Genomic DNA, 109184 nt, shown 5'->3' with positions numbered 1-109184 from the left:
TTAGATTTAATAAAATATAAATAATTGAGAGGACACGATCAATCAGAATAGTACAAGATATTATCGAACAAATAATATGATCTCGAACGATAGAAATCCTCATTTTGGGAAAGTATTGTTAAAAAAACAAGAGCAAAACATGATATGTATGAAGAAAATAATAAGTACGTGCATGTAATTCAAAAAATTTATACTTCTACCAAATAATAAATACGTGCATGATTGTGGTTTTTTATATATTATTTATAAGAATAAAGTGCATTTTGTGTATCTAGAAATTTAAGCGAGACACCACTTGTAATACTGCGCTTTTAAAACCACCACATGCAATATCATAGTTCATAACCCGATATAATTTATGCGGTCCCGTCTATAATTTTTAACGTCGTCAACAAATAAAAGAATATTTGTATAATTTCACCTCTGTATTGACTCTTTTGTACTTCCTTTTGCTATTTAACAAAATTGCAAACCCCCAGATCATTCTATAGCCTCACACAACCTTAATTTTCCAACTAGCATATGAGACAAAGGCGGGAAAATTAGAGTTGTGTGAGACTGTAGAATGATTTGGGGAGTTACAGCTTCGTTAAATAGCAAAAAAAGCACAAAAAAGCTGTTACAGAGCTGAAATTACACATATATCCCTTTACTTGTTACGGCGTTAAGAATTATAGACGAGACTGCATAAATTGTATCGGGTTATAAACCACGATATTGCATGTGGTGGTTTTAGAAGTGCAGTATTGCAAGTGGTGTCTCACTTAAAGTGTAGGTACACAAAAGGCACTTTACTCTATTTATAATTATTATTTATAACTTCTTTTTTATCTACTTTCACTATACTTAAAAAAATTTATAATTGGAATTGTCGAGCCTAATGTATAAATGCTCTCTATGTCTGAATATAATCTTGATTTTTTCTACAGAGTATTTTTATATATTTTGATCAAACAATTAAAATATATTTTTGACTATTTTTTATGATTTTTTTTTAAATTCATATTTTTGCTCTAGAAAATAGGAAATGTTAAGGGTGAAGGGATCTGGGCTTTTTCTTCGCCGAATGGTTTGGGCCTTTTCTGTTTGAAGGCAGCCGCAGGCCGGTCCATATAATATAGGGTTTACACGATCAATAATAAATATATTGAGAACATAAAAAGGTGGTTTCTAGGGTTTGAGTGCATTTTGAAGTTGCTCACAGTTGAGACGGCAGCGCCGATACAGTAGCCATGGTTCACGTAAACTTTTACCGCAACTGTAAGCACACAATATCTGTTTTAAGAATTTAATTAAACTGAAATTGATCTGTGAATTTAGCTTTTGTTTATAAATGAATCTGATCGATCAATTGGTGATTAAAATTCGTGTTATTTTGGATTGAGTTATATTTATTGTTATTATTGGTTTTATGTGAAATCTGAAATCGTTTACTAATGTTACTGGCTTTGATTTGCTTTTTATGGCCAAATTGTTGTGTTGGCTGGTTGAGCTTGAATTTAGAAATTGGGATTCGGTGTAAATCTGTAGAATGATTTTGTTTAATGCGGTGAAAATGCTAGTTTCGTGGAGGAGTATCGGTCTATGCGAAGAATTTTACTTGGGTTTGAGTAAGCTGCAAATTGATTAGGTGTGAAGTGAATTGCGGTGCTTTTTTCGATGAATGGAGGTGTGAGAGAGATTGATCGACCACCTATGGTTAACATGACTGGTTGATAAATATAATTTGATCATTATGGGGTAATTGCTTTATTCCCGTAAAATCTTGGAATAAGGTCGGAAATATGCATACAAAACTCTGTTAGCAAGTAGGATATAATTCTGGACAGGCGCTATGGTAGATGTATAATTAGTAATTAAATTGTCACCTTCCCGCCACTTGTTTTTAGATTGCTGTCTTACTTTGTGGGAACCAATTATAGCTTTCAATCATATTGTTATACCAATTGTTAAATTTGCTGATTATATGTCTTTTGTAATGTGCTAATGGTTCTTTGTCTCTTAGATGGTAAGACGTTCAAGAAGCCTCGCCGTCCATATGAGAAGGAACGTTTGGATGCCGAACTCAAGCTTGTTGGAGAGTATGGGCTACGATGTAAGAGGGAACTCTGGAGGGTTCAATATGCTTTGAGCCGTATTCGTAATGCTGCAAGGAATCTGCTAACCCTTGAGGAGAAGGATCCTCGCCGAATCTTTGAGGGAGAGGCTCTCCTCCGCAGGATGAATAGATATGGATTATTGGATGAGAGCCAGAACAAACTCGATTATGTCTTGGCTTTGACTGTGGAGAACTTCCTTGAGCGTCGTCTTCAGACCCTTGTCTTTAAGACTGGCATGGCGAAGTCCATTCACCATGCTCGTGTTCTTATTAGGCAAAGGCATATCAGGTATATACAACTTTTTTTTACCTTTACATTTGTAAATCTCATGGAGGAATCATTAAACTTCACAGGATTTTGATACCATTTTATCTTGTATATTACTTCTGATCATTTAGGTGACTTAGTGATGAAGTAGACATTTAGGTGACTTACAGATGAAGTAGCCGGTTTTTTTAGTTCATCTTATTCATATTTTGTTTTATGCAAGTTCTGGGTTCTGGCTAATGGCTATGGCCTATGGGCGATGGGAAGGTTCTTTTACTATGCATTTTGGAAAGTAGTCCTCCTGCATGCTTGTGTATCTTTTTCAGTTTATATTATGTTTTGGTGCTTAAAATTTACGATTTTATTATATACTCGTACAATTCAATAGGCAGTTTTTATTGTAGTTAAACTTGCCTTTGGGTAATATTTGAGTAAGATTATTTCAAGGATGGCTTTTGAAAGTCCGCTAAGTGACTGAGTAGTTTGTATATTTTAGCAGTTACAGCCCATTCGTTTGTTTAGATACTGTATTACAATTTCTCTCTGTGGAAATTATCTCCAGTAGTGTGACACAGATCTATGTTACTATTGCTTATTTGTGCTTTGTTTTTTCTGAAGTATCTAATGGGCTTTGGGTCTGGATTTAATCACGAGTCTTTTTGTGAAGTTATCTAATAGGCTATGGGTTTGACTTAATTGTACTTTTTCAGGGTTGGAAGACAGGTGGTTAACGTACCTTCATTCATGGTGAGGGTAGATTCACAGAAGCACATTGATTTCTCTCTTACTAGCCCATTTGGAGGTGGCCGTCCTGGAAGAGTGAAGAGAAGGAACATGAAGGCAGCTTCAAAGAAGCAATCTGGTGGAGATGGAGATGAGGAGGATGACGAATAAGTAGTTAAGTTTGGCATCAATTAGGACCCTCTGAGACCGAGTAGTAACTCTTTTGCATTGCCTAGTGTCGGATTATATTAAAGGTTTTGGATTTTGTCTACTCAGGTTCTCTCTTATGAATGGTGGCTAGAAAAGCTTTTGTCATTTGATATTCGTTAAAGTACTAGTCAGACAGATAATTTTAAAATGGTGAACTAGTTTTTCTTTTTCATATTCCCCAAACCTAGCAAGGCCAGTTCACTGTCCTAGTTGGCCTTTACTTATAAGCCGTAATTTGCCTCCCAATACCTGTGTTGTCCACAAATTCTTAATATTCAAAATATGCGTGTAATGCAAGTTCGAACGAACTTGAATATTTGAATCAGAAATATAATCCACGTATTCGAGAAGGAATGATCATTTTATTTAAATATCATATTTGCCGGCAACTTTTGTTATAAAAATCTATAATTTTTATGATAGGAAATTTTGACTCACTCATATTTAGTCATCATCTTCTTTTACATTCTTTTTTTTCTCACAAAACTTATTCTTAAATTTCCATTTCAATTCTCTACGCATTCTATTCAAATAAACATAACACACATATAAATGTTATGGTTAGGATCCTAGTACCATATATTTAATAAATTACATAATGATTTCTGCATATGTCTCTTTATAAGTGAACATCAAGTTATTTTACGATCCCAAATAGTTTCTCAACAGCCAAGACATATTACAGCATGTCTCTTTCCTCAGACATGAAGGGAAAAAGTACGAGTTGCTTCGTGTCTGTACATAATAGATGTAAGATGATTGCGGTCAACATCTGCTGTGTGCAGTGATCATAAGTGCATTTTTAGTGAGATCCTCGAAGAGGTGTCAATTTTGCCACATAACCAGATCACAACAATATTTGCGGTGTGAAATGACCGGATAAATGTATCTCTGATGAGATTGTTGAAGAGGTGTGACTTTGCCACATAATCAAATATAATATTTTTATGTCATATCCTTGCACATGACATTTAGTATTTTTTTTTCCAGAAGAATTCATGAATGATCGGCATTCTTGGATGTCAACTTCACCTAATATATTGAGTCCAGAAAATAAAATTGGATTCTATTTTATGTAATGTAAATTTTTGACATCTCAAGTGGAGAATCATGTCATTTCAACAAGAGTGTTAACAAAAGTGTTTTGTCACGTTATGACATAACGTTGACACCTCTTGTCACCCCTCAATAGAGATGTAACAGAAATGTGAATTTGTAAGAAACGGAGTGATGTAGATGTTTTGCTAGCAGGGTACAAATTACATTGTTTGAACATGATCAATGTTCCTATAGCAATATAAGTCATATTTGCAGCTGTCTTACAAAAATTATATGTTCAACACCTAATAGTAGGGATTATAAGATAAAATATTCCTATAGCAATATAAGTCATATTTGCAGCTGTCCTACAAAAATTATATGTTCAACACCTAATAGTAGGGATTATAAGATAAAATGTTCGATATTCTAAACCAAAATTTAAGGTATGCGGAAGAAATGAGTGTTTCGATAATATCTTTATTATTAAGATATTATTGTATCCAAGATATGCCTTATTTTTAAGACACCATTATATTTGTGCTAAACTATTTTATCAACAAAAAATCAATTTCCATCTATTTCACCAACTCTCTCATATTGTGCGTTCTCTCTTGTCAATATTCATATACAAATATAGTGTTAAATCACCTATTAGGACATTCTTGAACTTACTTTTAACCAGTGTTGTAAAAAGCAGGAATCGGACTTAGTCGGTGAAGGCACCGTCCAGCGATTAATCGGATAATCGGAGATTAATCGGAGTGATTAATCGGATCATTAATCGTAATCAATTTAATATTATTTTTTAAATCATATATATATATATATATATTAATATAATTATATATAGTATAAATTTATAGCCATATAAGATCAAAAGATTAATGATTTTTTGTAACACAAAACATGTCTTTATATACATACACAAGTCCAGTCATCTCATATATAAACTTGAATTTGATTGAATCTGTGAAGGAAGATATTATAAATTTATGTAATTAGAGATTATGAGCTAATCTTGAAAGAGAGAATGGTAATAAAAACAACTTTAATTTCTGTGTTTTGTCATTTTCGTGCCTTTTTGTTTTATTTAAAATTAAATTTCAAATTTCAAATTTTTTTTACTTTCGATTTTTAATTTTTTTAAATTCACCGATTTTGACCGATTAATCCCGATTTTCAGAAAAAAACGCTTTTTTCACCGATTAATGCTTAATCGAGACGGTGGCCGACCGAACAGCGATTAATCGGCGATTAATCCCGATTAATCGCCGACTTTTAGAACACTGCTTTTAACATGTATATGATGATCATTGTTAAACATTGTTAGGGATACAATCATACAAATATACTATACAATGATCATGGTCCATTGTTAGTTGGGTAGAACTTTTACAATAGCTTCGGTTGATCATCTGTTTTAAGTTGTGTTTTCCAATTTGAAAGAAGAATTCAAAGTTAATGCAAGACCAACCAATTTGAAATTTCACATAATATACTAAAAATTTGCAGATAATTAAAGAAGTTTTCAACTTCAACACAAATTAGAAACAGCAAAAGACTGACACCACCAATGAGGCCATTGGCAATACTACTATGGTCTCAAAAGCATAATAAACCTACAAACACTTGGAGCTTAGTAATCTTCACCTTCATCACCGTCCTCTCCGTCTTCAGCAGATTCAAGCCCCACCTCTTCGTAATCTTTCTCCAGAGCAGCCAAGTCTTCTCTAGCCTCTGAGAATTCACCCTCTTCCATACCTTCACCAACATACCAGTGAACAAATGCCCTCTTCGCATACATCAGATCAAACTTGGTATCAATCCTCGAAAACACCTCAGCCACACTAGTTGAATTGGAGATCATACACACAGCCCTTTGCACCTTAGCCAAATCGCCTCCAGGGACAACTGTGGGAGCTTGATAGTTAATTCCGCACTTGAACCCTGTTGGGCACCAATCCACAAACTGAATGGTCCTCTTGGTCTTGATGGTGCCCACTGCTGCATTCACATCCTTTGGCACCACATCTCCCCTGTACATCAAACAACAAGCCATGTATTTTCCGTGTCTGGGATCACACTTAGCCATCATAGAGGATGGCTCAAAGGCAGTGTTGGTGATCTCCGCAACTGAAAGCTGCTCATGGTAAGCCCTCTCAGCAGAGATGACTGGTGCATATGAAGAAAGCATGAAGTGGATTCTGGGGTAAGGGACCAGATTCGTTTGGAACTCAGTAATATCCACATTCAATGCACCATCAAAACGAAGCGAAGTTGTCAATGAAGAAATAACCTGAAACAGTCACACATTCCTCAACACCAAACAAAACAAAAGGCACAACATAATCTATAACAGTTTAATACACGAACTTATAATTCACCAGTAATTGATACCTGAGAGACAAGCCTGTTGAGATTGGTGTAAGAAGGCCTTTCGATGTCAAGTGATCTACGACAAATATCATAGATAGCCTCATTATCAAGAAGAACCGAAACATCAGTGTGCTCAAGAAGCGAGTGAGTGGAAAGCACAGAATTGTAAGGCTCAACAACAGATGTAGAGATCTGAGGTGAAGGGTAAACAGTGAAACCAAGTTTCGATTTCTTTCCATAATCAACAGAAAGCCTCTCAAGAAGCAAAGAACCAAGTCCAGAGCCAGTCCCCCCTCCCACAGCATGAAAAACCAAGAACCCTTGTAGCCCAGTACAATTATCCGCCAATTTTCTAATTCTATCCAAACACAAATCCACAATCTCTTTCCCAACTGCCCCAAACAATTAAATACACAACATAAGCATTTGATTTCCACAACAAAAAATTAAAAAAAAAAAAAAAAACTTAAAAGGGGTTTAGAAAAGTACTTGTGTAGTGGCCTCTAGCAAAGTTATTAGCAGCATCTTCTTTACCACTAATGAGCTGTTCAGGGTGAAACAACTGGCGATAAGTCCCGGTTCGAACCTCATCAATGACAGTGGGTTCCAGATCTACAAAGATGGCTCGTGGAACATGCTTCCCAGCCCCTGTTTCACTGAAAAAAGTGTTGAAAGCATCATCTCCGCCTCCCACAGTTTTGTCACTAGGCATTTGCCCATCAGGCTGCAAATCAAGAAACACAAATCAGCTAAAAAGATCACATTTTTATTACAAAACAGCTAAAAAGATCGCATTTTTATAACAAATCTTGAGTGAAATCGATGAATAGACACGAGTTAATTGTACCTGAATGCCATGTTCAAGGCAGTAGAGTTCCCAGCAGGAGTTACCCACTTGGATACCAGCTTGACCAATGTGGATTGAAATGCACTCCCTCATTTTCTTGATTAGTAGTGTTTGAAAGTTAGGGTTTTGTCTGTAGAGAGAGAGAGACTGTGAGAGAGACAAGATGTAGATCTGGGGGTTTATAAAAAGATACAAGTAGACAGAGAGAGAAAACAGGGGATGGATTTATACAGGCTGTATTAATGTTTTTAGGGTTTTTTAACGTTTGAATGTTGTATGGGTATTAGCTGTCAAATTTGAATTTTTCATCCGTTAGAGCATCTCCAAGGGTTAAGAACTGTTAGCTAAAAATCTTATGTGTCATCCTATGTGTCATCTAGTTGGCCCTTTTAGATAATATGTAAAAAAAGTTGTACTCCAACCATCATCCTTTAGCAAAAAAATTATAGATAACAAAGTATCATTCAATAAATTTGTTGATCCAAAAAAGCAATTAGGTATAATTTTAGCTTATAATAATTATAGATAACACCATTGGAGTGAAAACCTTTACTGTTAGCAAAAATTTTGTATAATCCATTTAGATAAGCATTATAGCTAATGAGTTTAGATATTAGCCTTGGAGATGCTCTTAGGAGTTTCTTCATCTGTGTGTGACATTTCAAATTTTGAATTTGGTGGGTGTAATTTTTTTGCTCCTCAGTTCAAGTAAATCATAGTAGTAAAAGAAAACTGTGGGCTTGTTGGGCCGATTTTTTGAAGTTTTGTCCTCGTCACTTGGGCTTATTCGTGCAGTCTGTATATGGTTTGAATAAAAAATCTGTTTGTGAATTTATGATTTACAAGTTTGAAGTCAGAATTTCTAACATTTTTTAATGATTTACTTCTAGTTTTAAGATTTATAAATATGTATAAGATCGTTATAAAGTTTTGCGGGATTTTTAGACGAAAACGCAACACGATCTAATATTATCTTCTAAAAATCAAAAGTCTAGATTATCCAACACAAATAATAAATGATTTGGATCATCGCTTCCATTATTTTGGGCATTACTTGGAGATTTTGTGACATCCGAACCTGTTCTCGTAATATAAACAAGTCTGGTTGGTGGTCCATGCATAGTTTAGTTGAACTTCACCTCGCCCCAAAAGGCTACTCAAGGTACATGAATGAATGGTGCAGTCCTTGAATAAGCTTGTATCGTTGAGCATTTGGTACGAGCTCAATAGTGCATCAGCGAGCAGGCAAACTCTGTTCAGTGGCTGGCTGGCATAATTACGGCTGCATGTCTCTCAAAGGAGAAATTATTCTTCCTCTTATCCTTGCCATAATGCAGCAACCCTGTGCTAATGGTTGTTGGAGTGATAACCAACGCATTGACACCAGGAGTAAAGAATTTCAGTAATGAGTGTTTATTTCTCTGTTCATATATACTCATTGATCAATGTATCATGATGATCTATTTTGCCTCTCAAAATTTTCCATCAGTTTAGGAAATTTTGGTCCATTTGTAATCTGCTAAACAGGAACAATGTTGTATTGTTGGAACCATCCAATCCTAAGCACTTTTTTTCTGGAGGGCAGTTGATGCCGAGAGTACTACCTTGAACAAGGACTTGTTCTAGCAGAACTACGAGCCTCAGAGGAAGCGGATTCCCAGAGTACGTTTTTTGGGCAGGTGGACTTGGTGCTTACTCTCAAGAGCGGAATACGAGAAAGAAGAACAACCAAAGAGCAAGTCCTTGTTCAATTTCACATTTGATTAATATAAAGGCGCAGTAGAGAGACTTTTCTTTGATGAAATTAACATGATCTTAAGAACAGATATGCATGCTGTACACAGCTCCGCAAGAATTGCCTGCCTATTTAATGATGCTTACAGGACATTATGAACATGAAGGTGGTTGACATCTGAATGAGGAATGCAATTTGCAGGGTCAATTTTTTCTGACTCCACAACAGGTTTAAGGAATTGAAGTGGAAAGCCTCAATCAAAGATGAGCCGAGTGTTTCATAATTTCGTCATAAAAGCCAGTACGTGTTTTGGTAGTTAAGTGTTCTTTCTTCAGGTCTCACTTATTTTTGACAAAAACCAGGTATATGGACCACAATACTATCTGAATGGTGCATAAATTTGCAGATCAAATTCAGATGTAGGAAACAAGGGCATATGGAACTTTTTTGCTAACAAACAGAAAGGGAATTCTATTTTTCAAGGTGATTGAAGAACTACTCATTTACTGTAAACTTGGCTGTAACTGCTACAACACACTTGCAATTACCCTCCTCAATATTATATGACTTGCACAACTCCCAGGATTCTGTATACACTTCGCTTAACTCGTGTAATTGGCAATACTGATGTCTTACATGTTCTTCCACTAAGATACGAGGTAAAACAGTTGCATGTGTTCTTTCTCCCCGAATGAGGCAGTCAGCTCTGTGCCTGGGTTAACCTGCAGCCTCTCTGCACAAAACGTTTTCGAGATGATAACAACAACTTAAAGGAAATATAAGTAGTGAGTCATTAGCATTCTAAACTGTACATTGCAGCATTTGATATAAATTGGTTGGAGTATTCATTGCACATTCTTTGATCAAGAATGATACATTTAGTAGAACTATGTCCTACCTATGCATAATCCACCTCTTCCATAATAATATCTAGAATATGTGTGTAATATACAAGTATGGTTCGTCTGTCGTCCCTACCAATCTACCATCATCTGTGCAATTGATATTTTCCAGGGATTTTTATACAGACATGGATTCAGTTAATCCATCTAGGCTTCGGCTCAAATTGATTTGTTTGCTACTGACTCAAACATCCCAGTAATGAAAATCAGGCCGTAAAATTCTTAGATAACATAGTGTAGCATTAACCTCCAGAGTCTGCAGTCCAGACCAGCATAATGTCTGGAGCTCATTAGATCATATACTCTTGTTAAGTCAATTCAGCTGCATACTGGCATACTTCTGTTGCTCTCTATCCCGGTCCTACTGCAACTTTTTTGATACCATAGTTTCTTTCTCTCTTGTTTCTATTTATTCCTCAATTTTTCTGTTTTTTAGCTAATGAATTTAACACCATCTTTTAAAAATTAAGTGCTAACCAAATACACGGAAACAGGATTGACCCTGCCTCTTTGAATATTTCTGGTCACAGAAACTGGGCGTGCTTCACACTTACTTTCTTCAGGTCTTTCTTTCTAGTCTGCCGACTAATGAATAATCTCTGCTGGGTGGCTTCTAGTTATGAATTAGTGGTTAGACGTTCTAGAGGTCATAGATATTTGTATAATTAGTTTTAGCTTTTGACCATGATTGAAGCTGAAATCTGCTGAATATACTAATTGTCTGCCTTATTTTCTTTCCTCCAAAATAAACACTTTTTTGGTTGGTCTCTCCCAACAACAAACTTTAGACTTTGAAAATTATTACAAATTTGTATACTTGTATCATAATGAAAATGGATCTCAAAAAATTGTTCTTTTGTTTTTTTTCCTTTCTGTCTTAAACACCCAAAAGTTGAGTTAGCAATGAATAGCCTAGTGGAGTAGTGGGCACAAAATATAAATGATGGTCCATAACAATGTGTGATGGGGGTCAGTGATAAAATCTAGCACTATGGTTGTTTCATTAAAAGATCAACCCCATAGGACTTGAAATCTGAACTAGTGCATGCACATACAGAGATTCTTGTAATCAGGGCAATAAGCAAACTTAAATCAAGAAACAGACTAAAGACATTCTTATAAACAAACCTCAGCATGGGAGATATTGAAGAACATAACAGTTCATCTTGATACAATGATAAGTGTCAAAAGACTGTACACAAAACAAAACTCCTGAAGTGAACTGAGAATATGTAACTATGATCAATGCTAATTACAACAAAGTGGACACCTGATGAGTCCATTCTCATTGCAATCAGGACATCTTTGAAACCCGAATTGAGCTTCATCGTTTTCTTCTTCGTCGTCTTCATAGTACTCAGCTTCATAATATATCTTACAACTCCCTGAACATGTCTCACAAGGCACAAACCTTACATCCCCACACCCCTCACACAATGCACCACCATTTATACGACCATCACCGCCATCATCCACCTTTTCACAACCAGCTAGAACCTTCTCAAGCTGCCCGTCTTCATTCAATCGACGTACTTCCTCAGCACCACCAATGTACTTCTTTCCCACAAACACCTTTGGCAAACCACCACCTACATTAGTCCCTAATAGCTCTTTCAACTCCTCCTTGAATCCTGAATGCATCGAAACATCCCTTTCATCAACTTTCACATTTAACCCTTTTAGAATCACTCTAACATGACAACAATCCTCATAAGTCTTCCTCACACCCCTCAAACTTGTGAAATACAAAACCACCTTTTCTTTACCAAAAACCTCATCTTTATAACCACCACTCAAATTCTTCGAATCCGCGACAAGCCCCACTACAGGCCTTAAGTGAAATGCATTATCTGGTGGCAAATCTTCAAGTGACTTCCTAAATTGAGTAATTATATCCGCATCAAAATCCGATACAAACGAATCCGAATTCAGATCATTCTTCCCAACATCCATCCACAATGGCCTACAAGAATCCTTACAATTTTCTTGAATCAAATCCGATTTCACACTAAACGAAAAACTCCTATAGTTTCGATGCACAGGGCTCAACTCTTCAATCCCCTGCATCAATTCCATTGCATCAATCGTCTCAGGCTCACCAGGCGGGGTTCTAACCGGTGTCCTTGGAACAACTTTGGGTATCTTCTCATCAATCATCTTAGACCAAGATTTGGCCTCAAGCATACCAATAGAAAATTCTTCATTTCTTATTTTCTTGTCATCAAATTCATCAAAAGTTTCCATCTTTTCATCATTCTGGTGCGTTTGAAGAAAAGGGGTGTCAATTTTTAAAGAACCAAGAGTAGAGGAAGTGAGGGCTACAACATGGTAGGTGTCACCGGCCCGTTGTGGTGGGTGGTGGACGTGCATTGAGTAGCTCCGCGTAACGGGTGCCAATGACTTGTGACAGTTGTGGCAGACCTGGTCTTTTTTTGATGCACCGCAGCCCATTTCAACCAAATCAACTAGCTGGCTTACAACATTCCTAAGAAGTTGAGCTGATTTGATCAAGAAGGTGCAGGGGGGAGAGCGAGAGAGAGAGAGAGAGAGAGGAGGGAGGGAGGGAGGGGGAGAGAGAGAGAGAGAGATGTTTTTGATCAAGTTTGAGCAAAGAAAGATTGTTTCAAGTATAGCTCAGGTGGCCCTTTTGTAAAACGAGTGAAAAGATTGAAAAACTTGACTTATTCACGATGATAAAAACTCAAAAGGTGACCTCTACAGAAACAAATCAAACTTAATTAATGCAGGGAAAGAAAGAAAGGAAAAAATTGATTGCAAAATGAAAGATGAGGAGAAATGAATGAACGAAGATACGCTCAAGTTTACGTGTAGCTGGTTGTTGACTAGTGACTTCCTATTAAACATGCAAGGTAAAGAAAAATGATAAGAACTTATTTTTTAAAAGCTAGCCTTCACAGGGAAGATAAGGCCTTTTTGTTGGGGGTTGGTTGTATGGGTTAGCAGGGAGGATTTTATAAAAATTTTATGTTCGATATAGAGTAGAGATAATGCGTGGCCAATGAGAAATGGAAGATTAGATATGGATTCGGAAAAGAGGTTCGTAGATTTCGGCGGGTGGATTGTGAAGTTCGTTGGGTAATTTATACATGTATCATTACGATAAAAATTTTGAAAAATTTGTTTGCAGCTCCAAGACGCTCCTCTACCTTTGTCCTACTTTGACATTATCCTGACGGGCTCTCAAATCATTTTTCAAAGCTAATAAATATGAACACTTGCTTGTTAGAGCCTATATATATAGGCCAACATTCAAGAGAGGGACTCCTTATATGGAGTTACATACGTCACTATAAATCATCAATTTTATTATAAATTCTGTTATAAAATACATATAAAACGTGATTCTAATATAGAATATTATAAAATATATTTATTTTAAGTAATTTAAAACTTAAAATTTGATGAAAAAAAATATATTTTCGAAATTGATTCTACAACAGAATAATTCTGGATGATTATTATTCTGTTATAGAATCATGTTGAGATATTGCATAATTTTAGATGATCTTTGGAATAAAAAAATTGTATATCTTCGTTTTCGGTTTAATAATCAAAATTTGCAATTATATTTCATTAAAAATATAATAGAATATATATTATGTGTATATTTATAATGGTGTGCTGCGTAACTCCATATAAGAGGGTATGCTATGGAGTGCTATCATATATATATATATATATATATATATATATATTAAGAAATTAATATATTAAATCTCATGATAATTATAACACTATTATTTAGATTTATATTTTTATAATTATTTAAGAGAATAGTTAGAGATAAAATTTAAGTGAAGCGAATAGAATAGAAGATAAATGAATATTATATGCGATAATAATAAGTTAGCAGTATCATGATACTTCTTAAAAAAAAGTAGTGAAAAATTAGAAAAAAAAGTAGTGAAAAGCGAAGCGAATAGAAGATAAGTGAATATTACGTACCCATATCATTACTAAAAAAACTGGTGATTAATCACAATTAATCACTGATTAATTTTTGTTTCATTATTTGTTGAACTGATTAAACCTTTAAATATCTAATTAATAATTTGAATAATCTCTAATAAATCTAATTAAATCTGTATTTTTACTAATTAACTCTGATTCTCATTTTTTAGAATACTCATTGCATGAGTAATAATTATGAAGATTCGGTGCGTACGTCATGAAAAACAAGCAGAATGGAATTTACACATAAATTTGATCTATTTAATCTAGATGCACACTCTTCCGCTCTCTAGTGAATCAGCAAGAAGAAAAAGCTAGAGGTACAATCTCTGTTAAATAAAATAAAAATGGATAAGTTGCGATATCCGTGGGTTCCGTTTTCCCCAGTTTCCACTATCTTGTTTATATTGCCACAAACATGTTTTCTTCCGTGCGTGTCTTGTAGCTCTTGTATGCTACTCTAAGAAGAAGCGAAGAACACCTCCTTGTTCGATTGTTATAATGATAATAATAATAATATTCTTTTTATTAGGTGAAATATTTTTATGTGATCTAATTTCATAAATAATGGATAATTTTTTATATACACAAAAAATTTCATAAATAAAAATATATTATTAATGTAAAAAATAGTTGTTAACATGTGTTCATGAACATACTCATTACGTTTAATCATAAATTAAGTTTTTATTTCTTTTTTCAATCAGAACCGGCACAATCGAGATTCGAGGCTGTGCTGGGATATATTTGACCAGATTTCGATGTGAATGAATCTCGATACTATTGAAGTTTATCAAAGAAAATTATTATGATTGTTGCCGAAAATTTTAAATATCAAAACAAAAATTGCAAGCGACATTTTTAGTGAGTAGCAAAAGATATGTGTTGATAGAGGAATTTGGTAATCAACAAAGATGAGGTTCATGGCGGGAATCAAGATCTGTGACGGTGGTTTTGGTCGCCGGAGAGTGGTGGTTGTTTGTTTTAGGGGGTGGCTGAGATTAGGGTTTTGAGTTGGTCTCACGTGCTCTCAACTCATGATCCCCCAATGTGCCTACGTACCCCTATATTTATAGGGGATCAAGCCGTACGTAGTTCTATGGAACCAGGAGTCCTAGTTTGATCAGGACTAGGCCTCTTGGCGATAAGGTCGGAGATAGGCCGAAGGCCCATCTTGGAGAATCCTACTCCTGTTAGAATTAGTCTTGAGTATGACTACCTCAGACTCCTAATCCAAATAGATCACGGATTCAACGATATCTCCACTACGAGAGATAGCATCTACCACGACTCTTATGGAGAAGTTATCTGGGGGAGCCATGACTAACCCCTCGAGATGCAGGGACACGTCCTCACCTCTCGGTGAGGTCTTCATCTTCAAACAAGGTAGACAAGGAGCCGAATTACACGATCGTCTCAATCCCCCGATGAGGGCTAACTCACCAGAATACAGGATCCAGACATATGATCGGCCTTCGTGTTACCCCGGAGGACCTTCAAGAGCCATGATCACCTCAAGCCCCCACACGAGGGTTAACTCGGCAGATAGCAGGATTGAGGATTGTAGATCATGCCCGGATGAGCCCGGGAACTATCAGATGAGCCTGATAACTACCAAATGAGCTTGGTAACTACCAAATGAGCTTGGTAACTAGTCTTCATATCCCTCGGAAGGGTCGTCACGGAGACTCACTCATCCTCTCTCTCTCATCATGTATTTCATAACTATGCCTCGTCTGAGTCAAAGGACGCGCCCTGATAGGGAGGACGTGTCCTTCCCAATTCCCATCTTCATCCCTGTTTACTGGACAAGAGACCGCACTCCCCGGGTTATGTCCGGAGGAGGGCGCGTCCTCCCCTCTACATGGTGTACAAAAACGGCTACAACACCCCGGAGGGGCGGTCTTCGTCTCCCTCGGAAGGGTTGTCTCAGCGAATGTACACTCTCCCATAGGAAGAGCCTTCTTACAATATGTGTTTACATGTGGGAGCGACCCCTGAGGGCGCGCCCTTGCCTTCGCTGTCTTGTCCCATCGACCACTCCAACAACACATCAGACATGTCCTTCTTTAACATGAGGCAGCGCCCCTCAGTCACCTCCGAAGAGGGCGCGCCCTCCTCCAACACCATGACCAATTTTGGTCATAACAGGGTGGACGGAGGGTCGGTCGCGTCCTTCCATCAACGTCCTCAAGAGTCGCGTTTCTCCTTCCATCAACATCCTCAAGAGTCGCGTCTCTCCTTGTGACTCGGAGGACGCGTCCTCTTTACGCAACATCGGCGGATTAGTCACGCCACGGAGGGCTGCGCCCTTCCGTTCAGACTAGTCTCTTCAAGGGTCGGTCGCGTCCTCACTTTATAAGCAGGAGGACGCGTCCTGATACCTCATATAAGACTCTTAGCCCAATTTATGTCTTACTTAGTTAAACTAAGTACATACCCGGCCCACCAAGGACCTAGCCAAATTTGGCTATAACAATATGTATTGAAACAAGTATTATTTGTTTCGATAACAAGCTACAAAGAAATTATCACGTGAAGATCATGTATGCAGTGATGTACTCTCCCATACCCATGGCCATGACGTGGAACTTGTGTATGTTGCTTGATTAAATCTTAGGCTCCCGTGTACATGCGCTTCCACCGAATCGTTCTTAAATAATACTTCTTCCGTGGAATCTAATTTTTTATAGGGTATTTCTGGTACTAAGAACTACTTAGGGGGTGTTTGGATGATTGGTGAGAATGGGAATGGGGAATGGGGGATATGGGAAATGGTAACCCAAGGGGTGTGAAGGTATTGATTTATCCTTCAATAGGGAATGAGGTTCCCATTCAAGCAAAAATTTTACTGATCCAAACCCAATGTATGGGTATTAGGTTCCGATTCCCGTTAACCGAGCTCATTAACCATCAACCAAACGTTTACTGATCCAAACCCAATGTATGGGTATTAGGTTCCGAATCCCGTTAACCGGGCTCATTAACCATCAACCAAACGGCCCCTAGTTCTTTTTCCCTGAAGTTGAAGAAGTGCCATAGCGGTAATGAAGAAGTGCCAATCTATTTTGTCCCCTGAAAATTTACTAGGTAATCATATCAGAAAAAATGTATGAGCAAAGGAAAATTGGGTTGGTCATATTGGTGGGGCGGCTTACAAAAGGTAAGCCCAAGACTCATATTGGTCTAAGGGAGCCCTTGAGCTTGGGTTTGAGATTCAGGAAAAAAAACCGTGAGAAGAGTATGATTATCAAATAGATCAGAAAAACAAATATTTTTATTGATATAGTTTTCCGAATATTTTTTAGTCTATGATATACTCAAATTTCAGTCAAATTTTAATCATTTTGATCAGAAAAAATTCAAAGCAGATTAATAATAATTTGAAAATAATATATTTTATATAATATATGATGCTTAAACATAATTATTAACTCAAATTTAAAATTATACCTATAAGTCTATTATATTATATAAAAATAATAACAAAAAATTACTTTATAATTCTTATTGGATCCTTTTCAATAAAAAATTTCATTTATAGCTTGTTATGTTTTATAGTAATATTTAGTTTAACATAGCTCTAGTGAATCTTGTATTATTGATCAATTAAAAATTTGTATACTATATATTCTAGACTTCTAGTTCTCCATGGTACTTCACTTAAACTACAACTTGTGATTTGATTTAGTTTATTCGTATCCGCCATAAACTTGATACAGGAAAAGGCATGTGATTATAGATTGTTTCTGCACACTACAACAAAATTTAACATTAATAATGCCAGCATTTATTTAATTAGAAGTGACCCACGGGGCTCTTAAAATTGAAAAAAGACCCACAGGGGCGACAGAACCAGGTCATTTAAATGAGTTTCAGTGTATGTATGTTGCATGTGTATATATCAGTACATCTCGGTCTGCTGGCCCTGTTGTTAATTATATAAAATAAAGGGGAATTATCTTGTATATTGTTTTTTCAATCTTATTTTCAAAAATACTACCTTATCCAATCTTATTTTCAAACCTCTAAAATATTTTCAAAAATACTACCTTTTTGAAAATATTTTCCAAAAATACGGTGGTTGCATATGCAACCATATATGCAACTGAATTCCTGATTTCAAGTTCCAGTTTTCAAATGTCATTATATATATCGATTCCAAATATGAGGTCGAAAATGACATTTGAAAACTGGAACTTGAAATCAGGAATTCAGTTGCATATATGGTTGCATATGCAACCACAGTATTTTTGAAAATATTTTAGAGAAGGTAGTATTTTTGAAAATAAGATTGGATAAGGTAGTATTTTTGGAAATAAGATTGAAAACGTGATTATTAATAAAAAAGCCCAAAAATAAATTATAAACCAATTTTGTTTTAAATTAAAATTTGATAAGTGGAAATCTTAATTTCTTCTAATATTAAATTATGAATCATATCAGAAGATAATTTATAATATTTTATTATGAAAATTTAAATTTTATACTTAATAATATCAAATTATAATAGAAACATATGTATCATAAAATTATATTTTACTTTTAAATAATTTTTCACTTCTATTAAATTAAGTCCAAAACCCGGAAACAGGACTACTACTCCTTCCGTCCCTTTTTAATTGTCACAGTTGGTCAAATTGACTAATTTTTAACCAAAGATTTACCCTTTCATTATTTTAAAAAACTAAAAGTTACATGTTAAATTAGATTAAAAATTATTTCTGATAACATATTTTTTTATTTTTTCACTTGATAAAATATTAATAAATTTCAGTGATTAATTTGACCGGAACAAAAACAATGACAACTAAAGAGGACTGAGGGAGCAACACACGAAGAGAAACCGGGAGAGAAAGAGGTGAAGCTTCATAGACAAAAATGTGACGTACACCGATCCCATGCAAATTTGTCATGCTGCATGCATGTGAGTATGTAGGGGTAATGACATGGCTTATTGTCTCTTGCCCTACCTCTGCTTCATGAAAAAGCATCTTTATTTTCAGCAATCTTATGTTTTAACGTTATATAACTCATAGGGTTTCCAATTTTGCGTTTGTTTTCGTAATTGCCAAAAGCAGGTTCAGAAAAGGTGCATTATACATTCATATATTTCTTGTTCCATCATTTTTCCATGACTATATCTCTGCTTAAATTTCGAGCAAGTTGAATATACATACATGTCATATACTCCCTCCGTCCCACCAGGATGTTTACGTTCACTGTTTGCACGCATTTTGAGGCTCTTATAAAGTATAGTTCAATAACCTTTTTTTAATTTATTTTTTTTCTGTATAAAAGTTTAAACGTCTAACTTTTTTTCAGGATTTTTTTTAAAATAAAATATATTATGGAACTATATTTTATAGGAGCCTAAAAATACGTGTCGAAAAGTAGCGTAAAGAACCTGGTGGGACGGAGGGAGTACTAGGTAGTGGATTAGGTGGCTAGCACCCGAATTGAAAAATCGAAATAAATCTCTGTGCTGGTTGTGTGTATATATATATATGGATTCAGGATCCCTTTATATATATGTCCGCAACTGGTATAGAAAGCCAGCAAAACAGCTCATTTCCTCTTGAATCTTCTCATCAACCTGCAGCACATCAGTTTATTAATTAATAAACTAAAGGAATCAATGTGCAAACACATGGTTTGCTTCCTAAAGAAAATAAAGTACTGCTCCCTTAAAACTGAGAAGTGCATCTCCCAATATCTCCGATGAGGGATGATGATCTTCGGCCAAACATTTATATTGGTTATAAATTAATGATTATACTTGATAACAAATTTTAATTCTTATATCAAATTAAAGTTAGATATTATAAGTTTTTATTTGATACAAATTTTATAAATAATAATTATGTTTAGATATGAGTTTTGAACACCTTAAAATATGTGTAAAAATATAAAAAAACAATTAAAATAGGACAAAAAAGTAGTAAATAAAAAATATTGAAAATATGTATGACATCTTTTTTGTTAAAATATATCTTAGTCAAACACATCATCATATATTAATTATATATGTTTAAGTTTGCCTAACTGATAATAGTCTTAATTTTATGAAATTACTTATAAGCAGTTATCAAAAAAAACCCTTCTTATTTTCGAATAAGTTTTTTGTATGTACTATAATAATCCGTTTAATTAAGACTCAAATTAAATATATAAAACTCATTATTTAGACCACCTTCTAGTAATTAATTAATAATAAATATTGCTTACCCGATAAAGTTATCATAAATCCCAACAGGACCTTGAAAAGGCAATCAGTTAAAGGAAAAAAAAGTGTAAAGAAACCCAGCACCTTATTGCAGTATGGAGAATCTCTCTTCCCGGTAGGAAATGCATTAGCAAGTAAAAAAATATGATGCAGTATATATCAAGTTATGCACAGGAAGTCAAATAATATACTACTAAGATATATAATAAAAACTCCACAGCCACATACACACACAATTCCCTCCAACAGATTATGGCTGTTTTCCAGTGCTGCATTTCTTGACACCCATGTTCATGGCTTATCTCTAGCTAGCCATCTTTCTCCAGCTCCATATTACAAGATCTAAGAAGCAATCTCCATAAGTCATATATATTACTATATAGAAACCCCTATAAAACAGAAAAGAAAGCTGAAGAGATTTGGCAGCACCTGTTGATCATATAAATGATTTTCAACGATATGTCTTTTCAGCTCCCAGCTGAACCTAATATGTTTCAACCCTATCTTGATCCTAATTCCATCTCTCCCCATGAATATCAAGGTCTCTCTCTCTCTCTCCCCCTCTCCCTCCCCCTCCCTCTCTCTCTCTCTCTCTTGTAAATAGTGGTAGTAATGATGTAAATAAGCATGATCTGCAGGTGTGTCACCACTGTTGATGGGTAGATCCATGTCATATACTGGAATAGAGAGGTGTGAAGAGGTGAGAGCAGAGGATGACATGTCGGATGATGGATCACAGTCAGTTGGAGAGAGGAAGAGGAGGCTCAACTCGGAGCAAGTGAAGGCACTCGAGAAGAGCTTCGAGTTGGGTAACAAGCTTGAACCTGAGAGGAAAATGCAGCTGGCTAGGTCTCTCGGACTACAGCCCAGACAGATTGCTATATGGTTCCAGAACAGGAGGGCTAGGTGGAAGACCAAGCAATTGGAGAGAGACTATGACATTCTTAAGCGACAATTTGATTCTCTGAAGGCTGATAATGATTCCCTCAGGTCTCGCAACAAACAACTCCAAGGAGAGGTACGTACAAGACTACAAGAGGACTTCTCTATCACTAGGCCTCAGAATAATTTTTGACATCATCTATGAATTTCTGCATTTGTTCAATTTGATTAACTTGATCCCGGAATTAGTTGTTTATACGAGTATACCATGGGCACAGTTAATAGCACTTAAAGCGAGAGAATCAGGCAATGAGGACAGGAACATCAACCTCAACAAAGAAACTCATGAAGGTTCCTGGAGCAATGCAAGTGAAAATGAACATAGTAGTGATCATGTCAACACTACTGCAGGTAATCAAATTATTTAGTTTAAAATGCAATAACTCTGATTTCTCCAAGAACATTATTTTGCAATTTTCAAACATTCAGTAAACTAAGTACTACTAGGCTTTAATTCCTATTATTTATGCCAATTGAAAATTGATCATATGCGTGGTATAGGTCTGACTCAAATATTTCTCCAAAGTTCATCATCTGCACCAGACCTTCTTCAAGCTCATCAAGGACTCAATCAAACAGTTCCCGACCAGGCCTTCGTCAGCATGTTCAATGGCATCGACGAGCACCCAGCTGGTTTTTGGCCATGGCCTGAGCAGCAAAATTTCCACTAATAATCCTCATCATTTAGATCATAATTGATTTAAATTGAACCTGAGACAAGAGTGCATCAGAATTGCATTTACAATTAATTTCTTGGAACATGTAGCCATCAGACACTGATGCACAGATCAACAGTGGATCTCTTAATTTTTGCATGCATTTGATCCGGTAAAAGCTAAAATTGAGAGGCCAATATCTTGAATGTACCGTTTTACTATTTGCGAGATAAATACAACAATCTTTTCTTTTTCATTAGCAAACTAGTTTTGGACTAATTGGGGAAATAAACATTATAACTAGCAGGCACAGAAAAGGGTTGAAGGTACGTGTGACATTTTGCATAGATTCTGTCAGTGAGTCTTCAACTAATTTGGTATGGCCATGACCTGAAATTATATACAGTAGTTAATTACTTCTCCACAACCTAATAACCAAAATATATATGAAATTATAATTTTCATGTATATATAAGAACTAAATAAATGGTAAAAGATGAAGCCGATGGAAAAATAGTGAAATTAGAGAAAGGAATAGGAAGAATTGAAAGCACAAATTTCAAGAGAAAAGAGTCCAAACAGAAGGGTGAAGGGTGGAGAATAAAACCAAAAGAAGAGTGTGTAGTGTTCTTTGTGTTTATGGTAGGGTGATGTGACTCAATTTAAACCCTTTTTCTGCCGATAATAATATAGAATAAGTAAGGGTATCGTTCAACGCCAGGAATCAAGGGCTCACTTAACTTATATTTTGCAAAGAAATAACGATTGGATTTTGTTTTATCTATTAATTAAACTAATTATTAAACTAAAGCAAATGTGTTTTTAACAATTAAAGAAGCATGTTGGAAAGCATATTAATCCACCACTAAACCCATGACATACTCTGAAACCCTTATGATATGTACTGAAAGACACTTATAGAGAACTTGTCATGGCCCACATAGAAACAAGCTCTGCTATCCGCATAACCCCATGGACCACATAGAAAGGCTAAACAGATTACACACTGATACAATTAATCCCATGGACCACATAGAAAGATTAATTGACTTTACAGATATATCAATCACATAACTGAATTGGATGTCCACATACCACAGTTAATTCAAGAATATCTATAAGCATTGACGTATATATAAGTGCAATCAAGAACATATCTCGGAAAATCAAAATATCATTGTCATAAAGTTTAGGGCTTCAAAACAGCCCTCCAACAATCGAGGTTTAGCCAATCATAATCATAGTAAAACACATAAGAATCATAAAAAGAATAGAAATCGATACAGAATACCGATCCTTTCTCTTCTTCTCCGTGGCTCTCCTCAGTAGCACGTATGTAATTCTCTATCTAATAAAACCTAATACAAAAGTATTTTTATTCTAATAGGAATATACAAGGCAATTCCGAAACTGAATGGGTTTCCAAAAGGTCAAAATTCGCAGTTGACTTTCTCCCCTGTTCCTGGGCTGTTTCAGCGGGCTTTTGATATCTGGACCCATCTAGAATGATAGAAAATTATATTATCTTCGCGTGAGCTGTTGAATCGCCCAAATCCGACTTCTAAAACTCAAGATATGGCCCAAACAATATTCCGAATGCGGGTAGCCCAATAGTTGCGAATTTTCTTCTAATTTGCTCCAAATCCTCTCCAATTTAGAATTCCTTGCTCCCTACAATAAGATATTAAAATATAATTAATATATGTCCAATTGAATGCAAAATATAACTAATATGAGAACAATTATCATCTAAAATATATATAAATATATACTTTATCAAATATCCCCACACTTAGCATATTGCACGTCCTCGGGCAAACAAAGAATAAAAATATTACTAACTACTAACATCACTTTCGTAGATGACACGATTGCATTGAGCGTATGCAACAAGCCGTTAAACCCCTAGGCAGCCCTAGTAGGACGAGTGTTGTCTCGTGAGGGTTTATAGAAGATATACCCACAAAATCAAATATTTTTAATCACCAAGTCTCAAGCAAAGAAATCATCATAGTACTCCACATATGCAAACCTCACTTACATAACAATCTGAACATGTGTGGAAGTACAAGTACTATCACTTATGCACCATTTATACACAACAATCCAAGTATGCACACAGTGTCTATATAGACAAAAATATCATGAAATAGACATCAAAGTCGCATCCAATAAGTAAGCATGCTATGGGTAGAAAATCTCACATTACTCTCAATTCACACAAGTGTTTGGGTGTAAATGTTTCACTCAAATTCAATCAATATGGACATGCACTGTCATAAACTTGATTGTCTACCAAATCTCCACTACTCTGTATATATGCACGCACAAATCAAAAGGACTTTGTTAAGGGTTGTAACGAGGCTTAGGTAGGGGGTAGGATATCAAAGAAATAAGCTAACAAGTGGCTAACTCGATAACTAATAGAGCAAAATGTTCACTTTTGATTAAGCACTCAACATGAGAATTGAATCATGTAAAAGGTGATCAAGCTTTCACAAGCATTAAAGCCCAAGTACATATTCCGTACTTCCCCTCTTTCACATTGTAACACCAATGAACACATTCTCCACTTGCTATTTTTTTTTCTTTTTCTTTTTTTTCTTTTTTTTTTTTCAAAGTCAAGTTTTTCTCCAGTAACCAAGGGCAGTGAAAAGTCACCAAGAAAAATAAGAGGAATTAATTTGATCCCCTTAATTTCTAGTACAATTGTGCTTAATACCAGCACGTGCACATGGATCGTCCTTTTCATATGACATTGCAATTGCCACTCATTGATCTCAAAGGAGTACTTGATACTTTGTTTTTTTTTTCCATGTCTCTTTTTTTTTTTCTTGATTCCCATCAAACTTTCACCCTTTGACAAAGAAATCCCCACACTTGAATGTTAACCACTGCTCCAATGAATCAAAAAATGCTCTACTAGTCATCAAGACAAGAATAAACAAGTAGGCTCAAAATTCATAGATTGGCGATAAACAAAAAAAAAACGGATACAAGCTCAAGAGGGTTCACTAAGGATATAATTCTCGGGTACTGTTTGGATAGATGAGGTTAATCCTAGTGCCTTTATCATTTTCATGCATACAGATAACATTTCATCTCAATAAGGTTCAAACCAAGTTCTAGAGCAACAAGCCAAATGATGAACACCACTCAACAAAAGAATTAGATTGATAAAAATATTATCAATCATAAATTAAGCTCAAAATCTCACAAGGTGAAAGCATGCTTTACTCATAGAAATTGACTAAGATGCATCTCAAGTTTTAAAATTTTCGCAAGCACACACAAGGAATTATCATGCATTGAATGATTTTTATCATGGACATGATGCTCAGAATTAATCATGCAAATTAGTCTACAATATGTGTATAAGTACTCACTAAACATGCTTTGAGACAAGATAATTATATACAAAATTTTTTAAAATTTTCATATTTTTTTTTAGATTTTTAAAAATATATATATAAATAATAATAATAATAATATTCTTGAGAACACCTCCCCACACTTGGATGGTTCATTGTCCTCGATGAATAATATATAATATAATATAATATAATATAATATAATAGATTAATTAATATCTAAAAGAAGAGTTAAGAAAACTGCCCTGAATAATTATAATGAAGTGCAGTGACATATGTTTCAAGTGTTGTAGTTGGCCGAGTGGTTATTAGCTTGTTTTGCAGGCTTGAGGCCAAGGGTTCAAATCCTTCCGGTAACAATTCTTTTATTTCTACCTGCATAAGCATACACACTGGACAGAATTCACGTGAGCTGCTTCAAAAGAAAGGAGCAAAAACACCATTTGGACCGGGCTGGATTCTGGATTGATGGGCCAGAAGTTGGGCCGGACCGTTGGATGTCATGTACTGAATTAAGATAAGCCATGAAGAATTATGCATACACACTGGACAGAATTCACGTGAGCTGCTTCAAAAGAAATCAACTTCTGCATCTCTCTAATGTCTTGAGAATTGGTAGTGCATTGTTTTTGCATTTCCGTTTGCCCATCCACCAACTTGGACAGTAATTTCTCAATAGTGTTATCATTGTTCGTGCTTTGAGGGACTTGCCCCCTTTGTAGAAAACCAGATGGTGCAGAATTGTTTTGAAATTGAAACCCATTCAAAACATTGTTAGTGTTCCCGTACCTCAAATTGGGGTGATCCTTCCATCTTGGATTGAATGTATTAGAGAATTGGTTTGCTCCTTGATTGCCAAAGCCAACAGCATTAACATCTTCAAAAGTAGGTTCAACCAATGTAGGACAACCATCAGTAAAATGTCCCGGAGTTGAACAAATACCACATACTTGAGCTGTCGGTGTTTTAGCGCTCAATAATAATGCATTCAGTTTTTCGATACTTTGCTCAATATTTGAGAGCCTTTGATCAGATTGAGCTCCCTGAGTTGTGCCAGAACTTGCACGACTACCATATTGAAGTTCATTAGCAGCTCCCTTAGCAATTAGTTTCTCCGCAGCATCATGAGATAAATCTACATAAGCACCACCAGCAGCTGAATTTAAGAGTTTCTTTTCACCTTCATGAAGACCTTGATAGAAAAAATGAAGAAGACTCCCCTTAGAAAATCCATGTTGTGGGCATCTCTTTTGCAGCTTTTGGAATCTTGCATAATATTCAGCATAAGTTTCAGTGGCATTTTGATGAATTCCAGCTATTAGGCTTCTCATGTTCATGACTCGAGTTGCCGGATAGAATTTCTGCAAGAATTCCTGGGCCAATTTTTCCCAAGAAGTGATATAACTCACTGGCAATTCTTCTAGCCAGTCAAGAGCTGATCCGTCAAGAGAGAATGGAAAAGCCTTCATCTTCAGAATTTGAGGGTCTGCCATGTCAGGTCCCATGCTTTCCACAATAGTCACGAACCTAGAGAGATGTTGATTAGGTTCCTCAGTTGGAAGATCATGGAAGACAGGTAGTCTCATGAGCAAATTCTGCTTGATTTCAAAACTGTTGCTTTTCCCCACAGCAGGATTGGGATAGACCATACATGAATGGCCAATATTAGCAACCGAAACAGCAACATCATCACGAAGTGTAGGTACCATAGCCATATCGACTACAATGAGCTTCCCTCCACTTTTCTTGTCTAATTGATCTTTTTCAGTCTCGCTCTTCTTACGAAAGAGCTTCTCAGGATTATCTTCAAACGGTTCAAGAGGTTCTTCAGATGTACGGGTTTTGACCATGTACCTGAAAACACAAACCGTTTAAACCACAACGACAAAAATTAATACAAAACAAAAGCAAAGTGAATTTCAATCCCCGGCGGCGCAGCGCCAAAAATTGATGTGACTCAATTTAAACCCTTTTTCTGCCGATAATAATATAGAATAAGTAAGGGTATCGTTCAACGCCAGGAATCAAGGGCTCACTTAACTTATATTTTGCAAAGAAATAACGATTGGATTTTGTTTTATCTATTAATTAAACTAATTATTAAACTAAAGCAAATGTGTTTTTAACAATTAAAGAAGCATGTTGGAAAGCATATTAATCCACCACTAAACCCATGACATACTCTGAAACCCTTATGATATGTACTGAAAGACACTTATAGAGAACTTGTCATGGCCCACATAGAAACAAGCTCTGCTATCCGCATAACCCCATGGACCACATAGAAAGGCTAAACAGATTACACACTGATACAATTAATCCCATGGACCACATAGAAAGATTAATTGACTTTACAGATATATCAATCACATAACTGAATTGGATGTCCACATACCACAGTTAATTCAAGAATATCTATAAGCATTGACGTATATATAAGTGCAATCAAGAACATATCTCGGAAAATCAAAATATCATTGTCATAAAGTTTAGGGCTTCAAAACAGCCCTCCAACAATCGAGGTTTAGCCAATCATAATCATAGTAAAACACATAAGAATCATAAAAAGAATAGAAATCGATACAGAATACCGATCCTTTCTCTTCTTCTCCGTGGCTCTCCTCAGTAGCACGTATGTAATTCTCTATCTAATAAAACCTAATACAAAAGTATTTTTATTCTAATAGGAATATACAAGGCAATTCCGAAACTGAATGGGTTTCCAAAAGGTCAAAATTCGCAGTTGACTTTCTCCCCTGTTCCTGGGCTGTTTCAGCGGGCTTTTGATATCTGGACCCATCTAGAATGATAGAAAATTATATTATCTTCGCGTGAGCTGTTGAATCGCCCAAATCCGACTTCTAAAACTCAAGATATGGCCCAAACAATATTCCGAATGCGGGTAGCCCAATAGTTGCGAATTTTCTTCTAATTTGCTCCAAATCCTCTCCAATTTAGAATTCCTTGCTCCCTACAATAAGATATTAAAATATAATTAATATATGTCCAATTGAATGCAAAATATAACTAATATGAGAACAATTATCATCTAAAATATATATAAATATATACTTTATCATAGGGGCGGGGTGGGTCGAAAATGACACTGTATTTAAATCTCTAAATATACGTTAGCCTGCTTGTTTTCCACCCGCGGGTTGATTGTCAGTCTGTGTTTCCGAAAGAATCCATGTGACACTGCCTGTACGTCTGAATTTCTTCTGCTATCGTTTTCAATTTATTTCTCAGATTCAGTGCTGATATATTAAAATATTTGCGATCAGATAGATTTTCAATAAACCGTCCTCCACCAAAAATTTCATCTGTCCTGCCTCCTCCGCCATAAATTTCATCTTTCACTTGTCCTTACTGTTCCTTGTCTAACCTTTTTCACCAGATTTGAAGCCCGTATTGATACGGTATAACCCGAATCCCCCACAGCCGGGCCAACTTGAGGACTGATATGGTATAACCCGGATCCTCCACAGCCGGGCCAACTTGAGGACCACCCACAGCCGAGCCAACTTGAGGACTGATATGGTATAACCCGGATCCTCCACAGCCGGGCCAACTTGAGGACCAGGGTCCTCGGGAAGCACAGCATCTCAGACCTACATGACCCGGGGTAGGGATTGGACCCGGGTACCTCCTGAACACACCCTTCGACCGGGGTCCAAACATGTACCAGCCGACAACTACTGCACAAGCCACAGACTGACACGATGAAGACAAATATAACGGTCAACTACTGGCGATAGGGACAAGCCAGGGAACATTCCAAAATACTACTCCTACGCTGACACCTGGACACGTGTAGGGGATCAAACCCTTACACGTGTAGGACCAGGATCCAGGTACGCATCCTTGAACCCTAATCCTTGGCCTATAAATAGACCAAGGATCAAGAGTTCAAGGGGAACTTCTCTGGACACTCATTCTCTGCACACACTCAAGCACTCAGCATACATATAAACACTCTCAGCCATCAGCCATCAGCCACCAGCAACCATCATATATACACTTTCACCCACCACACATAGATAGCACTTTCTCTAATCTTTATCCTTCCGAAACCCCCGCTTACTCTCACGCCGGAGGCGCTTCGGGGCAAAACCCCCCCGCCGGCGTTGTTTTGTAGGCCCCCATCCAGCAGCGACACCACGGAACCACCAGTCACGGCGGAGGAAGGACCGGGATCGGAGATTGGCGTTATCATTTGGCGCTAGAAGGAGGGGAAGGTGTCCTCTGTCCTGTGGTCACGGTGCCACTGGACTCATCTTCTTCAACAAACCCCCGAAACGGGGGTCCAAATAACACCAGTAAGCTCTCACCAAACACCCAGCTTCTCAGAACCCTCAGCCATGGCTTTTCTTGATATGAGCATGTTAGCAAACCCTGTCTGAGCAAAACCCTAATCTTGTCTGTAGCACATAAAATTTTTTGTCTCACACCTGCACACATTTTGTCACTTAACTATTTGTGGTATCTCTGAAAATAGTAAGTTGACTACTTGTGCACACTACTTTTGTCATCCTGTCACTATCTATACTATTTGTGGGCACTACCACCAAAACAGCAACCATATACCCTGTGTGAGTTCTTGAAACCATGACAAAAAGGACACGCTCCCACCTGGGTCTTCCCCAGAACCCGGATAACCCTCAGACAGACCAGGATAACCCGAACCAGGATCATGCCTCGGGACCCCTTTTCACCCATGTGAACCCAGACGAGAACCAAGCAATCAACCCTAATGATGCCCGGATCACGATCGAAGCAAACCAGTACAAGTACACCGATGTCCCGGTCACCACCCTCCACCTATCCCAGCTCACAAATGTAGAGTTGGCCGAAGCCATCCGGCAGTACCATGATCGCCGGGAGAGCAACCGCAGACTTGAGGACATCGGCGAATCCGAGGACTCCGGGAACAGCCGTCAATCCCGGGGTTCCGTCTTCGACCGGATCGGAGACAAAGCCAAGAAAAAGAAACAGAAGGATAGTGAGGAAACCCGGCTAAGAATCTTGGCTGAAAGAAAAGAACAGATCCGAAAAGAAGAAGAGGAAAAACTTGAACAAAAAATTGCCATCCGGATGCAACTCGAAGAAGAGAAACTGATAAAAGGATCCCGGTCCAAACGATACCGGAAAGAAACAACACCCGAACTCATCTCCGAGGACGAGGATGAGAGACCGGGGCAGACCAACCTCAGGGACATGATCAATGAACTCAACCGGAAAATCGGAAATGATTCCGGGCTTGAAATTGGAGGAACCCTGACTCCCTTCAGCCACTCCCTGGAATCCATACCCCGACAAAAGGGTATGAAACACTACAACTTTGAATCTTTCAATGGACTGGGAGACCCGGAGGAACACCTGCACTACTTTGAACAGATAGCTCTGATCTACTACTACAATGATCTGACCAAATGCCGCTTCTTCGCATCCACATTCAAGGGAGGGGCCCAGAGATGGTTCAGCCGGATCCCCTCCCGAAGCATCGGATCTTGGAAAGACTTCAGGGAAGCCTTCCTCAGAAGGTTCCGAGCAAACAAGACACATGAACTTCATATGTGTCACCTGGAAACGGTTCGACAGTACGACAATGAGGCACTCTCAGACTACATGAAACGTTTCCAGGAAGCAATCAACAAAATTTCCAACCTGGATGAGCGTGAGGCCCTGAGCATATTCCGAAGGAACCTGGACCCGGAACAAAATGAGAGATATGTGGTCGAATTGATCAACAAAGAACCCCAGAGCCTGGCAGCTGCCTATGCCATGGCCGCAAAATTCATTAAGGAGACCGATGTGCTCCAAGCAATGAGGATGACCCGACAGGGCAGTTCAAAAGGAAAACAAGTCGAAGATAGACCCAGGAAAGAATATCACCAGGATAAGAGATTCAAACCGGACAGACAGACAAACTTCATCCAGCAATCAGGGTCCAAGAGGACCAACCAACAGGGATCCGGGTCCAGAAGTGACCCCGGTCCAAACAAAGCAACCAGGGAACCAAAACCAGAGCCCGAGTGGACTCCTCTAAACAGATCCCGCGAGGACATACTCAAAGAGGTCCGGGACAAACCCTTCTACTACCCACCAAAACCCATGCAAACTCCTCCTGAAAGCAGACCTACCAACAGGCACTGTGATTACCATGGTACCCATGGCCATAAAACTGAAAATTGCATATCCCTCAAGTACTTCATTGAAGAACAGATCAGCAAAGGCAACATGGGGCAATATATAGCCCGGAATACAGCAAACAAGGGAGATGGTTCGGGGAAACAAAAGAACATTGTCAACGTAGTACTGGGCGGATCCTGCTCCCCCCCTCCCAGCCCGAACTCCTGTCAAGAAATCATGTCCATCCAAGCCTTCCCCGAACAAGTCATCTCCTTCAGCAGCAAGGACTTCGAGGGTGTCACCCGGGGTCACAATCAGGCCCTGGTGGTAACCTTGGATATAGCCGAGAATGAGGTCAGACGGATCCTAGTCGACAACGGCTCTTCAGCAAACATCTTGTTCAAGCATACCATGGACCGAATGCAGCTAGGGAACATCCGGATGAACGACTACAGGGAGGACCCCTTATACGGATTCGGGAACAGCATTGTCCCGGTCCTAGGCACCCTTTACCTCCCGGTTCGTTTTGGAACAGCACCAACCCAGGTTGTCCATATGATCAAATTCTATGTTACAGACACTCCTTCCTCTTACAATGTGATTATTGGCCGCCCGGGTCTAAACAAAATCGAAGCCATCACCTCTGTCACGCACCTGAAATTCAAATTCCCAACTCCGTTCGGGGTAGGCGAAGTCAAAGGAGATTCGGAAACAGCCGGGGTATGCTACAGCCAAGCCTTGGTATTGGCGGAAACACACCTAGACAACAAAAGAAAGGCAACCGTCTTCCAAAAGCAGAAAAGCAACAAGAAGCATCGGCCTCACCAGAAAACAAACCCCAAAGGAGAAGTCCAGGTGATCGAACTCGACCCGGGTAACATCAACCCGGGAGCTGCCAACCCTGATCCCAGAAAAAGCAACCAAAAAGCAACCATGAGCTCAGCTCGAGATTTTGTGGAAAAGAACACTGACGCCCGAATCCAGCAAATGATCTCGGCACAAGAATTAACCAAGGTCGAAGCTGCGGTCGAGACCGAGTCGGTCCTGATCGAAAAAGACAACCCGACAAGGAAAGTCAAAATTGGAAAAGGCCTAGATACTGTTTTTAAAGAAGAACTCATCCAACTACTCCGGAGCTATGCAGACGTCTTTGCCTGGAGCCCGGACGACATGCCCGGGTTGGATGAATCATTGGCAATGCACAGCCTTGACGTCGATCCCAAAAAGAGGCCTGTTAAGCAGAAGCGAAGAAATTTTGCCCCGGAGAGGCAGAAGGCAATAGATGAGGAAGTCGGGAAATTAATGAAGGCGGACATCATATGTGAGATCAAATACCCGGAATGGCTCGCCAACGTAGTCATGGTCAAGAAAGCGAATGGAAAGTGGAGGATGTGTGTCGACTACACGGATCTGAATGCAGCATGCCCCAAGGACCCTTATCCTCTACCAAGCATTGACCAGCTTATCGATGCCACGTCCGGACATCTGATGCTAAGTTTCATGGACGCTTTCTCCGGGTACAACCAGGTCAAGATGAACCCAGCAGACATAGCCAAAACAGCCTTCATAACCCACCGGGCAGTCTATGCCTACAAGCTGATGCCTTTCGGGTTAAGGAACGCCGGGTCTACATACCAGAAGGCAATGAATGAAATTTTCAAAGACCAACTTGGAAGAAATTTGGAATGCTACGTCGACGACATCATCTCCAAATCTACATCAGTCCCGGGTCACATTTCAGATCTCAGAGAATGTTTTGAGAACATGAGAAGAACTAAGCTAAAGCTCAATCCAGACAAGTGCACATTCGGGGTAGAGGCTGGAAAGTTTTTGGGTTTCATGGTAAGCAACCGGGGTATCGAGGCTAACCCGGAGAAGATCAAAGCTGTACAAGAGATGCAACCACCTCGGACTCAGAGAGAAGTCCAAAAACTAGCAGGGTCCTTAGCAGCACTTCGAAGGTTTGTCTCCAAACTCGCTGAAAGATGCCTACCGTTCTTTGAGTTGTTAAAAGGGGCGAAAAATCAGAAGTTGGTAGAATGGAGCCCGGATTGCCAAAGAGCTCTTGACGAAATAAAAGCATACTTGTCCAAACCCCCGATCCTGACAAAAGCCCTACCCGGAGAACCTCTCTATCTATACCTGTCAGCCGGACCTTTGGCCGTTGGGGCAGCCCTGATCAGGGAAGAAGCCGGGCAGCAGAAGCCTGTCTACTATGTCAGCCAGGTCCTCAAAGATGCAGAGACCAGATACCCCAACTTAGAAAAATTTGCTTTCGCGCTGATCACCGCCTCCAGGAAACTCAGACACTACTTTCAGGGAAGAGAGATCAGGATCGTCACAGACCAACCTCTAAGGAAAATCATTCACAAGCCTGACATCTCCGGGAGACTAGTGAATTGGGCAATCGAACTTAGCCAGTTCAGCCTGACATTCCTACCCCGGACAGCAGTCAAAGCCCAGGTCCTAGCAGACTTCGTAGTGGAATGCAACTTTCCAGAGAACCAGACAACCCCCATGGAAACTGAACCAGAAGCCCCGGTAGAGTCTAACCCGGGGTCTTGGATACTCCATGTTGACGGCTCCTCAACAACCGAAAGGTCAGGAGCCGGGCTAATCCTGAAAAGCCCGGATGGGTTCACAATCAAAACAGCAATCTCCTTCGGTTTCGCAGCAACCAACAACCAAGCGGAATACGAAGCTCTCCTAGCAGGGTTGAAATTAGTCCGGACCCTGTCTATCCAAAGTCTCACCATCTACAGTGACTCCCAGATCGTGGTCAGGCAGACAAATGGAGAATACCTTGCCAAAGACCCGATCTTAACCAAGTATCAAGCCTTGGTGAAAAGCTACCTTACCCTGATCCCCGGGTGCAAAGTCTTGCAAGTCAACAGAGAAGAAAATGCTGAAGCAGACAACCTCTCCAGGTTGGTCCAAAATTCGGCGGACCTGGACAGTTCAGTCTATTTCGAAGAGTTGCACAAGCCAACAATAGAGCAGGAAGAAATCTTTGAAATCAACAACGACCCTACCTGGATAAACTACATAGAAAAGGGAGAGTTACCCGAAGACAAGGGGAAAGCACAACGGCTGAAGGCTAAGGCAGCAAAATTTTTTGTCGAAGGAGGAACACTCTTCCGCCGGACCTACTCATCTCCAATCCTGAAATGCATAGGTCCGGAGGAGGCTGAATATTGTCTAAGAGAAGTTCACGAAGGGATCTGCGGAGATCACATGTCGGCAAAAGGCCTGGCATATAAAATCATCCGGCAAGGCTACTATTGGCCAACTATCCACCAGGACGCCATGGAGTTTGTAAAAAAATGCAAGAACTGTCAGCTATTCAGCAACGTACCCCGGGTAAGCCCTGTCCTACCCTCCTCAGTTCTATCTCCAATTCCTTTTGCTGTTTGGGGGATAGACATCATGGGACCCTTTCCCCGGGCCAAAGGAGACCTTAGGTACTTACTAGTCTCCATCGACTATATGACCAAGTGGGTCGAAGCTAAAGCAATGCGGACAATCAATCAGCAAGATGTCATCCGGTTCATGGATAACATTCTGATGAGATTCGGGCTACCAAGGGTCCTGGTCTCAGATAATGGACCCCAGTTCATAGGTTCAGAATTTGAAAGCTACCTGGCTGAAAGAGGCATCAAACACAAGAAGTCTTCAGTCGCCTATCCTCAAGGAAATGGTCAAGTAGAGGTCACCAACCGGATCCTCCTGAGAGGAATTGAAAAAAGGCTAGAAGAAAGCAAGAGCAAATGGCCAGAAGAATTGCCGCATGTTCTCTGGTCATATCGAACCAGTCCCCGGACAAGCACCGGCGAGACTCCATTCAAGTTAGCCTATGGAACTGAAGCAATGCTTCCAATTGAAGTCGGATCACCCTCCCATAGGGCAATCAACTTTGACGAGATCGCCAATGAAGAAGGACTCCGAGTCAACCTGGACTTGGTGGACGAGGTCCGAGACCAGGCTATCGCAAGGATGGAAAAATACAAAGAGAAGACCCGGGATCACTTCAGCAAAAAATCCCGGGTTAAGAATTTTCAAACAGGAGACCTGGTCCTACGAGACACCGAAGCCTCTGATCCAACCAACACTGGCAAGTTGATGCCTAAGTGGGAAGGCCCCTACAAAGTCAAAGAAGTCTTAAGACCGGGTACCTACAAACTAGAACACATGGACGGATCAGAGGTATCCAACACCTGGCATGGCCTCAGGTTGAGGAAATTCTATCAGTAAAGCCAACGGGAAGAAAAGACCTTAGAAGACAGCTACATATTCCTAAAAGCAACCATGTATTTTTGATTATCAAAGCTGTGTAATCATCTGAATATCAATGAAGTCTTTTGCTACTTGTGAATCCGTATTGTTATTTACTTAGAAAATTTCTAAGGCAACCAAAACATGTCGAGCAAGCAATCCGAGCTAGATATCTACCCGGGTCCATCCATACAACCATCTAACTTGGAAATTTTCTAAGGATAAAAGCTAAGAAAACAATCAACCCGGGAAGTATCTACCCGGGTCCATCCATACAATCACTAACTTGGAAAATTTTCTAAGTACAAAAAGCAAAAAAAAGCATTCAACCCGGGTAGAATTTACCCGAGTCCATCCACTTTTATTTACTTAGAAAACTTCTAAGGCAACCATCATTCTATTTATTTTGAAAAATTTTCTAAGTGCAAACATATACAAAACAATCAACCCGGGTGAGCATTGCCCGGGTCCATCCATTCTATTTACTTTGAAAAATATTCTAAGTGCAACCCGGGTAAATGTTGCTTCGGTCCACTGGTTCATTTTACTTGGGAAAAGTTTCCAAGTATAAAAAGCAACCTAAGCAGTCATACCCGGGTACATAGTTGCCCGGGTCCATCTATTTACATCCTTTTCATTTATTTGGAAAAATTTTCTAAGTGTGAAGCTATCAAAGCAAGCATACCCGGGTACATAGTTGCCCGGGTCCATCCATTTTTCACCCATTTCATTTACTTGGAAAAATTTTCTAAGTGTGAAGCTATCAAAGCAAGCATACCCGGGTACATAGTTGCCCGGGTCCTTCCATTTCCACCCATTTCATTTACTTAAGAAAAATTTCTAAGTGTGAAAACTACATAAGCAATCAACTCGGGCAATTTTAGCAAACATCTGATAGAAAATAACGAAGCAAACATCCATAATCCCGGGTCCACACGGACCCGGCCAACCAACCAATTCAACAATACAAACACATCTTGATTGTTCTTAAAATAAAGGCAGAAGAAAAATTTCAAGCAGAAGGGTGATCATCAACAGGAGGATCTGGAACAGGAACATCTTGAACAGAAGGATCTTTGACAGGAGTCTCCTCGTCCAGGGGTTCAGACTCAGCAGAAGAGTCCGAGTCCACATCCTGACCCGGGGCCACATAAGGCTCGGGCTCCGCCCCACCTGCATTAACTTTGTTCTTCACATCAATATACAGGTCAATGAAGCTCTGAGCATTGGCACCCGGGTCGGTTTTGATGTGCTTCTCGGCCACCGTCCAGCAGCGCATGACTTCCGCGGCCGCAGCCTTTGCTAGAGCATCTGCATAGACCCGGGACTTTTGGAACTCGGCAACAACTTCAGTCGGGGCTTTCCGGGTCTCTAACTCCTTCTTCAGGTCAGCCACTTCTTTCTCCAGCCCGGATGCCCTCTTCCCCGCATCATCAGCCCGGGCCTCAGCATCTTTGATTTTCTGAGCCAGTTCAGCTTCCTTCTTGAGCTCAGCCTCTTTGATCTTAGTAGCCAAACCCGACTCCAACGCCTCCCGGGCCGACCTCTCTATATCGAGGTCCTTCTCCAGCTTCACTGCTTTGGCATGATTGGCAATAGAGAAATCCCTCTCCTTCTTCAAGTTGGCCAAAGCATGGGTATTGAACCCGGCCAAGCGACCACCGAGCTAACAGAGAAACATTAGACCCGGGTCAGCAAAACCAGAATTATAAAGAACAAGGAAAGCAAGACAAAGTACAAAAGGAAAACCGAACCCGGGTAGGAAAATTACCTGACCCCATAGATCCCCGATCTCCTTAAAATTCTCGACCAGACCCTGATCTTCCATCATCTCCCAATCCTGATCAGAGGGGAGCTCGGACATTAATCCAATCACTTTCTTGACCGGATATTTTCCAAACCTGGGCGCCGGGCGGGAACCACCCTCGAGTTCGACCCCCAGGTCCACCACTTCCATCACAGACTTTCCCGGATCCTCCCCCGTCATGTCAATCACCTGTTTCTGAGAAGAATCAGTCTTCTTTTTCTTTTTCTTTGGCTCGTGGACCGGGCTCTCCACCTCCACAGCATCAACTCCCAGCTCCTGATCTTCAACCGGGACCTCCGGGTCCGGAGTAGCACTCGAATGCCCGGTCCCAGCTGTCTCCTGGCGGGAAGACCCGGATTCCCCCCTCTTGGCGCCCCTTTTCTTCTTCGCCGACTTATCCTTCGGCTGTGGCTTTGGAAGGGTATGAACTCCCCCCAAATTCCTCAAGGCAGCAGCAAAAGAGTCGTTGGCAGACATAGCTCTCCAGAGATCCGGGTCGAAGTAGGGAAGACCTGCCAAGAGTCAAGAGAACCCGGGTCAATAAGAAAACAATGCGACAAATCATACAAAGGAAAATGCCACAATAAAATATCCTAAGGAACATGCAGATTGCAAACAAAAGGACCCGGACAAGGTAGCAACATGCACATTACAAGACAAGGAGACCCGGACAAAATACAACAAAAACAACAACAAAAGATGCAACTCACAGCCACCCTCGTGTAATTGATCGTGCCGCATAAACGTGTCCCGGGTCAGTTGAAACCCGAGGCAGTTACAGAACTCGGCCAACTGGTCCCGAAACTCCCCAGCCGCCCCGGGCGCACCGAAGTCCGTCCTCACTTTCTCGTCGTCTGTCTCGATATAAGGCATAAAAGCCAAGTCCAAGCCCTTCAACATAATTACCTCGCCATTCCATCCCTTCAGCGAGCTTTGATGGATAACCGGGCTTATGAACCCGGAGCCCAAACCGCACTCCTTCGACCGGAAGCGCAACTCATACAACGGCTTCACCCCAGACTTCTTGAACTGAAAAAGCATATGGAACAGCTTCAAGGTCGGGTAGTAGTTCTTCTTATTGCACGCCCACAAAAACCAAGTCATCCACTTTATTGCATTCGGCGTGAGCTGCATGGGAGAGATCTTAAACTCGTATTTGCAGAGGTGCTTGAAAAAAATATGCCACCTCGGGTTCCACCCCGACCGAAGATGCTCGAGCCACACCGGGATGAAACCGTCAGCCGGGCGATGGTAGATTTTTTCCCCGGGCTCGGGCCACCTCCACTCAACTTCGGGTGGCAACTGAAAGGCTGTCCGGATCAACCGATCAGCTACATCCGGAGACAGCTCTTTTATATGACTCTTTACTGGGAATGGAGCCCGGACCCCGGATAGCTCTCGGAACCTCTCGTCGAATTCTTCTTTATTATAAGGTCCCAGCCGCCCGTTGGGATGCTTAAGTCTATAGAAGCCGGACATGTTGGCATAGAAGCTTTTTTCCTCCACCAGAGGCCCCTTGGTGATAAAATAGGACTTAGAGTTCCCCCACATCCCCTCCGGAGTCATTATTACTTGCTTACCGGACGTGAGTACCACATCCTGATGAACGGATACGACCCCGGACTCCGCAATCTCTCTCTCTGCCATCTTTACCCGGGCACGATAAGATAAAGTCTGAACCTCGTCGCACTCTGTATCGCTAGAAAATTCTCCGGGCACCGCCGAATAAGCGACAACCTCTTGTCTTGGCCTTTTAGAGAGCCGGACCCGGGCACGATGAGCAAGGGCGTTATACCCGTCTGATTCACTATCACTAGAGGACTCCTCAGAAATTTGTCTTGGCCGCGTGGGGATCCGGACCATGGACCTAAATACAGAAGACAACCCGGATCAGTTTTAAGAATTCACAATTCATTTCAAGTTTTATTAAGGTCCGGATCCCGTCCTAAGTCTATGTGAAGAATACCAGGTCGGAAAGAAGCAATCGAACACACGCAAAAACCTACCCGGGTCCTCTCCTTTTTCAGATCTATGTGGGAGAGGAATACCAGTTATCATAAGCAAACCCGGGTCCTATGTACATACTACAACACAAAAAGCTTTCCCAAGTACAAAACGAAACACCCTAAATCTACCCAACCCGGGCAGAAGGATAGAACCCGGGCTCAGTCCAAATAACCCCAAAGCAACCAGCCCCAAACTTACCCTACCCGGGCATGACTATCACACCCGGGTCCAGTTCAAAAACCAAAAGCCACAAACAGTTTTATAAACATTTCAAACCAAAAATCAAGATCAAAACCCAAGCCCTTACAGTTATACACATACAGACACACATATACGGCCAAGAACACGAGGCCAAAACCCAGAAATTCAAACATTCAAATACAAACCCAGCCAAACTCGAACCACAAAACCCAGAAAAACACCGAAAAATATCAAAATCAAACCAACCCACCCAAGCATACAACCTAATCTACTGTGAAAGCAAAATACCAAAACAACAAACGCAAAAAGCACGACTGCTTACAAAGACAAAACAACCGAAAATATCAACAGAGAAAATGTACGAAGTAAGAGCAAGGAGGCGAAGAGGAGACTCACCGTGATTGGCGACGAAGCAAGAACAGCGATGATAATGATGCCTGAGATTCCAGCGAAAACCTCCAAAGACAGCCCCAACGAACGGCGGCAAAAAGAAATACACGAGAGCAGTTATTTTTTGAAAGAGAAAGGAGAAAATGGAGAAGGCAAGAATGAAAAGTAGAATGAGGGGGGAAACCTTTATATATAGCCTGGGGACTAGGGGCCACGTGGCAGCACCTTATTCGCAGGAAAATAATAACTACGGCTGTAATTATTACTTCTCTCAAAAGCAGCAACGATACGAGTTCCAAGGCGCGAGACGTTACAGGACATCACTTCGAATTCCACACCCAAAAAACGTTTCACAATCAAGGAACTCGGGCAAACAACTAAACCCGGCCACCACGTCTATCCGGATCCACGCAGGCAGGGGGGCAAGCACAACAACTACCTCTACCCGGATCCACGCAGGCAGAGGGGCAAACACAAACATCTACATCTACCTGGATCCACTAGGCCAAAGCAAGAACTCTACTCTACTCCCTCACATAGAAAATCTATATAAGGGAGTGGGGGGCAAATGATACGGTATAACCCGAATCCCCCACAGCCGGGCCAACTTGAGGACTGATATGGTATAACCCGGATCCTCCACAGCCGGGCCAACTTGAGGACCACCCACAGCCGAGCCAACTTGAGGACTGATATGGTATAACCCGGATCCTCCACAGCCGGGCCAACTTGAGGACCAGGGTCCTCGGGAAGCACAGCATCTCAGACCTACATGACCCGGGGTAGGGATTGGACCCGGGTACCTCCTGAACACACCCTTCGACCGGGGTCCAAACATGTACCAGCCGACAACTACTGCACAAGCCACAGACTGACACGATGAAGACAAATATAACGGTCAACTACTGGCGATAGGGACAAGCCAGGGAACATTCCAAAATACTACTCCTACGCTGACACCTGGACACGTGTAGGGGATCAAACCCTTACACGTGTAGGACCAGGATCCAGGTACGCATCCTTGAACCCTAATCCTTGGCCTATAAATAGACCAAGGATCAAGAGTTCAAGGGGAACTTCTCTGGACACTCATTCTCTGCACACACTCAAGCACTCAGCATACATATAAACACTCTCAGCCATCAGCCATCAGCCACCAGCAACCATCATATATACACTTTCACCCACCACACATAGATAGCACTTTCTCTAATCTTTATCCTTCCGAAACCCCCGCTTACTCTCACGCCGGAGGCGCTTCGGGGCAAAACCCCCCCGCCGGCGTTGTTTTGTAGGCCCCCATCCAGCAGCGACACCACGGAACCACCAGTCACGGCGGAGGAAGGACCGGGATCGGAGATTGGCGTTATCACGTATCATATAGAGATTTTACCAATTACAAATTGTTTGATTGGATTTGCAGCAAGTACGTTACGTTGCATAAGTTGTCTATCCTCAACTGGGGCACATGTAAAGTTATAATATAATTAATCTTTTTTGTGATGTAGTTATCATCTTTTCCATTTTTAACACTTAATTTGAACATTGAATATGTTTTGATGGTTGTGTGTTATGTATTTTTTCTCCTTATATAACTCATTTTGTCTATCAAATATCTTAAATATACTAAAAATATGTTATTGTGAACATCTTAGATAATTATAAATATATTCAGAGTAAAATCTTTTTAACATATATAGAATATTTGATAAATAAAAAAGTCATAAATTCTTATTAAAGTAGCATAAAGTAGAAGTGATTTTATTTGACCTAACATTAATCAGGTTCCAAATAATTTATATATTATAAAGAGTTTTGAAAACACAATAAATAATACTTTTTAAACAAATTGATATAGTTATATATAAAATATGGAGGTGATATATTAAAATTAAAAAATAATTATAACAATATATTTTATAGATTATATTTTGAAATGTTCAAATACAAATTTAAAATATGTGAAACATCTGAAAATGTTTGAACTAGAATATAGGTGGACATAATTATCTATCAGTATTAGTCGTACGTGGAGAAAAGATATATAAAACACAATATTAAATATCAAAAAATTATATGAAAAGTAGAAAAAGAGATGGATGTATCATAAAAAACAGTAATTATTACTATAAAGTTTGATCTTCGCTCTTCTTTACATATTCTGGTAATTCTGGCTCTCTAAAAAAAATTTCTCTTTGACCAACTCCAAAAGAAGTGCAAGTTACTTTATTTATAAACTAGTGAATAAAGCCGCGCTTCGCGGCGGCGTTATGATTTTTTTTATAATTTTGATACGAATTAATATTATAATTGCATAAAAGTTATTTTGAGTCATGTTCCCGTTAAACATATCATTAATAAAGAAAATATTATAATAATTATAAAAATTTGTTTAAGTGACCCTCTTGTCAAACACAATACTAATAAAAAAAATAGTTTGAACCGCCCTCCCATCAAAGATAATATTAATCAATAATTATTATAATTATGATAAAATTAAATATAATAATATAGATAAAAATAGTTTGAGCTGCTCTCTTGTCAAACACAATACTAATAACAAATAGTTATAACATAGATATTAGTTTGAGTCGCCCTACCCCTACCGTCAAACATAATACTAATAAAAATTATTATAATTACGATATGATAAAGTTAAAGATTATGATTGGATAAAAATTATTTTCAGTTTTGGTCCCGTTTTAATAAAAAATAATATTATAACTTAGATAAATATATTTTAGCCGCTTTTCCGTCAAACTTAATACTAATAGAAAATTTATTATTATTTAGATAAAAATTAATTTGGGCCGCCCTCCCCTCAAACACAATACTAATCAAGATTATAATAAAATTATAATTATAATCGGATAAATATATCCAATTTCATAGATTTTAACTATTATATATTTTTTTAAGATTTTTATTTCTTAATTGTTTAGAATTATCTCTCTTTTCTTTTAAGATTCCTATTTCTTAACTACTTAGAATTTCATAGATTTTAGCTATTATATTTTTGTTAAAATTCCTATTTTTTAACTACTTAAAATTATATCTCTTTTACGATTACTGTATTTTAGCTACTTTACCTATTTTCACTCAAAAAAATAGAAAAATTAAACGGAGAGTTTATAGAGACGCCACCTAAAGCCACGCTTCGCAGCGTCGTTATAAATTTTGATATGAATTAATATCATAATAACATAAAAATTTGAGTCATCTTCCCGTTAAACATATTACTAATAAAAATTATTATAATTAGTAAAGAAATTTGTTTAAGTGGCCATCTTGTCAAACACAATACTAATAGTAAAATTAGTTTGAACCGGCCTCTCGTGAAAGACAATATTAATCCATAATTATTATTTTTATGATAAAATTATATATTATAATTTAGATCAAAATTAGTTTGAGCCGCTTTCTTGTCAAACACAATACTAATAACAAAATATTATAACTTAGATATTAGTTTGAGTCGCCTTACTGTCAAACACAATACTAATAAAAATTATTCTAATTATGATAAAATTAAAGATTATAATTGGATAAAAATTATTTTGAACCATGGAACCGTTTTAACAAAAAAAATATTATAACATGGATAAAAATTATATTAGCCACTTTCCCGTCAAACATAATACTAATAGAAAAATTATTATTATTTAGATAAAAATTAGTTTGGGCTGCCTCCCGTGCCTGTCAAACACAATGCTAATCAAGAATCATTTACATTATTATAAAATCAATATATGATTCCTATTTTATATATCTTATTTTTTTGTTAATTATTTTTATTTTATGATTCCTATTTATTGGTTAAAAATTATTATTCTTTTATGGTTTCAATTTTTTTGCTATTAGTTTTTTTAATGATTAATATCTTTACAATCCTTTTTTTATACGAAATTTTAAAAAAATTATAAGACTAAATTGAAAATAAAAATTGTACGTATTACCCTACAAATCCTAAATATAAATTGTATTTTATCAATGATTGTTAGTTTAAATGAATATAATCCTACTCCTTTTAGGATTCATAAATAAGAAAAGAATTGTATTGCCTTTAGAATCCAAAGCGAAAAGAATTGTAATAACTTTTGGAATCCTTGAACCTGATTTTTTAAATATAATCCTATTTCTTTTAGGATTACTAAATAAAAAAAAGAATTGTATTATCTTTAGAATTCAATAAGAAATACTAAATAAAAAAGAAAAGAATTGTATTATCTTTGGGATTCAATAAGAAAAGAGTTGTATTACTTTTAGAATTCTTTAACTTGATTTTTTGAATTATAATTATATTTTTTCTCTCCGAAATTTAAGAAAAATTAGAAAACTGAATCGAACAATTCTAGAGACGCCCGCATCCTCCTTTATATATATATATATTGATTAAATATAATTTTAAATATATATATATATATATATATATATATATATATATATAATTTTCTAATATTTTTTTTTTTTTGCCACGGAAAGTAAAGATTTTACATCTACGATCAGCTATAGAACAGCTATATCTCGCTAATAGAACAGCTATATCTCGCTAAGTAGTGAGCTACTCTTCGCGGACCTGTCTCACAAACCTTAACACAATGTTTTGAGCACATAAATCTGAAAGAAGAGATCTGCAGTCCTCGATCACCTTTCCTAGATAAGATAAACTGGAGAAAGAGCTGCGAATGAGCTGCACAACCTGTAAGCAATCAGTTTCCAACACTACATTACTCAGACACTTTTGTTTCGTCCAACTGAGGGCTTCTTTAATACCCAGAGCTTCTGCAAATTCGGGAGTTACACAACCTGGAGAACATTTTGAAATAGCTTCGATTAGAGTACCACAATGATCACGAATAATAAAAGCGTAGCTGTATCGTCTTGGATCTTCGAAGATAGCTGCATCGATATTAAACTTAACACTATTTTCTGTTGGGAGATTCCACTGTTCTTGACCGTCTTCAGAGGTCATAAAACCTAAGAAAGAGTCATAATTTTTGTCTTGAACAGATCGCCATTGGTTAAGAAAGGAGAGTGCCGAATTCACTACCTCGAGGGGGTCGATACTACGTTGCTTCCATATTGAATCATTCCTGTTCTTCCATATTATCCAGCATAGAGTTGCATGGGTATATATCTCTTCCAGATGTTGGTGACCAAATAAAGCATGAAGCCAATCTGCAAATGATATGACTGAACCTTGAAGTGTGGATAGAAATGAACTTCCCACAAGCTTGTGACAGTAATCTGCAAATGTGCATGAGACCAGGGCATGCATAACAGTTTCTGGTTCCTCATTACAAATGGGACACGGAGAATTAACATTCACATTCCTAGCACGTAAAAGATCTTTGGTTGGTAAGCACCCAGAAGCAGCACGCCACATAAATTTTTTTACCTTGGATGGTATTTTCAATTGCCACAATTTTCTCCAGAACCCAGAGTTGTCAGCAGAATTAGGATTGGCCTTGGACTTTTGAATGCTGATGTACGCGCTCTTGACAGAATAATGACCCATCTTTTCATGTCTCCAATACCAGGTATCTTTGACGTTCTCTTGAAGGGGGATTGAAAGAATAAGCTCTGCATCCCGTGTTTCAAACACGTCCGTGATCAAGTCCACGTCCCATACTGATTCCCCTGTATGCATTAAGGAGGCCACCTTTTTGTTAACAATTGAATCGCTAACAGTATGAATATAAGGGTCTTCTGTAAAAGGAAGCCATGGATTGTGCAAGATATCAATGTTCTGGCCATTGCCTACGCGACAAGAAATTCCCTGAGCAATCAGATTCTGAGTTTCGAACATGCTACGCCAGACATAGCTTGGATTTACACCAAGCTTAGCCGTTAGAAACGTTCCGTTAGAATAATATCGGGCCTTATAAACTTTGCTGACCAACTTATCAGGATGAGTCACCAATCTCCAAGCCTGGCTTCCTAGTAAAGCAATATTGAAGTCTCGAAGACACCTGAAGCCCATACCTCCTTCAAGCTTGGTCGAACATAGTCTACTCCAACACATCCAATGGATGTTTTTATTTTTAGCAGGGTCTGTTCTCCACCAGAATTTAGACATGACCATTTCTAAATCCTTGCACACTTCAAGAGGGAGCAGAAAAACACTCATTGAGTAACTAGGAAGGGTCTGAGCGACAGACTTAATTAGAATTTCTTTCCCTCCTTTCGATAAATTTTTCTTGTCCCAGCCTTGGATTCTCTCTTGTAACCTCTCCTTTATAAACCCAAAAACTTCTGATTTTTTGCCAGAAATCATATTTGGAAGGCCTAGATATAGACTATTAGCTCCTGCTTCTTTGATTTGCAGCTGGTGATAAATCTCTGACTTAAGATGGGAACTGCAATTACGGCTATAGAATACTGAAGATTTGTCTGCATTAATCTGCTGCCCGGAAGCCTTCTCAAATGCTTTCAACATATTCAGAACATGTTTTGCACTTTCTACATTTGCTTTACAAAAGATATAACAATCATCTGCGAAAAACATGTGAGAGATAGGAGGCGCATTACGAGCAACTTTGATGCCTTGAATCAGACCTTTCTTCTCATATTCAGAAATCAAAGAAGTGAATCCTTCTATACAGATTAAAAATAGATAAGAGGACAAGGGATCACCTTGTCTAAGGCCACGAGTGGGAACAATTCGACCAAAATTTCTTCCGGCATGACTAACTTTATAATCTATCATGTATATTCAACTTTTAGCTTGCAAATTAGAAGTTGACTTGTAAACAATACAAAACAAACCGTTTTAAGACTACGAACTGAGAAGAAAAGCTCAGCAACTAGCCCTGGGATTCTGTTAAGGCCAAGCAGTTCTGTGAATAAATATGTAGGTCTATGTAAGGTAGTTGACATTAGCAGATCCTTAAAAACATTTTGCAATCAATTAGGTTTGCAAGTTACAATATTACAATGTCAATGCGCTTTAAAAAAAACTGGACCCTGTTTTCTTCACTTTTGAAATTGCATAGACACGCGTTGCATAGTTGGGCGTGATTTAGGATTAGAACTTAAACACCCAAGTGCCAACTCCAGAACCAAAGCAATGTGGCGCTCAACCAACACATCAGTTGGACGGGGAAGCCGTGAATCTAGCACATCTTTCAACATTAGATCGTGCCCCGACTTGAAGGAGGACAACGATGACAACAGCTCTCCTGGATGTCTGCCCATTATCGTTTCCAGTGCCACAATCCCAAAGCTATACACATCACAATTTTGAGTTGCGACCATTGTGTAAGCAAGTTCTACATAATTTAGAAACAAAATAAGTCATTGCATTCTTTAAATAGGAAATAATGTTAAGGAATGGAGATAAGCTGTTTACCTGGAGCCATGTAACCGAGAGTGCCTGCAGCTGCAGTATAGTAATTTGACGAATCTGGTAGCAGTCTCGCTGCACCAAAATCACCTACAAAACCTTCCAATTTCGAGTTCAATAATATGTTGTTGCTTGATATGTCGCGGTGAATGATGGATGGATTGCAATCATGATGCATGTATGATAAAGCATATGCGACACTTTTAACTATGTTTATCCTTCTTTCCCAACTCAAGTGGACAGCTCCTATTTCATCCCTCAGCACACAGAATAAGCTTCCTCTTTCCATGTACTCATAAACCAGAAACATGAACCTGTCATGTAAGCAAAATCCATATAGCTTAATGATGTTCTTATGTCTTATATTTGATAAAACTTTTGCTTCGTTCCTGAAACTCTCTTCAAAATCCGGGTCCTCACGTTCCATCTGGTGAAGTTTCTTGAGGGCCACCACTTTCCCACCCGGCAATGCTGCCGCATAAACACTGCCATAACCACCTGTTCCTATGCAATTCCGTATGTCAAAGTTATTTGTTGCCCCTATGAGGTCTTCATATGCTATAGTTCCATTATAATCCCATATTGAGAAAAAATCACCATTTTTTCGTATTTCAATCTTACTTTGAACTCCCTTAGACTTGTACAGCCTAATAAATACAAAGCCTAACAATAAGACAATAAAGAAAACAGAAACCGAAACAGCAGCACAGAGGACAATTAGATCTTTGTTGTTGGTTGTGGTGGAATCGTTCTTGTTTGTCACAGTGCTGTGTATAAATACCCGAGAACAAGTCCGACTCCCGTTGAGAGAATTGTTTGACAAGTCAATTGCAGAAGTCTGACAAAAATTACATAGACAAGACGGGATTGTACCAGAGAGATTGTTGCGGGAGAGATTCAAGTAGCGTAAATAAGCCAAATTTCCCAATGCTGAGGGTATAAATCCCGACAAATTATTCCTACTCAAATCCAATCGTGTCAGATTCAAGTCCCTAAAAGATGAAGGGATAGCACCTGTGAAGTAGTTTCTGTCAAGTTGCAGCACTTGCAGTCGAGGCAAGTATCCTAATGACGAAGGAATTAGGCCACCAAAGTTATTGGCACCAAGATTCAGATATATCAAATTTTTGTTCATATTCAAGGGAATAGATCCACTTAGATAGTTACTGGATACATCAAGCCAAGTTAGTTGTGTAAGGTTAGTCAATGATTCAGGTAGGTTCCCCCTAAGAGAATTTCGAGAAAGCACAAGGTTAGTAGCTTTAGAAAGCATACCAACTTGGTAAGGGATGTTTCCTTTCAGACCACAATTCCTGAGATCTAAGCTTTCTAAATTTGGTAAAGATGCAAAGTTCAGCGCTTTCAGCTCGCCTCCCACGTGCCTTCTAAGTTTAATACTAGTAACATTCCCAGCAGCATTGCAACTGATCCCTTCCCAGCTGCAATAATGCATTTGTGAAGTGTTGTGTCGTGTCCACCAGCCGCAGCCAAGGAGAGTTTGCTCCTCAGTCACCGAATTATCATGGCAGTTGAAGGCACCGATGTCAGCTGCTACAAATATCACTATTAGCCATGGGTAAACAATAAAACTCTTCATCACACCACAATTTAATTGGGGTACTTTTAGTAAGTTGCTTGAGATCGAGATATGTAACGTAGAATTTAAGCAATCAGGAAGTCAAGAATTACTCTCATAGAACTAGAAAAACATCTAATGCTTCCTCCTCTGCTTACAACACTACTCTCCCGGTTGACATGACTAGATGGTGTGAATTTGAACTTCAAATGTCAAAAATGTGATATGTGATGATTCAAGGAGATCTTCATGAGTCAACTAATAAGAGATAGCACTATCAAGAATGGTAGGTATGTGTGTTGCTTCTTTAAATTCTATCTCTATCCTTCATTCAAAGAAGAAAATAGTGTAGTGAAGACTGAAGAATTGGTCATCAGTCAAAACACGGAAGATTCAAATTTAAAGCCTACTAAACCCATCTATCTACAAGTATAAGTATCATCGTAGTCATGAAATTTGGAAATTTCAATCTTATTCAATTAACAGGATGCGGTATACTCTGACTTGGCCATTTCAGGATTCATACAACCATCGATTTCGACGAACCAAGCATTAGATATTTTTCAGCAACTCCTAAACAAGGAGCTCTATATAGTGACACACTCGGGCCAAATCAGGCTCTGGTGCCGCTTAAACCTTTTTCTAGTTATATGCGAAATCCTATTGTAACTAGACTGTTTAGTAAGAAAAGTAGGAGTATATGAATGAGTTGAGCGATCAAGATTCAGGAACATATACGATCTATTCTTTATTCCTGATGAAGAAAATAATCATTGCTTTCAAAAAGATTCACAAAAATAATCTTTACTTGGGAGAAGTCGAGACCAAAGAAAACATCTTTCCCTAATGCTACATTTATAATTGATGTACCAAAGATGCCAAGATAGGAGGAAGAGGTGCCTCCTTACCTAAACACAAAACAGGACCATCTTATAAATCTGTGTTCACTTGGATGGAATGAAATAGGTAGAGAATGAAATGAAATTTGTACTCTAAACTGGGGGTGATTAGAAAAAAATCTGTAGTGCTCATTCCACTTCAACATCATGTTTTTCTACAATCTTTATCATAGAAAATTTGGATTCACTCATATTTAGTCAATATTTTCTCATATTCTCTTCTTTCTCCATATAACTTTTTTTAAGATTTTCATTCAAAACGCAACCATAGAGTGCAGTCTGTTCCTCATTGCATTGATAATCCATCCTCAGGGATGGATAATCCATCAGCTGTTTCATACACAACTACACAGTGAGAATTTCCAGGTTTTAATTCTACACACACCCCTGGCCTCTCTAGTTATACTAGATATACTTGTTAAGGTACAAAAAATAAAATTTCATAGACTTGCAACAAGAAGTCAGGAACTACTCTCATATTAGAACTAGAGAAAAATCTTATAATGGTCCCTCCTCTACTTACAACAATGCTCTCCAGGTTGACATGACTGGACGGTGTGAACTTGAACTTTAAATGTCAAGAATGTGATAAGTGATGATTCAAGGAGATCTTTATTAGTCGACTAATAAAAAATAGCACTATACATTATAAAATTAAAAAATTGTCGAAACAAAAAAATATGTAAGTGGGTCTGCAATTTACATATGACGGATATTTCTGTGGTAAAACATCTATCTTATGATGGATATTGTTGTCATAAAATAGCTATCTTACGATGAAAATATTATCATTTATGTTTTAGTATAGTGTGAATATTATAGGTACACCTTTTTAACTTGCGATACTTTATTGACTTTACGACAAATGTCAAAAATTATGAGGATTTTTAAACTCACCAATAGATCAAAAACGACGATTTACGACGGATTGAAATTTAAAATTCCATCATAAAAAGGCTTGTTTCTTGTAGTTATATTTACATGTGAACTCATGATTACAAATATCATATCATATTTAATTTCTATATTTTAGATGAGATTTTATATTAAATGATTACTAAATTTTGTTATTCTAGTACCCATGATTCATTTTTAAATAAATAAATATTATAATGATGGTGATGCACATTTTTTTTGTTTAAAAGCAGGGTGCTGAGGGTGTGTATAATAAAAGATTGTACAATTGAAAATCAGTTGATCATTTCTTTGTCATTGTACACATAAACATTGCTAATTGATGTTCTATATAAACCGACAAAAGAGCAAAACCAAAAATATGAAATTACAATACGAAGACATATTTCTCTTTACAGCAGAGAAAATACCAAAGTGTTGACGTTAAATTCTTCTTGGATTGTTGACCTATCTTACGAAAAATATTATCAACATGGAGATCCTGGCAGACAATTCAGAGCACCTGCAAATTTGGTGATCAGAGGCGCCTCTATTCCTTTGGCTGCTTTAACAAGGTTAAAATCTCTTTCGAAATTCTCAACTGTCGCGGGATCTCCAGATTCGACGAAGTATGCTCCATTCATCATCAAATCACCCTCGGATCGCCAGTTCCACGACTTCCACTCTGATTCTTCAGCATACTCTCTCTTGGTTATCTAATCCAACATTTTTTGTAATAACATCAGTAATGTGAGAAAGGCGATATCGTTATTATACGGTAGAACCCCTCCAAAAATGATATATATTTGGGACTGGATAAATTTATCACTTTAAAGAGATTATAGCATAAGAGAGATTCTGTTTTTTAGATAAAATTGATTCTAAATATCACAATGACGAATTAAAGATACTGTACATAAGAATACATGGTGTGAAAGTTATTTAACAAGAAAAATTGTCCAATCAGTATTAAAAAATATTGTATGTTTACAAAATACTTCATCTGTCTCATTTTACATGTTCATTTTGACTTTTGACCAATCAAATTGACTATATTTTGACTGAACTTTACATGTATCAGATAATTGAGAAATAAATAAAATTATATTACTAGAAAGTATATTTAATCTATTTTAATATGCAACTTTCAGATTTTAGAAATGATGAGTAGATAATTTGTAATGTTTAGTCAAAAATTGGTCAATTTGACTTCTCGAAAAGCAAAATGGACATGTCCCCTTTTACATGTCACGAAAAACTAAAATATCACGAAAGTTGAGACCGATATTTAGTTTGATTATTAGATTTTAATATGGACCTAACTTGAAATCCGAATATTTTTTCATCAATTTAATGAGATACCGTACTCAGAATAATAATGATACTCATTGTGTAAACATTACCTCCTTTATACGATCGCTCCTGGGAGCGATAAATCGGTTACCCTGACAAATGATTGTAGGGGCTTGGCTGCCACCGATAGCGTACATATTCCAGTGAGTATAGTCATTATTTACCACATGAACAAATCCATATCGGACTCTGGGCATTCTCTGAATCAACCTCTTCCCAAAGTGGTTGAACGCGATTGTAACTTGCATATGCTTGTCCTTCACTTGATGATTACTTGCACCAAGGAGCATCACCTGCATGAATGGATGCATAAACACACATTATTTACTAAGCTAATTACTACCTATTAAAATGTTATGTGATAAAAAATATGCAGGGCTTACATCGTTATGGTCGGTGAAATGACTGTTAGAGATAGTAATGGCAGTGGAACCTTCGATAGCATCAATGAGACCATCAGAGCACTTGGACATGGATACATGATCAATCCAGACATTTGTAGAACCGAAGATTGATATGCCATCGCCATCGCTCTCTGTCCTAAATCCAAAATGATCTACAGAATTTCTAATCATGCCACCGCTACCTTTGACAATATCATGGACGCGAATGTCATGGATAATAACATTGTTTACGAACTGGATAGTGATTCCAGCACCATAAGCAATATGGACTTTAGCTCCACGCCCATCAATAGTCTTATCACTTTCCATAATTAGCTCCTGGTTCAACCTAATGGTCATATCACGCCCAAAAATAATCCACAGAGGACCTTTCTGAATCACAGCATGCCGTATAGTCCCAGGCTTAGGATTCACCATGTCCTCATCAGAAGGGTCAGTCACCACATAAATTGGTCCACCCTTTCCGCCAATCGCGGGTTTCCCAAATCCGATTCCACAGTCTGCAAGCCTGAAGCGGTTATCAGCCCACTCTGGATTGCATCTCCAGCAATTGTCGATTGGGTTCGTGGCCATGCATGGACCCTTATATTTATTTCCCCTGAGGACCCTCCTTGTGTCGTTGGTTGTGTTTTCCAGCATCCTGATTATAAGTCAAAACAAATAACAAGTCCGATTATTTTTCCTTTTAAGTACAAAATGCAGAGTATGCTTCATAAGTGCTTATATAATTTAAGGAAAATGCGAGACCTGCGAACTTGTTCATTGGTGTGACTAGTGACAAGATGTGGATACGGCTTATAAGCACCGAGAGTTCTATTATAAGCTATAAGAGCACGTTCCCTCCAATAAGAAGCATCCTCCAGCTCAATTTCTTGAGCATTGAGGGTGGGAATAAAAGCTGCAAAACAAGCTAACAAGATCAAACAAGAAGTCAACTTGGTTCCCTCCATTTCTTCTTCTTCTTATTATTATTTGACTGATCACTCCTTCGATTTTATGCGCTTTGGCCAACAGGTGATCAGACCGAACCCACGCGACGTGGGTTCGATTGGGTTCTGGGAAGGAAGTGAGAAGGCTTTGTGCTGTAAAGAAACAAAATAATAAAGGGGAATGAATCGTCCTCTTATGAATACTGAAATGCATGTTGAGCTTTTTAAATACAGAACATATGTTCAAATTTAGCTCTAGACCAATGATCCTAATTGTGCATATGGTTAAGAGAAGATGAAGGACAGCCTCAGGCTCCATTCTTCACTACCTAATTATACTGTGGCTTTTGTATGGCGTGAAACCAATTATGTTCAATTAGGCCTTGCTTAATAATAATTGGTGATAGCTAGTATGTTTGTCTTAGACCAGAGATTAAATAATACAAACACCACTTTGTAATTGGCTACAAGTTCAGCAACTAGCAACATATTTTCAGTAATCATAATAAAAAAAATTTAAACAGACCCTCGTGGCACCGTCCTTTGAGTAACCCAAAAAAAAGTTCAATTTCATGTTCATTAAGCATAAAAAATAATCATTGGCATATCTTCGAGAAGTTAACTACATACTCTGCTCAATTTAAGTGAGTTAAATTCGGGGAAAGTAACGAATACTAATTTTTTTTTTTAAGAAAGTAATAAAATGCATAATGCTCTTTTCTAATTTTAAAAATACTAGGTGTACCTTTTTTCCTTAATAAAGGTAGTCAGGTAGGTGCATTTATCCTAACGGTTTTTCTAATGTGTGTCTACGGCCATATGCTAAGCGCGGAATTTTATAAGTTTGGAAGATTTTTGATTGACTTTCATATCTTAATAATGGTAGACCCCTTGCAAATACACCAACCATACCGATTAAAAACTCTCAAATCTGTCAAATTTCGCGCGTAGCATATGCCCACAACACACACTAGAAAAACCCTTATCCTAAACACATCCGCCCCCAAAAATTAAAATAAATTCTTCTGTCAAGAAAATTTATATTATATAAAAAATAATTAAAGTCAGCAAATTTTCGCAAAAGAACCGAGACTTCCCATTATCTTCCAAAACTACCCTTAAAAGTAGATAGAATTCCAGTCCTAACCCCTTTCTCCAATCAACGGTGAATATAGAAGCCTCCATCCAAAGTCCAGATCCAACGGCCAGTAATGAACCCAAGGCCCAAGCACACCTTCCCCCACATAACCCCTTCCTCAAGAATTAGGGCTTTTCATTTCACATATAAACACAGAAACACAAATACAACTCACCTAGTTTTTCATCGTATTTTTCTAGAAATTAACGTAGCTATGGGCAAGGGACCTGGTCTTTACTCCGACATCGGCAAAAAAACCCGAGGTTTTTCACTTCTCTCTGCTGTCTGTATCTATACATAGTGCTTGTTTGTATGTATTGATTTTGATTTTTGTTGTTGTGCATGTTGTAGATCTTTTGTACAAGGATTATCAAAGTGACCAGAAGTTTTCAATCACTACTTACTCTACTACTGGAGCTGTAAGCACCCCTCTTTTTATCTATTGCTTTTTTTTTTTGGTGTTTTTAGATCTGTTTTTTTACTGTTTGTGTGTGTGGTTATTAGGGTTTTGTGAGCTACTCTGTGTTTTTTATGTAATTGATGTTGAAGTGTCATGTGATTGTGTGTTGAGGATTTTTGTGTATCGATAACTAATGTCATTCGTGTTGCTAAATTTTTGAATATCGAGTAAAAATGTGTCTCTGTGTGTGAACTTATGACAAATTCCTTGTGTTTCATTTAGTTGAGTAAAAATATTTGGAAATAATAGGGAAGAACAGGGACCCAGGATGAGAAAATAAAGGACAGGATGTTGGGAAAATTGAAAATTGAATCAGTAAGGTGTTAGAGCTGGCAAATGATATATATGACTAGTATATGAATAAAATACAGTGAATATGTTAATTGTTGAGTGGTCTTTTATTTGTTGAACTGCCAGGTTTACCATATTGTTTCCCGATTTGTATTCTGCCCCCACATTTTGAATTTTGTATACTGTTAATTACTATATAGTATAATATATTCAAGAAAATTTGAATTACTCCTATAGGACTTGTGGAGTACTGGGGTGCCAGGGGCCTAGAGGGCAGCTTTCATGTGCACCGTGTATTTTAGATCATTTTGTTATTATGACCATACTCATCAATTCCAAAGTTATCATGCTTATGCTGTTAGTGATTTTTGTTACAACTTGAGTCACTTGACATGTCACTCATCTTTATGATAGTTAGTGTTGCTATGCAATCTTTGTATGATTATCAGTGTCATGAGTAGATTATTGACAATATTGTTACTTAGCCCTAATCTTTATGTCTGATAAACATTTTAAGGTTGCCAGTCAGTAAGAATGTGTTTGCTTGTCTCTCTTTATATGTTTCTTGATGCATTTTTTACTTTGTAAGTGTGATGAAAAAATACCAGCATTAATTGGGAGTATTTCTCCTTACATTCTTTATTTCTGTCCTGTGAAGTAGTATTATATTTCGGCATGTATCAGCGAGTGATGGATTATATTTTTGCTTATACATGGTCTCAGGTTGGGATATGTTCAATTAATGTTTGTGTAAATTACATAATATTCCTGTTGCCTTCCAGGTTATCGCATCATCGGCCACCAAGAAAGGGGAGCTATTGCTTGCTGATGTCAGTACACAGCTGAAACATGGGAATATTACTGCTGATATCAAAGTGGACACTGGTTCTAATGTAATTTTCGTTGAACTCTTTTACGTTATCTTAAACTGAAGATATATGTATTATTCTAAATTCACTAAAGTCTTCCTCTGCTTTGTGTGTTTTACGTTTTAATCTCATCTTAAATAAATTGATGTTATATTTTTAACATTATCATGTTGTAATTTACAATTCTTGTCATTTATATCTTTACTAGTGTTGTGCCAACTACCTGTCTTTTTTGTCTAGAATATATTTTACTTCAATATTTCCTGTTAGGATCAACTTGTTACTTTGATTGGATGCTCAATGCATGTTTTACAACAGAATGCTGGGTTTTTTTTATTAGATACTTCTACTATACATCACAAAGATTATTGTACAAGGGATGGAGCCACCCAGGGGCCAGGATGTATTGCCAATTCCCCAGTACATCTTCCCACTGTTGTACATGTAGGATAAATTTCACATGAAATTTGTTAAGTCAGTTGTTAATATAAGAAAATGTATTTATTTAACATTATTATAATAATGCGACTCTTTTACTGTCCACTGAAAGAGAATATATAGACAGTAAATAAGGAACCCTTTCCAACCTTTCTTTACAAGTATTTGTGTCTGTGCCTGCATTTGTTGAATCATGTACTATATTGTCCAAGATTATGAAATATATCAATGTTTGTAGTGAATATATTTCTTAACATTAATGTCCTAGTACTGTTTGTGGTCTTTATTATCTGTATGGAATAGTTCTTGCAAACTTTACCCTAGTGAGTTAGGTCACCTCTAATAGGTTGTTTTCATAGGTTTTCTTAATCTTTTCATTTTGGTGTATTTAACCTTTATAATAGCGTTAACCATTAGCTTTGGTTTAGAGGATGATTCAGATTAGCTTTGACTTTTCCAGGTTGTAAAATTGGTCTGTACTGTGTTATTAATTCCTTTACCCAATTGTGTTCTGTGAAAAATACTCCTATTTTTATAATGGTTTATCAAGTGAAATAACCCTTCTGAATGTTATCAGTTACTGGGTACCATAACTGTTGATGAAGCTGCTCCTGGCTTGAAGACAATTTTAAGCTCCAAAATTCCAGACCAAAGATCCACAAAGGTATTTATGATATGATTTCTGCAGTGCTAGGTTGTACAAGCAATCTAAATCAGTCTACTATGCACATATATTCCTGTTCTGTTTCTCATGAGAGATTTGTTTGAATGCACGTATTTACAGCTGGAAGTCCAATACTTGCATGACCATGCTGGTATCAGTGCTAGTGTTGGGTTGATTCCAAACCCGATAATCAACTTTTCCGGCGCTGTGGGAAGTAGTGTTGCTTCTCTTGGGACTGATGTCTCCTTCGACACCAAAACTGGTGATTTCACCAAGTATAATGCTGGTTTAAGCTTCACAAATGCAGATTTAATTGCTTCACTGGCACTGTAAGTGTTTTTTTATTAAGAATTTCAGTCTTGGTCAGTTTTTATATTTTTAGTCGTACAAAATAATTGAGATTTATTTTTGTGTTTTGGATTTGTATTGTCCATATATCTTCTTATTTAGTTTTTGTTTTCAATATGATATCAATACTGCCAACTAGAGACAAATTTGTTTTTAAAACTGTGGTTTTTTAAACCTGTGGTGGTGGCGTGTAAATAATTCTTACCGTGTATATACCCTGTTATGTGGATTTAGGAATGAGAAGGGTAACCAGTTAAGTGCGTCGTACTACCACCTGTTGAGCCCATTGACAAATTCAGCAGTTGGTGCGGAGGTGACCCACAATTTCTCAACCAATGAGAACACTATCACTGTTGGGACACAGCATGCACTGGATCCATTGACCACAGTGAAGGCGCGGGTCAACAATTCTGGTAAAGTTCATGCTCTTATCCAGCATGAGTGGCGTCCCAAGTCCCTTTTCACAATATCTGGTGAAGTTGACACCAAGGCTGTGGATAAAACTGCAAAGCTCGGGTTGGCCTTGGCTCTGAAACCATAAGTGGCTGCGTGCAGAGCATGTGTGGAGTCCTTTGTTTAAGGTCTTCGTAGTGTTTGAGGGAAAAAATAATAATTAGATGGTACTCAAGTGAACTCATCCCTTTTCAAGACCAGCGGATGATGGGTGGTTAATTTGAAGTGTTTACTTCAAGATTTTGTTCAAATTGTTAGAAATTTAAACTCACCCATATTTTATTTACTTTTACCTTTTTCAGTTCACTAGCCATTTGCTTCTGGGAGCATGGTTATGCCAAAATAGATATCTGAACTTATTGTTTTTTCTGTGAGATGAAGCTATTGTTTTAATTTAAAAGAAAGTGATTTTATGACTGATTAGTTTTTAATCATTGTTTCAAATTTAAACTTAAAAATCTTATTACATAGAGAAACTTCTTTTCTATGCTAACTTAAAATGTCAATATCTTTAAACCAGCAGATTCCTAGGCATCCACTGATAAAAAAGAATTACATTAGAAACAACACCGGTTAATGAGTAGCCAGTGACCGCTAAAACACCACAAATGTTGTTCTTACATCCTTTATCAAATTAAATTTAAATTTTATTTTCAATAAAACCAGTGTTACTACCGGAAATTATCCTTAATAATCGATGAAGGGAATTAATTTGATATCAAAGATTAATCCCAAGAGAAAGGGAATTAATTTGATATCAAAGATTAATCCCAAGAGAAAAGGGCGAAAAGATACTTTCATTGTTGTGGAATAAAGAGCCTTCTTAATTAATCAAATTAAAAATTAAAATTAAAATTAATTTAAAATTGTTCTCTTAGCTATTCAATTATTTAGATATAACATATTTGCAGTGTTCTAAAAATCTCCGATTTAACCGATTAATCCCATGCAAGGTCGGCCATCGATCCGATTTCTAAAATCCGATTCATGTTCTTACATTGTCACATTCCTCCAATTTTTTTGGATTGATTGTGCACAAAAACATCCAACTTAAATCTGTAAGATAACGGTTTATAACAACCCTTGCTTGTAACAACCTTTATTTTTTAATACTGTATAAACAACATTTACTTAAAAGTTGCTTGAACGGAGCAAACAGATAATGCATGAATAATTTTTTCATGTATACAAAGTAAATCATATAAAAATTAACAATAACAAACATGTCCGATGAACAAAACAAATATTATAAAAGAATAACAACAAACATACATCACTAATACTTAAGTTATTGATATCAACCATCAATATCATATCAAGACTATATTCTTTTCCCGTGTTTTGATTTATCGACTCCAATATTGCGGTTTATAACTACCTTTGCTTGCAACAATCTTTATTTTTTTAATACTGTATAAACAGCCTTCACTCATCATTGCAGAAAAACGGCACTTCCGAATTAGAAATCGAGCAAGAGAACTATCATCATGGAGAGATATGGTTGTGGTATTGAGAGAGAGAAGAGTCAGTGTTTGGATGATCCAAAATCCTGCAATCTATAAGGGTATTTATAAGTGCAGAGAGACTTGGGTGCTACTCATTCTCATAATTAAATAATCTAAAACAAAATCAGATTAAAACTGTCAAGCTACTATATTCCATAAATAATTTGTCTTTCCCATAATTAAATAATTTGAAACAAAATCAGATTAAAACTTTTAAGCCAAGCCACTATATTCCATAAATAATTTGAAACAAAATTGGACTCTGAAACTTGCTTCTAATATACCCGAAACTAAAAAAAGTAGTTCTAATTTTTGATATTTTTCATCCAAAAATTTTAGAAAATTAGAAAAATAGAACGGAGCAATGTGAGAGGCGCCACCTACACGCCCCTCGCTTCTCCTTTATATAAGTATATTGATGATTGATTGATTTGTATATACATTTTTTAAAAAATATCATTTAATTTTTTCTTTATGAGAACGGGCGATTGCAATTTACCGTTTGTTCGACCCGATTATTGGTGTAGATGCCGTAAAATTTTTTTATTATTAAATTAATACCTTTGTTTCAAAAAAAGTTAGTTTTGACAGAAAATATAATAAATCGAAAAATTGATAAATATATATATGAATGGCCAATTACTCATGTAGAGTTGCAGTATATAGAAAATACATATAATTTATTATTATTTTAAATACAAAATGCTACTGGGAGGTGTACTCTAAACCCTAATTACCAAAACCCCTTTTCTCTCTGCGCGCGCTCTCTCTCCCCTCCCTCCTCTCTCTCTCTCTCTCAAGTCTCTCTGTGTCTCTCGGTAGAAGGATGGGCAAGACAGAGTATAAGAGGCTAAAAGGAAGCCAAAGCTTCAGGCTTCGTTTACTACTCTCAACTCTCACTTCAATTCCTGTCCTAATTGAAGACATCCGTGCCGATGACACGTGGCCTGGTCTCCGTTCCCACGAAATCTCCTTTCTCCGCTTGCTCGAAACCATCACAGACGGCTGCCATGTCGAAATTAATGAAACTGGTATTTAGGGTGTTTTTTGTTTAGTGATTAAGGTCTAGGGTTTATGGATGATTAATGTGTGTGTTTTTGTGCAGGTACGAAATTGAAGTACAAGCCAGGGGTTGTCATGGGAGGGAAGAATTTGGTTCATGATTGCGGTCTTAATCGGGCTATTGGCTATTTCTTGGAGCCTCTGCTTGTTCTTGGCTTGTTTGGGAAAAAGCCCCTCTCCATTAGACTTAAAGGTGCTTTTTTTTACTCTTTTAAGCAATTGATAGCATTGATTATGTTTAATTAGTTGAAATGATTAGGTATTGAATTGTGATATGTTATGTTTATAGAATGGATAGTTTAGCGGTTTTGAAATTGGATGACTGTGGTTTGAAGTCGTTATAGTGGGAACAGGTGAGTTAGGAATATAGGATTTTTGAGTTAGGATTGTTTTACTAGGACAGGATCGTAACTAGGGTATATCTTACTTACAAGTTACAAGTGGCGGAGTTGACATTTGCAGTAATGACTTTGAGTATATGAACTGCGTTATAAAATATAAAATTTTAAAGGCCCTCATTTTTTGACACGACGCCTTAGCTCGTATTAGGTCTACGCTATGCTATCTGATCGGACATTTTGAAGCTCCTGGGTTTTTATGGAAATGCATTGTTGATCTTTACAGGCTTACACAAATTTATGATAATTGTAATGCTTTTTGATGAGGGGTAAGAAATACCATGTGTAACTGCCTGCTTCACCACTTAAATTAGTACTATTTTAATTATGAAAGTAAACCTTTTCCAAGAATTTTCATCTTTATAACCTCTAATTACTATTTTCTTCTATTACCTCTGGTTAAGTATGTCCTCGTTCATTATTAAATATATTAAGAAGATCCCCCAATATTTGTACTTGCCCATATTGTCAATGTTTTATATTGTATACTTAGCAGATCACGGTCTCTACATATTCTACCTGTTTCTGGATGTAATAAAAGCATGAAGTATTGAAGTCTGCAGAAATGTTTTTCTCTTTTTTCTTATCTTTGCATCTTTTAATGAGAACATATCATCATGGACAGAACTTTAGAAATTGTTCTTATATGTGAACAGTTACTGGAAGTCTAGAACAATATTGAAAGACATTAATGTCAATGCAGTTGCTTAACTCAAATATATAATCTGTTAATGATATCAATATCATGACTAATTAATTTGAGGCATTATAAAGCATCTATATCTAAATGATGAGACTACCTGTCTTGGTCTTGAATCTGATGCTCTTTTTTGTGGATTGTTATATATATATGGTTCTTAGGCAAGTAATTTGCAATATGAGCTAAGAAATTATCCAAATTTTGGTTACAGGGATTACAAATGACCTGAAGGACCCTTCTGTTGATACCTTCCGTTTGACTACCTTACCCATTTTGAAATGTTTTGATGTTCAAGAAGGCTTGGACCTGAAAATTGAAAGTCGTGGAGCTGCTCCGAATGGCGGTGGAGAAGTTTTGCTGTCTGTTCCCATTGTTCGTGATGGTTTAAAAGTAAGCTCCCCTATAGGAAGTAAAAATAATTTGAAATTCGTTTGGCTTACTTGTGTTGATCTTTAGGCAGTCATGTGGAAAGATGTGGGAATGGTAAAGAGGATCAGAGGAGTTACTTTTTCGACAAGAGTTTCTGTTCAGTTTGAAAATGCCATGAGACATGCAGCCCGTGGAATCTTTAATCGCTTGCTCCCGGATGTTCACATTTTCACTGATCACAAAGCGGGTGCATTATCTGGGAAGTATGTCTTGTATCTCTCTTGTGGGGATATTATGGGTTACATCATGTTACTGGGGACATATATACAATTTTTTGATATGATTTTCTGTACTCGTATCAACAAGTAATAAGTGGCTTCATTTTGGAATTTGTTTAAATGACAGGTCTCCTGGCTATGGAATTTCACTGGTTGCTGAGACAACATCTGGTTGTTATTTATCTGCTGATACTGCAGTTTCTTACGGACAAAGGGTGGAAGAAGGTGCATTTAATGATGAAGAGAATAATGAGCTAACACCTCCGGAAGAAGTTGGTGAGCATATTGCTTCACTTTTACTTGGGGAGATTGAACAAGGTGGTGTGGTTGACTCCACACACCAGGTATGCTTTCAGTTATCTTGTTACGACAGTGATATTATAATTTGTGTGATACAGGCGTGATTACAAGTCATTCTTCAATTAATGTGATGCAGGGATTGTTGTTCCTTCTTTGTGCCTTGTGTCCAGAGGATGTTTCAAAGGTTCGTGTAGGGAAGCTTTCACCCTATGGGATAGAAACACTCAGACAAATCAAAGAATTTCTAGGGATTGAATTTGCGTTCAAACCAGACCCATCAAACGGAACAGTCATTTTAATATGCATCGGATCTGGAATGAAGAATTTTGCAAGAAAAATGTCGTAAATTTAACACACAAGCAGCATTCGTGGTTGCCACAAGTTGAAGCACGTTGAAAAGCACAACCTTGATATGGTTTGATAGGATCAACATGGTTGGCCACCATCAAGTTTTGTTCCCTAATTTTTTTATATTTTGTCTCGAGTTGTAATTTTTAATACAGCCACAATGTAATCTCTACTTCACTAATTTTGTCTAGAAGCAAATTCTTTTCAGCACATTGTGGTTATCAGTCATTTATCTGAAACAAAAACGTTGCCTTGAGTGGTTTTTCAATGTTAAATTTGTTTTATTTTTTTAGCATTGTTTCACCTTGTTTATATTGGGTTTGCATGTTCCGTGCACGGCCTCTGATGAAGGCTGTATAGAACAAGAGTTACAGCCATGACTATATAGAAGCAGCAAGGTACTCCGTTACATAGAATCCTGATGGCATGAGAAACTAAATGCCTGTTTATGTTACCTGCAAGTAATAGATCACAGATATAGAGAGCAAAGTATGATATGTTGCTGCATAGCTGCTACTTTATGCAATTAAATTGCTGTTAGTTGATTCAAACAAGATTGCTATTAGTTATTTACAGCTAGAAAAATATTGCATTTCCTCTTACAAACTTGGATGCTTAACAAAAACTATCGCGTGTGCAGAGTCGCCTCCATTTAGTCACTGTCCAAAAGAGAGGAGAAACTTTTACACTAGCTACTTCAAGAACCTCAGACACTTCAAGTTTGCCTAGAGCGTTACATCATGTGATTAAAGCAAAACCAGTTTGTATTGTGACTGCTCCTCAATACATCAGGGTGCAGCAGTTTTAGCTTTTGTTCCACTTAGTAGCAGTCAGAGGTTGAGTTAGTGCATGGCGGAGAACCTAGTTGAGGTCCGTCTTTAAGCAAATTCACTAGCCACTGTCAACAGATTTGCAGAAAACAATGAGAGCATGACCGAGATAATATCAAGCTTAACAGCAATAACAATCTTATATCACTTTGTTGATGTATGAGGATGAGCATACTAACCTGTGGAAGTGGAAGAAACTAAAACAACATTGACACTGGCATTGTTCGGTGGAAGAGCCAAACGAAGAGGATAAAGTTTCCCATTCAGAGGATTTCGTGAACACAAAATCACACTTTCAATCCCTGTTTCTTCCTCCAACTGATGAGCCAGTTCCTCCAATCCAACCCCTGTGAAGTGAAAACATCCCCTTTCATTATCATCAGGAACCTTCCCCTTGTCATCCGCCACAGTATAATATACCATCCGCCCCTCGGATTTCACCTGTGGACTAGCGTCAGCGTCATCAGCCTGCATTTAAAAAAAAAAAATCAAAATCTACAACATCTTTTAATCACCTCTGGAGAATGCAGGCCATGCATTAACATTATACGAGGACAATGTACGTGAATACAGATATTTAAAATATTAAACAGACCTCATCCGCGGAGGATGGAGGAGATTGAAGATGAACGGAAGAAGAGGGCTCGTCCACCTCCGGAGTTTCAGATCTTTCAACCTTTTTAGGAGTATCAGGCTGTCTCTCAACAACATCAACATCCCACAGGATCCAACCATTATGCACATGTGGAATGTCATGCGTGATAGAATTTCTCCAAGGGGGTAATCCCCCATTTGCTCTTAGAAAATTACCGTATCTTGTTTTAAGCTTCACTTTTGAGCCTTCTCGAATAGGCTCCCATTCAACGGAGGAATCCAATCTTGCAGGCACAGTTTGAAGAACTTTCCGGCCCGTGAGGCCTAGGATCTTTTCTTGATCGGTAGCCGTTAGATATCTCCCAAAAATGCTTCTTAACCGAACCACAGTATCAACATCTTGCACAAACTCGACAATCCATAACGCAGTCTTTGTTGATCCTCGACGATTTTGGAATACATTTTCCTTGTCATGATCAGCTCGTAGGTATTTGTTATGGTGGCTTTTCAGGCGAACCGTTTTCGCTTTCGTGAAAAATTCCATTCCACTGCTCTGCAGAATGTAAATCAAACACAATCAAATAGAATTAAGGATGTAAGAAGCATCGTGGAAATTATTTTTCCTTTTCTGATCCTGGATTTAGAGTTTCCGAACAGGATTGAAATTTGCAGAAGGGGTGAGGCCAGATTCGAAATTCAAGAACACATATGATCGATTATTTGCTGCGAGACAATGTTAATGTTCGTTATAAAGGGACGTTGATAAATGTCCAAGCGTGGTCCAATGAATAATTCTTTTGTGTAGCCTGTGTGAATAGCCTTTGTAATAAACCGCATTGCTGTAAATAGTATCTCGTGCAATGCACATTGTATTAAACACAGTAAAAAGATTATCTTCTCGCAATGCACTACAAAAAGCAGGGGGACAGAATCAAGAAAACGTACCAGCATTTTTACGGGGGAGTATTCGTGCTTAAAGAGGACCACAGGTGGACCGGGATATGGTGAAAGCATGTGAACTGCGGGGGAGAAACTCGGGGAGAAAGTAAGTAAAGTATCGTACTCCACAGGCATTGCTCGAAAGTCTAGTACCTCAACTTCCCATAGAATCCAATCTTGTGTTGCACTTCTATGTGGGATGTCATGTGTTACAGAGTTTCTCCATGGGGGTGTGCCCCAATTGGCTCTCAAAAAGTTGGCATCGTTTGTTTTAAGTTTCACATATGTTCCTTCTTTTATAGGCTCCCATTCGACAGAAGCGTCCAATTTTGTGGCCGGGAGGTTTTGTATGACCTTTTTCCCAGTCATGCCGAGAAGGAATGGCTCAGCAGTCGCGGTAAGGTACAATCCGTGGCAGCTTTTTAGACGGATCTTGTTTCGTTTATCGGATACAAACTCAACTGTCCAAGTTGATTTTTGTGATGAACCGTTGCGGCTCTGACGAATGCTTGATTGATCATCATCGGCTACTAGATATTTGCCGTGACGGTTTCGAAGCCTCACTGCCTTTGCTTTCACGAAATATTCCATCCCGTTCTGCATTTATAATTATGTTACTGAAATATGTATGTTTTGTTAACTAATACTCTCGTACAGTGTTATGAAATTTTTTAAGGAGTTGGTTTGTCTAATTTACCGGCTGTATCCAAGATGCATTTAGCAGCGACATCTGTGAACTAAGCGCCAGAGCGTTGAATTTCGCCCCATTCTGAACCAGCAGCTGATAAAAGCGCAAGGTTAGTATTCACTAGAGTTTAGTTGTCTTGGTATGGTAACATACTCTGATACCATGTTAAGTTACCAAACCTCGAGGTATTGGGAAGAAGGTTTACCAGGATCATATTATACTATTCTAACAGACGAATTGAATTAAAAATAAAATCTGTAACTATGTACCTGAGCTCCATACGGAGAATGTGCATCAACAGATGGTTCACTGGAGTCCAAACTATTGAAAGAATGATCAGAATCCGAAAACTCAGAAACATCAATAGCTTCAACAGCCCACAGAACCCAACCTTGCGTCGCACTTGTATACGGAAAATCATGCGTGACAGAGTTCCTCCAAGGAGGCGTGCCTCCATTAGCTCTCAAATACATTCCCCCATCTTTACTCCTCAGCTTCACATGAGTGTTACCTTCCCTTATAGGCTCCCACTCCTCTGACGCCTCCCTCGTATCCGACTGCACCACCTTCTTCCCCGTCATTCCTAGCAGAAACGGCTCATCGGATGCAGTCAGGTACCAACCATAGCAGCTCTTGAGCCGAATGATATGGCTCTTACCTTCCACCAGCTCCACTGTCCAACAGGCCTTATGTGATGAACCATTGCGGCTCTGACGGACCGTTTCTTCGTCAGGGTTGGCGGTCAAGAACTTGTCGAGGTGGCTCTGGAGCCTCACGGCTTTGGCCTGGTTGAAAAACTCCATCTTAGCTTGATCTAGAACAGAAACTAGCAGTGTATGATTTGTTTTTGGCTCTTAGCTGGACCTGGAAATAGTTGACTCAGGATTGCTGAGCTGTTATATTTGAACTTTTGAATTGACTATGTGCAACTTGAAATTTTATATCAGTGTTTATACGAATATTATTTGTTTACGCATTCTTATAAATGGAAGCATGGAATTCGGATGAGAGATTAGTCAACTTGAGCATCGACAAGTAGACTTTTCTATTTATTTACTTCGATCGAATTAAAATAATAAATTATAATTTAACTACGAATCACTGTACGCTAAAAGACGAAACATGAAATTGGGTCCGTAGTTCATCAAGTACAATTCTAGCCAATTTATTCAACCAATCATGTTAGTGCATGGAAGTTCACATGCAGATTCGAGGTAAATGTGAGCCCCGTCCCTTATCTCTTTTAATTTCCCCGAAATAAAGAAATTTTAGAAGGAAATTTTTAATTTTTGAAATTTCATAAATAACTAGCGTAAAAGCCCGTGCAAGGCACGGGCCGACATTTATAAAATATATATGTTATTTATTTTAATTAATAATTTTGTTTGTTTTTATAATATAGTTGTGTTTTTATTAAATTTTTTAAGTATAATTTATTTTGAAACCAACTAATAATATCAAAAATATCTAATTCAGGATAGTAAATATATTGTTATTTACTCAGACTAATACGTAATAATCTGTATATGAGATATTTTTACATTCAGTGAAATCTGGTGGGCTATTCAATCCAATTATAATGACATAGGTAGAACTTTTAGACGCAAATTATATATTTCGATTTATAAAATAGGTAAATAGTTGAAATTGATTTAATATGTTCAAAATTTACAGTCCCCCTTAGTGATATGATCGCATGAACATATAAAAATTTAACTATACGAGTTGGTCAAAGTTCAGATACACGTAATAGTGTGATCTCCACTTGTATCTCTTTCTCCCTCCTCTCTCAATCTTCTTATAACCGGTCTACAAATATTTATATGTTGGAACAATACTATGATCATCAGTCGGTCGAACAATCATTTGCTACCCTATTACTATCTTATCATGAAAGTTTATCAATATTTAATAAATTGATCTATTTTTTATAAAATCACATGTGATTATTTATTTAATAGTCAATTGTCTAAAACTCAACTGATTTGAGCTGTAATTCAGTTGAGTACCTGCACTCGAACTCTTTTCCAACTAATTTTATATTGTTTGGATGATAACTCAATTTTGAGTGCCACTCGAGTAAAACTCGATTTTTGTTTTTTTTTATAATATAGTTGTGTTTTTATTAAACTTTTACGTATAATTTTATTTTGAAACCAGCTAATAACATCTAAATCAGGATAGTAAATATATTTTTATTTACTCTAATTAACCTGATATAATTTGTATGTGAGAGATTTTTACAATCAGTGAAGTCTAGTGGGCTATTCATTCCAATTATAATGACACATGTAGAATTTTTAGACGCAAATTATATATTTTAATCTATAAAGCATATAAATAGTTGAAATTGATTTGATATGTTCACAAGTGACGATCACTTGTAGTGGTATGATAGAATATAAGTACATGCACATATAAAAGTTTAACTATACGAGTCGATCAAAGTTCAGATACACATAATAGTTGTTATCTCCCTTTGTCTCTCTTTCTCTCCTCCTCTCTCTCACTTCTCTTATAACCAGGCTACACATATTTATATGTTGAACAATGCTATAATCATCAGTCGGTCGAACGATCATTCGCTACCCTATTACTATCTTATCATGAAAGTTTATCAATATTTAACAAGCTGATTTATTTTTTATAAAATTATATGTGATTTTTTTATTATTTAATAGTCAGTTGTCTAAAACTCGACTGATTTGAGTTGTAATTCGGTGGAGTATCTGCACTCGAACTCTTTTCAAAGCTAATTTTATATTGTTTGGATGATAACTCAATTTTAAGTGTCACTCGAATAAAACTCGATGCAAGCTTGGGCCAACTTGAATTAGACTTTAAGAAATTTAAGAAATTATAATTTGATTTTTAAAACAGTGGTTACAAAATTTAATCAAGTTGTCACTTGAGTCCATTACATGTAAATAATTTTTATTTTTTAATAAAATGAGAATTACAAGATCTTAATTTAAATTTACAATTAAAATGATAGTTTGATTAAATGTTCCAAAATCAGTTCAGATAAATATTTTTTTTGTAAATTAACTAACTATTAGCATTTAATATTTTTTTGTATGAATATATTAGTTAAAAAGCTTTTGTAAATGAGGGGTTATAAATAAGTGAAAAGTGTAATTAACATAAATATTTATGTACAAATATGATATTTAATATGTTGAATATAATAAATGAACTACATTGGTATTCTTGTAATTATAGGTTAAGTGGGGGTATAATGGACATTTCATGTCTAATTCTTTTGCTCTTTTTGTCCTTGGTTGCAATTTAATATATAGAACTAGCGTAGTAGCCCGTGCAAGGCACGGCCCAGCATTTATAAAAAATATATATATTATTTATTTTAATTACTAATTTTGTTTGCTTTTATAATATAATTGTGTTTTTATCAAAATTTTAAGTATAATTTTATTTTGGAACCAACTAATAATATGAATAATATCTAATTCAAGATAGTAAATATATTTTTATTTACTCAGACTAACACGGAATAATTTGTATATTAGATATTTTTACAATCAGTGAAGTCTGGCGGGCTATTTAATTCAATTATAATGAGGTAGAACTTTTAGACTCAAATTATATATTTCAATTTATAAAATAGATAAATTGTTGAAATTGATTTAATATGTTCACAATTTACGGTCACCCTTAGTGATACGATCGATTTTTGTCTGCTTTTTATAATATAGTTGTGTTTTTATTAAAGTTTTAAGTATAATTTTATTTTGAAACCAACTAACAATAACTCATGATAGTAAATATATTTTTATTTACTCAGACTAACACGATATAATTTGTATATGAGAGATTTTTACAATGAGTGAAGTCTAGTGGACTATTCAATCAAATTATAATGACACTGAATAGAATTTTTAGACGCAAATTATATATTTTAATCTATAAAATATATAAATAGTTGAAATTGCTTTAATATGTTCACAAGTTACGACCACCCGTAGTGATATGATCAAATTCAAGCACATGCACGTATAAAAGTTTAACTATACGAGTCGATTAAAGGTGAGATACGCGTAATAGTTTTATCTCTCTTTGTCTCTCTTTCTCTCCTCCTCTCTCTCAGTCTTCTTATAACCAGTCCACACATATTTATATATTGAACAATACTATGATCATCAGTCGGTCGAACAATCATTTTGCTACCCTATTACTATCTTACCATGAAAGTTTATCAATATTTAACAAGCTGGTTTATTTTTTATAAAATTATATGTAATTATTTTATTTAATAGTCAGTTTTCTATTACTCGACTGATTTGAGTTGTAATTCGGTTGAGTACCCTCGAACTCTTTTTCAAGCTAATTTTATATTGTTTGGATGATAACCCAATTTTTAGTGCCACTCGAATAAAACTCGATACAAGTTTGGGCCAACTTGAATTAGATGTTAAGAAATATAATAAATAGAAAAAGATTCAAAACTAAAAAGATCGAATACAATGATATAATTATCCAAGACTCGTGAAATTGGATATAGTATTATAATATATAATATAAGTTATCGTATAATATACATATGTTATCGTATTTAATCTCCGAAATTAATTTATAAATAAATCCAATTTTTTCCCTCAGTACTTTTATATTTACCCGAGTACTCATTACTCGATATAATCACCGAGTCAAATCGTACTTTGGTTTTTAAAACGGTGGCTACAGGACTTAATTAAGTTGTCACTTGAGTCCATTACAAATAAATAATTTTTATTTTATAAAAAATGAGAATTACAAGATCTTAATTTAAATCCATAATTAATAAATGATAGTTTGATTAAATGTTCCAAAATCTGTTCTATTAATTTTTTTTTTTAGATTAACTAACTATTAGCATTTAATATTTTTGTATGAATATATATTTTTTTTTTTTTGACGAACAATAAGATTTTATTAAACATAGAACTTAAGAACACAGTCGGGACAAACCCCCAAACTGACAACTACAACCTGATTGTGAAACAAAAATCGAGCTAAACAAATAGCCGTTTTGTTTTCAGATTGCTTAACAGATAGAATATAAATATTCTTGATATTAAAAATGATTACAAAAGTTTCTCGAGCAATCCAGTCGACACCGACATCACTGAAAATAGTAGAATCACAATTGACCTACGCACATAAAAAACCGATGATAGACCAGTGTTCATATCCATCAGTTACACCAACTGAGGTTGGGGGTACAGATGCCCCATATATTGAACAATCATTTGTTGTGCGAGGTGAGCTCTCGCGATAACCACAATTCCAGATTTGAAGCGGGTTGCCCAGATCTCCCAATACACCGTAGAAATCATTCTTCACGCAACATGACAACGAATCAAAAACGCAACAAGACATACACCCAAAAATTGGGGACAATCAACAACCCAAAAAGATGGGTACGGTAACAAGATCACACCCAAAAGGACTTAGATCTCGATTTTATTGAAAACTATTATAGTAGAAATTAAAGATATAGAAATGGAGGAAATGGGATGAGAGGATGGATGGGATGATGTGGTTTTGATGGAAGAAAGGGGCGGTGAAGGATGGATGATACTTATGAATGGCGGCCGACTCTCATTAGGGTTTTATGTAGAGCATTTTAGTTGGGTGGTTTATGTGAAAGAGGATTACTTTTTTGTATGAATATATTAGTTAAAAAAGTTTTGTACATCAGGGTCATAAATAAGTTAAAAGTGGAATTAATATATATATTTATGTGCAAGTACCTTAATTAATGATATTTAATATGTTGAACATAATAAATGAACCATAATGGTATTCTTGTAATTATAGGTTAAGTAGGGGTATAATGGATATTTCACGCCTAATTCTTTTGCTCTTTTTGCCCTTGGTTGCCATTTAATATATATAAGTAGATAAGTAGATAAGTAGATAAGTAGATTAGACATGGATCAACAACTTTTACAAGAGTAAAGCGTAATTTGTCTAGATATAAGTTAGAAGTGATATCACTTGAAAAGTTGAAATATTCATGTTCATAATTTTTTGTAACAATACAAAACTTTTGTTTTAATCATTGATAATTTTTTATTAAAATCATAATTAGGATATCTCATTTATTTTTGAACAAAATTAATCCATTCATATTAGAATGAAATCTTAGCTTTCTCCTCTATAAATTTATTTGAGTTTCACCTATTTTAATTTGAAATAAATCTTAAAATGAAACTAAGTTGCGGGCAAGATTAGTCAACTCTATCAAAAGAAACATCATCATGATCTAACTTTTTTGCCTTTTGTTTTTTAAATAAATATTTTCTTCGTCCTTTTTTACATGCCTATTTTGATTTTCGGGGAGTTAAATTGACCAATTTTTGACTAATTAAACAGTACAAATTATCTACTCATTATTTTTAAAATCCCACAATTACATATTAAAATAAACAAAATATACTTTCTAATGATATAATAATTATTATTATTTTCAATTATATAATATATATAAATTTCAATCAAGATATAATTAATTTAACTGGTCAAAAGTCAAAATATACAGGTAAAAGGGGAGATTTGATCAGCTTAGCAATTTTGTAATTAAGAGCGCCACGTACAACACTCTTGCTCTCAGCTTGAATCATTAAACCGACTCTCCCCGAAAATCGCATTCTCAGCTCAAATTTTATAACAAGTCAAATTTCAAATATCAAACCCCAACAAACCTCACACGTGTTATCAACTCATTAATCATCATACACTAACCAAACCCACCACCTCTAATTGTCTCTTAATCTCCACATCTCCAAACACTACTCTTTCCTATTCCATCACCTAGCTTTCACTACAACTAGCTCAAACCTAAGATAAACTTAACATAACATTTATTTCACCAAGTAAAACAAACCCTTGTTGTTTTTAACAAAATGAAAGTGAAAGGAGGCCCAAACAAAGCCTGTGCTGCATGCAAGTTCCAGAGAAGAAGGTGCTCTTCAGACTGCCCTCTAGCACCCTTTTTCCCAGCTGATCAGCCCAAAATCTTCAACGACGTGCACCGTCTTTTCGGAGTTTCCAAGGTGATCAAAATTCTCAAAAAAATGAGGAACGATGATCAGAAAATCGATGCCATGAAATCCATTATCTATGAGTCCTACATTCGCGAAAAATTCCCTGTTCATGGCTGTTCCGGCATTATTTCACAGCTCAACCAGGAGCTCCAAAAGGCCACCCAAGAGCTCCATTATGTCCGCGCGCAGCTTGCAATGCTGAGAGAAAATAATTCTCCGTCGTCTCAGATTATGAACTCGTACGATCTTTTTAGTGAGATTAATGAAAATGGCTCTGCATTTTATACTGAACAGTCGGCAGATGAAACCAAATGTTTATTCAATCGTAATAATTATGTGACCGATGATAACAACAAGCTGTTAGAAATTGAAACGCAGCTCGGTGGTTCGTGTGCGTTTGCTGTGACTCCTAATCAAGTCGCGGAAGGTTGTGATCAAGATTATGATATTTTGAACTTCAATGCTATCGATGATTTACCATCCAAGGAAGCCTGTGAATCGAGGTACATAGAATAAGATCGACAATTGTAGTTGAAAAATAGTTAATATAGTGAAATGTTATTGTTAACATCGGCTCTGAACCAAAACATGCTTAATTTCACATGTTTGCAGCTCAGAATCAACGTCTAGAGATACGAAACTACTGGAACTGGGACCAGAGAGCGAACTCAAGAATGCAGCTGCATACTTCAGTCTCATGAACATTAACTAATTAATTGTACTTGTGAGTTTATGATCAGTACAATAACATTATAACAGAGTTCTTGTTCAGATTAGAAATTATATGATCCGTTCTGTCAAGTCTGGTTCGCTGCATCACAAGGGGCAATTGTGAGCTAGCTGCTTGCTGCTAGATTATATCCACATTTTCTTCATAATTTGTTTTGGTGGATTCGGTGAAAAACAATATTCAATAGTTCATCTGTCGTTACTATTTCAAATGCGTACTCATGCAGATCACACGTCTAGTTATTTGTAAGAGCTCAATCATCAATTAATGATACCAGGACATATGATGATACCCGTAAATTTTGGTGAATATTATTTCATTATATAATGCACACACACAAACTGATGGTCTTTCCAGAAACAGCCTCTTCATTTTCTCGAATCTAAGGCAAGGACAGCGTATATCTTACCCTCCCTGTACAGTGCGTTTAGTGGGACATACCGGGTATGTTTGTTTGTTTATGTCGTTGCACCTCCAGGCAATTTATGGTTTTGTGGCATTATACTGAATCATCAACTTGATCTTTGTAAAAACATTCAGGCAAGCTGGATCGGATTAATGTGTGACAATCATGGAAACTGATAAGATGATAAATCCATGGATTGATGTTTTCAGAGAGTAGGTCCAGTGTTAGCTTCATCATACCATCTTTTTATGTTCTTAGTTATGCCAATTCAATCTGGGTGAAAGCACAAAAGCCACAAACGCTTTAATTTGCAATACATTCTAACCAGGGGCCTTGATACCTCAACGTATATTCATTATTCACCTCACCTGCTTATTTCCTGATTCCCTAAGCCTGGACCATCCTGATTGATTTGGTGTCATATTGAACTGACAAGGAGAACTTAATTTAATCTTATAGCCTCATCATACGAATAAAGTGATTACTTAAACCCGATTGATGGCGGGCACTGGTTCAAATTAAGGGGACAGTAACAAAGTTTAGGGACCAAAAAGAGGTGAGAATTTGGTTTGAAAGGATATTCATGGACCACCTGACTGATACTTTGAACACTTGACACAAAACATTCAATGATTCCAGTGCTTTCACTCTGAGTGTATTGTTAGTATTGCAGAGACCTCTCTGCTTTATGTTTATGCATAAGATTTAAGTAGACCAGGAGGTTTGCATCTTACTCCATGTCAAATGTCTTATTAACAAGGAGCCGTTTTGCTGGACTGAATCTTACAGCGCTACATCACCTTGAGGCTTTAGCAGATCTTTCTGTAACATTCTCCTTGACCAAATCTCTCAACATTTTACTGCATTCATATCGAAAAAATGGTAAAATTAGGTCGATAATATGATTCCAGATTGTGTAGGTGTCATTTCGTTTTCCTTCTCCTTTTTCTTTTCCATGCCAAGTTATGCCTTATTTGATATCTGTAAAGGAGCAGAATATGCCAAATGAGGGATGATTTTTGGCTTGTCCATGAGACATTGTCACTTTCAATTAACTGCACTTTCGTTAAAAGAATATCAAGTCCCCCTGTTATCTTATCAATTTTGTCCAAGCGTTACTGAACTACAAATTATACTCATGTTTGCTTATTATAGTATAGTATAGACTCAAGTAGAAGTAGAGGGATTGCTCAGTTAGCTTCTATGACTCTGCCAGCAGCGGCACAAAATACTATTACAAAAAAAATAATGAGTGTTAAAATATTACATTCAGTGGGAACCATTAATTAAAACCAAAGCTAGAGGGTGGGAAGAGCTGTTCTTAGGCAATAATACCACATAATCGCCTGGATTGCCGGGGTCCTGCTTTTTACATTATCCTGTAACAGCCCTGTCATCGTTTTTCTGCTGGATGACACCGTCGTGTTATTAAGTTACATTTATAGATGTTAATTTCTTTAAGATTATCACGATTGTGTAATTACAGAACATAATAGTGCTGCAGTAAGGATTGTTAAACTATTATAGTTACCAAACGTAACAGTGTTAAGCCACCGAACTCTTGAGACCTTAGGAGGAAGACTTGTCAGGATCGTAAATACTATATTTAACAAATGCAGAACGCTGTTATAACTCAAACACAGATGGTAGAGCAAAAGGGCAGAGCCATTTGCAGAAATTAGGTGACTGGTCTTGATTATAATATCGACATCTGCACGGAAACCGAAGCCTTTTTCCAAGTTTTGGGTATGTAGTAAGCAATAGGAAGTGATAGTGAGGTCCCCTTTGAACGGCTGCATGAAAATGTGCTCACCAAAGCAAAGCTTGGGTTCTCCAGTGGACCCCTTATTGAGCTAAAGCAACAAGGTATAAGAAACTTTATTAGCCAATCTTTATCAGACTCACTCAACAAAATCTTGATCCTAGTTGTGCCTCTTATAATACAAATAATCCTCAGTTAATTTCATTCACCATAGCCTTAACTAAAGCTGATTCTTTCCTTCTGCTTATATCTGGACCTGCTGCTTATATATGGTCACCCTCATGATTGTTTTCACCTTATCATTATTCTTAAATCTCGTTTTCAATGGCCCACAAGCTTGTGTTGCAGAGAATATATAAAGGGGTTGAACAAGGAGAGTTGGCCATGGTTGGAAGCCGTAGAGTTTCGAGGGGTCTGTTGGGAGCTGTTTTTGCGATGGGGATACTTTGTTTACTGTATTTTGGGATGACAAGCAATCAACCAGGAAGCTTGGCTACACTTACTGTTCCATCAAGTCGAAGTTTCGGGCTCATAGGGAAACAGAGGAATGCTGGTCATGGTGCTGCTAAATTACATTATGTCAGTAAGCGAAGAGTGCCTAATGGCTCGGATCCTATCCACAACAGGTACATCACTCAATGGCCTTCTATTTGTTTTAATTCTTTTTTACAGTTGATTGAAGAATTTTAGTACTGCAATGCTTATAAGTGATTTTCTCAGTCTTGCAACGCGGTTTATTGATAATTCCTTCTGTAGTTTCTATACTATACAGAGAGGACCTAAAGATGGAGTACTTGTAGTTAGGTCTGAGTGTGTTAAATTCATATTTCTTGTATGTAAAATTTCATTCAGAATTAGGTATAAAATTGATTCCACATATGTTATTATCTGATGCTTATGCACAACCTTGTTCTGAAGTATTTACTGCCTCTAGTCTCTTGATTTCTTCTCTTTTCTCACATATGCATGCGCTATGTTTTGTTCTTCAGAAGAGCAGGGAAGTCTACTCGGCCGCCTGTTCGAGTATGAGCCTCTCAAGTCTTGAGAAACTCCAAAACTAGTAGAAGCTAACCATCACTGAAATTTTGAAGGAAAGAAAAGCTTCGTCTGGTATCAGTTTGGAAAGCTTGAAGTAAAACATTGTTGTGCCCTCATTTTGTAAATTAACATGGGATTTCCCTTTAGATTTTTTTTCTTCTTCTTTGTCACCAGTGGATATTGCTTTTAGGAAAAGTACATTGAATATGAGAGAAGTATTTATTCAAATTTTACATATTTTACTCCAATTATGGTTTTGGTCTATCGATCTCCTCTGCCAGTGATTTGCCTCGCGGTGGAAGCTCATCTGCTTTCAGGCGTAGAACATCAGGGTTAGAAGAAAGAAGACAGTCTGAGGTAGATCAAATACATTAAGGAGATCGATGAAAGAAGCCAGATAATTTACCAGGAGGAATCAGATTCTGTCGAACCTTCTTTCTGTAAAACAAATACACGACCATTAAGAAAGACTACTTTTGAGGAATCCCATCAGTATTTTAAATTCAGAGAAATTAGATATTCCGGAGCTTTTTTGCATAAAAAAGAAAAACCAGTAGATGCAGGAGGAATGCACTAGTCTCAATACAAGCTTATTGTGTATGCATGCATGCATACATGCATGATATTGTAAAAAAAATTGAGGGTCTTTGTATTGTTTGCTTTATGATTATTACTTGATTGCCTTTAAATTTTCATGGAGTGCATCTGTGGTTTCTTACTAAAGCAATTCTCTGCTCTAAAGGAACTTTAGTAGTTTTTCCTCTGAATTATACTACTAACATATAAGCATAAGCCCTTTTCCAGCAACTTAACATTTTGGGAGATCGAGTTGGTAACGTCAATTCAGCATTTGAATTTTGAGGGGCGGATTAACATATTAGGAGTCGAACTTGAGACCTCCGCCAAACTTAGCTCTAATACCTGAGAACTAATCCATCTAACCTTAAGGTGTTAGAGGAAGGCCCAAATGGATCTTATGTTATATTTCAACACAAAGGAAGAGAAGACCTGCAGAATTTTAAAATGCCATGTAAATGTTGCAACTTAAAATGCAGATTAGGCAATAATCCACAGTCATTACTTGGTATATTTTACAAGTTGATTTTGTTAATATTTTTGTTAAGTGAAAAGCAATTCTTCTACTGCAGCTTCTTTTGCCTTTCGCTTTGGCTTTTATTTGCTTCTTTTTCTGGTGTGGATTGATTTGATTCTTGATTGTTTCAAGAAGCAAAGACCAGTGGTCTTAAAGTTAACTGAGATTTATAATTTAGGAGGCCCTGTCTTTACTTTTTGGCTGCATATACTAATCACATTTCAAGATTCAGTTTTTTATCTTTATCAAATGATATATTCATATTCATATTCAAATTATAAGTATGAAATTGTCCATTTTTCACAAAATGCTGAACTCTGCAGTAACTAAACATCCCCTTATATTCTGCAAATTATCCAAAGTAGCAGGAGATTTCAACTTTTCTCGCAGAATGGTATATTCACCTCTGTATTTTCTCGCGGAAAAATGGTCTTCCGCGAAAAATAAAGCCGAAGATGAATTTTAAATTTTGAGTTATCCATCTGTAATCTACTTGACTACTTCAACGATTGTGATTTCAGTAGGCTTATATTAAATGTTCACAATTGTGGCCAGGACTGATACTGAAATCCATAATTGTGAGTGACTATGCAACATTTATTTACATATTGTTTTGTAGGATAATTGAATATTATTTCACTTCTTTCAAAGAAATAAAGCTAAGCTTTATTTGCTTTACCATTCTCCCACACCAGCTACAAGGTTTAAAGGGCGAGCATGTACAACAAGCATGCAAAGTTAAAATTAGGTACAACTCAACAGCAAAGCTCACTTTTTCATGGGTACTACGGCCTTGGCCTTAGCCTTAACGTTTACATACTACTAAACCCATATGATCTACACTTTAGCAAAGCCAATTTAGTCATCTTAAAGAATTTTTTTTTATTTTTTTTTTGTCACAAGTCATCTTAAAGAATTTAATAACACTATTGTTACTCTTATTCATCATCCTAGAAATCATAAATTTAAACTAGTTGGTCCCATCAGGATTAATCAAGAATTAGTTGGTCCCATCAGAATTAATCAGGAATTTATCAAAGATTTGTTTGGATGGATCAGGATTTTCAGTCAAATAGGAGTGCAATAGGCAAATCAATAAAAAATTTTAAAAAATTAATCAGGTATTTTTGAAAAATACAGTCCATTCAATATTATGATTTATGACTAAATGAACAAACAATATCCTACAAATTTATGGGTGGAATTAAAATCTACATTCATTATGATTTGTGAATTGAGGGAGAAACAAATTTTGTTCGAAAATAATATCAATCAAATATATTACAATATTTAGCTTTGAGAAAGTTAAATATATAAATAACTTTTTATGATACCATAGAACTATATTGTTATTCAAAAACAATATATTGTTTATAATATATGTAGTTTGAATATTGTTCTTACAAAAACTTCAAAAATTCTTAAGCTTGATGCTTCTGTTCACAAGTGGACAACATTTTCATTGAACTATATTGATATTCAAAAATAATAAATTCTTGAATATAATAAAGAAGCCTTCATTACCAAGGAAGTCTCTAAAAAATCAACCTCATAACTTGCACAATCTGAAATCCGTCCGTCTTCTTTTACTCCCGCAGATCACATCATCTATATTTTATTTTATTTTATGAAATCTCTTGGTACAAATAAGCTTTGAACACTAAGCCCCTAATTTTTAGAAATCAAAACTTCATTTCCACTTTCCCTCTCCCACAATTTATAGTCTAAACTTCATGATTGTTTCCAGCAAACTCGTCAACATTAGGATGTAGAACTGCTTTGATATGGCACGATTTCCATTTATGCCCTGATATAAGCAGAGCAAGAATCACAATAATTTGGTAAATACGTAGATTGTAAATTTGAAAACAATCTTTCATAAAAAGGAGGATAAAAACAACACTAGAAGGACATGCAATGGCTATCGTTACTCTAAGATGATATTCCAAATAACAGGCTTACCTGCTCATGTAAGAATTATCTGTTGTATCAATAAGTAACTGGTCTCCAGTTAATATGTGAGCTGGTACCTAGATATCATATGAAAATAAAAAGATCAGAACATTGTATAATTCAAGAAGCTCCAGAAGATATAACTTGAGATGGCCTGGGTAAAATTGAAGTCTTTTTACAAGCCTTGAAAATCTGACCTGAATAGTTAGGCCATTGTCCAACAGAGCCTTCTTTGTACTGCAGAAAGTGAAAAGCCATGAAAACACCCAGTTTCAGTTCTCAATAGAGACGAGCATTTAAAAGGATAAGAATGGCCTTCAGCTATCATTATCAGGCTTCCAAGAGCTAAAAGATATACATAAATTGCCTTCTAAACAAGGTGTCTAGCATATATACTAGCATGTAAACAATACGAAGCACAGCCCATCAATTAACATGCATATTAACTGAACTATCACTAATATCAAGCGATATTATTATTATTATTATTATTATATGTGAGTATATATCCTTTGTCTTTTTGTAAAAGTCATTTTAGAATCTCACAGAGACCCGTCTCTATCAATGTTTAGATTAGTTGTAAGTGACAATTTAATTCAAAATAATACACAACTCCCTGAAAAAGTAATTAAAATATGATATTAATACTATATATATTACAGCTATAAAATAAAATAAAACCAAAAAAAAAAGATAAATACTTCAACTGATATGATTCAATGTTATTATACTTGTATATTTATGTAAGACTTTCATTATATATGTAATTTGTCATTTTGACTGTTAAGAATGTAAGAAGATTCTCATTATTGTTAAAGATTATTTTTGTAGGGTTAAATAATGGAAGATAATTAATAATCAAAAAATAAATTAAGGGTTAAACCCAAATTATCAATATGATAAGATGCATTTCAAAAATTTTATCAATTTGGTTTGCACATCTTTCATAAGTTACGGTGAATGAAGAGAATTTCAATCAAGCATGATATACCAAAAAAAAATAAAAAAATTATATGCGTACTCTGAATGCATAAATTTGTAATCAACAAGAATGAACTAGTATCAAGTAATTATTAGTTAATTATGTAGTTGTAGAAAATTGAACCCGAAAAGAGGATAAAACAAAATTTGGTACTACAGGGATAATTATGTAGATGTAGAGTATCAATCTAAAATAGGGGAGAATTCAAGTTCGATACCATTTAAAGGGAGTTGGAGTTGTTAAAGAGTATAATAAGATAACAAGAGTGCTAACATACTGAGGAGTGGCTCCAATGCCCCTAACCGGAGCTGGTGTTTCTACAACAGTGCATGTCACCCTTGGAGGAACTGATGCAGACATTGGTTTATCATCATACATTTCAACAGTGACGGACATATCATCTGTTCACAAGGAAATTTGATAGTTAAGCATTACCATGAACAAGTAACTTATTAAAATCTGTATTTGCTAGCAACAATCCACATGAAAATTGCAAATATCAATGCTAACATCAATTTCAACACAAACTTCTTCTGGATATTCATTAATAGGGACACAGAATAAGTGTAGAGGAGAAACAGCAAAGCAGGTCGAGCAAAAAAGCCTTCAACGATTTATTATCGATAGAGCCTAAAAACCTGTTTGTTAAATAGGAGCAACAATCAGCCATTGATCTACCTAGAGGGTCCTTAGCTACCAAGAATCGATCACTAACATTATTCTTTATACTCGACGTACCAGACTAGTTCACAGGTTGCATATTACACTATAATGTTACTAAACATATATATAAAATAAATGATATATTCCTCCATATATACATAATCTAATGCCAAATTTTCTAAACTGGCAATGACTGATAATATAATGATGTAGTTTGTCACCTATACTATACTAGTACTGAGTTTTTGTTAAAGAAATGAGGACTGCAATTACAATATGTACCTGAGCACAAGGGCATAATACATTTAACAAAACCAAAACACATATCAGTTATGGCTACAAATAAAAGAGGCATAAGCCATGTATATGAAGCCCAATCCACCTATTTACTCTCGGTAGGTGTCTGGTGTGCATGATTAGGTATAAATATTAAAATGAACCAAAATCCAGGCATAAAGCATTTGCAAGCTCAGCCAGTGTTTCTTTACTACCTAAATGTTGCAGATGATGGTTAGAGCTTCTCGTAAACCCCGTTTTTTTATGATTACTGCTTATATTTTAAACAAGTGTTAGTGTTACAATATTATAACAGAGTTATCAATTTACTTACCTAGCTAAGCACCCCTGGACAATGATATAACGAGTGTGCTTACTCGTTTAAACCATTATGCACATTACTACTGTAGCACTATATTGCCCATGGTTTGCTGAATGTAATGTCTTGAAATGCTACTAGTCCACTACTAGGTCGCTTCTAAGTTCTAGGAACACCCAAATTTGCAATAAGGCACTCTTCAGCAATCTTATTGGAAGACACCTGGACTCAGTATGTCATGCATACAACAGTAGTTCTTTAAGCTTAAAAGAAGCTCTGAACCAAAGTTGCAACACAATTCCACAATTGTTAAATCTACAATAGTAATATGTTAACTTCTTATATTATTCGTGTCTTGATGAATGCATTTCAATTATAAGTAAACATATTGTAATAGGCAGAAGACTACGTCATTAGAGATACTACTAGATTAATAAATAAGTGGAAAGACTACTTCAAAACATATACTAATAGGCTTATTATTACCTTTTAAATATGCAAGAGCTCCACCAAACAGTTCCTTGGGCACTTCCACTTGATTATATGTACTAGGCCTAATTGCAAAACATATTTATCAATTGATTGATTCACAACAAAAACAAGCCAATGCACTTAAAGTTATACTTTATACTCCCTCAGTCCCTTTAGGATGTTAACATTTGGGAATGAGGGTTCGGCACGCATTTTAAGGCTCCTATATAGTATAGTACATAAATTATTTTAATTTTTTTCCTTTTGAATAAAAATTTAATGTTTAAATTTTTATTCAGAAAAATAAATTTCAAAACGAAGTTATAGAACTATATTTTATGTACGTCTTAAATTGTGTGTCAAGCAACGGAAAAAATACTCGTAAGAAATGGAAGGGACGGTGGGAGTAATAGTTTGGACTTATAAGAACGGGGTGTACTCACTCCATTAGCACAACAGAGTCAGTTTCTTCATCCGTGTAAAGGTACGTGTATCTCTTTTGTTCAACATATACTCCTGCAAAACATTACATCAAAAAATATTTTGTTAATATCTTGCCAGTTAACACCTTAAAATATCTTAATCAAAGTTAATTTATACGTTAAAGATAAATTTAGGGTCTGTTTACGACTACTGTTTAAAATTGTTGTGCAGTTAATAGTAAAATAAATTATGTTGCTAAAATCAAATAACTATTTGGTATTTTTCAATATATGAATATTCTAAGATATAATATATATTCTGTCAAAAAAAAAAAAGATATAATATATATTAATAGTCTCTCCGTCCCAACCAATTCTTTACACTTTCTTTTTTTGAATGTCCCCCAAAATTCTTTACATTACAAAATTTTCCAGGAGTAACTTTTATAATATAAAATTTTATCTCATCCACCACTTTCATCCACTTTTTCATATTTATCAATAAAATATTGATTGGTCCCACCAATTACCCACTTTACGTTCTTTTTTACACTACTTATACACTTTTCTTAACCTCCGTGCCCATCTCATATGTCAAGAACTGAGAGGGACAAAGAAAATAATGTTTATGGTGATGTTTGATAGTGAAAACTGTGACAGCTTCCCGCAAAAGCTATAAAGTAGCTTTTTCCAAAAGCGTGGGGAGACTCACAACTGGTTTTAGTTTACCAAATAGTTTTTTACCAATTTTTCAGCAAAAAGCTATTGTTGTCTATAACCCAAACGAGACCTTAGTGTTTTTTGACAATTTATATGTTAGAACTAGCAACGAATGTAACATAGGAACACAATCAGTTGCTTAAAGTCAGGGAAATCCTAGTTAAAAATTGTTTTAACAAGACCCTGAAAGAAGTACCCAGAGAACATAAAATAGAAAATCCACATGTATGTCAACCCCCGACATTCCCTATCAGCATTTGAAACTAGACTTAATAGTAAAGAGCAAAAGAACAGGTCACACAAATTACAAATTTATAATAAAACTTTCTTTATTTTATTTAACATATAACATGGGTAATTTCAATTACCAAATTGGCCTATTTGACCAAACAAAAGTTAAACTAGGTAACTTGGCCTTTTATTCAATAATGTAGTTTCGATTCCATGGAAGTACTAGGTAAGATATATGTACTACAGGATTGCTTATGAACTTCCACTTTAAGTATGTATTAATAGTAAATTACCTAGACAATAATTCGTGATTCTAATACAAAATTCACAAATCAAAAATCAAAAAATCTTTCACGGTTTTTAATCAACATCAAAATATCAAACCCTATAATTTTAAAGTTGATACACTTTAGTAGCACAGTTATACCACAAGTGACTTCTGTATATTAATTTTAATTTTATAAACCTAAAGAACATATATTGAACATAGGTGCGGGTATTGTTCTTTTAGCAAACCGGCATGTTCCATTTCCAAAGCAACTCATTCTGCTAACTAATCTTATGCTCTTATCATCTAATAAATTGATTTCAGTTAGGTTCATTACACAAAAATATGTATGTGATTTGAGGCTCTAAAAGGTTTGGCCTATTAAACAGATAAACAGTAAAAACTAGCACATTTTTTATATAAAGAAAAGGTAGGTTCAAGGAGTATATTCGAGAGGTATACTTTCAATTGCCTCATCTGTCCGCAATCTTTCATTGACCTTATTTCCGCTATCAACATCACGAAGCTCAACCTGAGAAGTGAAATCATAGGAGGGAGTTTATTCAAAGAGGTGCCTATAAAAAATAAACAAGTAAGGTAGGAGAGAATAATACAGGCTCAAAGATGCATGGTAAGTTAATATCTAAATCTAATCTTAAGATGAATGCTTTACATGTAATGGGCAAAAAGTACTGAAGTCGAGAGTGTAGGTACGAAATGGTACCACTTTAAAAAAACCAATACTACAACGGTACCATTGAAAGTATCTCAAAAATAAAAGTAGAATATGAGCATATGATTGCAAACCGATGAGCACAGCTTCAGTTGATATTAGTAGTACAATCATATAGTTTGTTGGAGGCACTGGGTTAATAACAAAAAACAACTGAATGTTATGAGTTTTAAATCACAGCAGATTGATTGACCTTATAAAATAAAGAGTGTTTTGTAAATTAGAGGCAAGGGGTGTAACATATGTACATAAAACAGCAACAAGAGGCAAAAAGCAAACAACCTGTATGAGAGCTCCTCCTTTTCCTGGTGTCCTATGCATCATTTTTACGACCTAAACCCCAAAATGTAACATATATAAACACACTCACTGAACCATGATACGAAATCATAAAAATATAATGACGATTCTTTGAAAGGACAATTCAATACCTGATATATTTTTCCTGAGGTGGTTGGTTTGTTCAAGTCCGGAAAAGGTAGAAAACATAAACATTTAGCATAAATTTAGAGTAAAAAGGGGTAGAAAAAAACAATGACTTAACCAGCACCTTTTCTTTCAATAACGTTTCCTGGTCTGACCTGCACAAGAAGCGATTCTTAAGAAATTGATTCAAAACTGACTAAATTCTGTATATTACCTTAAAATTAAAGACTACACGTGCACTTATATATAAATAGTAGAGACAATGCAGTAATTACATCAGAGCCGCAAAATTTAAGGCGGAGCTGAGTGGAAGACCAAGGAGTGGAGAAAAAGAGGCCAGGTGCCGCCGACGATCTCCAAATTCGACTGCACAAACTTCTACTCTTCTGAATTATTGACATTGACGAATTTCTTCCTCGGTGCTACTATGTTCACTCCTCTTACCTTTATTCTGTAGAAGAACAACCCCGTTAACAACCAAGCTAATTTTTACCAGATAACTAAGTCAATGACTTGCAGATGTCAATGGTGAACACTAAGTCAATATTAAGCCCTTAATTTAAGAATGCACGTTGATACTGTGCCTAGGCTTATCTGGTTTTTAACATTTGTGTTCGTGCTTTTGCTGAATTCTCAGTGCAGTATACTTGGACTTGTTTACTCACGAGTTATTATCAGTTTTTGTTCTTGATAGTCTAAGTTGTAGCAAATCCTTGGTTTCTTTGCCAGAGTTTTAACTTTGAATTATTTGTCAATAGTTGATCTTTCTTATTATGCAGCTTCTAGCAGCTCACAGTTTCAGGGTCTGCTATCTTTTTCTCAATAAAACAGTTGCGACAAGCTCTTTAAAGACCAAAGAGGACTCAGATTCCAGTGGCATACAAGATAAACAGCACATAACACCTTGAATGGGGATTCATTTTCGCATTTGGTTAATATAAAGGCACTGTGGACAGACTTTTCTTTGATGAAATTAACATGACGTTAAGAACAGATATGCATACTGTACACAACTCCGGAAGAATTGCCTGCCTATTTAACGATTCTTACAGGACATTATGAACATGATGGTGGTTGACATCTGAATGAGGAACGCAATTTGCAGGGTCAATTCTTTCGGACTCCACAACAGATTTAGGGAATTAAAGTGTCAAGCCCAAATCAAAGATGAGTTGAGTGTTCCGTAATTTCATCATAAAAGCCAGTAAGTGTTTTGGTAGTTAAGTTTTCCTTCTTCGGGTCTCATTTATTTTTACCAAAAACCAGGTATAAGGACCACAATACTACTGTAGGTGCATAAATTTGCAGATTAAATTCAGATGTCGGAAATAAGGGTATACGAACCTTTTTGAAAACAAACCGGAAGGGAATTCTATTTCACAAGGTGATTGAAGAACTACTCATTTACAAAGTTCACTTCCCTTAACTCGTGTAATTGGCAATACTAATTACTAATGTATTACATGTTCTTTCACTAAGTTATGATTATTCATCACTAAGTTAATACTTCAAAATAGGATTCAGAGCGTCAGTCATATGATGCAGGTCTATTAACAGATTTTCAAACTCACATACACAACGATTCATAACACATACAAGCTCTACTTAAAACCATAAACATGTAAATGTAATAGAACTTTGAAGCCAGATAATTACCTCGGTCCAGAGAATTGAAGCGCACAAATGATTCGAGTGGGGGAGATTAAAATTCTGAGCTAATTTGGTGCGTTGAGCTAGGACCTGAGCCCAATAGTTCCCTTGCTTTTTTGCTAGATGGGAGCCCATTATATGATTGTCCGGAAACAAGGCAAATTGATACATGTGATCAGGATCCGTTTAATTATTGGAATTAAATTTTTTATATGTTTAACTATTATATTTTCAAAGTCAAACAATTGTGAAAATAAGAGATATTGCAAAAAAATTCGTGCATTTCTTTACTACAATGAAATTAAAATAGTATTGTTTGAATGTAGGAAACTATTTTAAGAAAATGGTATTTGGAAAATAATATGAATATAGGTCGTTTGACTTTTTTTTTACATATTTCTAAATCAATTAATCGTACATTTAAAATTATTATTTTTGAAAACATTTTAATTTGCAAAAATATATAATTAATATTATGATGGAAAAAAGAAACAAAAAATGAAAAAATTTAGCTGCGGTCAAATCGAGTGGTATAAGTTTTAATTTCATATCACTCCCCCGTACTTTAATACTCCCTCCGTCCCAACCAATTCTTTACATTTTTCTTTTTAAAGTGTCTCATCCAATTATTTTCATTTCAAAATTTATTAAAAATAGTCAATGGGTCCCCCCCATTTCTCTATTTTTCTTTCTTTTTCAAACTATTTTTACACCCACCATCTTATTTTTATACATTAAAGAGGTGTTTGGTTCATTGTTAATGAGCCCGGTTAACGGGAATCGCAATCTCAGTCCCATGCATAGGTGTTTGGATTAGTTATTTGGTGCTATCGAATGGGAACCCCAATCTTCTTAGGTGGTTAAATCATACCCTCATTCTCATACCCTCCATTCTCATTCTCGATTCCCAATCCCGACCTTAATCCAAACATCCCCTAAAAATCAATAAGTCATGCCACTTCACCTATTTTTTTTTTCTCTTTTCTACTATTTTATACTTACTTCTTAATCTTCGTGCCCAACCAATTTGATAAGAAATGGGAAGGACGGAGAGAGAGTGAGAGAGAGTATGATATATCATATAAGAGTTAGTTTTATTCGATTCACGTATTAATAAAGAGTTTTTTTTTTTAACTAATAAAGAGTTGTATACAGACTTTAGCCACATTTAGAGTTTAAAAAAAAAATTGCTCCTTTTTCGATTTGGTCTAACTTTTCTTGAGTAATATTGGTTTTATTTTTTTTCCTTTTGAATTGTTGAGGATAAATTCTCTCTTGTTGTGGTTATGTTTTGAAATATTGCCCAATATTCTTTCCTCAATGATTTTATTGTCATTTTCGAAATTAAAACTCAAACATGTTTATTAATTATGCAACTATTTATTTCAGTTAAAAGTATATATTGTATATATGTATATAGGCAATTGCTTAAATAGAAAGCACTAAAATAAAAACTAAAATGAAAACGAAAAGAAACTATACCTAAATTACCTCACTCACCCCTGATATGTCATCACCTACCTAGAGCCCGCTCTTATCCCAACTCAATCCACCCAGGTCCGCTAGGGCCTCGCTAAGGCTCTCCACATGCCCTGAACAGACTCCAGACAGTCTTAAATATGGATGACAGAAAAAACCGATCTGAATGGATACCCGACCGTTTCGACCCGAATGGATCTTACCGAACCCGATATTTTGGATTTGGATTTGATTTTTAGACCCGAACGAGTTTGGATATGGATTTGGATACTAGGTATTCCGTATCGAAACCCGATCCGAAATCCGAATCCGATCCAAACCCGAAACCCGAAAAAAAAATCCAAATATATATATATATATATGTGTGTGTGTGTGTGTGTGTGTGTGTGTGTGTGTGTGTGTATGTGTAAGTATACTAATATAATTTTTTTCAATTTTAAATCTACTAAATTTTGTTTATATATATATATATATATATATATATATATAGTTAGAGTGTGAATGTGTATATTCTTGGGTTATAGTGACTTTTTTTGTTTAACTAATGAGTTACTTTAAAATTTCATACTCCATATAGTGAAGATTTGTGTTTAGAAATTATTAAATCCGGTTCAAGATTTTATTAATGTGTAATACTTTATTATTAAAGTAGCTTAGTTTTAAATATAATGAAATTTAAAGGCGAAAAAATCAAAAATAATATTTTTACAACACTATATAAATTTCGGAATTCATGTTTTGGATAAACCCGAACAAACCCAAACCCGATCCGAAACCCGTAGATTTGGATTTGGATTTGATATATGAAACCCAATTGGATTTGGATTTGAATTTGGATTTTAAAAATAATTTGGATTTGGATTTGGATATCTCAAATATCCAAACCGATCCAACCCGTTGCCACCCCTAGTCTTAAAGAACCGAACCTCGGCCCCATCATGGTCTCATTAGGCCCCGCCCCTACCAGGTCCCACTTAGACCCCGTATAGGCCCAGATCGGATTCATCCCCGGTCCCAAAACCCGCATTATTCTACTTAATGACATTGGTTTCTATTTAGCTTATAGCCCGTGCAAGGCACGGGAGCTTTTTAATTATTTATAAACTTTTTAAATATATTTTAAATGGTGTGGAAACATTTAATTTATAAATAATAAATTAAAATTTTCAATAAAATAAAATTCAAAATTATGATTTGTTTGTAAGTTAGAACTTTGGTAAATACATCATCACAGGCATTAATGGTTTCAAATAAATTATTTTAATCAAGCAATTCCTTTTCTCGTATGTATCATGCCAAAGTATTAAATTCTATCTATCAAATTTTAATATATTTTGAGTGGAATACATTATGCCAGCTCCTATTAGATTATATTAATAAATGTATTTTATATTAAAATTATTATAATGTGATTTAAATATTTTTCAAAAAATTTATATGGTTCTAAATTAAAATTGATAAACATAATTTGTTTTGAATTAAGAAAAGGAATCATAAATATGCAATAAGAAGGTAGTATCTATTTTGGATTAAGAAAAAATTTTGTATTTGTTCATCACATAAATCCGGCTTATTAATTTTAAAATATATTATAAAAAAATTGTGACGGTGAGATTTATATGATTCTATGAATAAAACTGGTAGGAAATATTTATTTAGGATTAAAAAAAATCATATACATGTGAAAGACAGAATTTGTTTTGGATTCAGAAAAGAAATTATAAACATGCAAGTAGATATCAGTTGCCTTCTAGAACAGAATTTAATTTTGTTCCAATCTAACGGTGCTTATTTGTTCAATATAAAATCCAACGGATGATAAGCTTTTGGACCAGAGGACCATGCGACCAAATTATCTCCCTTACGCTTATTATATATAAGTATATAATTGGTTTCTATTTAGTTTATATTCTAGTAGTTCTATTGGAACATGACATGTATATATATTTACCTAATTATTGGGTAAGATATAATTAATTTCTAGTTTCATATTTTTAGATGTGCATATTCATGTTTTTTGTCATTTTTTTTAAGACTTTTGTATGGTCTTTTATTATATATTAAAATTATATTATTTATATGTTTGGAGACATTTTTGCATGATCTTAAGTTAGGAAGTTAGATGCTAATTCTTTTAAACAAAAAAAAACTGCTTAGTACGGTTATTGTGCTCAAACACAATTTTTGTACAAGTATGTAAATCTTGAAAAAAATATTTAATATATTTTAAACTAAAATTAGATATTAAAATAATAAATATTATAAAGGATTTGAACATTTAAAACTTAAAAAATAGGTTTAGATTTATATGATGTGCATGATTCTTTAGATAAAAAATCAAGCCCAACAAAGATAAAAGACCACAACACAAAACACCGAAACATTAAAAACACAGAACCACTTCAAATATTAAATGAACCAGTCCCGAATAAAAATTACACCAAGCTCCTCTCTTCACCGAAATGCTACTATAACCATATTTCATCACCTCTTCGTCTCTCTCGTCATATAACCAAACCCCATTTACGTGTACTCTAACAGAGCTTCATCAACACTGTTCATCTCGTTTTCTTCGCTTAGATCTACTTTGCTTTCTGATTATCTTCTCCGCTCGCTTCATAGGCAAGTCTTCTATGTGTTTGTGTTCGTTGAGCTATTTTTTTATTTTTATTTTTGATTTTTATGTTGTAAGCACAACTGTTCTTGCAGGTATGAAGCGAGTAAGAGATGATTTTGTTGACTCGCCGATTAAGAAGCCCTTTGCTTCTTCTCCTGCAGAATCGTATGGTTCTTCACTTTGATTATGATGATTTTCTGTTCTTTTTGCTTGTGAATACTCTGCAAATTATGGGTTGTGAATGATTTTGATTAGTTTGGGCTTAGTTTTTACCTTTTGGGGTTTTATCGGTTTAGCTTAAGAATGGTTTGTTGGAGAAGCAAGGGTTGTTAATTGAGGGCTAACTGTAATTAAGGGCTGTTGGTTGTTTACTGATTTGGGAATTTTGTGTTGGAATTTGTTGATACTTTTTTCAGGAAAATGGGTTAGTTGATTTGTGTGGGTGAAGTTGAGATTTTTTTCTTGTATAAAGATGTGATCTTTGTGAATAATTGGTTGGGTGTGTGGGGAAGTAATACTATGATGGCTTTATCGGGTAATTAGTTGATTAATGACCATATAAAGAGTCATCTGCCATCTAAGTCGAGGTTAAGCATGTGATGTAAAGAGTAACATGGTTTAGTTTTAAAAACCGAACTAATTGGGTTGGGTCGTTTTATCGGCTCTAACCCGACCGACCCAACCCGTGTTCACCCCTATTACTCTGTATGGTTTTGTTATTTATTATTTTTTTGCGTTAAACCTTTAATGACCATGTTGCTTTTGTTAAAAATGAAGTCATGGGCAACCCCAGATTGCTGCTGGAGGCGGCAATGGTGGCGGTGGTAGTGTCAGTGGAGGTGGCGGTGGAGGAGGTTCAGCTACTGCTGCAGCACAGAAAGTCGCAAATGATGGTGGAGGAGGTTCCGGTACAGGTGCTGGTGCAGGACAGAAACTCACCACCAACGATGCTTTAGCTTATTTAAAGGAAGTTAAGGACATGTTTCCAGATAACAGGGAGAAATATGACAATTTTCTTGATGTGATGAAAGATTTCAAGGCTCAACGGTATTATATAACTTACCATAGAAGGAATTCAGGGTTACAGTTTATTAGATGGACTTTTTACAAGCACATTTCCTCATGCACTGACTTGCTTTTTTACAGAATTGACACCACCGGTGTCATTGCAAGGGTGAAAGACTTATTTCGAGGGCATAATAATTTAATTTTTGGATTCAATACCTTCTTGCCCAAAGGCTATGAAATTACTGTCATCAAGGAGGAAGATGCTCCACCCAAGAGATCAGTTGAGTTTGAGGAGGCAATAAGCTTTGTAACCAAGATAAAGGCAAGATTGATGTTACATTCTTTAATGCTATTGCTCATGTTGATTTTGACATCCAATTTAATGTTTATCTCCCTTTTTTTGAAGCAGACGCGTTTTCAAGATGATGATCGTGTGTACAAATCTTTTTTAGATATATTGAATATGTACCGAAAAGAGCACAAGGGCATTGATGAGGTCTACTACGAGGTGATCGCATTTTGTATATTGTGTGTTGATATATGTTTCCCTCTTTATTTTAGCCATGCCCTCCCTTTGAGACAATGTCAGGTACTCAGGTTATAATTGTACATTTACATTACTGCAGGTTGCTACACTTTTTCGTGATCATCCTGACTTGCTTGATGCGTTCATAAGATTTTTACCCGATGCTTCAGCAGTGGCATCAGAACACAAGGCTACACTTGGCAGGCAGCAGTTGCACCTGTATGAGGAGCGGACTCCTGCTATGCTGACATTGCAGGGTACACAAATGGACAAGGTAATGTAGTAACTTCATTTTTTATTTGTCAGCATGTGCCCCCTTCTCTGATGTTAGAAGGATGGAATATACAGCAACGCTTTCGTCCAGAGAGGATCGTTGCTCCTCAAACACAACGGGATTCAATTGTTGAACGCCCTGATATTGATGATGATAAAACAATGGTTAAGCTGCACAAAGAGCATAAAAAGTCTGCTGAAAAGGACTGCAGGGATAGGAGAAACCCTGATCATGATCTGAATCGTCTGCTTGAAAAACAGAAATCTGCTCGAAAGGTTGATAACTCTGGGGGCGTTTCAGTTTCTGGACTATACAATGACAAAGAGTCCTTGAAAAGTGAGTTGATGTTGTTATTGGGTTAAGTTGTTCTTATATATGTGTGAATAATTAGATATCAAACTTTTGAGAAGTACACCTCCCTGAGAATATGTATAAATGTATGTGCTATGTTTACATGAGTTGGATGGAAATCAGTCTTTTGAGGCAAATTTGTGACGTTTGCGACTATAAAATTGACATACTGTGTATATCTAATAAATACTGGTCTTAATTGTAACCGTCCAGTCATGTATCTGGCTTACAAAAACGAAGGTCCCAGCAGAGGGGGAGGGAATCTAAAGAGTCCTTTTTAACACAAAATATTAAATAATTACACACACACACACACAGACACACACATATATATGCCTATATAAGATTGTTGGCTCATATATATATAAATATTGTGATAATTGCTCCATTATAACTCTATAAGGTTTTACTTTACATTCTTAAAGTCAAAGTTGGACATTTTCGGTTTTCCCAGCACCTTGATTGTCAGTTGATAATATACATTTTGAAATTTTGTAGTAGTTATTTATCACTACTTGCATCAATAAATTAAATAAATTATATGCTTTGCTTAATAATATTACAATCCAGCATGAAGTTATTATTAAAGATAACACATGTTCAATATAGAATATAGATTTATGCGAGCTTAAACTCAAAATCTCAACCATGTTTATCATATTGCTTTTATTTGATAAAAAAACACATATCTTATTGCAATATCTGATTTGCTCTTATGCCAGGCATCTACAAACAAGAGTTTGCATTTTGTCATAAAGTGAAAGAGAGGTTACGGAATCCTGATGATTACGAGGCATTTTTGAAGTGTCTTCATATTTTTAGCAACGAAATAATTACAAGAATGGAATTACAAGGCTTGGTATGTATCGGGCAACCCGTATCTAATTGTTAGTTGTTTTTACCTTGCATTCAGTCTAGGTATGAAAATTTTCGAAATCATATTTTTGGGTTATTCTATATGCTTCTTTCATGTTGACTCCCGTACAACAATGAATACGAGTTGAAGAGATTTTCAAGTTGTGCAACTTTAACATTTTATGTACGAATTTCTCTGGCAACAAAGAAAAAAGAGAGCGATAGAGGGATCATTATCTGGGCACTTCAACTTTAACTATGTTCTAGTCAACTGTTATTGTTGTGCTTAAGTTGTCGCAACTAATGAACCTAAGGTTTGTATTTAACTAGCCAATTTCATGGTTGTTGTTAGATAGGGCTGATAAATTTGTCAAAGAAAACAATGAACTTTGTCTGCCATCAGTCATGACTATATGTATATCTTAGGCCTTTTGGAACCTATTTATGTTTACCGACACAGTTTGGCCCTGCCACATAGTTAGCATTCCTAGTCGGCAGATCGCTTATCCCCGTTCCTCTTCGCAAGAGCGCCCATATCAGACGCTGATTAAGAAAATTTGTGTTGACCCATCGCAAAAAGTTAACATTAGTATAGTTGGATTACTTTTTATATGTCTAGTCACTTCTTTGCCGAGTTATACGTAATTTATGAAGTCATTTTTCTATGATTGAACTGTGTGTTATCCATTTAAGCACTCTTTTTTCCGTCATTTCCCCCCTACTCTTTTGACAGACGCTTTTATACTATTATCATATCTTTTAGATTAGAAGAAAACTCAAGGAAAGAAGATAATACATCTATAATCTTATCAATGTAATAAATTATAATTTTTTCGAGTCATCTTAGCTTTTAATGTCGACTCCATCAAAAATTACACAACTGTGATCTTTGTAAGACGGTACAAGTATCATGCTGCAATGAAAACACCAAATTATGTCTTATACCAGGTTGCAGATTTACTTGGAAGATTCCCAGATCTTATGGAAGGGTTCAATCAATTTTTGGAGCGCTGCGAGGGAGTTGGTAATTTCTTATTATTTAGATAGGAAGTTAATTTTTTTAATTATTATTATCCTAAATTTCTGACGTGTCCTGTCCCTTTGTGCAGATGGATTTCTTCATGGTGTTATAAGGAAAAGTATGTGATATTTTCTTTTCTTATCAACTCCTTTTGTTTTCAATTGAATATGACCATAATTGCGTGCTTCTATATTCTTTTGTATACCATATACAGTAAGTAGTAAATTGAAAATTATGTGAGAGGTGGGTGAAGTTTCTTGGCAGCTTATTACTTTAAGATACTACATTGTAATTGAAATTATGATATGAATTCTGGTTAGCCTAATGAAGTCATTGGTTGATGGCAGAACATTTCTGGAATGAAAAGCATGCTTTATATGGGGATGCTTTAGAAGGGTTGGAGATAAAGGACATAAACAATGAGCAAAGGCATGAGCGGGATGCTGCTAAAGAAAATGATAAATTTAAGGAGAAGTATTGGGGGAAATCCATACAAGAACTTGATCTCTCTAACTGTCAGCGCTGCACTACTAGTTACAGGCTACTTCCTGAAGATGTAACTATATCTCATTTGTCTTTTCTATGTCTATCATTATTACTACGCATGGTAATTTATATGTTTAACAAACTTTTACTGTAGTATCCAATACCATCAGCAAGCCAGAGATCAGAGCTAGGAGCGCAGGTATTAAATGATTACTGGGTATCTGTAACTTCAGGTAGTGAGGACTACTCATTCAAGCATATGCGCAGAAATCAGTACGAAGAAAGTCTGTTTAGATGTGAAGATGATAGGTAATAGATCTGCCTTATTTTTGCAGTATCTCCCCTCTGCTGTGTTTTGGACTCGAGTATTATATATTTATAACATGAGGAGGATACTGATTTACACAAAGCAATCAAGCATGGGCACAAATACATTCTTGAGCACATGCACATGCAAAAAAGTATGCTAAGTACTTATTTGTATATATTTGGACAGAATATAGATGAAGGATTTCGCATAATCCATGCTGGCCAAATTGTGGTTCATATGTGTTTCCAGTATAATAAAGATCAATAATTTGCAAACGCACTTGTTATTGATTTAAGTACTAGTTAAAAAGTTTTGTAAATAAGATATATGCAGTGCAGAGCCATTATTATGTGCGGACATCTAATATGTACCATATTTGTAAAGATCTGACAACTTTGAGTCTTGAAATGTTGATGAAGTATAATGTACATGATTTATTAAATAATTACTATGCAAGCAGTTCATTCATATAAGTTCATCGATGTGTGTGTGTGTGTGTATGAAAATAATGGACCTGGAGGTGTCCTGTTCTGGCATGACCTTGCTTGCCTGAGGTTAGAACATCTTTTAGAGTATAGAATTGTAAGGTTACATTTGTAATTTCAATTTTGGACATGTATCCACAAAGTTAGCCTTGTGATTTTATACATGAATATGTTGCAATCTCTGCCCGAGGACTCTACAGGACATCTCTAGGTCAATTATTTTCATATGTCTATATATATACATATATAGATATGATTCTAAATTTCCAATTGGATTTATCATTTCTTTGATTAACCTTGTTTATAGATTATAATTTCTATTGTAATGGTTTTAAATTCCCAATAACATTTTGTAAAATTTCGTTTTGATTATGAATAACGAATGTAAATATTAAATTATATATAAGTAGTCGTCTTTTAATGGAGAGTAAATTAGAATAGAATTCAATAAAATTATATATTTAACAGGATTTACTATTTATTATCTTATGCTGTATGGATTATATTACAAATATTGTAATGGTTTCAAAATCTTAGTAGGATTTCAAAAAATTTCTTCTTTTTAAATTTATAAATTACAAATATTTTATAGTATAGATTATTAATCATGAATAAATATGTTACAAAGTCTCGTATCACGGCATCCCACGAGCACGACCAACGAAAAGGGTTTTCGGTTATAATAAAGAGTATAGACTAGTCATTTTGATTGCTTTTTCATTTAGGATATGCCTCTACTCAGTACTAAATCAACATGGGCTATCCAATGCACTTTTCAATACATTGACAAGGGGTCAAATTTAGTTTCAAAGTTTTCTGACAATATTACCTTGCCAAATTACTATATTTCCCAGAAAATAAGCTGATACTGTATTATGACTTATAAATTATAGTATGAACATACTAAGATCTAACATATATGTTCCAAGAGAAAAATGGCTGCGAGGGTGACTTTGAAAATCCTAAAGAGGCAATACTATGTCCGTCATCTAATGCTTTAGTCTCTTAGATGTAAAACGACACTAGTAGTAGTTTATTTAATATTGCACAATTACTCTTACTTTGTTTTTAATAATTATTTTTGAATTTGTACTTGTGATTGTGTATCAGCTTAGGCTATACAAAATTGACTTTTTGATGGCCTTTGTTTTTGCTAAACGACTTTTTGATGGTCTTTTAGTTTCAGTAGTGCAACATTTAACCATTTTTGGGTATTTAGGCCTGATATTGGTAGTGTAGATTTATGTCCTTTAAAGAATTCCCTAAATCTGGAACCTTTTCACTTTTATTTTATTGAGTCATGTATAGAAGTGATATCTTCTTTATTAATGCGCAAATCGCAATGGGCCCCCCTTCGTTCTGGTCGGGACAAATTACTGATATTTATTTGGTGATTATAGGTTTGAGCTAGACATGCTCCTGGAATCTGTGAGTTCCACTGTTAAGCGCGCGGAGGAGCTGCTGAGTAACATCAATAATGCTGTCGATTTCGGTAGCCAATTCCGTGTCGAAGACCATTTCACAGGTTTTTTTATTCTCTGTTCAAGTTTGTGTTTTTAATACAGCTAAAATATTAAAATTTTCCTCTTGCTAATATTTTTATGTTCTTTTGCTGATTCTAGCTCTTAATCTGAGGTGTATAGAACGTATGTATGGTGATCACGGCCTGGATACGTTGGATATATTGCGCAAAAACCCTTCCTATTCACTGCCTGTAATATTGGCCCGCCTAAGACAGAAGCAGGAGGAGTGGTCAAAGTGTCGTATAGATTTCAACAAGGTTTGGGCTGAAGTATACACTAAGAATCACTTCAAGTCACTTGATCATCGGAGTTTCTACTTCAAGCAACAAGATTCAAAGAACTTGAGCACTAAATGTAAGAGGCACTTGAGCAGACCTGGTTTTTTAATACACGTTTTTTTCTCTTATGTATAGATCTAAGACTTATCTTAAAATTGATGAATTCTGATATTAGTTGTAGTTATTAAAACCTTATATATAAAAATATTCATATTTTTATATTGTGATGAATTTATATTATAAGATAATAGAGAGATGTCTGAGGAAAATAAAAAAGGAATGTTAAAAGTTAAAACAAGTAATCTGCATCTCCAATATGTTACTCTCGCATTCTTGAAGTGGAGTAGAAGGTTCTGTGAACTGTTTTCCTCGTATTAGAAGTCTAGAATTGTATGCTTTGTGCTTAATTTTGTTTATAGAAGAGGCTGTGATGGCGGAAGCATAGAACTACCACTGCATTGTTGATTAATGCACAATCAGATAGATATATAGATTTCTGTAGCGCATACTACAAGATGTAGAAATCCTTAATTATCGTTTCTATACCCTGGTTTTTCGATTTTAAATTTGCGTCAAGTAGAACTTTTTTTTATACTATAATATTCATGTCAAAAAGTCTGTCATCAGTCAAAATGGGACAGAGGAGTATTACATGTTCAATGCATTGTGTAAAAGGACAATAAAGGAGTCAAGCAGTCATTGGCTGATTAGGGAGACAATAGCACAATAAATGACCATTTAAAGCTCAGCTAGTACCACGATGGTAATAAATACAGTAAAATCACAGTAGAAAAAACCAAATAAGAAAGTAGCTGCTCTAGATTTCATCTTCCATCGCTTTTAAGTTAAGGTTGATGTACGCTTTTTTATCGCCTTCACAATTTGTCTTACCATGACAGCTGATTGGAGTAATGAAGCTGGTACGTGTAACTTTTGTTTTATTAGTTTTCCCTACTATTGATGTTACTGTATTTGCTGCCATCTTGGTACTAGTTGACAGCACACCTTTAATGGTCACTCAATTATGCCAATTTTTCCGCCAGTGACTGTGTCTAAATTCTTTATGGCCTGTTTGCCTATATGATTGTGCAACTAATACATGGGTGTACGTAATCTGGCAATTTGACTGCACATATATTTGGTTCAGAATGCTCTCATCTTCAACTTGGCAAATTACATTATATTGCCCTGTATACATATTTCTTACACAAGTTCATAAAGATGGGTAAATTTCTTCAGTTCATTGAAAAATTCTTTCCAAAAATGGCTGTAATATTATTTACTCAATAGAACCATTTTGTGGATGGATATGAGTGATTAATTTTTCTTGGAATTGTTGCACAGACTCTACGATGTTTATTGTTTCAATGGAACTTAATATTAATTTTTGTTTATATTATTGTTATTATTTTCATTTCCAGCCTTTGTGGCCGAGATCAAAGAGCTTAAGGATAAAAGGCAGGAGGATAATGTGCTTCTATCTATAGCTTCTGGGTGCAAACATCCTATAATTCCTAATCTTGCGTTTGACTATGTTGATGTGGGTATACATGAAGAGTATCACAAACTGATCAAGTATTCATGCGATGAAATTTGCACATCAAAAGAGCAATCAAATAAAGCCATGAGGCTCTGGTGTACCTTATTGGAGCCGATGCTATGTGTTCCTTCTCGTCTTCCTTGTTCTGAAGATACTCAAGTTCCTTCAGTATCTAAGCATCATGGAATAAAAATTGCTGGAACGTGTGTCAAAGGAAGAGAGAATTTCAAGCAACTAAAGCCTTTATCTAATGGAGAGAAGAATACTAACCCAAATCAAGTAGTTTCCCCAATTCTAGCCAGTTCTGTTGCAGCACCTGCTATTGGAGATGACAAAACAACTCCCGGAGTTGGTATGGAAATAATTTTTATGTGTGTTTAGTACTAAGCTTGTGTAGTTTATATGCCCAAATTGCGTATGCTGTTTTTTGGTCTATAATTAGTAAAATCTGTTTGGTTTTCTTATTATTTTTTGGACACAAGGACGTCATGCAGCTGAGACCCCTACCAAACATGCAACAGAAAATAGACACGGAGTTGCTTGTAATATTGTGAATGCACCTTCGTTGGAGGTAGGACATCCACTGACAATGAACCTTTTGCAATTCAAATACCCTTTGTTCTTTGATATTTCTTACAGTCAATCTATATGTGTTTCATGGTACAGCGTTCTGATGTTTCAAAGTCAGTTCCAGAAGTGAAAGGACCTCTGATAGAAGGCACTAGTGTCCACAAAGACAACAAATCTACAGTTGATACTCATAAAATTGAGAAAGAAGAGGGTGAATTGTCACCTAATGGTGATTTTGAAGAGGATAGTTTTGCTGCCTATGGTGGTTCCAATCTGTCACCTAATGCAAAAAAGAGTGTTGAAGCTGAACACAATCAGCCTGGGACTTTTAAAGATATTTCTTGTCATGACAATGGAGGCGAAAATGATGCAGATGATGAGGTCAGTGAAAATGTTCCAGAGGCTGGGGATGATGTTTCAGGAAGTGAATCTGCTGCTGATGAATGCTCGCATGAAGAGCGGGAAGAGGAAGATGAAGAACAGGAAGAAGATGGTAAAGCTGAAAGTGAATGCGAGGCTGAGGTATTAGATAATGTACTTGCTGGAGATGGATTGTCGTTACCCCCATCTGAAAGATTTCTGCTGACCACCAAGCCACTGGCTAAACATGATGCATCCACATTCCATGATAATGAAAAGAATTCTTGCGTGTTCTATGGAAATGATGCATACTATGTTCTTTTCAGGCTACACCAAGTAAGAATAAATTCCATTTCTTCCTTTACTGACAAAGATAATGTTTATGAAATTCTTAATTAATTATTCCAGGGTTATGTATTATAATCATTGTTTCAAAAGCACCTCTAGGCGATAGGCCCATCAGGACAGAGCTTCTTCGGCTGCTCAGGCTGAGGTGATATTCTTTGAAGAGGGTGCACCTCTGCTTTAAGGCGAGGTGGTATGAGGCAAGATACATATAATAGGTGCACATGAGGGAACTTTTGGCTAATTAAGTTGTTTCAAAATAAAAATATAGCACCCCGTTGTAGCCTTGCAATTTGAGTAACTGATTTTTAAACCAAAGAAAATAAAAGGCGGCGACATGTGATGATCTAAACACAAAAAGCAATTATCCTGCTGGCTCTTGTGGTGCAATAAGTGTCTTCCTTGTTCTGCTAAAGATGTGACAGTCTCTTCGTTTTTGGGTTTAAATAAACCTTTTTAGATTTATATTATATAAATAAGCCTATAAGTTAATCAATAATATAATTTTTATATTTTGAACCATACCACATTTTCTAAATTTGTTATTTATGGAACATACCTAAAATTTGTAATTGATAGATATTAGTCGAGTAAAAGTATAAATATTCACTGTAATTAATTATAGTAGTTATATTTTGAAACATTGACGATTACAACACTGAGATAATTAAGACATAGATACTAGATAGCAATATGAACGAAATTAACATAAAAAATCTTAAACTTGCTAAATTCATAAGTGAATACTAACTGACAGTAAATTAATGCCCATCGATAGAAGCAATTGTTTAGGCCCTCAAACACACAAACACTTCATTAATCTGATGACTGTGCAAAGTGCAATCACCCATATATCAGAAAACCAAAACTAAAGCAAAGTGCAACAAATAATTTAACAGAACACAGCCATAAACCCTCGATTAAGAAGAGCAATTCACACGAACAGATTTCCTGGAAGAATATAAATAGGCCAAAACAGGCGAGAAATTTCCCTGGTAGTGCGTATCTCTTATATGCCTTACGTGGCAGCCTCATGGCAAGCCGTGTGCGACTTTGGATGGTGGTGTGGTTAGATTTTTTGGGGGTTTGATGGTGGTGGTGGTGGTGTAAAACTGTATGTGTAGGTATATAATTATAAATGTATGTATATTCATATATTATGTTACGGCTGGTAGAGTTGTGTGTACTATTGCTCTGATACTACGAAACTATATCTCAATTAATACAGTTACAAGTGATCGTTACATAGCCTAACATTGTGACCAATAAGCACTTCGATAATAATATGGCTATAAGATATATCTTAACAATGAGGTATAACATTTTTTGTATAACTTCGAACCTTCTTGTGCTTCGTTAAGAATTTTATTTAATTGGTTTTAGGCGTACTTTATTTTAACCTGTTGAGTTGTGTTTGACTGTAATTGATTTATTAATATACTCGATTTGGTACATATTACTCCCTCTGTCCCCCGAGGTAGTTTACCTTGGGGGACGGGGGTTTGACATGCATTTTAAGACTCCTATAAAATGTAGTTTCACAAATTATTTTAAACTTTTTTTCCTAAATAAAAATTTGACGTTTTAATATTTATAGAAATAAAGAAAATTTTAAAAATAATTTATGGAACTATATTTTATATGCACCTTAAAATGTGTGTCAAGCAATGTAAAAAAACTGTGAAGAAATGAGAGGGACGGAGGGAGTAATTTTTTTAACTTCTGTTTTGGTAATCTGCGTCTAGCTTAATTTAGACGCATGCCTCGGTGCACCTTTACTTTAATTAAGAATCATTATACTTGAATGTAATCATTAATATTTATTGTTCTGTTGCTAGATTTTGTATGAAAGACTATTATTGGCTAAACAACATTTGTCCTCTGCTGAAATGGAAAGGGAAAACAGGAAAGATACTGGACCTGACCTTTTTGCCAGGTGGAGATTATAACCTTGTTTGCTTCTTATTTGAGTTCAAGATATTCCTAGGATATGAATCTGGGGCGTTTGACTATTTTCTGCTGTTGTGCAGATTTATGAAAGCATTGTATGATTTACTGGATGGATCTTCAGATAATGCAAAATTTGAGGATGATTGTAGAGCCATTATTGGTAATCAGTCTTATGTTCTCTTTACTTTGGACAAGTTGATATATAAACTAGTCAAACAGGTAAACAGTCTGAGAATCCCTTTAAGTTTTTAAACAACTATGTTTTAATATTTGTTCTGCAATTATAAAGAGTTTACATCTTTTCTTCAGCTTCAAACTGTTGCCAGTGATGAGATGGATAATAAGCTTCTCCAGCTATATGAGTATGAAAAATGTCGACGACCTGAGAAATATGTTGATTCAGTTTACTATGAGAATGCACATGTCCTCCTTCACGAAGAAAACATATACCGATTCGAATGTGTAGGTTTTCTGCTGTTCTGTCCTATTATATTGTTTGATACTTTTCTCTCTGCATCTCAAAAAGCAGCTAATATACTTAATTTTTTTTTTTTTTTGCCTTTTTCAACTATAATTTCTTTGTAGACATCTGTGCCATGCCAACTGCTTATACAGTTGATGGATGATGGAAATGAAAAGCCTGAAATGGTTGCAGTTTCGGTGGATCCCAATTTTGCAGCATATTTTTATAAAGAGTTTGTGTCCGTTGTCCTCAACAGAAAAGAGTCGCCTGGCATCATGTTGCGAAGGTACTGATATTAACTTTATGTATGTGCAGAAGCTCCTAGAGGCTTGCATTAGTATATATTGGTTTTTAGAACATGCGGGAGGGGGAGGGTGCACAGTTGGGATGGTTTGCACAGTTTAACGAAGCCTTGATTAGAGGACGCAGAGCCACACCCTGGTTGTTGGGGGGGGGGGGGGGGGGGGCGCTGTTACCGGTTACGAAGTTGTGCTTTTGTTTTATTTTAGCTGGTACAGTTACCATAAATCAATAGCTTCAGGGTTGTAAATGATAATTAATTAATCGCAATAAAATCTGTCATAAGTTTATCAAGACCATGTTTAAGAGGTTGCATAAGTTTAGAAATGAACCTTCTTCAGATACTAATAGCATATTATTAAATATTACTGTTAATGTTATCTTTATAACCTTTGAAGGTCAAAAGTAAAAGAATATAAGCAGCAGCTATGCTTAGGGGTTATCACAAAATCGCCCAAACAGCATAAACCGCCCGCACCGCACCTCAAAACGTGGTTTTTAATTTTCGTGGTGCGGTTGCGTGTTGAATTTTTTGCATACTGCACGGTGCAGTGTGGGTTACGGTTTGACATATTACTAGTGTGGTTCAGACCGCCCCGCACCGCAATATAATAACATATATAAAAATATTAGTAATTGTTAAATAGAATTATATTATATACATTTGTATATTATTTATAATTATGCATTGCTATGTATATACTTGTTAAACCTCTTCAAATAATAGTTAATTATTATTTTCTCAATCTAGCATTACTATTATACCAGATTTTAATATTATCCAAACCGCATATGAGGTTTGTTTTGCGGTTTTAGAGAAAAACTGCACCGCGATCACCCCTAGCTGTGATCTTGAGAACCCTGAACTCATTTAGCGGGTCATAATGGCAGCCCCTTAGGATTCCGGCACCCGCTATATTTTTTATTTTTTTTTTATAATGAAATTATGGTTATTGAGAAAAGTATGTTGAATGCAAGATTATGCTAGTCTGTAGATTTTATTTATATGATGCAGTCAACGCGTTGTCCTTAATTTCTTTTTATCACACTATAGTACCATACATATATTCATATCTCTTCATTTTATTGAGATTGATATTTTGATTTATAAGTAAGTTGAAAGTACTGTACTAGTGGTTACAGAAATCACATAAATTAATCTGGAAAGATTGTCGAATTCCACCAATTTCTTGAGAAAGTTGTGATGGGATTGTATTGTTGTGCAGAGTAGTTAACGTTTGAGCTATTAGTTGGATGATTTAGTTACTCCAGTGTTGCCCTTTGAGTTCAAAACCCATATAAGCCAATATACTAATTGCAATTTTGTATTGCCCTATTGCACTTTCTCTTGTCGAGTATAATCTATAATCTTATGAAAGATCTTTGCCACCCGCACTCTTCAGTTTTCCTCTTGTATCCGTGTCGGACACTTGGCAATCGGACCGGGTACGGACACTTGGACACTTACATTCGGCCAAAAACATGTAAATTTCTTGAAAATATCTCCAAGTCTTGACACTTGTACCCATATCCATGTTGGACATGGACATTTTCGGCCGAGTCCGAGTAACAAAGCCTAAGATAAGGAATGCACTGTTCCATGAGGCACTAATAAATAGAATCAGTCAGACTGACATATGGGACATTATATTTACACTGATTATTCTGTGTTTGATAATGTGAAGAAATTATGTTTGTATGCAGGAACAAACGTAAGTATGCGGATTTTGATGAATCTTCTGCTAAATGTGTGGCAATGGATGATGTGAGGGTGATCAATGGTTTGGAATGCAAGATGACTTGCACGTCATCCAAGGTATAATATTTGCTTTTATAACAGTGCAATCATTATGCACTGTTATATACTGAATAGTTCATATATCTGCCACTGATTTTTAAGCTTTCTTTTTATCATGGTGTGTTGCAGATCTCCTATGTTCTAGACACAGAAGATATTTTCTGTCGTAAGAGAAGCAAAATAGAAAAATCTTCTACATTGTTGCAGGATGGGGCGAAAGTACATAAATTTCACCAATTCTTAACAGCATCGATATAATGTACTGTGCCTTTTGGAATGGTTATATAGTTGCAGCTAAAGGTAAGACTACTCATTTATGTTGTCTTAATTACTCGAATAAGAGCTTGCAAATGTTCTTTTCCTTTGCTTTGTGTGTCAAAAGTGAACAAGAGAATTAAACGCAGGCTAACATATTTTTTGCTTTGGTCTGCATGTAGAAATCTGTGACACAATGTACTGTCTAAAGGCGTAGCGAAAATAGAGAGATTTCAGGAATTTGACGACATCTTTGCATTGTTCTGTAAATGGGGCATGGACTTGAACTATGTTCTGTAATGAGATAAATTGTACATCAGTTTGTTTCTCCAATTTGTACTGTACCTTCTAATTCCCTGCAGAGAAATAAATCTGTGGGAAAAAGTACTTGCTGAACGAAATTGTGCAAAAAACACACCGAATAGAAAAGAAATACATCAAAAAGGTATTAGACTGCATAATTTTGCTTTCAAATTACTTATGCACCATATATGTTTTTGACTTGTGGGTTATGTTCCCTTTTTGTTCTTGGAGAAATTAGTGGATTGGATGTGGTAAATTGCAAGTTAGAAAAATAATATACATCTGTAGTTTGTCATCAAAAGCAAGGATATTAAAACATTATCTACTTACAATATTCTCCTAATATAAATCATGTAGATAGTATACAAGGTTCAGTTGCAGTATAAATCATGGACCATAAGCTGGGCCTTGACAAGGTCAACAAGGCTTACTGGGGGTTTGGGCCTTGGGGTGTAGCAGAACAGAGGTGAGGTTAATTATTGATTTTAGAGGGTGATTTTAGAGCCCCTTTAGGAGGCTGGGGTGGGGGTGGGTGGGTGAAGTTATTAGGACGTGGGGATGTCTATATATATGTATTTATAATGCATAACTACAATGATTAAATTTGAATGCTAAATAAACCTATATTTATTCAGACGGTCTTATGTAGGGGTGTAATTTGGGCCGAGCGAGCCGAGTTTCGGGCCGAGCCGAGCCGGCTCGTTTAGCTAAACAAGCCGGTTTTAGCGAGTCGGGCGAGCCGGCTCGTTTAATTTTACACTTAATCGAGTCTAAACTTTTATCCAAACTTGTCCCGTTTAATTTCACGAGTCGAGTCGAGCTGGCTCGTTTAATTAAACGAGCCAGAACCTTTGCCCGAGTTAAACGAGCCGAGTCGAGCCTAGTTAAACGAGTTCGAGCCGGGCGAGGTCGCGAGCCGCCCGACTTAACTTACAGCTCTAGTCTTATGGCTAGCTTTTTGTTGTACTCGAAGTGCACATAGGGGAGAAGCCAACATCAAATGGTGTACTCAAAGTGCACCAATGGGGGTCGGGCGAGCTCGCGAGCCGCCCGACTCAACTTACAGCTCTAGTCTTATGGCTAGCTTTTTGTTGTACTCGAAGTGCACATAGGGGAAAAGCCAACATCAAATGGTGTACTCAAAGTGCACCAATGGGGGTCGGGGCTCCCCAGCAATTATAAGAAGTAAATTTGTAAAGTCATTAGAAGACTAAAATAATTTTGGAAGTTGCAAGAGTTTATAGAGTATTCATGAAAGTTGCGAGTTACAGTTTTAGCTAAGATTTCTCAAGTTGCAAAGAGAAGATGTGCAAAAGCAAGTTTAAAGATGCATTTTATCAATGAGTTATTTCTTATTGATATACATAGTGGTGGTTACATTGGGGAGAGACAGGGATATCTAGACTTAGGAAACCTTAAATATATTGTTCATGTAAGAAGAAACGCAATGATCTTCAAACATTAGCATATAGTTCATAAATTCCTTGAACATCATCACCGCACAAATCTTTAGTCACTCCATCTGTCACTGAAGGGTACATAACCGCGTCTTGGACCGAGCTATGTTGCAGCCCCAGAAGGTGGCCAATCTCATGTAATGCCACCGTTTCCAGGTCGATATGCCCCGGGTTCGGACCCATAGACCATGGCTCGTCTTCGTCGAGGTGAAACGTGCCAGCAGTTGGCGGGGAAGCATGAGCCAGGACTCCATAAGGCCCGTCGAAAGGAGAGCCATCCCCGTGATCACGGCTATAAAACCCGATCATTATGTCAGGAACTTCCACATAAGGCACCACATCCTGGACATTGATGAATGTGAATTGCGTGACCCCTGCCCATTTGTCGAAAGCTCCTGCGATTGTGGTTACAGCGTCAGCAGGAGTTCCAGGGGCGAAATTGTAGGTCAGGTTGCTCTTGTCAATAGGCCATTTTGGCGAGCCATCGAAGAATTGATAATGCATAACCGTGTGCAAGGACTTGACATGGTGCACTCTGTTCTTTGCGGCGTGCATTCTGCTGCGGCCATTGATGATATCAGGCACGCCACAGCGAGGCAACATCATGTTGTGAACGGTTTTGGCATCCAGGATCCCGGTGGACTTGATATGGTAATTTTGCTGGTACAATTTAATGGCGGACTCGAGAGTGTCGTCGAAGTGATCATTCTCTTCTCTCTCGGGCTGAGGGTTTTGAGCGTTATCGGTGTCGATGTAACCGAATTTTTTGAGATATTGTTTGAGCTGGCTGACTCCTTCGACGACATCGCCTTTCTGAGAGCCTTGTAAATCTTTTAGAAACTCGAACGAGGACGAATTTGCTCGAGAAAAGAGTAATGCTACGAGCACCAAAATGCAAGACGAGAATTGTGTAAGATTAAATGTATGTGACATGCTGAAGTTATAGCTAGATATGGTAACACTCTATGTAAATGTGTTGAATTGAAGTGAGTAGTTGCGTTAAGTAAACTCTCCTATTTATATACCGACTTCTCAGGAGAGTATTTGTGAGAAATATTTAATAAACAAGTTAGTTTAGCAACCAAAATGAGATTAAGTTAACAAGGAAAGACTAAAATTGATTTTGTGGCTGCTTTTCAATATTGGTGGGTAGTCTATGTGACCCCAAGCTTGTTAGTGCTCCCTTATAAAAT

The 109184-nt window shown here is 36.3% G+C and overlaps 14 protein-coding genes across 15 annotated transcripts; 6 read left to right on the top strand and 8 right to left on the bottom strand.

Moving 5' to 3' along the window:
• The first annotated feature begins 1061 nt into the window (after window positions 1–1061).
• LOC108193230 (small ribosomal subunit protein uS4y) lies at window positions 1062–3471 on the top strand. Its single transcript, XM_017359808.2, has 3 exons — window positions 1062–1260; window positions 2006–2387; window positions 3077–3471. Exons 1-3 carry the CDS (start codon window positions 1233–1235, stop codon window positions 3258–3260), a joined length of 594 nt encoding a protein of 197 aa, XP_017215297.1. The 5' UTR covers window positions 1062–1232; the 3' UTR covers window positions 3261–3471.
• A 2327-nt stretch (window positions 3472–5798) lies between these two features.
• Window positions 5799–7811, bottom strand: LOC108196584 (tubulin alpha chain). Of its 2 annotated transcripts, XM_064081484.1 has the most exons (5): window positions 7564–7775; window positions 7206–7440; window positions 6738–7108; window positions 6178–6636; window positions 5818–6092 (listed from the first exon to the last, which is right to left on the bottom strand). In XM_064081484.1, the coding sequence occupies exons 1-5, from the start codon at window positions 7654–7656 to the stop codon at window positions 5943–5945; spliced, it is 1308 nt and encodes a 435-aa protein (XP_063937554.1). In that variant the 5' UTR covers window positions 7657–7775; the 3' UTR covers window positions 5818–5942. The 2 variants fall into 2 exon arrangements, with proteins under 2 accessions (XP_017219415.1, XP_063937554.1); XM_017363926.2 differs by having other exon boundaries at window positions 5799–6636; window positions 7564–7811.
• Window positions 7812–11287: 3476 nt separating this feature from the next.
• Window positions 11288–13262, bottom strand: LOC108194189 (uncharacterized protein At3g28850). Its single transcript, XM_017361106.2, has one exon. The coding sequence runs from the start codon at window positions 12649–12651 to the stop codon at window positions 11449–11451; it is 1203 nt and encodes a 400-aa protein (XP_017216595.1). The 5' UTR covers window positions 12652–13262; the 3' UTR covers window positions 11288–11448.
• A 7318-nt stretch (window positions 13263–20580) lies between these two features.
• Window positions 20581–22252, top strand: LOC108195414 (homeobox-leucine zipper protein HAT7). Its single transcript, XM_017362373.2, has 4 exons — window positions 20581–20939; window positions 21037–21416; window positions 21559–21691; window positions 21842–22252. Exons 1-4 carry the CDS (start codon window positions 20843–20845, stop codon window positions 22009–22011), a joined length of 780 nt encoding a protein of 259 aa, XP_017217862.1. The 5' UTR covers window positions 20581–20842; the 3' UTR covers window positions 22012–22252.
• A 3627-nt stretch (window positions 22253–25879) lies between these two features.
• On the bottom strand, window positions 25880–27217 carry LOC135147976 (uncharacterized). Its single transcript, XM_064082062.1, has one exon. The coding sequence runs from the start codon at window positions 27215–27217 to the stop codon at window positions 25880–25882; it is 1338 nt and encodes a 445-aa protein (XP_063938132.1).
• A 19843-nt stretch (window positions 27218–47060) lies between these two features.
• Window positions 47061–49474, bottom strand: LOC108195443 (probable leucine-rich repeat receptor-like protein kinase At1g35710). The gene is made up of 2 exons (XM_017362406.2): window positions 47528–49474; window positions 47061–47447 (listed from the first exon to the last, which is right to left on the bottom strand). Exons 1-2 carry the CDS (start codon window positions 49116–49118, stop codon window positions 47152–47154), a joined length of 1887 nt encoding a protein of 628 aa, XP_017217895.1. The 5' UTR covers window positions 49119–49474; the 3' UTR covers window positions 47061–47151.
• A 1684-nt stretch (window positions 49475–51158) lies between these two features.
• On the bottom strand, window positions 51159–53778 carry LOC108195275 (probable pectate lyase P59). The gene is made up of 4 exons (XM_017362232.2): window positions 53395–53778; window positions 52627–53287; window positions 52294–52536; window positions 51159–51606 (listed from the first exon to the last, which is right to left on the bottom strand). Exons 1-4 carry the CDS (start codon window positions 53595–53597, stop codon window positions 51379–51381), a joined length of 1335 nt encoding a protein of 444 aa, XP_017217721.1. The 5' UTR covers window positions 53598–53778; the 3' UTR covers window positions 51159–51378.
• A 1040-nt stretch (window positions 53779–54818) lies between these two features.
• Window positions 54819–58611, top strand: LOC108196910 (mitochondrial outer membrane protein porin of 34 kDa). Its single transcript, XM_017364395.2, has 6 exons — window positions 54819–54977; window positions 55066–55133; window positions 56248–56358; window positions 57350–57436; window positions 57557–57765; window positions 58019–58611. Exons 1-6 carry the CDS (start codon window positions 54929–54931, stop codon window positions 58323–58325), a joined length of 831 nt encoding a protein of 276 aa, XP_017219884.1. The 5' UTR covers window positions 54819–54928; the 3' UTR covers window positions 58326–58611.
• A 1824-nt stretch (window positions 58612–60435) lies between these two features.
• On the top strand, window positions 60436–63489 carry LOC108193646 (probable RNA 3'-terminal phosphate cyclase-like protein). The gene is made up of 6 exons (XM_017360392.2): window positions 60436–60773; window positions 60848–60997; window positions 62114–62292; window positions 62359–62534; window positions 62677–62893; window positions 62986–63489. Exons 1-6 carry the CDS (start codon window positions 60569–60571, stop codon window positions 63193–63195), a joined length of 1137 nt encoding a protein of 378 aa, XP_017215881.1. The 5' UTR covers window positions 60436–60568; the 3' UTR covers window positions 63196–63489.
• A 543-nt stretch (window positions 63490–64032) lies between these two features.
• Window positions 64033–67124, bottom strand: LOC108194141 (uncharacterized). Its single transcript, XM_017361047.2, has 6 exons — window positions 66518–67124; window positions 66258–66341; window positions 65567–66157; window positions 64623–65174; window positions 64207–64495; window positions 64033–64095 (listed from the first exon to the last, which is right to left on the bottom strand). The coding sequence occupies exons 1-6, from the start codon at window positions 67049–67051 to the stop codon at window positions 64076–64078; spliced, it is 2070 nt and encodes a 689-aa protein (XP_017216536.1). The 5' UTR covers window positions 67052–67124; the 3' UTR covers window positions 64033–64075.
• A 5843-nt stretch (window positions 67125–72967) lies between these two features.
• LOC108195716 (LOB domain-containing protein 27) lies at window positions 72968–74216 on the top strand. Its single transcript, XM_017362689.2, has 2 exons — window positions 72968–73797; window positions 73907–74216. Exons 1-2 carry the CDS (start codon window positions 73154–73156, stop codon window positions 74004–74006), a joined length of 744 nt encoding a protein of 247 aa, XP_017218178.1. The 5' UTR covers window positions 72968–73153; the 3' UTR covers window positions 74007–74216.
• A 5583-nt stretch (window positions 74217–79799) lies between these two features.
• On the bottom strand, window positions 79800–87585 carry LOC108193909 (uncharacterized). The gene is made up of 12 exons (XM_017360758.2): window positions 87444–87585; window positions 86063–86238; window positions 85912–85942; window positions 85793–85806; window positions 85644–85694; window positions 85091–85160; window positions 83431–83503; window positions 83003–83070; window positions 81536–81659; window positions 80474–80513; window positions 80286–80353; window positions 79800–80130 (listed from the first exon to the last, which is right to left on the bottom strand). The coding sequence occupies exons 2-12, from the start codon at window positions 86186–86188 to the stop codon at window positions 80124–80126; spliced, it is 672 nt and encodes a 223-aa protein (XP_017216247.1). The 5' UTR covers window positions 86189–86238; window positions 87444–87585; the 3' UTR covers window positions 79800–80123.
• A 3742-nt stretch (window positions 87586–91327) lies between these two features.
• On the top strand, window positions 91328–106692 carry LOC108195967 (paired amphipathic helix protein Sin3-like 2). The gene is made up of 24 exons (XM_017363006.2): window positions 91328–91538; window positions 91626–91698; window positions 92311–92580; window positions 92680–92863; window positions 92951–93049; window positions 93168–93341; window positions 93416–93677; window positions 94415–94551; window positions 95496–95571; window positions 95657–95686; window positions 95916–96124; window positions 96209–96363; window positions 98250–98374; window positions 98472–98726; window positions 100072–100542; window positions 100673–100761; window positions 100857–101456; window positions 103304–103401; window positions 103496–103634; window positions 103725–103877; window positions 104001–104164; window positions 105883–105994; window positions 106106–106276; window positions 106414–106692. Exons 2-23 carry the CDS (start codon window positions 91628–91630, stop codon window positions 106232–106234), a joined length of 4002 nt encoding a protein of 1333 aa, XP_017218495.1. The 5' UTR covers window positions 91328–91538; window positions 91626–91627; the 3' UTR covers window positions 106235–106276; window positions 106414–106692.
• Window positions 106693–107988: 1296 nt separating this feature from the next.
• LOC108195198 (metalloendoproteinase 5-MMP-like) lies at window positions 107989–108924 on the bottom strand. The gene has a single exon (XM_017362151.2). The coding sequence runs from the start codon at window positions 108922–108924 to the stop codon at window positions 107989–107991; it is 936 nt and encodes a 311-aa protein (XP_017217640.1).
• Between the last annotated feature and the right edge of the window lie 260 nt (window positions 108925–109184).

The sequence above is a fragment of the Daucus carota genome, chromosome 7 (assembly GCF_001625215.2).
Source record: "Daucus carota subsp. sativus chromosome 7, DH1 v3.0, whole genome shotgun sequence".
Lineage (NCBI taxonomy): Eukaryota > Viridiplantae > Streptophyta > Magnoliopsida > Apiales > Apiaceae > Daucus > Daucus carota.
Note: the sequence above shows the minus strand (reverse complement) of the source record. Positions and strands in the feature narration are given on the sequence as shown.

What these genes read in the sequence shown, in the direction of transcription:
- LOC108193230 (XM_017359808.2), top strand. Translation starts at nt 1,233, where the DNA reads ATGGTTCACGTAAACTTTTACCGCAACT. An exon ending in CGTAAACTTTTACCGCAACT is followed by an intron (nt 1,261 to 2,005) that starts GTAAGCACACAA and finishes TTTGTCTCTTAG; the next exon opens with ATGGTAAGACGTTCAAGAAG. An exon ending in ATTAGGCAAAGGCATATCAG is followed by an intron (nt 2,388 to 3,076) that starts GTATATACAACT and finishes GTACTTTTTCAG; the next exon opens with GGTTGGAAGACAGGTGGTTA.
- LOC108195443 (XM_017362406.2), bottom strand. Translation starts at nt 49,118, where the DNA reads ATGAAGAGTTTTATTGTTTACCCATGGCTAATAGTGATATTTGTAGCA. An exon ending in TCTCGGTTACATGGCTCCAG is followed by an intron (nt 47,448 to 47,527) that starts GTAAACAGCTTA and finishes TAAATTATGTAG; the next exon opens with AACTTGCTTACACAATGGTC.
- LOC108194141 (XM_017361047.2), bottom strand. Translation starts at nt 67,051, where the DNA reads ATGGAGTTTTTCAACCAGGCCAAAGCCGTGAGGCTCCAGAGCCACCTC. An exon ending in CTCCATCCTCCGCGGATGAG is followed by an intron (nt 64,496 to 64,622) that starts GTCTGTTTAATA and finishes TTTTAAATGCAG; the next exon opens with GCTGATGACGCTGACGCTAG. An exon ending in AGTTTCTTCCACTTCCACAG is followed by an intron (nt 64,096 to 64,206) that starts GTTAGTATGCTC and finishes ATCTGTTGACAG; the next exon opens with TGGCTAGTGAATTTGCTTAA.
- LOC108195716 (XM_017362689.2), top strand. Translation starts at nt 73,154, where the DNA reads ATGAAAGTGAAAGGAGGCCCAAACAAAGCCTGTGCTGCATGCAAGTTC. An exon ending in AAGGAAGCCTGTGAATCGAG is followed by an intron (nt 73,798 to 73,906) that starts GTACATAGAATA and finishes ACATGTTTGCAG; the next exon opens with CTCAGAATCAACGTCTAGAG.
- LOC108195275 (XM_017362232.2), bottom strand. Translation starts at nt 53,597, where the DNA reads ATGGAGGGAACCAAGTTGACTTCTTGTTTGATCTTGTTAGCTTGTTTT. An exon ending in ATTTCACCGACCATAACGAT is followed by an intron (nt 52,537 to 52,626) that starts GTAAGCCCTGCA and finishes CCATTCATGCAG; the next exon opens with GTGATGCTCCTTGGTGCAAG. An exon ending in GGAGCGATCGTATAAAGGAG is followed by an intron (nt 51,607 to 52,293) that starts GTAATGTTTACA and finishes ATGTTGGATTAG; the next exon opens with ATAACCAAGAGAGAGTATGC.
- LOC108194189 (XM_017361106.2), bottom strand. Translation starts at nt 12,651, where the DNA reads ATGGGCTGCGGTGCATCAAAAAAAGACCAGGTCTGCCACAACTGTCAC.
- LOC108196584 (XM_017363926.2), bottom strand. Translation starts at nt 7,656, where the DNA reads ATGAGGGAGTGCATTTCAATCCACATTGGTCAAGCTGGTATCCAAGTG. An exon ending in GCCTTGAACATGGCATTCAG is followed by an intron (nt 7,441 to 7,563) that starts GTACAATTAACT and finishes CTTGATTTGCAG; the next exon opens with CCTGATGGGCAAATGCCTAG. An exon ending in TCAACAGGCTTGTCTCTCAG is followed by an intron (nt 6,637 to 6,737) that starts GTATCAATTACT and finishes TGACTGTTTCAG; the next exon opens with GTTATTTCTTCATTGACAAC.
- LOC108196910 (XM_017364395.2), top strand. Translation starts at nt 54,929, where the DNA reads ATGGGCAAGGGACCTGGTCTTTACTCCGACATCGGCAAAAAAACCCGA. An exon ending in AAGTGGACACTGGTTCTAAT is followed by an intron (nt 56,359 to 57,349) that starts GTAATTTTCGTT and finishes GAATGTTATCAG; the next exon opens with TTACTGGGTACCATAACTGT. An exon ending in TTAATTGCTTCACTGGCACT is followed by an intron (nt 57,766 to 58,018) that starts GTAAGTGTTTTT and finishes ATGTGGATTTAG; the next exon opens with GAATGAGAAGGGTAACCAGT.
- LOC108195414 (XM_017362373.2), top strand. Translation starts at nt 20,843, where the DNA reads ATGATTTTCAACGATATGTCTTTTCAGCTCCCAGCTGAACCTAATATG. An exon ending in ACAAACAACTCCAAGGAGAG is followed by an intron (nt 21,417 to 21,558) that starts GTACGTACAAGA and finishes CCATGGGCACAG; the next exon opens with TTAATAGCACTTAAAGCGAG. An exon ending in TCATGTCAACACTACTGCAG is followed by an intron (nt 21,692 to 21,841) that starts GTAATCAAATTA and finishes TGCGTGGTATAG; the next exon opens with GTCTGACTCAAATATTTCTC.
- LOC108195967 (XM_017363006.2), top strand. Translation starts at nt 91,628, where the DNA reads ATGAAGCGAGTAAGAGATGATTTTGTTGACTCGCCGATTAAGAAGCCC. An exon ending in TTCTTTTCAGGCTACACCAA is followed by an intron (nt 101,457 to 103,303) that starts GTAAGAATAAAT and finishes TTCTGTTGCTAG; the next exon opens with ATTTTGTATGAAAGACTATT. An exon ending in TGACTTGCACGTCATCCAAG is followed by an intron (nt 105,995 to 106,105) that starts GTATAATATTTG and finishes GGTGTGTTGCAG; the next exon opens with ATCTCCTATGTTCTAGACAC.
- LOC108193909 (XM_017360758.2), bottom strand. Translation starts at nt 86,188, where the DNA reads ATGTCAATAATTCAGAAGAGTAGAAGTTTGTGCAGTCGAATTTGGAGA. An exon ending in TTAAATTTTGCGGCTCTGAT is followed by an intron (nt 85,943 to 86,062) that starts GTAATTACTGCA and finishes CTTCTTGTGCAG; the next exon opens with GTCAGACCAGGAAACGTTAT. An exon ending in AAGGAGGAGCTCTCATACAG is followed by an intron (nt 85,161 to 85,643) that starts GTTGTTTGCTTT and finishes TTCACTTCTCAG; the next exon opens with GTTGAGCTTCGTGATGTTGA.
- LOC108193646 (XM_017360392.2), top strand. Translation starts at nt 60,569, where the DNA reads ATGGGCAAGACAGAGTATAAGAGGCTAAAAGGAAGCCAAAGCTTCAGG. An exon ending in CCTCTCCATTAGACTTAAAG is followed by an intron (nt 60,998 to 62,113) that starts GTGCTTTTTTTT and finishes TTTTGGTTACAG; the next exon opens with GGATTACAAATGACCTGAAG. An exon ending in GCGGGTGCATTATCTGGGAA is followed by an intron (nt 62,535 to 62,676) that starts GTATGTCTTGTA and finishes TTTAAATGACAG; the next exon opens with GTCTCCTGGCTATGGAATTT.
- LOC108195198 (XM_017362151.2), bottom strand. Translation starts at nt 108,924, where the DNA reads ATGTCACATACATTTAATCTTACACAATTCTCGTCTTGCATTTTGGTG.
- LOC135147976 (XM_064082062.1), bottom strand. Translation starts at nt 27,217, where the DNA reads ATGGTCAAAACCCGTACATCTGAAGAACCTCTTGAACCGTTTGAAGAT.